The following is a 144179-nucleotide window of genomic DNA, read 5'->3' on the forward strand; positions in this document are numbered from 1 at the left end:
AAGCCTGGTACCTTGTTTGATCACATGGCTCATGGCAGTCTTTCCAGATAAGGAATGAAGGTTGCTTTCCTGAGACATGGCAAGGAAGGAACCTCAAGACATCACTGAGGAACTCAACTTGAGGAATTCACCCAAGTCTACAGGTATTGCAGGCAAACCTGATAGCAGCTAGGTGGCTCAGCTTCTTTTTCCTGTGGGGCTAATTAAAGCTCAATCATGAGATTCCAGCATATATATATATATATATGCTTTGCTGGAATCTCATGATACACACACACACACACACACACACTAGAGGCCTGGTGCATGAATTCGTGCATGGGTAGAGTCCCTCGATCGGGCCAGAGGTCGAGGGAGGTTAGCCAGCTGGGGGGAGGGGTCATGGGAGGTTGGCTGTGGGAGCACACCAACCACCAGGGGGCAGCACCTGCATTGAGCGTCTGCCCCCTGGTGGTCAGTGTGCGTCATAGTAACTGGTTCTTCGGTCATTCAGTTGGTCGGTCATGTAGGCTTTTATATATCTAGATATTTTTTAAGCCTATATGATCAATTGCTATTCTTACTGTGTTCATTCAAACAATCAGGCCAAATTGAAACTAGATTAATACAGTAAAAAAAAATTGGTCTTTTTAAAAATGTATATTTTTATTGATTTCGGAGAGGAAGGGAGAGGGAGAAAGAGATAGAAACATCAATGATGAGAGAGAATCATTGGTTGGCTGCCTCCTGCATGCCCCACACTGAGGATCAAGTCCACAACCTGGTCATATACCCTAACTGGGAACTGAACCTTGACCTCCAGGTTCATAGGTCAATGATCAAACACTGAGCTATGCCAGCCAGGCTGGTCTTAATTTGTCTCTTTAATAAAAATGAGGGTGCCCTGGCTGGTTTTGCTTAGTGGATAGAGGGTTGGCCTGAGGACTGAAGGGTCCCAGGTTCAATTCCAGTCAAGGACACATGCCTGGGTTATAGGCTTGATCCCCAGTAGGGGTGTGCAGGAGGCAGCCATTCAATGATTCTCTGTCATCATTGATGTTTCTATCTCTCTCTCCCTCTCCCTTTTTCTCTGAAATCAATAAAAATATATTAAAAAGAAAAACAGTGGAATGATTATGTCTGCACTCTTCCTTCCCCCTCCTCCCTCCTCTTTTAAAAAAAAATGAGAGTGCCCTAACCTATTTGGCTCAGTGGATAGAGTGTCAACCTGCAGACTGAAGGGTTCCAGTTCGATTCCGGTCAAGGGCTTGTATACCTTGGTTGCAGGCACATCCCCAATAGGGGGTGTGCAGGAGGCAGCTGATGGATGTTTCTCTCTCATCGATGTTTCTAACTCTCTATCCCTCTCCCTTCCTCTCTGTAAAAAATCAGTAAATATATTTTTTAAAAAATAAAAATAAATTTAAAAAATAAGACTGATTTTAGGGGGGAGGAGGGATTGTGTTTCAATAGACTATAATACACAGTTGTGAATATTAGGCTCAAAGCTTTATTTTTCACGTATGAATTGAACTAGATCCTGAATTTATCTAGTTTTCTTAAATATTTGGCTACCACCCTCCAAACTTATGTTTCATTTTTCCTCCCATCTTTTTACTTTGAAAATTCTTGTTCTGGCTTTTGCCCCAATAACACTAAATTTTATAGCACAGTTTGTCTCCACCAGGTTAAAAGCCCTACTGTACTCGGAATACCACCTCTAGATACCATCACCACCTGCTCCTGTGCCCAGGCCTCATCATCCCTCTGACAGTGAGCAAGGATTTCTTGGCTCTGAAGAAAAACTTTGTCCCACATCAGCAGGAAGCAGCTACAAAAGAGACCTTGCACCCCTTTCTCTGAAAGAATTAAGGCTAAGATCTTTGATGGAGGGATGCAGTAGGCAGTTAGACAGACATGAGCAGAGCAAGGACAATGAGCCAGGTATAGAAGGTCACCAGGTTGGAAAGCCCCAGGAGCCTAGCAATGGACAATTGTAAGGTGGTGGTGGTGAGGGGGGGGAGACCTTGCCCCCAGGGTGGCCTTTCCTCCCCTAGCATAACAGTGGTTTGGATTCCCCCCACCTTTTTTCCCTAGAGATAACATCTAGGCCTCAGGAATGGTTAAGAAAATGAACCACACCCTAAAGAAGAATACTAGTAAAACCAAACTTTGTCAGGAGACTCATCTGCATTGGGATCCCCGGTTGCTCAGGATTCAAGTAGCTCCCTGAAGCAGGACTGGTTTGAGTCTCTATAAAATAATATATGGACCACCTTTCAGATGGCTATAGGAACAGGAGATATATATGTAGACCATGATGTTAAACTTAAGAATTATATGCAGCATTTTAATCAAACACTGACTGGAATGAATGATTTGGCATGTGCCAGGGATTTTTCTGTCAGAGGTCTGCTGCATCCCTTTGAATCAAGAGACAGACCAGATCGCCAGATGATCAACTAGAGGAATAATTAGACATGACCCTGGGACATGCTCCTCACCACTCCAACTGCTCTAAAGCTGGCAGCAGGAAAGTCCTGGATCCATCACACCAGAGTGAAGAGGCCACCAGAACCTAAGGAACACCTCAATGTCATCTTTCTTTATTTCTTTTTTAAAATTTTATTATTATTATTTTGATAATCCTCACCCGAGGATATTTTTCCATTGATTCTTAGGGAGAGGTTAAGAGAGAGGGAAAGACAGAGAGAAACACTGAAGTGAGAGAAACACACGGGTTGGTTGCCTCCTGCATGAGCCCTGATTAGGGCTCGGGCTGAGGAAGACCTTGCAACCAAGGTACGTGCCCTTGACTGGAACCAAACCTGGGACCCTTTGGTCCACAAGCCGATGCTCTCTCCACTGAGTTAAACCAGCTAGGGCAGTGGTCGACAAACTAATTAGTCAACAGAGCCAAATATCAACAGTACAACGATTGAAATTTCTTTTGAGAGCCGAAAACCAACTTCTGCGCAATCGCACTGTACGTGTGCACCTGCACGTGGTATTTTGTGGAAGAGCCACACTCAAGGGGTCAAAGAGCCGCATGTGGCTCGTGAGCTGCAGTTTGCCGACCACTGGGCTAGGGCTCAAGGTCATCTTTTGAAGGCAGCATTTGTTATCATCTCACTCTTGACCACTGTTGCTCTGGCTAAAGGAGATCTAATTTCCTTCATAAGAGATGAAAATATTTGGGTATATTTAGCAAAAAATGTTCTTAATATCTCTGACTTTTGCCTTTCAGGAGGAACCTATGTAGAATAGACCTTTACATCTTGCCTAGTAGGAGTTGGGACACCTATTGCTAATATACAGAATTATAGTCATTCTATTCATTTTGGGAAGAAAGTCACATATGGGGACCTTTATGAGTTAGGACCCACTGTCTGGAAAAAGAATGTTGGAATGTTTTCTCTAAAGGTTACTGTAGTAGCTTCCTATGGTGAATATCTGTTTTTTACTGGGTGTTCTAGTTATTGTCTTTCAGTATCTAATAACTACAGTATGAAATGTTCTGATAATTTCACCCTTCCTTATAGTAATGGACATACTAAGCTGCAGGCTGTTGGTTTCTGAAATGTGGGGTAACTTGACAGGCCAGCAGAGGGCATTTGGCTCAGGTGGACTAGAAAGTCCCAAATGAGAAAGTGGCCCCAGCCTCATTTCGTGGAACAGCCAGCGGTCACTCTATCCAGCACAGCAGGAAGCAGCCGCTCCCAGGGCAAGACAGCAGGCCAACGATAATAACTGCTTGCAGCCCACAGCCTCAATGGCCAGCACTAATGGGTCTGAAGGACAACAAACTCCATCTAATCAGACTAGAACACCTACATCCCTCAGCCTCCGCCCTTTGGGGTTTTTGCACGTAAAATTCAACCCCAAGGACAGTGTACTGAGTCCTAACCTTCCTCAGTTGTGGCTCCATCCCCCATTCCCTCTAATAAACTTCCCTCCTGCTTGTTCGCTGCCTAATTCCTTGAGCAACTCCAATCTAAACTAATAAAAGGTTAATATGCTAATTAGACTGGAAGACCTTCCAGGAGACCTTCTGGATGTTTTTCTGGACAAAGCAATGGTGGTGGGGCCTAGGTAGAGGCGTTAGAGGCCAAGAGGGGAGGGCAGTTGTGGGTGATCAGGCCAGGATGGGACGGCAGTTGTGGGTGATCAGGCTGGTGGGGGGCAGGGCCATTGGGGGTAAGCAGACCAGCAGGGGGGCCAGTTGGGGGTGAGCAGGCCGTCAGTGGGGGGTCAGTTGGAGGTGATCAGGACAGCGGGCGGGGGGAGCAGTTTGGAGTGAGCAGGCCAGGAGGGGGGCAGTTGGGGGCAAGCAGGCCAGTGGGGAGAGAAGGTGGGAGTGAGCAGGCCAGCAGGAGGGGCAGTTGGGGGTGAGCAGATTTGCGGGGGGGGGCATTTGGGGGCGAGCAGGTCAGTGGCAGGGGCAGTTGGGGGGGAGCAGGCCAGCAGGCAGAGTGGTTAGGGGCAATCAGGCAGGCAGGCAGGTGAGCGGTTAGGAGCCAGCAGTCCCGGATTGCGAGAGGGATGTCCGACTGCCGGTTTAGGCCCGATCCCTGTAAACCGGCAGTAGGACATCCTTCGAGGGGTCCCAGATTGGAGAGGGTGCAAGCCAGGCTGAGGGACACCCCCCCCCCACCCGCCGTGCACGAATTTTATGCACCAGGCCTCTAGTCTTACATAATTGTTTCTTCATAGATCCCTGCCAACAGCACCAGGGCCCTGTTCCTTAGGATGACTGACTATCTTTATGCCCCAGAAACATCACAGGGTCTGAACCAAAAGAGACCTTGTCATGGCACCAGACTGCAACAACGACCCCACCTGTGGAGCCCTGCTGAATATGTTGCCTTAACCATATTTGTTATGCCAGTAATGGTAGGCTCCCTTAATGCAGAAGTGACCTCGCTGGCTTATAGCATGGGAATAGCCTCGACTGCCACTTCCAGGGCTACACAGGGAATACATCAAGAGCTGAGCCAGGATAGGGAGGCAGTTCTATAGAACTGGGCAGCAATAGATTATTTGCTGTTGGGGCATAACCACAGGAGTGAGGAATTCAAAGTGATGTGCTGTTCTAATCTTTCTGACAATTCTCAATTGATATAAAACAACATTCAACAAATTAGGGAAACTATCTCCCAGGTAAAATAATGAGAAGGATTTTTTGGATTTGACTTATCCAAGTTAACCTCCCAGCTACCCAGGAGGTTAGAATTCTTTTTGCAGGAATTCCTTTTAATTTTTCTCATGTTTATTTTTGTAGTCTGATTGCTTGCTGTTGTGTAGGAAACAGGCCTCTGTGATCCATCTCCAGCATAGTCAACTTTTAATGAAAATGGTTACTGAATTTTCCCAGGGCAAACAGAATGTAGGGAGGAGGGAAGAGGATATAAGAACAAAGAACTATGGACATGAGCCAGCATCATAGTGGAAATCCCCAAGGTGCCTGCCTCAACTAGACAGGGGGAAGTGGAGGTAACTAGAAAAGGCCTCAACCCAATTTTTTAAAATGGCCCAATGGGAAGCAATAAGACCTAGGTGACGTGTGAGGAAACAGGTGACCCCATAGTACTCAGCCAATGAGGAACCTGAGGAGGGACTGGATAAATAGGCTGTGCTCGGTACTTCAGGTGGGCCGGTACAACTGGACAGACACCTGATCTTGAGAACATATTAAAAGTCTCGTTTTCGCCATACTTTTGAATTCGGACAGGTGAGCATTTCTCACATGCTATATTCAATGATTTCCTCTTTTTTGATTTGCTGTATTCCATCCTCAAACTGCTTTCAAGGCAGAAGCAAATGCAATCCAGCAGGATGAGACTTTTCACCTAAAACTAATCTCATAGATATGAGATGATAGAAATAGCAGTGGGGAATATTAGAGGCAGAAATAGAATAGTGGGTATTAGCTATAGTTATAAGAAATATTGATCATGCTCTGTTAATCGTGATCTGTTCTGGTTAGAGAAAGCACATTCTGACCTGGCTGGGAGTTGTAAGCCCTGGAACCTGGGAGCTTATCTCCTAGCTGAGAACTGCCTATCACCATGGAAAGATTAACAACCTTGTTGCTGAAACAATGGAGTCCTGGAGGCATTCACCCTTTGCAACCCCTACTCTCTCCCAGCCCGCATTGCCTATAATCTATAGCCATTTTATCAATTCTTATTCCTTTTGCCTACTTCCCCAATGTAAGCAGCTGGATTATGGGGGAGGAGGGTCGGAGCAGAGTTTCTTGGATGACCTGCTGTTCTCTCATACTACCAGCATTATTGGAATAAACGCTCATTCATGATTCAATCCTGTCTCTGCTTAATTGGCTCAAGTACTGACAGGCAGCCTGGACCCATTTGTTGTCCTGTTTCAATAGGGGTGTATCTATTCTTTCAGATTAGAGTTTCAAATTTCTTCAGATAAATTCCCAGAAGTGGACTTGCTGGGTTATAAGACAGTTCCATTTTTATTTTTTGAGGTAACTTCATACTGCTTTCCACAGTGGCTGCACAATTTGCATTCCCACTGAAGCATAGTAATCCCTCCTTTGGAAAAACTGCTGTTTGAACTACTCTGTTATTCTTAGTCTCTTATTCTGTAGGTCAATTCTGTTATTTTTAGACTGTAAAATAACTTTGTTTTTAGCTTGAATAATAGAAAAAATAAAATAAACTGACCTTGCAAGCTAGCCATCTAAAGGGGCTGATGCACTGATACTGATAATAATTCCCATATTCTGCCAAGTGTTTGTTCATCCAAGGTTACAGGTGTCTATATAGATATGATATGTACTCAAAGTTACAAGCTGTCTTACACAAAGAACTAGAAGGATATAAAAAGAGAATGCTTCCTCCTTTGGGTGTTCAGAATTTGACAGAGGTAATCTGCTCTGAACCTGCATGCAATAAAGATGACTCCTAACTAATTGGCTGATTAAGGTGTCTTGTCCAGCTCACTGATTTGCGATACACCACCAGCAGTGTACTACGGTTCCCTTTTCTCCACTTCCCCGATTCCCTTTTCTCCACTTCCCCCAAATACTTGTTCATTGATTTATTTATGATAACCATTCTGACAGGTGTGAGGTGATTTCTCATTGTGGTTTAATTTGCATTTCTCCAATGATTAGTGATGTTGAACATCTTTTCATATGTCTATTGGGCATCTGTATGTCCTCTCTGGAGAAGTGTCTATTCAGGTCCTTTGCTCACTTTTAAATTGGATTGTTTATTTTTGTGGTGTTGAGTTTTATAAGTTCTTTATCAATTTTGGATATTAACCCCTTATCAGATATATCATTGGCAAGTATGTTCTCCCATTCAATGGACTGTCTTTTCATTTTGTTGATGGTTTCCATTATTGCTGGGCAAAAACTTTTTAGTTTGATGTACTCCCATGTGTTTATTTTTTCTTTTGTTTCTCTTGCCCAAGGAGATATATCAGAAAGAATATTGCTATGAGAAATTTTTGAGATTTCACTGTCTAACATTTAAGTCTAATCCATTTTGAGTTTATTCTTGTGTGCAGTGTAAGAAGGTAGAAATGTCCATACTACCCAAGCAATCTATACACAATTCCTATCAAGATACCAACAGCATATTTCACAGAACTAGGACAAATATTCCAAAAATTTATATGGAACCACAAAATACCCTCAATAGCAACAGCAATCCTGAGACAGAAGAATGATGTTGGAGGAATCATGCTACTTGATATCAAACTATATTACAAGGCCATAGTAATCAAAACAGCATGGTACTGGCATAAAAACAGACATATAAATCAATGGAACAAGATAGAGAGTCTTGAAATAAACCCATAGCTTAATAGAGGGAGGAGGCAAAACCATACAACAGGCTAAAAATAGTCTGTTCAATAAGTGGTGTTGGAAAAATTGGACAGATATGTGCAAAAAAGTCATCTTACTTATTTTAAAGTCCTTGTGTTATAAACCCAATATCTGGATCTCCTCTTTCTATTACCTTTTTTATCTTACGATTTTGTGTCAGTTTTTCCTGCTTCTATTTTACTTTATTTTATTCCATCTTAAGTAATTATTGTTGAAAGTATTACATATGTCCCTCTTGTTCCCCCATTAACCCCCTCCAGCCCATCCCTGCCCCCCCCCTCAGACCCTCACCACCTCATTGTCTGTGTCCATGGACCATACATATATGCATATAAAGTCCTTGGTTGATTACCTCCCACCCACCTACCCTCTGCCACCTTCCCTACAAGATTCTGCACTCTGTTCCATGCTTCCATGTCTCTGGATCCACTCCATTCATCAGTTTATTTTATTACTTAGATTTCACATATGAGTGAGATCATATGATACTTGTCTTCTCTGACTGACTTATTTCACTTAGCATGATACTCTCCAGGTCCCTTCATGCTGTCTCAAAGGGTAAGAGATTCTTCTTTTTTACTGCTGCATAGTATTCCATGGTATAAATGTACCACAGCTTTTTTTATCCACTCATCTACTGATGGACACTTGGGTTTTTTCAGATCTTAGCTATTGTAAATTGTGATGCTATGAACATAGGGGTGCATACATTCTTTCTGATTGGTGTTTCAAGTTTCTTAGGAGATATTCCTAGAAATGTGAACACTGGGTCAAATGGCAGTTCCCTAGTTAATTTTTGGAGGAAACTCCATACTGTTTTCCATAATGTCTGCACCAGTCTGAATTCCCACCAGCAGTGTACTAGGGTTCCCTTTTCTCCACTTCCTCACCAGCACTTGTAATTTGTGGATTTGTTGATGGTAGCCATTCTGACAGGTGTGAGGTGATACCTCATTGTCATTTTAATTTGCATCTCTGATGATCAGTGACTTTGAGGATTTTTTCATATGTCTCTTAGCCATCTGTATGTCCTCTTTGGAGAAGTGTCTATTTATGTCCTTCGCCCATTTTTTAATTGGATTGTCTTCCTTTTGTTAAGTTGTATGAGTTCCTTATATGTTTTGGATATTAACCCTTTATTGGATGTATCATTGCCAAATATGTTCTCCCATTCAGTGGGCTTCCTTTTTGTGTTGTTGCTGGTTCCTTTTGCTGTGCAGAAGTTTTTTATTTTGATGTAGTCCCATTTGTTTATTTTCTCCTTAGTTCTGTGCCCTAGGAGATGTATCTGTAAACATATTGCTAACGAGAGATTTTGCTGCCTGTGGCTTCTTCTAGGATTTTTATTGTTTCCTGGCTTACATTTAAGTCTTTTATCCATTTTGAGTTTATTCTTATGTATGGTGTAAGTTGGTGATCTAGTTTCACTTTTTTGCATGTATCTGTCCAATTTTCCCAACACCATTTATTGAAGAGACTCTCTTGACTCCATTGTATGCTCTTGCCTCCATGTCAAATATTAATTGAGTGTAATGGCTTGGGTTGATTTCTGGGGTCTCTGTTCTGTTCCATTGATCTATATGCCTGTTCTTGTGCCAGTATCATGCTGTTTTGATTAGGTTGTTTTGTAGTATAACTTGAAATCTGGTATTATGATTCCTCCAACTTTGTTCTTTTTTCTCAAGATTGCTGCAGCTATTCAGGATCTATTTTTGGAGTATTTGTTCTAGATCTGTGAAATATGCTGTTGGTATTTTAATAGGGATTGCATTGAATCTGTAGATTGCCTTGGGTAGTATGGACATTTTAATGATGTTGATTCTACCAATCCATGAACATGGTATATTCTTCCACTTTGTTTATATCTTCCTCTATCCCTTTTTTCAACATTCTGCAGTGTTTTTTTTTTTTCTTTATTGATTAAGGGATAACATATGTGTCCTTATCTGCCCATTCCCCCCCCCCCACACACACACCCTACTCATGCCCTCACCCCCCTGGTGTCTGTGTCCATTGGTTAGGCTTATATGCATGCATACAAGTCCTTTGGTTGATCTCTCCCCTTTACCCCCACCCTCCCTTACCTTCCCTCTGAGATTTGATGATTTGATTGATGCTTCTCTGTTTCTGGATCTGTTTTTGTTCATCAGTTTATGTTGTTCATTATATTCCACAAATGAGTGAGATCATGTGATATTTATCTTTATCTGACTGGCTTATTTTGCTTAGCATAATACTCTGCAGTTCCATCCATGTTGTTGCAAATGGTAAGAATTCCTTCTTTTTTACTGCAGCATAGTATTCCATTGTATAGATATACCATCCTACAGTTTTCCGAATATAGGTCTTTTACCTCCTTAGTTTATTCCTAAATATTTTATTTTATTTTTGTTGCAATTGTAAATGAATTACTTGTTTAGTTTCTCTTTCTGAGAATTCATTATTGGTGTATAAAAAAGCCATCGACTTTTGGGTGTTGATTTTGTAACCTGCTACATTGCCAAATTCATTTATTAAATCTAGTAGTTTTTTGGTGGAAATTTTGGGGTTTTCTATGTACAATATCATGTCATCTGCAAATAATGAGAGTTTTACTTTCTCCTTTACAATTTGGGTGCCTTTTATGTTTTCTTCTTACCTGATCACTGTAGCTATGACTTCCAGTACTATGTTGAATAAAAGTGGTGAAAGTGGACATCCTTGTCTTGTTTCTGTTCTTAAGGGAAATTGTTTTACTTTTGCCCATTGAGTGTGATGCTGGCTGTAGGTTTGTCATATATGGCCTTTATCAGCCCTGCATCCCTGGAATAAATCTCACTTGGTCATGTTGGATGATCTTTTTAATATATTGCTGGATCATATTTGCTAATATTTTGTTGATGATTTTAGCATCTATGTTCATCAGGGATACTGGCCTGTAATTCTCTTTCTTTATAGTGTCTTTATCTGGTGTTGGAATTAGCATAATGCTGGCCTCATAAGAAGAGCTTGGAAGTGTTCCTTCCTCTTGGATTTTTTGGAATAGTTTGAGGAGTATAGGTGTTAGTTCTTTTTTGAATGTTTGGTAAAACCCGGGCTTTTGTTTGCTGGGAGTTTTTTTTATTACTGCTTCTATTTCATCAGTTGTTATTGGCCTATTCAGGTTTTCTGCTTCTTCCTGATTCAGTTTTGGGAGATTGTATTTTTGTTGGAATATGTCCATTTCCTCCACATTGTCCAGCTTGTTGGCATATAGTTGTTCATAGTATTTTCTTATAATCCTTTGTATTTCTGTGGTGTCAGTGGTTATTTCTCTGCTTTTGTTTCTGATTTTGTTTAATTGGGTCCTCTCTCTTTGTTTCTTGATGAGTCTGACTAACAGTTCATCAATCTTGTTTATCTTTTTAAAGAACCAGCTCTTGTTTTCATTGATTTTTTTTGGTATTGATTTTTTAGTCTCTATGTCATTTATTTCTGCTCTAATTTTCATTATTTCCTTCCTTCTGCTTATTCTGGGCTTTTCCTTTCTAGTTCTTTAAGTTGGAGGGTTAAATAGTTTATTATTGATTTTTCTTGTTTTTGTTGTTTTTGTTTTTAGGTAGGCCTCTAGTGCTATGAACTTCCCTCTCAGGACTGCTTTTGTATGTCCCATAGATTTGTGATAGTTTTGTATTCATTTTCATTTGTTTCCAGGAAATTTTTTATTTCTTTCTTGACCTCATTGGTAACCCATTCATTGTTTAATAACATGCTATTTAGCCTCCATGTGTTTGAATGTTTTTGAGTGTTTTTACTGTAGTTGATTTCCAATTTCATTCCATTGTGATCTGAGAAGATTCTCGATATGATTTCAATTTTCTTGAACTTGTAGAGACTTGTTTTGTGTCCTAACATGTGGCCTGAGAATGACCCATGTGTACTTGAGAAGAATGTATATTCTGCAGCCTTGGGGTGAAATGTTCTATAAATGTCAATTAAATTCATCGGATTCAGTGTGTCATTTAGAGTCTCTATTTCCTTGTTAATTTTTTGTGTGGAAGATCTATCCAGTGAAGTCAGCGGGGTGTTAAAGTCCCCTACTATGATTATATTGCCCTCAATCTCTTCAGGTTAGGGATGTTTTCTGCCATTATTTCTTTAAACAGGTTCTCTATCCCTTGTTCACACTTTCTTCTACTTCTGGTGAAAGGGCGGGTGTTCCTTTTGTTCCATGTCCTCCACCTCGTGGAGTCAGGTTCCCGCCCTAGAACCTCTCCAAGAGCCCAACCCACACTTTTGAATTAGCCAATAGAAATGCAAGAGGAAAGTAAGCCGTGCCCTGCCCCCATGTGCAACCTGACACCGACCAATCAGCGGAGGCCACACTACCTCACCCCTCCTACCTCTCCCAGGCCCCCTATAAATCAGCGCGTTTGGGGACTGGGGCTCTCTCTCCACCTCGCCGCTGTGCCGGGGTGTGGGTGTGTGTGTGTGTGTGTGTGTGTGTGTGTGTGTGTGTGTGTGTGAGACTGAGCTCGAGCTAGCTCGATTAAAGGCTCTTTGCTTTTGCATCGGACTCGGCTCCCTGGTGGTCTTTGGGGATCACGAAATCTGGGCATAACATTTGGGGGCTCGTCCAGGATCCCCAAGAACCTCAAGGGACTCCCGATCCGGAGAGTCTGACTGGCCACGGTAGGTGTCTGTCTGTTCCTTGTCTCTTTTGTGTGAGCTCATTTCTGGATCTCTGGCAGTGCCTGAAGTGGTCTAGGTGGACGCACCGGAGGACCACGGGTGGGAGGAATCGGGAGACGTCCCGATCCTCCTTCAGGAGGGACATGTATTCCCCTCAAACCTCTGGGACGAGGTGGGTTGCTCCCACCGATTGGCGTGAGGCCATCGTCTGCACTTTCGGTTTTGTCAGTTTTGTTCCAATGGACTCGCGTTGGAAAGCTTGTCTCAAGGGCCCTTTGTTTGTCTGTGTCTGTGTTTTTCTGTTTTGTTTTGTGGACTCTCTTGACAGACATCATGGGACAGACTTCAACCACTCCTTTAAGCATTATGGTTGATCATTTCAAAGAGGTTAAGGGAAGAGCTAGCAACCTCAGTGTAGAGGTCCGGAAGGGCCAGTAGTAAACTTTTTGTTCTAGGGAGTGGCCGACTTTTAGTGTCGGGTGGCCGCCGGAGGGGACCTTCGACCTCCCCACCATCCACCGGGTGAGGGACATCGTCTCTCAGCCCAAGAAGGGACATCCTGATCAACTCCCTTACCTTATTACTTGGCAGGACCTCGTGGAAGAGCCACCCTCCTGGCGTAAGCCTTTTCTGTCCCAGCGCCCCCCGGAGCCGAAACCCATACTTGCTTTGCAGGAAATGGAGAAGGTGAAGGAGAAGAAGGACCTCACCCCGCCATCAGCTCCCCTCTACCCTGTCTTTCAGGGGGGAACTGAAGAGGAACTAATCTTTCCTCCCTCATATCAGCTTCCTAGGAGTCCACAGGGGGGCGATCCTCCCACGCGAGGGGAAGTGGACGCCACGGGGAGCAGAGTTCCGGGAGCGGCTGGGGGCGGAGTTCCGGGAGCGGCTACGGTTCCGGTGGGCTCCCAGATGCAGATGGCAATCAACCCCATCACTATTGGCCTTTTGCCACTAGTGACCTTTACAACTGGAAGTCTCAGAATCCTAAGTTCTCTGAGAAGCCAGCAGGGCTTATTGATCTGTTAGATTCTGTCCTTTTCACCCACCAGCCCACGTGGGACGACTGCCAACAGCTTTTACAGGTCCTGTTCACAACTGAGGAGAGGGAAAGAATCCTCAATGAGGCCCGGAAAGTGGTTCCAGGCGTGGACGGAAACCCAACCACCAACCCGGTCCAGATAGATGTCTCTTTTCCCTTAACTAGGCCTGAATGGGATTTCAACACGGCAGAAGGTAAGGAGAGGCTCCGGGTTTACCGCCAGACTCTAATGGGGGGTCTCCGAATGGATGCTAGAAAGCCAACTAATTTGGCCAAGGTAGGGAATGTTCAGCAGGAAAGGGATGAGTCTCCAGCTGTCTTTTTAGAACGGATCATGGAGGCATACCACACCTACACCCCCATGAATCCAGAAGCTCCTGAAAACAAGGCAGCTGTGATCATAAGCTTTGTAAACCAATCGGCTGGGGATATTAAAAAGAAACTGCAAAAAGTAGATAGGTTGGGGGAGAAGAGTTTAAAGGACCTACTGGAGGTAGCCGAGAAGGTGTATAATAACAGGGAGCCCCCCGGAAGAAAGGCAGGCTCACACTGCGGCAGCTACGAGCAGCAAACAAACCCGAGACCTAGCTAAGATCCTGCTCGCCACCACCACGGACTCTTCCGAGGAACGGAACCGCCGTCTCCGCCGACTTGCCGGCAACCAGGAGGACGGTAAGGGGACCGCCCGGGGCGGGAGGCAGAAGCTGCAGAAAGATCAGTGTGCTTACTGTAGGGAGATAGGGCACTGGAAACAAGAGTGTCCGAAAAGGGCCAGCAAAAAGGGAGGCGAAGCGGATCGAGTGAAGGTCCTGGAGCTAGATGAACTGAGTGATTAGGGGAGTCGGGGTTCGGACCCCCTCCCCGAGCCCAGGGTAACTCTTAGAGTGGCAGGAGCGCAACACTCGGTCCTCTGTACGCCTCAAGGAAAATTAACAAATAAGTCTTGGGTACAAGGAGCAACTGGTATGAGCCAGTATTCATGGACTACCCGAAGAATGGTGGATTTAGGGACGGGCCGGGTATCCCACTCTTTTATGGTAATTCCGGAATGCCCCTACCCACTGTTAGGACGAGACTTGCTCACTAAGATCGGAGCTCAGATAACTTTCAGACAAGGGGGGCCTCAGGTTACTGAAGGCAAGGGCCACCCCATTCAGGTCCTGACCATAAGGCTGGAGGATGAGTACCAGCTTCCCCAAAAAGCCTCTCCAATAGAGGGCTACAGCGGACAACTGATGTGGACTCGGTTGCCTCGGGTTCAAGAACTCGCCCACCATCTTCGACGAGGCCCTGCACGAGGACCTGGGAATCCTAGAGCAAGTGAATGGGCTCCAGAAGAACCTGACCCACCAGCCCCTTCCAGATGCAGACGTCACCTGGTTCACGGATGGAAGCAGCTTCGTACGGGACAGGAGCAGGTATGCGGGTGCAGCTGTAGTCACTGAAACAGACACTGTATGGGCAGAGGCTCTGCCCTCTGGGACGTCAGCCCAGAGAGCAGAGCTTGTGGCCATCAACAAGGCCCTGACACTGGGAGCTGGAAAGCGGCTCAACATCTACACAGACAGCCGGTATGCGTTCGCCACCGCTCATGTTCATGGGGCAATCTACCAAGAGAGAGGGCTACTAACAGCAGAGGGGCGGACTATAAAGAATAAACAGGAGATACTCGACTTACTCTCAGCCTTACGGCTCCCTGCCAAATTGGCCATCATACACTGCCAAGGACACCAGAAGGCTGACGACCCAGTGGCAAGAGGAAACCGCAGGGCTGACCAGGCGGCCAAGGCAGTAGCCCTTTCTCCGATCCTCACCATGGCCCTACAGCTCCCAGACCCAGGAGACCCAGTTCTGCCAGTTCAGCCAGGATATTCCCTGGAGGAGTTACAGCACATTAGGAAGCTTCCCCAAGCAAAGGAGGAGAAAGGGTGATGGTATATGCTGGAAGACATCTTGTCCAGGTACGGTTTTCCCACTGAGATAGGGTCAGACAATGGACCAGCTTTTGTCTCGCAGGTAATGCAGGCAGTGGCCAAGGCCATTGGGGCAAATTGGAAATTGCATTGCGCTTATAGGCCCCAAAGCTCAGGGCAAGTAGAAAGGATGAATAGAACTCTAAAAGAGACCCTTACCAAATTGACCATGGAGACTGGCGGGGACTGGGTGGCTCTCCTTCCATATGCCCTTTACCGGGTTAGGAACTCCTCCTACACCCTGGGTTTTACTCCTTATGAGATCATGTTTGGCCGGCCACCCCCTATTATCCCTAACCTTAAAGCCGAATTTCTTACAGAATTTGAAAGTCAAGAACTGTTTCTTTCCTTGAGAGGGCTCCAGAGGGCGCACGAGGACATTTGGCCGCACCTCCGCGCTATCTACGAGACTGGCCCAGCCCCGACTCCTCATCAGCATAAGCCCGGGGACTGGGTCTACGTCAAAAGACACCGCAGGGAGACCCTTGAGCCACGTTGGAAGGGTCCCTATGTGGTGGTGCTGACGACCCCCACCGCTCTCAAGGTAGATGGCGTCGCGACCCGGGTCCATCACACTCACGTCCGGTCAGCGGACCCATCTGTGATCCGGGAAGACTTGGGGACTCCGATTTTATCAGTGCAGGGAATTTGGGATGGGGTACCCTCGTGACCCAGGAATGTTGTTCAGTAGAAATACAAACCGACCCATGATTGAGCCTGTAAGTTTCAAGACAAGGGGGGAATGAAAGGGCGGGTGTTCCTTTTGTTCCATGTCCTCCACCTCGTGGAGTCAGGTTCCCGCCCTAGAACCTCTCCAAGAGCCCAACCCACACTTTTGAATTAGCCAATAGAAATGCAAGAGGAAAGTAAGCCGTGCCCTGCCCCCATGTGCAACCTGACCCCGACCAATCAGCAGAGGCCACACTACCTCACCCCTCCTACCTCTCCCAGGCCCCCTATAAATCAGCGCGTTTGGGGACTGGGGCTCTCTCTCCACCTCGCCGCTGTGCCGGGGTGTGTGTGTGTGTGTGTGTGTGTGTGTGTGTGTGTGTGTGTGTGTGTGAAATCTGGGCATAACACTGGCACACCTATTATGTGAATATTGTTATGTTTCATGTTGTCCCACAGCTCCCTTAAGCTTGTCCTCCTGGGTTTTTTTTCTTTTTGATTCTCTGATTAAGTTATTTTTCTACCCTGTCTTCTAATTCACTGATATGATCCTTGGCTTCCCCTAATCTGCTATGTATTCCTTCCGTTTTCTTTATTAGTGTTATCTCATTTTTAATTTCTGACTGGTCTTTTTTTCACAGTTTCTTATATTTTTTCTGATTCTGTTAAGCATCCTTTTAATCATTATTCTGAACTCTATATTTGAAAATGTTCTTATCTCTACTTTACTAGGTCTTCTTCTGGAGAATTCTCTTGTTCATTTCGGGCTTGAGTTTTTGTCTCCCCATTTTGGCTGCCTGTTTAGGTTTGTGTCTGTGTATTAGGTAGATATGCTACGACTCCCAGTCTCTAGTACAGGACAAAGTCAGATGCTGTTTCTAACTAGCCCTGAATACCCTTTTGGTGCTATCAGCAATCCACAGCTGTGGCTCCCTCTGCTGGCTCTGGGTGTTGTTGGAAATGACATAGATGTGCATCAAGACCTGCTTTTCCTAGCACAGGTCCCAGAAGGAGATCAGGCAAAGACCTTCTTGCAGTGCTTGTTTGGTGGTGATAAGCTCCATTAGCCTTTTTTTTTTTTTTTTTTTTTCCAGCTGGGAAGCTCTTTATTTAGTACCTATTCCATTTTGCCTCTGCCTGCAGTCTGCTATTTATTCAATTTTGATTAGTCTTAGGTTATCTACCACAGCTCGGCGTAGGCTCCATAGGGTGGGGTTAGAGGTTTTCCAACTGGGTGAGGCAATTCCTCCCCCTACCTCTCCCAAGGCAAACCAGGCAAACAAGGCAAAAGCTGCCTGGATGGTGAAGGTCTGCTGGAGAAAGAAGTCCTCTGCAGTATGAGGGAATGACTCAGCACTGGAGACTGGAGTGGCTGCTCTTCAGGCTCCAGCCACAGAGCTCCCAATCCTGGACTCTTCTTACACTGCTCTAGTCCACTATCTCTTCCCTCTGCTGGAGCCCAAGGTGAGTAGCTGCACACAAAATTTTGTGTGTAGGCCCTTTAAGAGCGTGCCTGCATTTCCAGCCATCTCTCCCTGGCAGACAGTAACCCTGCTGCTTTTCACAGCCAGATGTTATGTGGACACCTTCTCAGTTCTGGTTCTTGGCTAGGGAGCCCAGCTTGGAGTTTAGACCCCAGAGTTCTCCCTGGCAACCCCCCACAGATGAGATATCTCTACAGTACTTCAGCTGCTGTCTATGGGAGCCTGGCCAGCCTTCTTGTGCCTCTGTACTTCCTACCAGTCTCTATGCCATCTCCACTTTATATCCTTGGTTATCAGGGTTCTCTACAGCTAGTCTTCAATTGATTATTCAGGATGGTTTTTTGTATTTTAGTTGTAATTCCGGTTTGGTCCTGGGAGGAGTGTAGCTTCCACTTACACCACTGCCATTTTGGAACTCCTGGGTGGGGAGTTTCTTAAATGTCTGTTCTATCCATTATCTAAAGTGGGATGTTAAAGTTCCTGACTATTAATTGCCTAGTTATCATGAGAAGGCTAAAAAGGGCTAATTCCAATGTAACCCTGATATTTGGGGGCTGAATCCATGCCAGCAAGCTCAGTGTACATTCTTGATAACCTATAATTAAGTCACTACCTCCTTCCCAGATACTCGTCTTGCAGACCCTGTTAGAGAGGCCATAAAACTGTGAACAGTGCACTGCCCTGGAGGGAGGGTTATTAACGCTAGCACCAGACCAAACCATCAGATATGGCCTCGAGACCCCCAACACCTGGGGGCCTTCTTGTAAGGCCCATGAAAAGAACTGGAAGCATAATCCATATTTGTGGGACAAAGACCACAGGAAGATATAAAGAGAAGCCCCCTGCGTGTTCCTTCACTCAGATTTGGAAAGTTATTCCCTGAGCCCACTGGCGTATTAAACAGTGTCCCTCCTTTTCTTTAAAGCATCGCTTCGTTTTCTTTGGTCTTCTGCAACAATCCCTTCAATTCTGTTAACTTTTGGCTTAATGTATGCTGGTTCTCTAGGCATATATCTTACCTAATAATAGACAAACATGTAAATTGACTACCTCCTCTATGCCACTAGCCAATCAGGAGCGATATGCAAATTAACCCAACAAATATGGCGGTTAATTTGCATACACAGGCACTCAGTGATGGGGGCAGGCATTCTGCCCCACTCCCAGTCTCTCAGGGCCTCTGGGCAGCGTGGAAAGGCGGGGCTGGAGCGGAAAGAGGTGGCTCCCAGAGCGGAAAGAGGCAGCTCCTGGAGCAGAAAGAGGCGGCTCTGGGGCCTGAGCGGAAAGGGGCTGGGCCGAAGTGGAAAGGCGGTGTTGGCAGCCAGGGAAAGGAAAGCCCATTCTAGCATGAATCTTTGTGCATCGGGCTTCTAGTCCTATATAATAAAAGAGTAATATGCAAATTAACCTTCACTCCACTACACCCACAAGCCACGCCCACCAGCCAATCAGGAGCAAATATTCAAATAAACCCAACCAAGATGGCTACGGCCACAGAAAGCAGGAGGGAGGCTTGGGTTTCCCTGGCAATGGAGGAAGCCAAGCTTTCCGCCTGCCCTTGCCAGCCTAGGCCTCCACTCAAGGCTACAAAGTTTCAATGACAGAAGATACATAAATCCAAACAGAAATGGTGGCAGCCACGGAGCTGGAAAGAGCAGGAGGCTAGGGTTGCCCCCAGTGATGGAGGAAGCCAAGCTTTCCGCACACCCTGGCCGGCCCAGGCCTCCGCTTAAGGCTACAAAGTTTCAATTATAGAAGATAAATAAATCACCCAAAAAAATGGCTGCCGCCACGGAGCAAGCAAAAGGCTTGGCTCCGCTCCAGGCTACAAAGTTTCAATTGTAGAAGATAAATAAACCCCAGATACCAGGGCCTCCGCTTGGGTTGCCGGGGGGCATGGCCAGCCTGCAAACCACCACAGGCCCCTCACCCAGGCCGCCCCACAGCCCAAGGGAACCCCCACCCTGATCCGGGACACCCTTCAGGGCAAACCAGCTGGCCCCCACCTGTGCACCAGGCCTCTATCCTATCTAATAAAGGAGTAATATGCAGATTGACCATCACTCCAACACAGAAGATGCTGCCCCCATGTGGTCAAAGATCCTGCCCCCATGTGGACACAAGATGGCCACCACGGGAGGGCAGTTGGGGGCGATCAAGCCTGCAGGGGAGGGCAGTTAGGGGTAACCAAGCCGGCAGAGGAGGGAAGTTGGGGGCAACCAGGCCTGCAGGGAAAGGCAGTTGGGAGGGACCCAGGCCTGCAGGGGAGGGCAGTTAGGGGAAAACAGGCTGGCAGGGGAGCAGTTAGGCATCAATCAGGCTGTCAGGGGAGTGGTTAGGGGTGATCAGGCTGGCAGGCAGAAGCGGTTAGGGGCAATCAGGAAGGCAGGCAGGCAAGCAGTTGGGAGCCAGCAGTCCTGGATTGTGAGAGGGATGTCCCAGATTGGAGAGGGTGCAGGCTGGGCTGAGGTACACACACCCCCGTGCACGAATTTCATGCACCGGGCCTCTAGTAAGACTATAAGCTCTTTGAGATTAGGACCGCAAAGGTTTTATAAGAAGTATGCAGGGATCCTCAAAAGCCATCTTCCTCTATTAGCTCATGACAAGAAAACAGACCCATGTATATTCCAAAGGCCTTGATGGAAATCTTCAGATATCCCTATCAAATGTTTTTCATTACCTGCTAAGTCATTTTTAAGAACTTCTGAATAAAGACAGAAGGAACACTTTTATATATATAAAAAAGGTGGAAAAGCCCTGAGGGGTGATTGGGCCTGGCAGCCAACGCTCACACCTGCTGACAGGGCTGAGTGATTGGGGCTGGTGCCAGGTGCTGGTAGTGGGTGTGAGCGGGGCTGGCGCCGGTAGTTGGTGCAAACACTGGCGGGACAGCGGTGCGCAGGAGCAAAGAATTTTCAGTAACCACCAGAGGCCTGCCCGGATGACAGTGACTGGTGCCCCGCTTTGGTCTGACACCCCTGCTCACCTGCTCCACCATCCCACCATGGCCTATGCCCTTCATGTTCCATGCTCTGCCACCTGCTGCTGATGCCGGCCATGTTCCGCGTGCACCCCCTGGTGGTCAGTGCACATCATAGTGACTGCTTGTTTGGTTGTTCTGCCATTTGGTCTATTTGCATATTAGGGTTTTATATACATATATATATATATATATATATATATATATATATATATTGATTTCAGAGAGGAAGGGAGAGGCAGAGAGATTCAATCAATGATGAGAGAGAATAATTGATCAGCTGCCTCCTGCATGCCCCCTACTGGGGATCGAGCCTGTAACCCGGGTATGTGTCCTGTCCTGGAATCAAACCATGACCTCCTGGTTCATAGGTTGACACTCAACCACTGAGCCACACCAGCAGAGCAGGAACACTTTTTTTTTTTTTTGTTAATCCTTACCCAAGAATACTTTTCTATTGATTTTTCAGAGAGAGTGGAAGGGAGAAGGAGAGAGAGAGAGAGAGAGAAACATTGATGTGAGAGAGATACATTGATTGGTTGCCTCCCACAGGCTCCCACAGCTGGGGATCAAGCTTGTATCCAAAGTATGAGCTCTTGACCGGAATTGAAACCAGGACCCTTCAGTCCGTGGGCCGATGCTCTATACACTGAGCCAAACGGGCAGGAATACTTCATTAAATGCATGTATTTAACTGTTTTTGTAGTAGATAATTTATTTAGCTGGCTCAAAACTTGAAACCTCTGACCTTTGTTTTTCAACCACCCAATTCCCTTGCTGAATGGCAAACAATGGCTCATTTCTTTATTTTTCAATAGGTATTTGATGTATACATAAGCCAAGATGAACATATTCTCCCTTTTTTATACACAGCTAGCATGCAATACATTGTTCTGTATCTTGCATTTTCTTTTAAGCAATATATCTCAGACATTGTCCAATACTAGCACCTGGGTAGCTTCCCTACACTTTGCCTTGTAGAGTTCCACTGTAGGAATGACCCTAATTTATTTAAGCAATCTCCAGCTGTTTTATGGTGAGGGTGTTTCCAGTCTTTTACTACCATCAACAATGCTGCAGTGAATAGCCTGGTTGAGACATAATGTCATATGTGTGAGTGTCTCTATGGGACAAAGCCTTAGAATTGCTGGGTAAGGTATATATGTGATTTTGAAAGATATTTTTAGATTGCTCTCCAAAGAGCAACACTCTTGCTATCTAGTAGGTGATAACTTTTATTTCAGTAGAGTTTCATTTGCACCACTTTCCTCATCAATGTAGTTGAGTAGCTTTTTATGTTTAAAGGTGTGTGTGTGTCTGTGTATACTCTGTTTTTATCACCTGCTCACTTTTCTTTTGTGTTCCTGGTCCTTTTCTAATCAATGTACAGGACCTCTATGTATCAGGGGAATTAGGTCTCTGTTTTGTGAGCTACAGATAATTTCCCATTTGTTGTTTGTCTTTTGACCTTGCCTTTGGGCTACTGCTAGGCAGAATTATTTTTCTGTAGTCAAATTTGTCAGTCTTTGCTTTTACGGCTCCTACGTTATGTGTGTCTTGCTCAGAAAGGAGCAGGACCTTCCCCCCACCCCTCTCCTCCACACACACCTTTTTAAATTTTGTCAGTACAAGAGGCTTGGAATGACTTACCAAGTGTTGTGAGGAAGAGGACAACTCCTCTGCTCTAGTCTATCCCTATTTTAGGGAGACACAAAGTAAACCCACTATTGCAATTCTGTTATCATAAACTAGAGGCCTGGTGCATGACATTCGTGCACTGGGGGCAGGCCCTCTCGCAGTCCAGGACCCCTTGGGGGATGTCCGCCTGATGGGGATGGACATCCCCCAAGGGGTCCCTAGCACTGCCGCAGAGGCAAGAGAGGCTTCTGCATCCGCTGCTGCTTATCAGCCGTGAGCCCGGCTTCTGTGCACTGACCACCAGGGGCGCCTGCCCCCTGGTGGTCAGTGCACATCCTAGTGACCAGTCGTTCTGCCATCCAGTCGATTTGCATATTAGGGTTTTATATTATACTAGAGGCCCGGTGCATGAAATTCGTGCACGGGGGGGGGGGGTGTCCCTCAGCCCAGCCTGCACCCTCTCCAATTAGGAACCCCTCAATGGATGTCTGACTGCCCGTTTAGACCCGATCCCATTTAGATATCCCTCTCACAATCCAGGACTGCTAGCTCCCAACCGCTCGCCTGCCTGCCCGCCTGATTGCACCTAACCGCTTCTGCCTGCCAGCTTGATCACTCCCTAACCACTCCCCTGCCAGCCTGGATGCCCCCAACTGCCCTCCCCTGCTGGCCCGGTCACCCCTAACTGCCCTCCCTTGCCAGTTTGGTCACCCCTAACTGCCCTCCCCTGCTGGCTCGATTGTCCCTAACTGCCCTCCCCTGCTGTCCAGGTCACCCCAAACTGCCCTCCCTTGCCAGCCTGGTCGCCCCCAACTGCCCTCCCCTGCAGGCCTGGTCCCCCCCCAACTGCCCTCCCCTGACAGCCCGATTACCCCTAACTGCCCTCCCCTGCCGGCCCAATTGCATCTAACTGCCCTCCCCTGCCAGCCTGGTCACCCCCAACTGGCCTCCCCTGCAGGCCTGGTCCCCCCCGCAACTGCCCTCCCCTGCAGGCCTGGGTGCCCCCCCAACTGTCCTCCCCTGCAGGTCTGGTTGCCCCCAACTGCCCTCCCCTGCAGGCCTGGTCCCCCCCCAACTGCCCTCCCCTGACAGCCCGATTACCCCTAACTGCCCTCCCCTGCCAGCCTGGTCACCCCCACCTGCCCTCCCCTGCAGGCCTGGTCACCCCCAACTGCCCTCCCCTGCAGACCTGGTCGCTCCCAACTACCCTTCCCTGAAGGCCTGGTCGCTCCCAACTGCCCTCCCCTGCAGGCCCGATTGCACTTAACTGCCCTCCCCTGCAGGCCTGGTCACCCCAACTGCCCTCCCCTGCAGGCCTGGTCCCCCCCAACTGCCCTCCCCTGCAGGCCTGGCCCCCCCCAACTGCCCTCTCCTGCAGACCTGGTTTCCCCCAACTGCCCTCCCCTGCAGTCCTGGGTCCCCCCCCGCAACTGTCCTCCCCTGCAGGCCTGGTCACCCCCAACTGCCCTCTCCTGCTGGCCTGGTCCCTCCCAACTGCCCTCCCCTGCTGGCCTGGTCCCTCCCAACTACCCTCCCCTGCTGGCCTGATTGCCCACCACTGCCCTCCCCTGCCGGCCATCTTGTGGTGGCCATCTTGTGTCCACATGGGGGCAGCCATCTTTGACCACATGGGGTCGGCCATCTTGTATGTTGGACTGATGGTCAATTTGCATATTACCTCTTTATTATATAGGATATAGGATGAGAAAGTGGCACTATGGGTACCAGCCTGAGTTGGCCAAGGAAGGCTTTCCAAAGTAGGTGGCACCCAGACACACAGAGGCATGAGTAAGAGTCAGCCAGGTAAAGAATGGCCTTCCAGTAAAAGCATCAGCATGTGCAAAGGCAAGAAGCAACAAGACTCCATCAAGGTTGTCCTGTCTGGCAGGCTGTCCAGTCTGGCAAAAGGACAAGGGACCCTGCAGGGCTGGTGTGTTGTAAAGGGTGGAGCTAGAAAGGTAGGCAGGGGCCAAGTATGTCTTACCCAGGAGTCAGGGCCTTACTCTAAGGCAGTGAGGAAGCGGCAGAGGGACACATGAGCTGTATGGAGGAAGAACTGACAGCCCAGTGTGGAGGTTGGGACCTGGCTCAGAGGCTTCCGCTCCTTGACCAGCAGCAGCCCTGGCAGCCTACAGAGCCTCCATCCAGGCTGTCAAACAAAAGTGCAAACTTCAGACCCAAATGTTCTATTCTGTCAAACTTCCAAAATTCTATAAAAATCATTAGGGAAGCTAGCATCTTCTCTAAGAAACATTTTTGCCCAATGATGACAACTTCAAGAGCTTTAACTCTTAGTGGGGAAGCTGTGCTTATCACTTCCACCTCAGTACCCCTCTGGATGGGCCAGGTTAATACAGCTCAGGCACTACATAGCTCTGGGAACAACTAGGCTCTTCAACCCTAGCCTGTTCATTCAGACTCCCATGCTAAATGGGCAACAGGGGTGCAGGACTGCCACAATGAAGTGGCAGGCTCCAAGAGATGGTGTCTGCAGCTGGCCCACATCCAAAGGAACATTTCTTTCCTTCCAACTAACAAGGCTCAGTGCTCTAAGTAGCCACAGCTGTTTTGAGAGCTATCAGGCAAAGGCCTACAAATTTCTCTGCTTCTGTGACCTTTTATTAAAACAAGTATTTTGTAGCAGGACTCTTGGGCAACAGACTTCCCAAAAGGGTCCAGCACAGAGCCTGGCCCACAATAAGCACTCAGAAAATGGTAGCAGTTCCTATTAAAATTGGAAAGCCTCACCATTAGTTAGCAGGGTGCTGAAGGAAAGGAAGGGCCATGTGGACAGGAAGAGGGATGTTGGAAACCACTTAAGTGGAATTTTGGGACTGTCTCTGAATTTCAGTCACCCAGGCTCTCTCCACACCCCGACCTCCAAACCAGCCAAACAGGCTGGTTCTTGATGCTGCCATTTTAGTTATATTTTCTCCAGGGTCCTAAGGCAGTTTTATCCCAAAGGGTCACTTGATTAAGTCAAATGCTATAGAGATAAAGGCTCTTGGAGGCTTTGGGAGGCCTTGGTTTCAGCCAGGCTTCCTGGTGCCCCTTGAAGGCATGCATGGTCTGAGGGCATGCATGGGGGCCCATTCACCCCTGGCCTGGAAGACAAGAGAGCAGGAAGCCAGCCCTAATCTCAGCTCCAAATAGGAAAACAAGCACTTCCCCAGTGCAGCCACCAAACAGCAATTAGGTCAAAGGCAGGAGAGAGTTTCTAGGGCTGAGCATTGTGTCTGGAGCCTGCTTCCTCATCCATGTGTGTTGTTGGGCAGTGGGCGGGTGGGGCACTCAGGCCCCCATCTGAGGTGCAGCAAAACTGAGGACACAGGCCTTGGCTGGTGTGGCTCAGTTGGTTGGATTGTCATCCCATATATCAAAAGGTCATAGGTTCAATTCTCAGTCAAGACATATGCCTGTGTTGTGGGTTTGGTCCCCAGTTGGGTGAGTACGAGAGGCAACCAGTCGATCCAGTCGATGTTTCTCTCACATTGATGCTTCTCTCTCTCCCTCTCTCTCTCTCTCTCTCTCTATCCCTCTCCCTCTCTCCCTCTTCTTCCTCCCTCCCTCTCTCTAAAATCAATACACATGTCCTCAGTGAGAATTAAGGGAAAAAACACACAAGAACAATTGAAGGCACCAGGAAGCAAGGGGACTGAGTTCCAGGGCAGGCTCCAACCCTGCTCTCATGTGCCTGTCACTTGCATAAAGGGCTACCTCTGCTTAGGGTCAGGATTTTATTTTTCCAAAAATGAGACAGTCTATTTCAGTAAATGTTAGGAACATTCGCTGAGATACACACACACACACATAGCTTTAACTTCCATTTATTTTACATTTACTATGTAGGAGGCACTCAGTGGGGTAGTTATTCTACACAAATTATCTCACTTGATTCTCTTAATAACTCTGGGAGGGTAGAGTAATACAGATGAGGAAAGTGAGGGTCAGAAAGGCTGAGTCCTGAGCCCAGATCCCACTACTAGCAGGTGGTAGAACTGGGATTTAAACTAGGGGCTGTCTTGCTTCAGAGCCCTTTGGCCTTAACCACTGTATGACATGGGCCTAACAAGCACCAGATCCCTCCTCACCCACACCTAGCAACACCCCTGATTTCTGAGACCACAGATGGGCCGTGAAAGAAGGAAAGAGTCTCTCAAAAGGTCACTTTATTTCCCAGTACCCCCAATCTTACAGCATGGTCAGGGTCTTTCCAACTTAAAGACTTTCCTGAGTCTGCAGGGCAGCTGACGTTCCAAAGGCCTGGCCAGGGGCCCACCACACTGCGAATCTCCAGCTGAGACCATTTCTAACAGTGGTTCCTGGGCACAATGTAGAATCAGGTTGGCTAGTCACTCCTCAGTCCCCTCCCAGAGGCACAGGGACAATACAGCAGCTTGCCCCTCTGGCTTGCTGGAACCATCCCAGGAAAAGGAGGGGAGGAACTCCAGATAGTGGGGAGTCTCCTGGCTGAAACAAGTTGAGACCTGGGCCTTTGGTCCAATTTACCTTGGGGCAGGTCGGGCCCTTGGAGACTGTGGAGCAGGCCCAGGCTAGACCCTTACTCCGCGAAGGTGAATTCTCATCATACTTTGCCAGTGTTCACCTTCACTGACATGGCCTGAAAACACACTGGGTGCAGAAGGACACACATGAGAGATCCTGGGTTCAACTCTGCTGAAAGCCAGCGTGCTGGGAGAGAACTTCCTTCACTTTGTCCACAATGGTGTCCACCTCAGCCATGGCCCCCAAACCTAGGGAATAATGTTCTGCTGTGGCCCTGCAGACTCAGGCAGGGTACCACCCCCCACTCCCATCCCACCCTGTACTCCACTGAGGGCTCCACCCAGACCCCATTGCCTGAGAAGGCCAGGACCTTCTGCCTGAGCCAGACCCATCACATCCTTCTGAAACCCATCAGGACAGGACCCGGAAACAGTTACAGCAGCTGTCATGAACTATGCATGGACTGCGTGCTAGGGATATCAGGCACCTTACATGAACTATAACATTTAATCCTAACAACGCTGAGGGGGAAGGAATTATGATTTCCATCTTCCAGATGAGAAAGCTGGGCTCGGAGGAGAATGGTTTTGCCTGAGGTCACAACAGGCTGGGATCTTAATCCAGATCTGACCATGGGCCATGAGGACAGGCTGTAAGCCTGGCCAGATGCCCACCTTGGTCTCCACACACCAGCTTCTTGGTCACACAGGGGATCTCGATATAGCCAAAGGCCTGGAGCTGGCCCACCTGCTGCGAGGTAAGGGGATGCTCCCACATGGCAGTGTTCATTGCTGGGCAGAAGAGCAGGGGCTTTCTGCGGTCCCAGGCCCGGATGACACAGGTCTGTGAAAAAGGGTGGGGGTGGGGGTGCATGATGTTCCACCTACCATCCCTCCCCAACCCTTCCAAATCCTACACACCATCCTCTGGGTCACAAGCAGCCATGAGGTTAGGATGACTGAGGGCTGCTATCTGCAGTGAGCTGTCTCATGTCCCTCTAGGAAAAGAGGGGAGTCCAGAGAACAATGAAATGAAGAGGCCAGGACCAATGCCACCCTTCTCAGTGACCCTGCCCTCTCCTGGGGACAGAAAGGAAGTAGGACAACACACAGCCTCTAGATCTGGCTGTTTGCATCGTCCCAGACACCAGCATTTGTTTCCCACCAATGTCTCTCAGAGTTCAGCAACCGGGCTATGAGTGGACAGTTTTAGTCGCACTTCCTCTTGGCCCTATGACACCTGCTGCTTCTGCAGAAGTCATGAGTATACCTAGAAGAGCCCCCTGACTGCATGTGGGGTGGGGTGGGGGCTGAGCTTGGGTTTTTATGTGTCCTCAAAATAAAACACACTGACCAGAGCAGAAACCGAACCCTTCCATGTCCCACACTCTCTTGCTTTTCCCACCTCATCTCTAAGCTCAGGGCTTCCTGGACAAACCAGAGCTCCTCCAAACCTTCTGGCAGCAAGAGGCATGAAAGAAGGCATTAGTTCCCATCATCACTTCTGTTTGGCCAACACTGTATTCAGCAACTCAGGTTCTGCCCCTGGGAATCTGCTTGGGCAAAGAGAAGACCTGGATCCCGATCAGAAGACCAGCTCCCAGCTAGACTGGTGACCCAAGGAAATCACCTTTTCTTTCTGGATCTGCTTGGCTGTTTAGCACAAAGAAGGGGCCAAGAACTGAGTAGGCCATAGGGCAGGTCATATGACAAAAGGCCCAGAGGCCAGTACACAGATTCACACTCAGCACACTGCTCTAATAGCACCACAAGTTCTGGGCACTAAAAAGGAAGGAAGGAGAACTGAAGGAGAGAAGTAGCAGGGTGAGCTTCTTTTCCAGGATAAAGGATAAAGGATATAAGGATAAAACATCTTTTGAGAGAGGACAGAGCCACAGAGCAAGGATGGTAACAATTTATACATTGTAAGATTTGCAATTTCTTAAAATATTTGCCTTCGCCCAGCCAGTGTGACTCAGTGGTTGAGCACTGACCTATGAACCAGGAAGTCAAGGTTCAATTCCAGTCAGGACACATGCCTGGGTTTCGGGCTCATTCCCCATTGTGGGGCATGCAGGAGGCAGCCGATTGATGATTCTCTCTCAATGGTGTTTCTCTCTCTTCCTCTCCTTTCTTCTCTAAAATCAATAAAATATATATATATATATATATATATATATATATATATATATATATATATATTTTTTTTTAATTTGCCTTCAAGTGAAACTTTTTAGGAAAATCATCTGGGGGCTGGTCTTGGGAACTTATTCCACTGCTCAGCCAACTCAGGAGGAGGGAACTCCAAAGATTTCAAGGAGCAGTGGCAGCTTCAAGGAAAAAAGGAAAGCAGAACTTCCAGGAGGAAAGAGGAAGCCCTCGGAGAGCAGCTTAGGCCGGGGCTTAACTCCTAGAGCTTGGAGTGCTTTGCCACATCAGCCAGCTGCTGACTAGCAGTAGGAAGCCTGGAGGTTTGGTAACATAGCGCTGGGCACATACAACTCTGACCCACTTAAATGAAAGTGGCAGGAGGCTCACAGGCTCCAGCTGCCCTGTCAGCCCTGGCACCAGCCCCACTGGGAAGCCTTCTGCACTCCCTTACCTCAGGCTCACCCATCTCTGCACTCCCTTACCCTGCTCCTGGCCACACAATCTGTGTGCTGCCTTTCTTCTGGTCACCTTGTGTTCTTATTCAAGTGATGCTTAAATCACTAGTAGATTCTTCCAAAAGTGCCTTAAGTGCCATCAACAAGCATAGGAGGAGACTAACCTATCTGACCCCCAAAAATATTGACCCAGCTTCGTTATTCACTTCTTCACCATATTAAACTCTGAAAAACTCCTGGCTGTTTGTCACAGTAAAATTACTAATTATCTCATACATATAGTAAATATATGCCTAGCACTGTGTAAGGTGGTGACTCTATTGTCAAAGGACTGACTGGGAACATTTAAGACTAGACCACACACCAGAGCATGCTCCCTTCTCGCCTGAATGGGTGAACAAAAACCCTCTCCTTCCAGACTGTGAGTTCCCTGTGTTCTGTGTGTTTGTCAGCATGGGTCCAGTTCATGGTAGGTAAAAGCTCAATAAATGAGTAAAGGGAGGGTAATAAGGCAGAGGGAGGAGAGAGATCATGCCTAACTCCTCCCAGGATGATCAAGTACACAAAGGTTCTTTAAGGACAATAGCTCCCTGGAGGTCTATCAATACCCACTTCATACAGCTGAACTTGTGCTCCTTTCCTCCATCATCCATAAGCTCATACTCTTGCCCTATCTTTCTCCTATTTTCCTCTCTCAGCTTTCCATGATACATAGGAAAACTGCACCTCCACCTGTGACTAAAATACAGAAGAGATAAATGTGTGTGAAACATCCATGAAGAAGTAAACACTCTTATCAGTTGCTCATGTGGATATCCAGATCCCAGTGAGAAGGCAGGCAATGGGACTAGGCCAGGAAACCGACAGAATGGCAGCCCATGAATGAAGGACAAAGGGAGAAGAGCTGAACGTCAAAGGGCAGGTGAGAAATGGACAGCCTCAGAAAGCACCCACAAGTCGAGTCCATCCATTAGGACCACACCTTCTGCCCACTTGCCAGAGCATAGGTGAGATGGGTAGGGGGCAGAGGGACAGTGTTCTGAGCAAACTGGACCACGATAAAAGGATTCCAAGGTGAGAACCTTGTACAAAGGTAGTCTGTAACTCAGGAAACTGGGAGGGAGGTTCAAGGAGGGAGGAGGGCACAGGGATTCACTCACAAGCAAGTTGTCACAGATGCCACTGGCCACCTTCCCCAGAGTGTTGGCATCAAGAGGAGCCACCAGCATAAGGTCTGCCCACCTCCGAAGGTCAATGTGGAGAACTGGGTCAGACCGGCACTTCCACATCTGGCAGAGAGAAAGAAATGGGGTCACTGGGCAGATCACTCTGTTGGTGGAGGGAAGGAGGTGTGTGTGGGGGGGGTGGTCAACAGAGGCCAAGGACACTAAGTCAGGAACCGGAGGAAGACCACCTGATGAGCAACCCTGCCCAAATCCACTGCCACCCCCTCCACAGCTAAGCTGATGAGAGCATTGGCTGCAGTCAACAGCCTGAGAGAAACCAGGCCTGAGAAAACAAATGCCCCTTGTCTTTCAAGCTATTCACTTTATGGTTTGGTTTTCAAGAGAACTGACATCTGGCAGGGAATTCCTGCCCTGTCTGCTTGAGGCGGATGCTTGAGTTGTCTAAGCCAGTGGACAGTGAGAAATGTCTGGGGCAGTGAGAAACGGGGGAGAAGGAGAATTGGGGAAGACAGACCAATCAGAAATGTTCTAGGCTGAGAATATTTTAAAATGCCTTGCAGGGCACCCCTGTGAGGCCCACACTCAATGTCTGGTGAATCAGCCGGTGCCCACCCTTCTGAGGGAGAGCAGATGCAGGCTGTGGGAAGTGAGGCACTCTGGACAGTCCTGACGTTGGGAGCCATGGAGACAGGGTGAGGGGAACAGAGCTCTTCTGTGGTTGTATCAGCCCAGATAAGCTCAAGGTCATTCAACTTCAGGCTCAGGGCCAAAGCCGAGCTCTGCCTGGGGTGGGAGGAGACTACAGGCTTCCCACAGGCCAGAAGCTAGACAGTTGTTTTCTTCATCAACTCTGCCTTGAGGGCCCTACCTGCTGACTTGAGCCTGGTCTGTCTGCTCCAGCCACCAGGACTATGGGCTGCAGGAGTACAGTCCTGTCCTGTTGGTAGACACATGATGGAACACAACCCTGGGGATCTCCAGCACTGACCTCCCATTCATCCACGTCGCTGTAGAGGGTGACAGGAATGTCCTGGGGGCTGTAGAAATGTTTGGCTCTTTCAGTTGTGACCACTGCTACTTCCAGCTGTCACCAAGAAAAAACGGGGGTTGGGGGGTAGGGGTGGTGAGACATGTTATCAGAGCCACTCCTGGAGGCCACGTGGGACCAGGCCAGGCAAGAGCTTTCTTCATAGCCTGGCTACAGAGAGGACTTCTCCTTCCTTGGCAGTGTGCATAACTACTTTTACTGTCACCAAAAGTTCAGGCCCCACCAGGTTTGGCTGTTTCACTTCCATATCAAGGGGCTACTGTGGAATCAGTCATCAACTGTGCAATGTATATAAAGCTGCAGGCTGCCACAGGCTCCCGCCGCTCCGGCAGAATGAGGCAAGAGGCAGAGCCAGACAGGAAAGAAACTCAGGGCAAGAGCACCTCAGAGGCTATGGCCAGCAGGAGGGGCCATCCGAAGGAGGCTCACAGGTTCTGAGCTCTGGACCACATTGAAGCCCTGCCCTCTGCAGGCCAAGGCACTGGGATCTGGGGCCCGGCACAGGGTGCTTGTGTCCATGCCCCAGCGGGAGAGCAGGCAGTCTCTTTTCGTACTTCTAAGAACAAGGACTCATGGGCTCTGGCTGCAGACAGGCTCCAAGAAAACCAAACCCACGTCACATGCCTACACTCATGGGGCAAGAACAAAGTTTACCTTCATACTACTCATTTACTAGATAAGTTAACAATGCAAACAAGGGGGATGGTCACGGTGCTTAACAGAATGATGGCCTTGAGAAAGAGCACATGGTAATGTGAATGGCACTCAAGGTAAAGGGGCCCAGAAGAGGTGGCTGAGAGAAGGATGTAGGAAATCACACCTTTGGGGGACATTTATCCAGAAGGGAGAAATGTCAAGAGTGACAAGGACAGAATCATTGACTAATCATAGGAGGGGTCATGGGTGGCAGTGTCTGGGCCAGATCCAGTCTGCAGACATGATGTTTGGCCTGCATGGGGTTATAAACATTTTTGAGCCAGTATATACAAATCAAAAGATTTCACATAGAAAACTTGTTTTCCTGGCTTCTCTTGAAAATCAGAAGCTCTGGCAATCCTGGACCCACATTCCTATTGATAACGACTTAGTGGGATTGAGTGATAGCTGCCTCTTTGGATGAGGTGTGCCTATGCCCGTTCAACCTAGTCCCCAGCCCTCCCTATCATCTCCCGAAGGCCCTCTCTCATTTCTTTCCTGCCTGTCATGGGGCAGTATTCTACACAGCACTTAAGAGCAAAGTAGAGAACAGAAGTCTCAGAGAGCTCTTGGATTTGTCCATTCTCTCTCACTCCCCTATAAGAACCTACCATACTCAGAACTTGCTCAAAACCTCAGGGACCTGCCCTAACCGGTTTGGCTCAGTGGATAGAGCATCAGCCTGGGGACTGAAGGGTCCCAGGTTCGATTCCGGTCAAGGGCATATACCTTGGTTTGGAGCACATCCCCAGTGGGGAGTGTGCAGGAGACAGCTGATTGATGTTTCTCTCTCATCGATGTTTCTAACTCTCTATCCCTCTCCCTTCCTCTCTGTAAAAAATCAATAAAATACATTAAAAAAAAAAAAAAAACAAGAAAAAAAACCCCCAAAAACCTCAAGGACCTTTTACTACACTTGATCTTAGCCAAAAGGCCAAGAAGCGATTGTCAGGGACCTTTTAAAAAGTCATTTAAATCAAACCCCCACTTAGCACTGGAGTCCCCTCTAGGACAGCCTTGAACAAGCCTTGTCCAGTTCTGAACAAAATGGCAATTGGATGGGGCTGCCATTCCTCCACTGAGTTGCTGAGGGATCAGCACAGGTGGGGAGAGCAGGAGGAGACAGGTCGGTGTTGAGACTCTTAAAACACAGTGACGGGGGAACCTTTGGGGCATAGTAAGTTAGGGTACACAAAGGAAAAATAACATATAACTTTCAAATGAGAGAGAAAATTCAATCTACACAATAAAGGATAGGGAAGGCAAAAAAGAATCAGAGAGAAAACATGAGAAGTATAAAGCATGAAATGAGATGGCAGAAGTCCTAATGTAATAGTAATTATCCTATCTAATAAAAGAGTAATATGCAAATTGACCACCACACCAACATACAAGATGGCCTCCCCCATGTGGTCAAAGATGGCTGCCCCCATGTGGACACAAGATGGCCACCACAAGATGGCCTGCAGGGGAGGGCAGTTGTGGGAAGTTAGGGGAGACCAGGCCAGCAGAGGAGGGCAGTTGGGGGAGACCAGGCCAGCAAGGGAGGGCAGTTGGGGCAGACAAGGCCAGCAAGGGAGGGCAGTTGGGGGGGACCCAGGCCTGCAGGGGAGGGCAGTTGGGGGGGACGAGGCCTGCAGTGGAGGACAGTTGGGGGGGACCAGGCCTGAGTGGAGGGCAGTTGTGGGGGGACCAGGCCTGCAGTGGAGGACAGTTGGGGGGGACCCAGGCCTGCAGGGTAGGACAGTTGGGGGGGACCAGGCCTGCAGGGGAGGGCAGTTGTGGGAGATAAGGCCAGCAGGGAGGGCAGTTAGGGGTAACCGGGCCAGCAGAAGAGGGCAGTTGGGGGGGCCAGGCCTGCAGGGTAGGGCAGTTGGGAGCCAGCAGTCCTGGATTGTGATCAGGCCTAAAAGGGCGGTCGGACATCCCTCAAGGGGTCCCAGACTGGAGAGGGTGCAGGCTGGGCTGAGGGACACCCCCCCCATGCACGAATTTCATGCACCGGGCCTCTAGTAGTAAATATATAATGGGTTAAATTCCCTGATCAAAATTCAGACTCTCATATTAGATGTTTTAAAATCCATCAATCACATCAAAATGTGCCTAAAATGACATATTTAAAACAAAAGGATAGCCCTGGCTGATTGCTCAGTGGTTAGAGTGTTGGCCTATACACTGGAGGTTTGCAAGTTCGATTCCAGTCAAGGGCACATACCTGGGTTGCAGGTCTGATTCCTGTTCCGTGTCAGGGTGCATGTAGGAGTCAACCAATTGCTGTGACACATTGATGTTTCTCCCCCTGCCCTCCCTTCACTCTTTCTTAAAAAATAAGTGGCAAAAATATCCTCACACCTGGGTGAGGATTAAAAAAACAAACAAATAAAAGGATACGTAAAGGTTAAATGAAAGAATAAACTTTCAGTTAAATAAGGTGGATTAAACTCTGCTCCCTCCCAAAGCCCACGGAAATAAGAGTAAAGGGATTTTGTAAATAGTATGAACCACCAAGAACAAAGAGAAGAGGACAAAAAAAAACAAAAACAAAACAAAAAGCAGTTAATATATGTAAACACACTTCTGGAATATGGAACTAGAAAGCGGTATTAGCAGATTCAAAGCAGATCAGATTAGACCAGATCAGATGCCATTTTTTTAAATGAACATTCAGGGGGGAAAAATAACTCTTGGAAATGAAAATTATTAATAATGAAATTTAAAAACTCAATATAAGTTCAGGAGAAATTATCCAGAAAATAGAAAGATAAAGAGATGGATAATAGCAGGGGGAAAAAGATGAAAAAATCAGATCAACTCCAGAATTCCAAAATATGACATATAATGAGCTCCAGAACAAAAGAACAGAAAAATAGAGGGGAGAAAATTACAAAAGAAATGAAATTTTCCAGAACTGAAGAACTCAGAGGTGGGAGTCATCTCTTTTGCCTGTAGGAGTTAGGTTTCCCAGCGTTAGGCTAAGGGAACCTGGAGTATCACATCCCTAGAACCCACTGAGTGTCTGTCAATGCCTGTACCCACACTAACTCTTCTGGAAGCTACATCCTCCTGCTGATGTATATGGAGTTTGCAATCCGCAAAAAAAATTAAGAGTTCTTCTTACCCATGTTGCTACTGAGCCACAAGCCCTAGACTGCATCTGCGCAGTTAACTCTTCTAGTCCCAAATGCAGTTTCTCACTTTTCCCTGGTAAAATCCACCTTTTCAGAGTTGGCCCCTGTTTTAGTCTATGGAGCTCTTGGCCTATTCTTCTTGGCCTATTCTCAGCCAGCATCACCATCAGTAGAGCCCTCAAACATGAATTCATGAACAGAACAAAGACAAGAGTAGAGCCCTTCCATAAGTCTAGGGTTGGGGGTGGGGAAGAATCCTTCCCAAGTAGAATCTTTAAGTGGTTATCAACATGCTAACATCACCAGGTGGTCAGGGGATGTCCTAAGATTACATCAAAACCTTACCTAAAATCCAAAAATACTTGTCTAATATTAAAAAAATAAACTAAAATGGGTATGCCTTATCCCCAGTGAGCCCAATCAAGCCCAGTGACAAACCATTTCCTAAGAGCTTTTTTAAGTGCTTACAAGCCTTGTCTATAGTAGTTTGTGGAGCCCACCTCCTTTGTTTTTTTGCTAAATGGATATTAGTCATCTCTAGGCCCCAGGCCCTCTGCTGTCTCTAACACATCCTGTAGGTCACCAACTATAACCTCAGCAATCCAGGAGAACTTGCCAAGGTTAGAAGATGAATTACCCAACTTGGGGTTCATGTCCCTCCTATTACCATCTGTCCTACTTTTTCAAGTTCAAAAGAAAAAATGGAAACAAAACAGGACTCAAGTCCCTCCCATTTCTTTCTGCCCATCCTAATGTTATGCCATTGGCCTCCAGCACCAGATATTGTTTTGTTCTTTTTCCAAATACATGGAACAGCCCTCTTGGTTGTCCTGAGTTTCACTGCAAGCTTCAGCTCACTCTGCACCATATACGACCTTCATGTTTAGTTACATGTCCTCCTTTCCATCTGTTTTCTCCCCCTACTACCCCAACTGATTTATTTATTTATTTAATATTTATTGTTGAAAGCATTATAGATGTCACCTTTTTTCCCCTCCATTGACCCCCTCTACCCTGTTTCCACCCCTTCTCCAGGCCTTCACTGCACTATTGTCTATGTCCATGGGCTATGAATATACGCATGTAAGTTCTTTGGTTAATCTCTTCCCCTCCCTACTTCCCTCTAAAATATGTCAGTCTGTTGCATGCTTCATTGTCTCTGGTTCTATTTTGTCAGTTTATTTTGTTCATTAGATTCCACATATGAGTGAGATCATGTGATACTTGTCTTTCTCTGTCTGGCTTATTTCACTTAACATGATACTCTCCTGGTCCCTCCATGCTGTCTCAAAAGGTAAGAGATCCTTCTTTTTTACAGCTGCATAGTATTCCATTGTGTATATGAATCACAGTTGTTGTTTTTTTATCCATTCTTCTACTGATAGGTACTTGGGCTATTTCCAGATCTTAGCTATTATAAATAATGCTGCTATGAACATAAAAAATATGGAATGCTTCACGGATTTGCATGTCATCCTTGTGTAGGGGCTATGGTAATCTATTGTTCCAATTTTAGTATACCGTATTTTTCCATGTATAAGATGCCATCTATAAGATGCCCCCCACTTTTCCAACCCAAAATTAAGAAATCAATACTTTAAACATAAAATAGAACACATTTTTATTTAGTAATTACTGCAGGTAATGTTTACATACCAGTACTATATTATGCAGCATATCACTTTATTCAGCCTCTGTTGCATCACTGCTCTCTTCTTCACTATTAGTTCCAGACATATCAATTTCTTCAACTTCTATTGTATCACTGCTGTCTTCTGAGGCACTGTCTATATATGTGAGATCATCCTCATAAACTGGTGGCATTTTCTAAGCTAACTTTGTTCGTGTTCTCATGGCCAACCCTTCTCTCCTCATGAAATTAAAGCACCATTTGTCTTTCTTGTAAAATCAACTATGTTAATTTCACTTGCAAACACTCTTGCCTGACATTGAATAAGCTTGGTTGACAATATATACTCAGTAAGCCACTCTGGTGCTGCTCCATAATCCAAGTCTTAAGCCTCTGCTCCAAGTTTGCCCATTTTGCTGGTTTTCCTCTTAAGGCCTTCTTCTTTTTTGGCATCTTAAGGAGTTGTTCTTCCTGTTTTCTCCACTGTCTGATCATACACTCAGTGAAAGGAGGTCCAAATTGTCTCTCTGCAACTCTATTTCCATGCTCTTTTGCATAGCTGATTACATTCAGTTTGAATTTTGCAGAGTAAGACAATCGCTTACTGGTATTTATCTTTTTATTTTTTGACATCTTTATGGGCTCAGAATACTCAGGTCCCTGTTGCATCTGCACACTCCATTTCCACCTCCAATTATGGCACCAGCTGACGTCAGTAATAATAAGGCTCATGATTGGAGGAAGCCTGTTTGACAAGGTATGGGCAGCCATGAACCCCTGTGGCTCCCTCCTCGGCTGACTTCCATGTATAAGATGCCCTTCGATTTTCAGTCTAATGGCTTTAGAAAAAAATAGCATCTTATACACAGAAAAATATGGTATGTGCTGCTGAAGTGAGCACTCCATCTGTTTTCCAATCTCTGTCAATAGGGGGCTTTTCAGGTACTTATATTAGTTTCTAGTCACTGCCTTCTTTTCCTCATGGGTACCATTTTCTCATTTCTAAGAGCTTCCCAACCATCTTGAACAATTTGCCATTTAAGAATGTCCCAGTTCATCCTCTTCTATCCTAAAATTTTGAAAGCTTCATCCTGAACATCTGGTTTCCCTACTCTCCCCAACTCCCAAACTGCCTGCCAGGTTCAAGTGAAGACTGTGCCTGGGCCCAGCCTTCAGATGCATTCTGTTTGGTAATGGCTGTGTTTAGGGGCTCCCTCCTCTCTCGCAGCTCTACACTTCCTTTCCTTCTACATCACCTTCAGGGCCTCAGGGCCTTCATTCAGCCTGTCCTTGGCCCCAGGAGGGTTCCATCCAGGGATCCAGGTAGGGCTCCCACCCTGGGCATTAGCCCCTGCTTGAGATCTTCCCTCTAAGCTCCTCCCCCAGTCTCTCAGTTGATCCCTCTCTGGCTACCTTCCCAGGGCACACAGTTGTTAGGGAGTTTCCTGGGGTCACTGTCTTTAGCTAAAGAGTAATGTGGAAAGTATGTGATAGGTCCATCTTTCCCAGTGCCCCTACCCTGACCCTACTGAAGTAGCCACCTCTCCTTGGAAGTGACCCTGACCCCAGTGCTGTCCAGCAGGCCCAGGCCAGTTTTTCTGGTTGTAGAGAGATGTCACTTGATCTGATTCACCAGCCGTATGGACTTTGTTCTTTCATTTTCATTCACTCTGTCAAAAGGTCTGGGAGCCAAAGGCTGGGCCCCAAGTTTGCACACATTTGAAGAAAATAAAAAGAAAGTTGTGTTACCTTCTAGATATTAAATTATTCAGACTATTGACTCATTCAATCTGACCTTTCTCCCAGAAAATACCAAGGAGTCCTGGCAGGGCAAAAACAACTCCTGAGGGCAGGAACCCTCCTTGGCTTTCTCTTACACACTCCTAGGTCCTGGTAGAAGCAGGGCTAGGCATTAAAACAATCTCCCACATACTACAGAGCTCCTAAAAGGCAATTCTGTGCATAGTCTCCTAGCAAGACCACTGCAAACAGTTTTTATATCTAATGTTTTTAACCTGAACTTCTTTGTGTGATGTGACCAATGCCTGGCCACACCCTTATATGAGCTTCCTGTCTGTATTTTGCCCAGTATTCATAGTGATTTCCTTCTGAAACCAGTTGGCAAGTCTGGTTTCCTTTTCTCTGCTGAAGAGACATCAGCAATCCCATCTGGGGTTCCTGGAGTCAGAGAAGAGAAATGAAAACAGATTTGGGGTGATACCTTCTTTTCTACTTTAGGCCCATTGTCTGGCCCACATTATTTCTGGAGCAGATTAAGAGACCTGTGGAAAGGTACTTCCAAAGCCATAGGATGGGACAAACCCCATGGCTTGAATTTCTACCTCCAGTATTATCTCTGGCCTCTACCCACTATACCCATGAGCTAGTAGCATGCCATCTCCAAGTTATGACAACCAGAAATGTCTCCAGACATTGTCCACTGTCCCCTGGAAGGCAAAATCACCTACTCTATGCAGTGATGGAAATGTGTCACATCAGTGTTGCCCAGTATGGCAGCCACAGCCACATTTGGCTACTGAACACCTGAGGTATGGCTGGTGTTACTACAGAACTGAATTTGGGGTTCATTTAATTTTAATAATTTTAATTTAAATTTGAATATGGCCAGTAGCTGCACTGCTCTGGTATACACAAGCGAAGAAGAGCCATCCAGCTGAGTGGCTGGAAAAGACTAAGTGTTTCTTGTATGGTATGTGATAATAGCTCCACAGACTGATGAGGATTCTAGAGAGGAAGCACCAGCCATGGCTTCACCTGCCACAAGGCAAGGAGCCCTGAACTTTGGTAGATCAGACCTCTGGGTTGGCACACATAGCAAAGGCTGACCAGTGTTGACACTAGCAGTGCCCAGTGCCTTGGGGCCAGCCAAGAAACTGACATAAACCTAAGCATAGGGGTGGCAAGTATACTCTAGGAAAAAGGAGTCCTGGTGTCCAGGATAGACAACACATGGTGTGGGAAGCTGTAGAGGAGGTAGCATTGTTAACAAATCCCCAAAGGGTTTCTGGTTGACTCATTGGGTGTTCCAATCACTCTATGTCTCAACTGGTAAACATTTACCAAGCCTACTATGTACACAGGGGCCATAGCTAGTAAGATACAAGCTCTGCCCTCAGTAAGGGCTCAATTTAACAGGTAGATGGGTATATATAACCCCTGACCATAAAGCAAGGCAGACCAGGCAAGAGTCCACAGTTCCTGGAGATTCTCATCCTCACAAATGTGGTTAGCTTGAGCAAAGAATGTCCCAGCTCTAGATCTGAACTGCTCATGTTTACTCACCAGTTCTGCTAACCTACTAGCTGGAGGATCTCAAGCAAATCCCCCTTCTCCTCTAAACCCAGTTTTCCTTTCTGAGCCATGAGCCATTTGGACCACATGGCCTCCAGTGGCCAATCCAGCCCACTGTGCCATCCCAGCCCTCTTGTGACCCTTGCCATTTCCCACCAGGCTCTTCCTCCAAAGGGGCCTCCTGGGGGAGCTGGTGTTCTGGTTGCACCAGCTCTTTTAGTCACTCAAGCAGGACCGGGCTGCCAATCCCTCTCTGCCCTTCCCCAGCAAGAGAAAACTCTCAAATATGAAACCAGAGAGACAGACTGCACAGGCTCTCCATGGGGATATTGTTCTGGGGTATCAAGGAAGGCCGCTGCGGTCAGGACCTCGCAGCCAGGGCTGACTGCCTTTGACCAGCAGTCTGCAGAGTTCACTTTCTAGAGAAGCAAGCCAGCAAGGAAGGGGCCAGCCAAGCCAGCAGAGGCCCAAATAACTTGGGGCACTAAAGATGAAGGGACTAGTTTCCACAGCAGGACCACAGGACAGGCAGGTACCCCTGCCTGGAAAGATATACCTCAAACCAGGCCTTGTTTCTCCTGCTTGAGAACATTAAAAAAAAAAAAAAAAAAAAGGCATAAAGTTACAAAGAATGTTCCATAATATCCAAACTGAAATCCCCAACTGACTTTAAAAATAAAATAAATATACAGAGGGTAGATGCTCAACCACTGAGCAACACTGGCCAGGCAGGGCTAGATACTACTTTAAACTTTGTCACAACTACTCAACTCTGTAGCAGCAAGATTGCAGCCATTGGCAAAACATAAATGAGTACATGTGGCTGTTTCAATAAAACATTATGGACCCTTAAATATGAATTTCCTATACTTTTGTGTGACACAAAATAGTCTCCTTTTGATTTTTCTAACCATTTAAATATGTGAAAACCATTCTTAGCTCACAGGCCATACAAAAATGACCCATGAACTAGGAGGTCACGGTTCAATTCCCAGTCAGGGCACATGCCCAGGGTGCGGGCTCAATCCCCAGTAGAGGGCGTACAAGAGGCAGCGATCAATGATTCTCATCATTGATGTTTCTGTCTCTCCCTCTCCCTTCCTCTCTGAAATCAAATTTTTTTTTTTAAATGTAAAGGGAAAAAAACAAAAACAGGCCACAAAACCGGATTTGTCCTGGGACCACTGTTTGCTAAGTCCTGTACCTTGGTCATTCATGTATATCTTAAGGATTGTCCCACATCAGCACACAGAGATCCATTCATTCATTCTTCTAAACCATCACCACAAAGTCCATTGAGAGGCTGGACCATAATTGCACCACACCTCTCTATTGTTGGACAATTTGTTTCCTGTTTTATTGTTGTTTTGAAATTATAAAAAATACTATAATCAATTTCCTTATATATATGGATGTTTATAAATATACCCCACAGCGTTCAGTCCTATAGGTGAATCAAGGGCTGTCAACATTTGTGATTTCTCTAGATATTGCCAAATAGTCCTCCAGAAAAGCATAATTTATTTCATACTACATGAGCAGAGCCCTCTTTCCCACCCCCTTGATGACTCTGAATGTCCTGATAGGCATTCTAAAAATGTATCCTTCTCTAAGCTCAAAGCCTGACAGCTCCCTGAGCGGGAGATTTTCTCTACCTTTAGAAATCTCCTTCCAGCCTAGCCGGGCATGGCTCAGTGGTTGAGCGTGGACCTATGAACCAGGAGGTCACATGCCCTGGTTTCAGACTCTATCCCTAGTAGAGGGCATGCAAGAGGCAGCCGATCAATATTTTCTCTCATCATTGATATTTCTATCTCTCTTTTTCTTCTCCCTTCCTCTCTGAAATCAATAAAAATGTATTTTAATAATAATTAAAAAAAGAAATCCCCTTCTGGCTCTCAAGCCTGCTGATACCTGCCCTAGCAAAGCTAAAGGTATCTGTTTCTCCTCCTAAGTGAGAAAGATGCCAACCAAAGGGCAGAAACTGACTGATAGCTCACACTAACTGCCACCCCATTACATGACAATTATGAACTGCAAAAAATCCTGAAGCTCCTTCCCCCCAGGACCTTCTCTCAAGCTGCCTTTGGGCCCTAGTCCTTTGTGCTCTCACATCTAGAATCTTCTATCATTAGTGCCAAAGAGGTCTTGTAGATAGGTCATTTGAGTAGCTTCTCTTCAGTGCACCAATAAGAAATCTGAGGCTAGCCCTGGCTAGTGTTGCTAAGTGGTTAAAGCACTGGCCTGCACACCAAAAGGTCGGGAGTTCAATTCCTGGCCAAGGGCTTGTATCTGGGTTGCAGGTTCACTCCACAACCCAGTTGGGGTGCATGCGGGAGGTAACCAATCAATGTGTGTCTCTCAGCTCTCTCTCTCCCCCTCCCTCCCTGTCTCCCTTCCATTCTCTCTCTGAAAAGCCATGGAAAGAATATCCTCAGGTGAGAATTAACAAAACAAAAGAAAAAAAGGGAGGAAGGAAGGAAGTTAGTTAGTTAGTTGAGGCAACAAAGAACTAACTTGCCCATGGTCCCAGAGTGAGAAATCCTCTATGCTCAGCTGCCTCTCATTTTATTTTTTTTAACATATATTTTTATTGATTTCAGAGAGGAAGGGAGAGGGAGACAGAAACATCAATGATGAGAGAGAATCATTGATCAGCTGCTTCCTGCACACCCCCCACTGGGGATCGAGCCTGAAACCCAGGAATGTGCCCTGACCAGGAATCGATCCCTGATCCTCTGACTGATAGGTTGACACTCAACCCCTGAGCCACGCCGGCCCGGCCGGGTTCAGCTACCTCTCTTGAGGTAAGGCTGGCCCCTGCTGTCCAACTCCCCCCACCTCACATAAAGACTCCAAGGCTACTTTGTTGGTGGTCACCCTTCCCGGATAGTTGGTATGTGAGTCTTGAGGCCAAATCCACTCCTCTCCCTTATCCCCTCACAATTTCCCTGTCTGGCTCTAGGTCAGTGGCTCTGCTGGGATTACTGGACACAGGTGAATCAGGAGTAGTTATGAGCCACATGTGCAGAATCACTCAACTCTCTGCAGCCACACCCCAGCTTCTTGTTTGCTAGTCAGAATCTAGGTATACCTAATGACATCTTGGCAGGTGAACCCATGACTTAGACAAAGAGCAGAGAAGGACTGCTTCAAGGGACAAAGATTGCTCCTGGGGGGTGATGCAGAAATGGGGAGATCAGTGCCATCAGAAATGTGCTACCTCAGGGCCAACACAAGGCAAGCCAGGGATCCCCCTTAGTTACCAACACCTCACAAGGGCCCCACCAAGCAAACCCAGGCTCTTTGAGGAGCTGTCTACCTGCAGGATGAGAGAGCCAAAGGTGACATGAATGTGGACCTTCCACTTAAACAGATGGATTGTGGCTCCCATGACTCTTCCCACATGGCTGGCCCAAAGGACACAACAGTACAGGGAAAGAGAGTGAAGGACAGGAAACAAACACTGTTAAATGCTTTCATGTGCCAGGAGCTGTGCCTAGCTTTTGGCACAGATGACAAACTGTTTCATCTGTGTCCCCTTTCTCAGCCTTGACAAGATCCCAAAGGGATGGGTGAGAGTGGTCATCCTAATTTTAAACCAAAAAAAGCAGGCTCCAAGAGGCTGAGCCAGGTCATCCTTTTCCCCAGGTCAATGCCTTTCTGGCTACCGGTCTTTTGGCTTCAACTCCAGCCAGAGAGGGAAAACGGAGTCCTGTTCCAGATACAGTCTGTCCCTTAGCAGACTAGGCTAAAAAGCCTGGAGTGGGCTGGAGAACCTTCCTGCTCCAGACAACCCTTTCTTCATACCCCTATAAATGCTGACTGCGTGGAATGGCAGGATGCGTGGAGCTGTCATTTCCCCTAGCTCTGAAGCTGCCCATCTGTTTCCTGGGATAGGACTCCCTGCCACCAGCCAGTCTGGAAAAGTACGTGCTCTGGGGCTATGGGAAAGGGGAACCATGTGTCTTCCTCCCTAGGGGGGCAGTGGCAGAGGCTGCTGCTACTGCAACCCCTTCCAGGCCTCCCACCCTCAGGGCTCTGCTGGCCAGCTTTTACCAACAGTTTAGGGCACATGAGGGTGGCAGGCCCCAGGTAGCCCTGCCCCAGCAGCACCAGTGCCCAGTCTCAGAATAGCCCCGAGACTCTCCTCTCTTTCCCCATCTGGCCTAGCTGGCATCCATGGCTGCCTGCTTTACTGCTTCTCCTGGCCTGGAGGGGTGAGGTGTGGGGCTGATTTTCTGGGCAGAAGTTCATGGAAAGTTAAAGAAGTGAAATATTTCTCAGCCCCTGACTGGAATCTCAACATGGTCATCTGCTGATGAGCACTGCTCCCTGCTGGACACACCGGGTACACCCACCTGTTCCATCCTGCATCAGGAGCTATGCAGATAACAATCAAGGAAAAGCATTACCTGAGCCCCAGAGGCTTAACACCACTCCACAAAAGTAGTCTCCAACAACACAAGCAGTGTCAGAGGCAGTTGATGGTTCCACATCTTAATCTTAAGATTCTCTCCTTGAAGACCCACCTCAGAACAAGGGACTCACACAGACTGAAAGTGAAGGGATGGAAAATATCTATCAGGCAAATGGAAATGAAAAAAAAGTGGGGTAGCAATACTTATATCTGACAAAATAGACCTCAAAGTGAAAACCATAACAAGAGACAAGAAAGGCCACTTCATAATTCTAAAGGGATCAGTACAACTAGAGGATATAACTCTGGTAAACATATGTGCACCCAATGCAGGAGCACCCAAATACATAAAACTTCTGGAAGATATCTGGGGAGAGATTGACAGCAACACAATCATAGTAGGAGACTTTAATACCCCATTAACATCACTGGATAAATCATCTAGAAAAAAAATTAGCAAAGAAACATCAATCCTAAACGACTCATTGGATCAGATGGACTTAATTGACATCTTTAGAACATTCCACCCCAAAACTACAGAATATACATTCTTCGCAAGCGCACATGGGACATTTTCAAAGATAGACCACATATTGGGACACAGGCAAAGTCTCCAAATTCAAGAGGATTGAAATCATATCAAGCATCTTCTCGGATCACAATGGCATAAAATTAGAAATCAACTACAGTAAAAACAATCATAAAAATTCAAACACTTAGAGGATGAATAGCATACCATTAAACAATGAGTAGGTTACCAAAGAGATCAAAGAAGAAATAAAAAAAATCCTAGAAACAAACGACAATGAAAACACAACAATCCAAAATCTTTGGGACACAGTGAAAGCAATCCTGAGAGGGAAGTTCATAGCATTACAAGCCTACCTCAAAAAAAACAAGAAAAACTGGTAATAAACCATCTAACTCTGCAACTTGAAGAATTAGAAAGAGAGCAACAAGAAAAGCCCAGTGTGAGCAGAAGGGAGGAAATAATAAAGATCAGAGCAGAGATAAACGACATAGAGACCAAAAATAAATAAATAAATAAATAAATAAATAAATAAATAAATAAATAAATAAATAAATATCAATGAAACCAAGAGCTGGTTCTTTGAAAGGATAAACAAGATTGATGAACCTCTAGCCAGGCTCACCAAGAAGCAAAGAGAGAGGAACCAAATAAACAAAATCAGAAACGAAAGAGATGAAATAAGAACAGACCCCACAAAAATACGAAGAATTGTAAAAAAATACCATGAGCAACTCTACTCCAACAAACTCATCAACCTAGAAGAAATGAACATATTCCTAGAAAAATACGACCTTCCAAAACTCAACCAGGAGGAATCAAAAAATCTGAATAGGCCGATAACTATGGAGGAAATTGAAGCAGTCATCAAAAAACTTCCAACAAACAAAAGCCCTGGACCAGACGGCTTCACAGGGGAGTTTTATCAAACATTCAAAGAAGAAATAAAACCTACCTTCCTCAGACTATTCCAAAAAATTCAAGAGGAAGGAGCACTTCCAAGCTCTTTCTATGAAGCCAGCATTACCCTAATCTCAAAACCAGATAAAGATAATACAAAAAAGAGAATTACAGGCCAATATCCCTCATGAACATAGACACCAAAATCCTCAACAAAATTCCAGCAAATCGAATTCAGCATTACATTAGAAAGATCATACACCATGACCAAGTGGAATTTATTCTGGGGAAGCAAGGATGGTACAATATCCACAAATCAATAAATGTGATACACCACATAAACAAACTTACAGATACAAACCATATAATCATATCCATTGATGCAGAAAAAGCATTTGACAAAATTCAACACCATTTCTTGATAAAACCTCTCAGCAAGGTAGGAATAGAAGGATAATACCTCAACATATAAAAACCATATATGACAAACCTAAAGCCAACATCATACTCAATGGGCAAAAACTAAAACCATTTCACCTAAGAACAGGAACAAGACAGGGATGCCCATTCTCACCACCCCTGTTCGACATAGTACTGGAAGTACTAGCCATTGTGATCAGACAAGAAGAAGAAATAAAAGGCATCCACATTGGAAAAGAAGAAGTAAGGAAAACTGTCCTTATTCACAGATGACATGATATTGTACATAGAAAACCCCAAAGACTCCATCAAAAAACTACTAGATTTAATAAGTGAATTTGGCAATGTAGCAGGATACAAAATTAACACCCAGAAGTCTATGGCTTTTCTATACACCAATAGTGAACTCACAGAAAGAGAAATTTAAAAAGCAATCCCAGCCCTAACCAGTTTGGCTCAGTGGACAGAGTGTCGGCCTGCAGACTGAAGGGTCCCGAGTTCGATTCCAGTCAAGGGCATGTACCTTGGTTGTGGGCTCATCCTCAGTAGGGTGTGTGCAGGAGGCAGTTGATTGATGTTTCTCTCTCATCTATGTTTCTAGCTCTCTATCCCTCTCCCTTCCTCTCTGTAAAAAATCAATAATATATATATATATATATATATATATATTTTTTTTTTTAAAAAGCAATCACATTTACCATTACAACAAAAAAATTAAGATACCTAGGAATAAACTTAACCAAGGAGACAAAGGACCTGTACTCAGAAAATTTCAGGATGCTAAAAAAAAGAGATAAAGGAAGACATGAACAAATGGAAGAATATACCATGTTCATGGATTGGTAGAATCAACATCATTAAAATGTCCATAATATCCAAAGCAATCTATAAATTCAATGCAATCCCCATAAAAATACCAATGGCATACTTCAAAGACCTAGAACAAATTCTTCAAAAATTCATCTGGAATAAAAAAAGACCTCGATGGGGTGGGGGTGGGGGCAATGGTAAGATATGTACACATATAATACCTTAATAAAAAAATTAAAAAAAAAAGACCTTGAATAGCTGCAGCAATCTTGAGAAAGATGAACAATGTTGGAGGGATCACAATACCAGATTATCAAGCTATACTACAAAGCCATTTTTCTCAAAACTGCCTGATACTGGCATAAGGACATATAGACCAGTGGAACAGAACAGAGAACCCAGAAATCGACACAAGCCAGTATGCTCAATTAATATTTGACAAAGGAGGCAAGAGCATACAATGGAGACAAGACAGTCTCTTCAATAAATGGTGTTGGGAAAACTGGACAGATACTTGCAAAAAAAAAAAAAAAATGAAACTAGACCACCAACTTACACCATACACAAAAATAAACTCAAAATGGATAAATGACTTAAACGTAAGATGGGAAACCATAAAAATCTTAGAAGAAGCCATAGGCAGCAAAATAGCAGACATTTGTTGTAGCCATATCTTTACCGATACAGCTCCTAGGGCAATGGAAACTAAAGAGAAAATAAACAAATGGGACTACACCAAAATAAAAAGTTTTTTTCACAGCAAAAGAAAGCATCAACAATAAAAACAAGAAAGCCCACTGCATGGGAGAACATCTTTGCCAATGTTATCTCCGATAAGGGTTTAATCGCCAACATTTACAGGGAACTCATACAACTTAACCAAAGGAAGATAAACAATCCAATCAAAAAATGGGCAAAGGATCTAAATAGACACTTTTCGAAAGAGGACATTCAGAAAATCAAGAAACATATGAAAACATGCTCAAAGTCACTAATTATCCGAGGAATGCAAATCAAAACAACAATGAGGTACCACCTCACACCTGTCAGAATGGCTATCATCAACAAATCAACAAACAACAAGTGCCGGCGAGGATGCGGAGAAAAAGGAACCCTCCTTCACTGCTGGTGGGAATGCAGACTGGTGCAGCCACTGTGGAGAACAGTATGGAGTTTCCTCAAAAAACTAAAAACAGAACTCCCATTTGACCCAGTAATACCACTCCCAGGAATATATCCTAAGAAACTAGAAACACCAATCAGAATGGGTATATGCACCCCTATGTTCATAGCAGCACAATTTACAATAGCTAAGATTTGGAAACAGCCTAGGTGCCCATCAGCAGATGACTGGATCAGAAAACTATGGTACATCTACACAATAGAATACTATGCTGCCATAAAAAAGAAGGAATTATTACCATTTGCAACAACAGCATGGATGGAACTGGAGAGCAATATGCTAAGTGAAATAAGCCAGGCAGTGAAAGACAAATACCACAGGATCTCACTCATTTATGGAAAATAAAGAACATTATAAACTGTTGAACAAAAATAGAGAGAGGCAAAGAAGCATCAAACAGACTATCAAACTACAGGGGGAAGGTAGGGGAGGTTTGGGGGGGTAAGAGATCAACTGAAGGACTTGTATGCATGCATATAAGCACAACCAACACTGCGGAGGGGGGGGGGCGGGGTGTGAAGGCAAGTACCAGGGTGTAAGGAAGGCCAGGGGGAGGTCAATGGGGGAAAAAAAAGGAGACATATGTACAGTAGGTCCTTGGGTTACATGGGAGATCCGTTCCTACGGCGCGACATAACGCGATTTTCGCCGTAAGTCGGAACCCACCTATATAAGCACCTACGTCACTCACATGGAGCACATACACAGCAGTAATGAAGTGAAACAGTAAAAAAAATTAAAAGACACTGAATGAGAGGGAAAAAAGATGGCGGCTGGCAGGACAGAGGTGAGGGAGAGGAAGTGAGTGAGTGAGGGTATGAAAGGAGAGTGTGTGGATGTGTATGGTGTGTGTGTGTGGGTAAGGGACAGTTAAATCTTGTAGGAGCAGCAGGGGCTGGCAGACAGGCTCTCTTGGACAAGGAGAGACTACCACCGCTGCAGGCACTCCCCGGACTGCGGACTGTGGGACTCTAGCACAGAGCCCACGCCATCTTGAAGGGGAGAACGGCCTTTTTTAGGAACTCATCAACACCACCAACCAGACAGACCTTGGAACTGCCCTGCGACCCAGCAGCCACTCCAGCCAAAATCCTGCTGCCCCACCCACAGACCCGCGGACCCTGGGACCTCCACCTCCAAAGGTGCACCGCTCGGCAGCAGTAAGTGCAACCTCCCCCTCCCCAGCGGCAGAACTCCAGACAAAACATTAGCGTGTTTCCAGCGTGCAGGCATCCAGGGCACATCACTCCATAGGCAGTGCCTGGGAGCCACTGCGAGCCCCCGTGGGTGTGATTTTGTACAGACAAGGGCACGTGGCCCTGCAGTAGAAATTCTGAACTCCCTCTTCCTGAATAACTGCCCACGGACACCCCAGCTGTGCAACTTCAGTGCCAGGGCCCCTCAGAGTGCGTCAGAGCTCTGCGCAGGCAAACTCACCGCAACAGACAAGGGCAGGCAACCTGAGCCCATATACCCACAGGGTCCTCTGGGGAGCTGCTTTGAGCCCCTGCTGGGTGTAATTCTATACAGACAAGGATGCGCTGCCCTGCAGTAGAAACTCTGAACTCCTTCCTCCTGAATAACTGCCCACATACATCCCAGCTGTTTAACTTCAGTGCCAGGGCCGCTGCTCAAAGTGTGTCAGAGCTCTGCGCGGGCAAAGGCACCGCCAGTCCGCACGCACACTTCCAACGGGCAGGCACCCTGAACCCATCTACCCACAGGGCGCTTGTGGGAGCTGCTGAGAGTCCTGGCTGGGTGTGATCTTGGACAAACAGGGACGCGCTGCCCCCACCCTCCGCCCCTGGCAGTAGAAATTCTGAATTCACTCATCCTGGACACCTGCACAGACACCCCAGCAGGGTAACTTCAGTGCCAGGGCCCCTCAAAGTGCGTCAGAGCTCTGTGCCAGCAAACTCACCGCCACAGATGTGCACATTTCCAAAGGGCAGGCACCCTGAGCCCATCTATCCATAGGGTCTTCTGGGGAGCTGCTTTGAGCTACTGCTGGGTGTGATTCTGTACAAAGACTCGCTGCCCTGCAGTAGAAATTCTGAACTCCCTCTTCCTGAATAACTGCCCACATTCACCCCAGCTGCTCAACCTCAGTGCCAGGACCCCTCAGAGTGCATCAGAGCTCTGCGCTGGCAAACGCACCTCCACAGATGCGAATTTCCAACAGGCAGAGTTTCCTTGAGCCCATCTACCCACAGGGTGCTAGTGGGAGCCACTGTGAGCTCTCCCTGGGTGTGATCTTGGACAAAAAGGGGCACACTCCCCGCCCTGGCAGTAGAAATTCTGAATTCACTCATCCTGGAGACCTACCCACAGATGCCTCAATTATGTGGCTACACTGCCAGGGCCCTTCAGAGAGCTTCAGTGTGCCTTGCAGGCAAACGTACTGTGGGTGCCCCTGTGAGCCATCACTGGGAGTGAGTGCCTATCCACTACAGGTACAGCAGCAAAAGCTGAGTCTGCCCACCCCACAACTACAGAACTCTGGACACCACAGTCACGCCTTTCCAGAGTGCAGGCCCCCAGAACCCCATCACCCCAATAGATGGTTCCTGGGTGCCACTGTGAGTCCCTGCGGGGCACGCGTGATTTCAACTAAGGGTGCAAGACAGCAAAAATTGGGACACTCCCCTCCACAGCTGCTGACTTCTAGATACCACAGTTGTGTCTCTCAAGCTCACAGGCCTACATCAAGAGAACCCAAATAGCTCAAGTAGGGAGCTACACTAGATTACCAAGCCCAAGAGAACTGAGAGATTAAACCAGTAGCACCATCCCCAAAAGAACCTGGGTAGCAAAGCAATTGGATCTACAATTAAAACATTACAGGAAGACATGGGAAGACAAAAAAGCAACCCCCAAAGGAAAGAAAAAGAGGAATCACCAGAAAGGGAGTTAAATGAAATTGAGGCTAGCAGCTTAACAGAGAAAGAATTCAGAGTAATGGCTATAAGGATGTTTAAACAGATGGATGACAAATACACGCAACTCAATGAGAATTATAAGGAGCTGAATAAGAATGTCCCCAACATGAAAAAGAACCAAGAGGAGATGAAGAACGACATAGCTGCAATAAAGAACACAATGGAAGGCTTAAACAGTAGACTAGAAGAGGCTGAGGACCGCATCAGCAAATTAGAAGACAAGGTAGGAAAAAACACACAAACACAGCAGCAACTGGAAAAAAAAGACTTAAAAAGCAAGAGGAGAGCCTAAGGGAGCTTTGGGACAACACAAAACGAAACAATATTCGCATAATAGGGGTACCAGAAGGAGAGGAAGAGAAGCAAGGAATAGAAAACCTGTTTGAAGAAATAATAACAGAAAACTTCCCTGATACTGGCAAGAAAAAAACCATGCAAGTCCAAGAAGCACATAGAGTCCCAAACAAGATGAACCCTAAAAGACCGACACCAAGACACATCATAATTAAATTGGCAAACACCAATGACAAAGTAAGAATCTTAAAGGCTGCCAGAGAGAGACAGAAAGTTACCTACAATGGTTCTCCTATTAGAATATCAATGGATTTCTCAATAGAAACACACCAGGCCAGAAGGGAATGGAATGAAATTTACAAAGTGATGCAAAGCAAGGTACTGAACCCAAGAATACTATACCCAGTAAGGCTATCATTCAAAATTGAAGGTGGAATCAGGAGCTTCACAGACAAAAAAGGACTAACAGAGTTTATCACTACCAAGCCAGCAACGCAAGAAATGCTGAAGGGACTGCTGTAAAAAGAAGAAAGAGAAAGGCAAGAAGAAACATAAACATTAAGGAAAAATATGACAACAAACATGTACTTGTCCATAATAACATTAAACGTAAATGGATTAAATGCACCAATCAAAAGGTATAGGGTAGGAGAAACCAAGATGGCGGCATAGGTAAACACCTAAACGGCTGCCTCGCACAACAATTTCAAAACTACAACTAAAAGACAGAACGGACACCATCCAGAACCACAGGAAAGCTGGCTGAGTGAAAATTCTACAACTAGAAGGAAGGAGAAAAGCTCACAGAGAATTGGAGGTACGGCAAAGGGGCTTTGTGCGCGCAGAGAGGAAGGGCGGCTGAGAGCCTGGCTGACTTCCTCTGGCGGAAGGGGGAAGGAAGCCTCCGACCGCACTGAACCCTAGTTCTGACTGCACTGAACCCCAGTTCCGGGCGAACCCCTGGGGACCCACGCTCTTGTGGGGGGAGTCTGGACTCTCGGGCGGAGACTCGGGAGCCGGGGAAAACAGAGGACTGAAAGAGCGCCTGCGCCGGTGCGCACAAGGGCTGCGGGGGTTGCCACAGGCTTTCCCTAGTGGAGGGGAGTCAGAGGATTCTGACTGCACTGAGCCCCAGTTCTGACTGCAGTGAACCCCAGGTCCAGGCGAGCCCCTGGGGACCCACGCTCTTGTGGGGGGAGTCTGGACTCTCGGGCGGAGACTCGGGAGCCGGGGAAAACAGAGGACTGAAAGCGCGCCCGCGCCGGTGCGCACAAGGGCTGCGGAGGTTGCCGCCGGCTTTCCCTGGTGGAGGGGAGTCAGAGGCGCCTGACGGCAGTGTGCCCCAGTTCTGACTGCAGTGAACCCCGGTTCCAGGCGAGCCCCTGGGGACCCACGCTCTTGTGGGGGGAGTCTGGACTCTCAGGCGGAGACTCGAGCTGGGGAAGGCGGAGGACTGAAAGCGCACACGTGCGCGCAGCGGCGGGGCTGACAGGAAGCCAAGACTGAGGCTCCACCCCATCCAAGCTGAGCACAGAGGCTATTGCAATTTGGCAAGTCTAATCCTATAAGGCTGTCTCCAGCACCGGGCTTCTCCCAGCATAGACACAGCTGATCCTTACAGCCAGCTGACCCGGAGGTCAATTCTTCCCAGTGATACCAACAACAATAAAGACTTAATTACAACAAGGCTGTACACACAGTCCACAAAGGGGTGCACCAAGAGTGTCCACCTCAGGTTAACTGGGGAAGCAGACCCACTGGGCCATATTGGAAACCTAGCACAAATATCTACCTTACCAACTCAGGGAATCAGTGAAAATGCGGGGTCAAAGAATCAGATCACAAACGAAAGAAATGGAGGAAAACAAACGACTGGATATAGAATTCAAAACCACCGTTATAAGACTTTTTAAGAATATCCTAGAAAAGGCCGATAAATATAACGAGACCCTCGAAGATATGAAAAAGGACCAACTAGAAATTAAACATACACTGACTGAAATAAAAAATATTATACAGAGACCCAGAAACAGAATAGAGGAACACAAGAATCAAGTCAAAGAATTGAAATACAAAGAAGCAAAAAACACTCAACCGAAAAAGCAAAAAGCAAAAAAAAAAATCCAAAAAGTTGAAGATAATGTAAGAAGACTCTGGGACAACTTCAAGCGTAACAACATCAGAATTATGGGGGTGCCAGAAGAAGAGAGAGAGCAAGATACTGAAAACCTATTTGAAGAAATAATGACCGAAAACTTCCCCCACCTGGTGAAAGAAATAGACTTACAAGTCCAGGAAGCCCACAGAACCCCAAACAAAAGGAATCCAAAGAGGACCACACCAAGACACATCATAATTAAAATGCCAAGAGCAAAAGACAAAGAGAGAATATTAAAAGCAGCAAGAGAAAAACAGTTAATTACCTACAAGGGAGCACCCATACGACTGTCAGCTGACTTCTCAACAGAAACTATGCAGGCCAGACGGGAGTGGCAAGAAATTTTCAATGTGATGAATAGCAAGAACCTACAACCAAGATTACTCTACCCAGCAAAGCTATCATTCAGAATTGAAGGGCAGATAAAGAGCTTCACAGATAAGAAAAAGCTGAAGGAGTTCATCACCACCAAACCAGTATTATATGAAATGCTGAAAGGTATTCTTAAAGAAGAGGAAGAAGAAAAAAGTAAAGAGAAAAATTATGAACAACAAATACATATCTATCAACAAGCGAACCTAAAAATCAAGTGAATTAAAAACCTGAGGAGCAGAATAATCTGGTGAATATAATAGAATCAGGGGCATAGAAAGGGAGTGGACTGATAATTCTCAGGGGGAAAGGAGTATGGGGGGTTCATGAAGAGAATGGACAAAAATCATACACCTATGGATGAGGACAGTGGGGGGGAGGTAAGGGCAGAAGGTGGGGTGGGAAAGGGGTGGAGGGGAGCTATGGGGGGAAAAAGGAGAAATAATTGTAATAATCTGAATAAAGATTTATTAAAAAAAAATAAAATAAATAAATAAATAAAATATCAATAAAATATACTTTTTAAAAAAAGGAAAAAAAAAAAAAAAAGGTATAGGGTAGCTGAATGGATAAGAAAACATGACCCATATATTTGCTGTCTGCAAGAGACCCACCTCAGAACAAAGGATTCACACAGACTGAGAGTGAAGGGATGGAAAAACATTTTTCAGGCAAATGGCAATGAGAAAAAAGCTGGAGTTGCAATACTTATATCTGATAAAATAGACCTCAAAGTAAAGGCCATAACAAGAGATAAGGAAGGCCACTTCATAATACTAAAGGGAGCAATTCAACAAGAAGATATAACTCTGGTAAACATATATGCACCCAATACAGGAGCACCCAAATACATAAAACAACTTCTGGAAGATATCAAGGGAGAGATTGATAGCAATACAGTCATAGTAGGGGACTTTAATACCCCACTGACACCACTGGATAAATCCTCTAAACAAAAAATCAGCAAAGAAACAACAATCCTAAGTGACACACTAGATCAGATGGACTTAATTGACAACTTCAGAACATTCCACCCCAAAGATACAGAATATACATTCTTCTCCAGCACACATGGAACATTTTCAAGGATAGACCACATATTAGGACACAGGCAAAGTCTCTTCAAATTCCAGAAGATAGAAATCATATCAAGCAACTTCTCAGATCACAATGGCATAAAACTGGAAATCAACTACAATAAAAACAATCCAAAAAAATCAAACACTTGGAGACTAAATAGTATGCTATTAAACAATGACTGGGTTACCAGAGAGATCAAAGAAGAAATAAAAAGCATCATTGTAACAAATGACAATGAAAACACAACAATCCAAAATCTATGGGACACAGCGAAAGCAGTCTTGAGAGGGAAGTTCATAGCTCTACAAGCCTACTGCAAAAAACAAGAAACAATGGTAATAAATTATCTAACCCTACAACTCAAAGAGTTAGAGCAAGAGCAACAAGAAAAGCCCAGTGTAAGCAGAAGGAAGGAAATAATAAAGATCAGAGCAGAGATAAACGACATAGAGACCAAAGAAACAATACAAAAGATCAACAAAACCAAGAGTTGGTTGTTGGAAAGGATAAACAAGATTGATGAACCTTTAGCCAGGCTCACCAAGAAGCAAAGAGGGAGAACCCAAATAAACAAAACCAGAAATGAAAGAGGAGAAATAACAACAGACCCCAAAGAAATACAAAGGATTGTTAAAAAATATTATGAACAACTCTATTCCAACAAATTAGACAACCTGGAGGAAATGGACATATTCCTAGAAAAATACAACCTTCCAAAACTCAATCAGGAAGAATCTAAAAATCTCAATAGGCCAATAACTATGGAAGAAATTGAAGCAGTCATTAAAAAGCTTCCAGCAAATAAAAGCCCGGGACCAGATGGCTACACAGGGGAGTTTTACCAAACATTCAAGGAAGAACTAAAACCTATCCTCCCAGACTATTTCAAGAAATTCAAGAGGAAGGAACACTTCCAAGCTCATTCTATGAAGCCAGCATCACCCTAATACCAAAACCAGATAAAGACAACACGATGAAAGAGAATTACAGGCCAATATCCCTCATGAACATAGACGCCAAAATCCTCAACAAAATTCTAGCAAATCGGATCCAGCAGTACATCAGAAAGATCGTACACCATGACCAAGTAGGATTTATCCCGGGGATGCAAGGATGGTACAATATCCGCAAATCAATAAACGTGATACATCACATAAACAAATTGAGAGATAAAAACCACATAGTCATATCAATTGATGCAGAAAAAGCATTTGACAAAATCCAACACCCATTTTTGATAAAAAAAAAAAAAAACTCTCAGCAAGGTAGGAATAGAAGGATCATACCTCAACATAATAAAAGCCATATATGACAAACCCACAGCCAACATCATACTCAATGGACAAAAACTAAAACCATTTCTCCTAAGAACAGGAACAAGACAAGGATGCCCGCTTTCACCACTCCTGTTCAACATAGTACTGGAAGTACTAGCCATTGCGATTAGACAAGAAGAAGAAATAAAAGGCATCCAAATTGGAAAAGAAGAAGTAAAACTGTCCTTATTCGCAGATAACATGATACTGTACATAGAAAACCCTAAAGACTCCATCAAATAATTATTAGACTTAATAAATGAATTCAGCAATGTAGCAGGATACAAAATTAACGCCAAGAAATCTATGGCATTTCTATATGCCAATAGTGAACTTACAGAAAGAGAGACTAAGAAAACAATCCCATTTACCATTGCACCAAAAAAATTAAGATACCTAGGAATAAACTTAAATAAGGAGGTAAAAGACCTCTACTCAGAAAACTACAAGACATTGAAAAAAGAGATAGAGGAAGACATAATTAGATGGAAGAGCATACCGTGTTCATGGATTGGTAGAATCAACATCATTAAAATGTCCATACTACCCAAAGCAATCTATAGATTCAACGCACTCCCTATTAAAATACCAACGGCATATTTCACAGATCTGGAAAGAACTCTCCAAAAATTCATCTGGAATAAAAAAAGACCCCGAATAGCCACAGCAATCCTGAGAAAGAAGAACAAAGTAGGAGGGATCTCAATACTAGATTTCAAGCTGTATTACAAAGCCACTGTTCTCAAAACAGCCTGGTACTGGAATAAGAACAGGCATATAGACCAATGGAATAGAATAGAGAGCCCAGATATCGACCCAAACCACTATGCCCAATTAATATTTGACAAATGAGGCATGAACATACAATGGAGTCAAGACAGTCTCTTCAATAAATGGTGTTGGGAAAACTGGAGAGATACATGCAAAAAAATGGAACTAGACCACCAACTTATACCATACACAAAAATAAACTCAAAATGGATAAAGGACTTAAACATAAGACGGGAAACCATAAAAATACTAGAAGAATCCACAGGCAGAGAAATCTCAGACATATGCCAAAGCAATTTCTTCACTGATATCACTCCTAGGGCAATGGAAAATAAAGAGAAAATAAACAAATGGGACTATATCAAAATAAAAAGCTTTTGCACAGCAAAAAAAAGAACCATCAACAAAACAAGAAAGCCCACTGTATGGGAGAGCATATTTGCAAATGTTATCACTGATAAAGGTTTGATCTCCAACATCTACAGGGAACTTATACAACTTAATAAAAGGAAAATAAATGATCCAATAAAAAAAATGGGCAATGGACCTAAATAGAATTTTTTCGAAAGAAGACAGAAGGAAGGCCAAGAGACATATGAAAACATGCTCAAAGTCACTAATTATCCGAGAGATGCAAATCAAAACAACAATGTGGTACCATCTCACACCTGTCAGAATGGCTATCATCAACAAATCAACAAACAACAAGTGCTGGCGAGGATGCGGAGAAAAAGGAACCCTCCTTCACTGCTGGTGGGAATGCAGACTGGTGCAGCCACTGTGGAGAACAGTATGGAGTTTCCTCAAAAAACTAAAAATAGAACTCCCATTTGACCCAGTAATACCACTCCCAGGAATATATCCTAAGAAACTAGAAACACCAATCAGAATGGGTATATGCACCCCTATGTTCATAGCAGCACAATTTACAATAGCTAAGATTTGGAAACAACCTAAATGTCCATCAGCAGATGAATGGATCAGAAAACTATGGTACATCTACACAACGGAATACTACGCTGCTGTAAAAAAAGAAGGAATTCTTACCATTTGCAGCAACCTGGATGGAACTGGAGAGCATTATGCTAAGTGAAATAAGCCAGTCAATGAAAGAAAAATACCACATGATCTCACTCATTTTTGGATAATAAAGAACATTATAAACTGATGAACAAAAAGATAGATACAGAGGCAGTAAAGCATCAAACAGACTGTCAAATTACAGCGGGAAGGTTAGGGAGAGGTGGGGGAGATAAGACATCAACCGAAGGAGTTATATGCATGCATATAAGCATAACCAATGGACACAAGACACTGGGGGGTGAGGGCATGTATGGGAGTGGGAGGGGGGGGCAATAGGAAGATATCTACACATGTAATACCTTAATAAAAATTTTTTTTAAATAAAAAATAAAAAAAAAATTAAAAGAAAGATAACAATTCCTGACCTTTACTTGTGGTAAATAAATAATAAAAAACATAAAGTACATATGTACATACGTCGAAATGACAGAACTTTTTTTTTTAATAAATAAATGGGAAATGGCGACCTAACCACAAAACAACATACATTGAGTCCGACGTAACCTGAGGACTGCCTGTACTACTATTTGTAATACCTTAAACAATAAATTAAAAAAAAAAAAAGATTCTCTCCTTGACCAAACTGTAGTGAGCTACTTTTTTGACTTGGCCTGCCTTTGAGCCTTGTCCTCAAGAGCAACAATCCTGCTAATAAGTTGGTTTCTCCAGAAACTTGCACCCTCAATATCTGACCATCCTGGATCTCATCAGGCTTCTCATCCAGATGATGTCTGATCACCCTGCCTGCCTTCAGCAAGAATCCTGTTGGGACAGTTTAGCCAGAATGTTTCCTCTGAGCAATTTTTCCACTCACTGACCCCCACACTGATACTTGGCTATAAATCCCCACTTTTCCTTGTTGTAGTCAGAATTAAGCCCAGTTCTATACTGAGGCCTCTCTTCCCTTATTGCAATAACTTTTCTGAATAAAATGTTCTTACCATTTTAATACATTAAGTGAGTTTCACAAGGGAGCAAAATCACATGGGTTGAGGCTGGCCAGGAAGGTTTCTACATGCATTTTTTGTGCAGAATTTGGGAAGACAGAGAGGGCAGTGCAGCCTGGCAGGGAATGGCCAAAGCAAAGGCCTTCAGAATGGAGTGTGGGGCAGTGGGAGATCAATGAAGGCACTTGGATACCAGATGAGGAAATGGGTTGTTACCTGCTGGCTTTCACACTGTTTAAAGTCTAGAATTTTTCCCACAGAAGAATCTACCCCAGAACCCCAATATATTAAACTGACTAAAGTTGAGATGGTTTGGTCAATGGCTGGGGATTAAACCCCTCACACTGAACACAATGCAGTTGCCCCTGGGCATTGCTGAACACTTGAAGGAGCAACATTTAAACCAGAGCTGTGAACAATGCACTTGGACTGAGAGGACAGCCATGGTGTCTAAGGAGGGAGAACAGAACCACGGTGTACAAGACAGAGTGAAAGCAGGGGCAGGGAGACCAAAGCAGAAGGGGACACAGAGAATTTGCTGCATTTCTCCAGCTAGCCCTCCTCCCACACCAGGACCTTCGGGAATCTCAGAGTCAACATATGGAAACTCAATGCCTCCATTTATCAGTGTTCCTTTCCCAGTCTTCCCTTAAGCTCTGTCCAAACTATCTAATCCAGCTCCTGGTTATACTGGCAAATTCGGTCTCTGTGTCCTGCGTTCCCCTCACCAATGTACACAGACTGCCACAAACACCATAATTAAGAAAAAGAAAACCCTGTGCACTGCACAAAAGTGGGCTGGCCACAGGACCAGCAATTCTCTAATGTCAGAGGTCACCATGCTTGTCTAGTAAGGATACTCACGCCAGGAATGTCCAAAAGCTTTGACACCAGAAGAGGTAACTTCAGGGCTGCAACACTCCCAGTGACACCCACAAGAACATGGAACTGTCTCTCTACCAAGGGTGCAGCAGCTGGACATGAGGCCCTTGGTTCCATGTGGGATCTGGTGGCTTCAAGTCCTGGGAGCCTGCCAGAACTGGGCTCCATAAAGCTGTCAGGATTTGGGATCTAAAAGCAGAACAAGGGGTGCCCACTTCATTCATACATTCAACCAAAATGTATTGAGCACCCTGTTAGACCCCCCAGCTGCTGGGGTTCCTGAGGGATCAGCAGTCCCAGCTTCTGGGAGCACACAGTTTGATAAGAAGGCCAGACACCCTCACCACACATAGGTCAATTACAATGTAATGTGGCCAGCACTGTGAGGAAGGTCGATACCAGAAACTATAGCTGCCAGTAGTAACTGTCTGAGGAAAAATTAACATTCAAGTTGAGTCCTAAAAGACAAGTAAGTTTTCCAGAGAGAGAAGGAAATAACCTTGCAAGTTATTGATAGTGTAGCAATCTTACAAAGATGAAAAGGTCTAAAGAAAGGTGGCAGGCTTGGTGAACAGGGAGTAGCTTAGCAGTGAAGCTAAAGTGTAATGTGGGTGGGGAGGTAAGGCTGTAAAGTCAGGTCAAGGGCAGTGTCAAGGGTGGTGAGGTCAAGGGTGAGTTTCCATTTTAGAAAGATGGTGCTGGTGACAGTGTGAAGGGGGTCCTGGTGGTGGTGAGATTGGAGGGGCAGGGTAAGGAGCTACTCTAGTGGGCCAGGCTGACTGACTGAAGGGAGTGGCAGAATGCCTGTGAGGTGGAACCTTCAACAACAAGGGGGCTAGAGGGCTTCAGGGAGCTAAGAGATTTGCCTCTGTCCCTGTCCCTGTAGAGCAGACTGGGCACCACTCTACAAATCCAAGCCCAGGAAGAGACAAGCATAAAGGGATGTATGTAGGTCACCCTGTGAGACCAGCTGATTGGTTTATTCCTTATCCCTCAGATGTTGCTGGATGTGAATGCCATGATAACATGGACATACTAAAACCTATACTCTGAAGACTGGGACAGCAAGACCTATTCCATCAGCAACAATCTGTAAGGACCAATGACATCTAGCACTGGGCAAAGGAACTGTGGAAAACAGATGCTGACTTCAGGGAATCTGTAGATGAGTTTAGAAGACAGGAATTACATCTGACATCATTTAAGATGGGTCCTTCTCTGGGATGCAATTTTTTGATAATCATTGATTCAATTTGTTCATCAGTTTCCTTGCCTCTCCCTCTTCACTTCCCCACCACTACCACTGCCACCAGCAAGTCCCCTGAATGTGTGCCCAGGTATAATCACCAACCACCAGCCTTCTGGTAGGTCCTAAACATCTGCTGAATGAATAATAAACTGCACCCTCTGAAACAGGGTGAGGCAGAGAACAGAAACTTGGCCAGTGAATCAGGAGCCCTGGGCCCTGTCTATGATTGTGCTCATGACCTGGTGTGTAATCTTGGCCAGGGTACTTCTGAAGATGCAGAGATAGGACCGGGTGATCTTTGAAGCTTCTTCCAGCAGAAACATTTGAGTCAATGCAAGAAAGACAGTGGTAATGGCTCTCTGTACTAGAGGGTCCTCAAATTGGGCAGAATCAGCAGGGGAAGAGACACTAAAGCAGACTCTGAAGAGGAAGTGCCTGTAAGTTGCCCAATGGCTACCTCTGTGACTGTGCACCCAGAGGGGCCTCCTCTTCACACCACAGGCCCCTTGGCTCACTAGGGCCTCTTGCCCAGTATTTGCTTTCAAGAGTCTGGCACACAGCCTCATGAGCTAAGGATCACATTTAGGTTCATTATCCCACTCCTACCTGTAAGGGTCTCCCAGCGGCCCAGACTCTCCTCAGCAGGGGTTAAACACAGGCCAGTTCCCTTCAGTAAGACTCCCCTGAAGTGCCATTTGCCAATGATCTCAATCTTTGCTCTACACCAGGACCTCAGTCAAAGCCCTTCTTGCTCAGAGCAAAACTGAGTCTACTCCAGGGCCTGGAGAGCCCTGTTAGCAACTGGCAAGGTCTAGAGGGCCTACTATCCAGCTTTTTCCCAGAACTAATCAACAGGCTGATCAGCACCCATAGTAGGTGATGGAAGCACACGTCTGACTCTCCAGGGAAACCTACCTACCAGATCTCAAATCTTGACCCTGTCCCACTCTAGCCAACTGGTGCTAGGACAGAAAGATTCCTGCAAAACCAGGTGAATTTTATCTCTGCAGCCCCTGAACCTCCACCACATCAAGTTGATATCATCCCTAAGGAACAGGTTACTGAAAGCAATCAGTGAAACTTAGGGCAATCACCATGTTGGTGATTTCTACTATGCCCTGCAGTAGGTGGGACAGCCCAAGGTTTACTACTAGGCCTCCTGAGCAATCTTTGCTAAGGACCCAAACTTATCTACCTTTCTAGAAAAGGTGGGGGTCAGGGAAAATTATATTTGAGGAATAGAAAGTAGATAATTTAACCAACATTTATTTGAAAGCAAGGTCAAATCAATTCAATCTGATAATCCCATGGAGGATGACAACTGGCAGTTTTTTTGTTTATACTCACAAAAGATCAAATCACAAACTAGTAAGCCTGTTACTCTCTGTCCAGTTCCTGTTAGAACCACCTATTTGCATAGCCAAGGTAGCTGTAGACAGCACCTCATTTCCCTGGGCTCTGAGTACTCATAAGGAACTCTTGACCAGCAGAAAGAGCTGGCAGGCAGAGGTTACAAGGCTGAAGGCTGTGATTACTGAACCTCAAGCTCCCAGGGCACAAGCCATGCAGGTAAGCCACAGAAAGAAAAATGGCAACTCCTCTGTCCTTTAGAGTAAAGAGACTCAGTTTGTTGCAGGGGCATGGTGTATAAATCTCCTCTGATGAGTTTCATTATGGCAGAGTTAAGTAAAAGTTTCAGGGTGCTGCTAGTCACAATAAGGGCAGGTCTGGAGCCAGAGAAAAACCAGGGCTAAGAAAGGGCCAGACAGGGTATGAGCCCAGCCCAAGATAGGAATGATGAGGTGCTGGGGCCTAGGACCAAAGCAGAATGTAACTCAGGGGTGGATGGGCAGAGATCCAGCATACATTAAGCGCTTGAATCCTTTAGCCTAATGTCCAAGCCCCTCACTATGGGCTCCAGGCTTTTGCTCTAGCCCCATCTCCCATCAGTCAACATACTCTACTCTGCCTCAGTAATAATAAACCACTTGTCGCTCCCTAAAGTGTCACCTTGTCCCCAAACTCAAAGTCATTAAAAGGAGTCTCATGGCCCGGCCGGCATGGCTCAGTGGTGGAGCATCGACCTATGAACCAGGAGGTCCAGTTTGATTCCAAGTCAGGGCATAGGTCTGGGTTTCAGGCTAGATCCCCAGTGTGGGGTGTGCAGGAGGCAGCCAACCAATGATTCTCTTTATCATTGATGTTTCTCTCTCTTTCCCTTTCCCTTCCTCTCTGAAATTAATAAAAATATATTTTTTAAAAAGGAATCTCATGGCCACAGGGGTACTTTAAACCCCCTCCCCCAGGGAAAGGCAAGGAACTCTCCAGGGAGCACTCAAGACCTTGGCATTCTAAGACTATTCTCACAAACCAGAGGCCAGCATACTTGACTTTGCTGCACCTGTAATCTCCTTAGGAGAAGTTCCTCAACACTGTATGTTGAGGAGATAGATAATATTTTTCACATGCACTGGCTACTAGCAAGAGACTGAGTACTGCCAACTCTCAGCCACAAGGAGAAATGTGGAAAACCCTTGTTTCAAAGACACCACCACTTTCCCAACATGGGAATCTCTCCTGCCCATTATCTGGCACGGGCCTCCAATACTTCAAAAAACAGCATGAAGTTTTTGTCTGACAAAATTTGGCCTCACTCTAATTTTTAAATGCCAGTCAGTACTTTTAGGTGGAACTATGGGATAACTGAAATATCTTAGGGCTCTCTCCTTTTTCTATTTCACCAAAAGATGGCCTGGTGGCTCAGTGGGTGAGCATGGATTATGAACCAAGAGATCATGGTTGGATTCCCCGTTAGGCCATATACCCTGGTTGGGGGCTGGATTCCCCAGTGTGGGGCTTGCAGGAGGCAGCGGATCAATGAGTCTCTTTCATTATTGATGTCTCTATCTCTCTCTCTCTCCCTTCCTCTCTGAAATCAATAAAAATATATTTAAAAAAAAGATAGTAGTGTGTCCTTTCGGCAGTCCCTATTCCTTTTTGGAAGCAGGATCATGATTCCTTTTTTTTTTTTTTTTAAGGCAAATGGTAAGTGTAGGGAACTGACAGGGTCCCCATTTAAATCAGATTAAACAGCACTGGACTATCACCTAGCAGCGCAAAGAGGGGATGAGAACGCGATACAAATTCCCCACTTCAGGCTAAAAAGGTCCTTAATGCTCCGGCCCACGAGCACATATAGGAAAATGAAGTCCCCACAGGCTCCACAGTCCCTACTTGCTGATCCACAGAGCAAGCTGAGCTTCACAGATAGATAGGAAAACGAGGTGGAGCGCGCGCGCGCGCACACACACACACACACCACACACACACACACACACACACACACACACGAAAGTGAGGACACACACACACACACCACACACACACACACACACACACACACACGAAAGTGAGGACATAGGCACTGCCGCAGAACCACTGTCGCAAGCGAAGCTTTTCCGGCCTGACCTCCCACCTGCTCCGCTAGAAAACCCAGTCTCCGACCCCTTACCTCCTCCCGTTTCCCAGCTCCTTTGACTCCTCACCCTCGCCAGGGGCGTCTCGGGTAAACCCCAAATATCGCACTCTGTCGGTTTCCAGCTGATTCTAATTGGCACACCTCACGTAAGCATCTGGCAGCCTACGTGATCGCACAGCCTTCTGGGAGTTGTAGTCCATTTTCTCTGCTTTGTGGTAGTTGTAGTCCACTCAAGGGAATGAAGCGGCCAAACCCTGGCTCACGGTTCTTGATTTTTCTGGTGTTCTCACCTGGGCTTCGTCTAATTGCCAGGCCTCCTCACTCCACACCTCCATCCCACACATAGACACTGCTCATCGTGGGGCATTTAATACTCAATACTTAGCGAGCCTCTTCTTTTTTAAGTGCAAGGGTTACAGAGATAAATCAGACTCATCCCTGCTCTTGAGACAAGCAGGAACACAGGAAATTACAGAATAAGGTCCCCCATGAAGAAGCAGAGGGGCGTAAACACAGAGGCAGGTAAGCCCTCTCAGAGGAGTCACTCGGGGTGAATCCTGAAGGATGAGCAGGTGCATAGACTGCTAAAACAGTTCATATGGTGTGCACGGCATGGCAACAGGAAGGCATCTGGAGCAAACAGGTGAAGGCAACTTTGCCCAGGAGGCTGCTCAGTCAGCTGCCAGTCTCCATCATGAGAGCTGAGTGGGGCCCTCTGTGCTCTTCCCCTGCCCTTACCTGCAGGGACTATCTGGACCAGCCGTGGGCAAACTACGGCCCGCGGGTCAGATCCGGCTGTTATATCTGGTTCTCTTGCTCTCCCCTCCGCTCCTTTACTTTGAATTTATATTAGTTCACACAAACACTCCATCCATGCTTTTGTTCCAGCCCTCCGGTCCAGTTTAAGAACCCATTGTGGCCCTCGAGTCAAAAAGTTTGCCCACCCCTGTCTGAACCAAACTATCCCTCCCCCACTAATCCAGCCTTCTACTTCCTCCTGCGGACCACCCTACCTCCACACCCCAGCCCACAGGTGAGGCTCCACACAAGCCCAGATGAAGACACATGACACAGCAGGATACACAGGGCCAAATGTTCCCATTTATTATGGTTCACTCAGTTACCACAGACACACTGGCTCAAGCAGGTCAACTGCCAGATGGAGAATGGTCTATGTTTCCCAGAAATAAGAATACAAAAACAGGTCACTGGCTGCAAACGTGAGGATTCAAAAAACTGACCTGGGCTTTCCTCCACCCCACCCCACAGACCATCCTGCAGAGATGAATCTGTGCCCAGCCCCCCAGACCATCCTGCAGAGAAGAATCTGTGCCCAGCCCCCACTTCTCATACTAGATCCTTCACCAGAAAAGTGCATAGCTGCCTGGAGATGCAGCATCCGAGGGCCTGGACAAGCTCAGCCACACACAAGTAGCAGGCCTTCCCAAGGGCAGAGTCAGGCATGGTCACATAGGTCTTGGGCCAGGACAAAGGAAAGGCAGGAAGAGAAGGACACTGACTGGAGGTGGTAACCAGCAGTTCCTGGATCCTGGGCTTGCAGCTGGACCACAGGCCTTCTGAAGCTACCACAGAGACTAAGAGAAAGGGAGCCAGAGGTCTGGGCTTGGGGAGAAGACAGGGAAGGATGAACCTAGACGTAGTGTACTACGGGCTGTAACAAATGCTTTTTGGAGAGAAAGTGGTAGAGGAGAGAGCCAATCACACTCTGGCCCAAGCCTAAGAGACCATGAGAAAGAGAACTTCCCAGAGGCCCTGGCTCCGTTATAGGAAAACGAAGTACTTGGAGCTCAAAGCTCAGGATCGTAATTGGAAGCCCAGGTGCTGGGTTCCAAGCTGGAGCCAGTCCACAGTGGCCAAGCAGGGTTTGGTTCTTCAGGCCAAATACCCAGGTAGGAGAAGGGAGAGTGGGAAATGAGCAGCTACTCCTTGAGTGAGAATCCACTCCCCTCCAGGCCTCAGAGAGCTAGGGTCTTTACCAGCAACATTCTCATAATGCTTGGAGTAGAATAGGCCTATGACCCTGAAATCATTGTCCTGGAAGAGAAAGGGTTCTGGCAGGGTGAGGAAGGGCCAAGAACCAAGGCCAGTAGGCAGAAGATAGTAAGTTATCTTGATGTGAAAAAACAAACAAAAGCCAGAGAGGCTCCCTTCCCACCAATACTAACCTGAAATCCCATTCCAGCCATTGAGCCTGCTGAAAAGATTGGCCCTTTGCTTCTTCCTGGGCCCTAAGTTCAAGTGCCCAGAACTGCCGTGACCAAGAGCAAGCTGGCAAGGGGGAGTCATGCAGCCCTCTCAATGGGCCATGCCTGCCCTCTCTTCTGATTTTCCCTCCAGGCCCAGCCCTCTGAGCCTATCCCTTCTACCAGAACCACACAGAACAGCTACTGCTGCCAGGAATCCAATGGTCAGTCACTCAGAGACAATTAGTACCTCCCGGCAGGCTTGAACCAGCCAGACCTCACCCAGGAAACAATAATTATTTACATGTCCTCTACTTCAGCTGTATCTTTGTCTGGACACCACCCAGTTCTTCAGGGAAGGCAGCGTAGGGTGGCAGCATCAGGCCACAGCAGCTTGGGGTTTGGGGAGAGACTTAGGCAGAGGGGCTTGAGGGGTCTCTTGGAAGAGAAGCAGGGGAAGCAGGGTAGGAAAAAGAGGAGCCTGCCTCTACAGGCTTAGCTCTGAGAGTCAGGGAGATGACCCTGCAATGCCATTCCCTGGGAGTCAGGTGTCCAAAGGGCTCTGCATCAGTGTGCCCTCCCACATCAAGGCTAAGGCTCAGCATTCCTATCTGCTTCTTTGATCTGGGAAGGGGCTCAGTCTCAGGAGCAGATACTACTGCGACATTCAGCATTGGGGAAGACAAAGAAAAGCCACATGGGGAAGAGAAAAATCCTGGGCAAGAGAATAGACCACAGGGAATGTGATAGCAGAAAGAGAGGAGGGGAAGGGAACTCAAATTAGGAGCAAGGAAAGATCCCCAGCCTGTCCCATCCTCCTACCCACTACCACCACTACCATGAGTGCTACATAGTATCACTTCCCAATAAGACCAAAAGTGGAAACAGTTTCAACTCATAACCCTAGAGGGGCGGGGCGGGCTCTCGCTGCTATGCCTCCTGTCCCATGAGGGGTTCTTGGGCCAAGGTCAGAGGGAGTAGCCAGATGGAGGGTGGGGGGCTGATTTAGTTCTAAACATACATCTACCACAACAGAAACCTCCACTGCACACTACTTTACATGGGACATGGACACAACTACTACCGCAACATGGGCAGCTCCATGTGCAGCCTATAGCTCTCAGAATGCTCAAGCAAAATCCAAAGGGGCAGGGGATATATATATATATATATATATATATATATATATATATATATATATAAATTTTCTTTTTCTTTGTACAAAGGAAAGGAGAAAAGGGGGAGGAGAAAAGGAAATGGAGAACCCTGCTTGGTCACCACAACAGATTATGTGACTTGAGCCCCATCCCATCATCCCCCAGCCCTGCCTCCCAGTAGGCTTGGCTGGCTCACATCTCATTAGAGTATGTGTAGTTGGGGGTGGCAGAATATTGAGTCTGCGGCTGATTCATGGCACCCTGGGCCGCCCCCATGGCTGCATTCTGGGCTGCTTGCTGCACGTGTGGGTTCTTCCATGCCCCCGTGGTCCACTCCTCCTGAGCTTTGCTGAAACTTCCCCCACTGCCCCGGTAGAATTTATGAACCTGGAGGAGGAGGAGCACAAGGAAGAGTTAATCAAAGATAGTCCCCCCTCCCACCTGTGCTCTGTGCATCAGGAGCAAAGTCCACCAAGCCATTCCAGTTAGTCCCTGAGGAGACTTCTGGGTCATAGCCCCTTTCCAAAGCCACCCCCTCTCACCCTTGAGGTAACCACGTACCATGCTGAGGGCAATGAAGGAAAAGACAGCCACAACTGTGAACATGATGGTGGGAATGAGCATCACCACCGCTGAGCCAACGTTTGTTCCAAAGAAGGAGATGGTGGCAATCCAGCCGCTGTAGGAAGAGGCCAGCTGTGAGGCTACCCAGCATGGTGAGGGGTACCCAGGATCCACCCCACTATACACTAGAGCAAGGGACCGTCTCGTTGTCACATGGAGGGACCATATTATTGGGTGAAAAGGAACCATCTTATTTATACCTCAAGGGCCTATGTCAGTGGTTCAGAAAGAGTCCTCCCCATGGCTCAGGAGATGAACTCCTCAGACATAATGCTTCCTTTCCTTGGGTTCTCCCATGATTTTAGACACTCCTCAGCCCCCAGAAACCACTGAAGGTCTTCTTCTCCTCAAATGCTATGGCTGTGTCTACTCCACTAGCTTGAATCCTGTCATACTTTCCATAATCCATAGTGTCCTCCCAGGCCAGGCAGCTTAGCATATGGAGGTAAGCAAAAGACATAACAAGGTGCCACCTATGCTAACCATGGGTCAGTCCCAGATACCTCAGTCTCTTACCAGATGCCCCAGCCTGGGATGCCCACAGCCTGGATGATGCTGAGGACCAGCTGGGCCATGAAAGTGAAGAAGAATGCCATGAAGCTAAAGGAGCTGTCAGTCCTGCAACAAAGGAGATGGCTCCCATCAGCTGGGCAGAGGGCCAAGGATTCCCTGCCTTCAAGGCCCCCTAGCCCTTCCAAGTTTAAGTGAGTACACAATGGACAGAGGATAGTCAAAAGCCTTAAATGAGAGGCCAAAATGGGACAGTGTTTAACTATGGATTTTTGCAGGATTCCATGTTAGGTCTGTGTGTGCAGCATTACATAGGGAGACATCTCTTCATGAATGGACCACCCACTGGTACATTGGTTTTTGGCCCAACTGGCACAAAAATAGATGGGCCCATTGTGGCAGGAATAAATAACCCATTGTCAAGAGGATGGGCAATTCCATTGGCACCAATACTGCTAGCTCCACTGGTACATGGATGGATGATCCCATATGCTTAGAGACAGAAAGTCCCACTGGTACTAAAATGGACACCCTATTGGCACCAAGACAGTAATTTAATTGGCACACAGTTAGATAGTCTGGTTGGTAAAGACATTTGAGGCACCGGGGATACTACAATGGCACCAAGACAGATGGCCTTGTTGGTACATGGATGAATAGTCCAATTGGCACAAAGATTGAAAATTCTATTTGACACAAAGTAGACACCCATTGGCACCAAGACAGCTAGCCCAACTGATACATGGATGGGTGGTCTCTTTGGTACAGAGTTGGATGACCTCATTAGCACATAAATAGTATCTCTAGAATATGGATGGCTAGTTCTACTGGTACATGGATAGATGGTTCACTTGGCACTAAATCAGCTAGCTCTATGGGTACAGGATGAGCATCTCCACCAAGACAGGTGGCTCCATTGGCAACATTTAACATGCAGCTGCCTGGGGAAGGAAAAACTAAAATAGGCCTGGTCTCTACTCTATGTTGCCCACACCTAAGGGCAGAGTGATGAAGAAAGGAACTAAAAGGAAGGCTCTGACTCCCAGCCCTCTCATCCCAGCCTAGAGCTCCCAGGAAGCCCAAATCTTACCTGGCAGTCTGAGCTGAGGGTGAATGGGGAAAGTAAGTTTGGGAGATGGCAAAACAAACAAACAAACAAACAAAAAAGTGAGAAAATATGTAGAGAAGAGATGGGGAAGGTAAGCAAAGAGGCAGGGTTAGGAGCCGGGGTCAGCACCAACCACTTACTTGAAGGCCTTGTAAATGGGCCGAAACCAGCAGACGTAGGAGCAGGGTGTGAAGAGGATGAGCCAGAGAAAGGCGAGGCCAAAGTTGGTGGCTCCCCCACCTCCAATCAGCCACGCGAGACAGCCCACCAGGTTCACCGCCAGCGTGACGCTGTTCACTGCAGACCCAGGAGCACATGCACACACAGAGACATACACCAGACATGAACACAAACACCAGGCCCATGCAGAGATACATGAGCACCCAGACACAGATACACACATCCATAACTCAAGACATAACAATCAAACCCATGCAAACAGAGAGATACAGACACACAAATACACATGCATACCACATTTATACATATTCACACCCATGACCCACATCAGTGAACACACACACACACACACACATACACACACACACACACACACACACGAGTACAGACTGTAAGAAAGAAGTCTGGGAGCTCAGACCAACCCTCCCCATATCCACTCCTAGGGAATCTGAGAAACCCAGAGAACAAAGAGTCTCCAGAGCAGGAATCCAGAGCTTCAGCCCAGCAAGCCCCATTGAAGGGCTCCAAAGCCTAAGGGTAGTAGAAATGCTCTTTTCCTTTTACGAATGACCTCAGCCCCTGACCCTGCCAGATCCACAGCAATCAACCAAGGCCAAGGCATAGGAAACCCACCTTACATCTTCTCTTGCTAGGTAGGGGCACAAAAAGGGGAAAGTAAAAGGCCTTGTGGAAACATCTATTCAAGCCACTGCATTATCTGCCCTGTGCTTAATGGGGCAGGCAATAGTAGCTGGAATCTCAGTCTTTAATCCATTTTTTAGACAACTATCATGCTACCCACTCAAAGAAGCCTTCCTTCACTACTGCAGCCTTGCTCATCTCCCATCCCTCTGATCTCTCACAGACCTAGGTTGCTCTCATGGTTCCTCAAGTACAAATCCCAGCCCATCAACCAGACTAGAAGCTCCACAAGAGCAATACCCAGGCTCCCCCTCCTCCATGCCCACATAATTTAGCTGAACCACAGAATCACAGTATCAATGAGTCACAGCCAGTCAGGACCTCAAAGACTCCTTCCTCATCTGATGCTGGCACTAACACACACCCAAGTCTTCTGACACAAGGTAATCCCTTCCTGGAACATTAGGCTGGATCCCTTTAAGGCTCCACAAAGACCTGCTGAATGAACAATGGAAGAGGGGCTCAAATGGAGCTTCAAACACCCAGGCATCTACCTACTGGCTTCTGAATAGAGCCCTTAAGCATCTCAAGGGTTATATACATTGCTTTGGGAGCAAAGCATCTGGCAGACACCTAGAGGGGACTTAGGAAGATATTTATAGCCCTTAAATCCAGCTCCTGAATGAGATCTTCTCAGGGACAGAATTCTCAGAGCCCAGGGTCGGGTGAAATGCTCCCCAAGTCTGCTCTGACAACACCGACACTCTGCAGGTACACCCATCTCGGGTCCCTCATAATAAGAATGAACATTTCTTCCTATGCATTCAGCTGCATTTCCTCCTTTCCTGTTTACTGCCCCCAAATTTCCTGGAACCTTGGTGTTCTTACTGATTTTATTTGCTCTTTACATAAACTAGACATTAACCTGTCTTAATATTGGTTTACACCTCTCCTCCCAGTTCCATCTCTCTCTAGCTCAGTTGATCTAGTTGCCTCTTTTGCAATTATTCTAGCAGTTCTTCGGAATTCATATCCATTGACTTGGCTACTTTCTCTCTAGCCATCAACTTTTTTCTATCTCCACTCCTCTCTTTATCTGGCTTAGATGCCATACTTCTCATTTTCTTATTCCCTCCCCTGCCCTGTCATCTGATCACACTCACCCTAGATGAACACAACTCCCATCTGGACCTGAACTGACTGTTACTAGGAAAAAAAGGAGACCCCACCCCAAAGGCCTGATAGGACTATAAATTCATGGCAGTCAATCTCAAATGGACCCATGCCTGGTCAATAAATTTTGAATAGTGTCCCTACCCTGTGTCCACAAACATGCTGTCATTCTAATCCCAGTCTCCTCAAATCTCCTAACCCCACTTCCACATCCTATTTTAATGGACAAATTCTCTTCAAAACATCTACAGGCCTACCCACACCTGCCCCATGCATTCTTTCTCTCATGTTACATGGGGGGGAAATGACCCCATGGCCACCCAAAGGCCAAGCCAGGACTTGAAACTGAGTTTGTCTGTCCCCATATTCTTTCTACCATTCCATGAAGGATCTGTTGCAAAGACAGTATTCTTTCTCACCTTCTTGGCACAATTAATCATCTCCCCACAGGTAAGTAGCTAAGTGCAGGCCTGACTCAAGGCAACATCACTTGTGGCAGACCCTAGTTAAGGTCACCCTGCGATGTCTGGCGTTCCCTGGGACTGGTACCCAGCTTAGGACAGCCAGATTCCTCTCCTTGCACATGCCGAAAAGGTACCTGTGACCCAGCCTGGACACATCTAAGTCTCATCTCCCTAAGATGATACTTTTCCCACCAACCTGCCATAGATAATCAGAAACTAAGGCCTTTAAATACTTGACCTCAAAATCTTAGAACATTAGAAGTTCTAAGAGTCCATACAAAGCTCTATCTACATGGAACCATAGCAAACACTGAGACAACACCCTCTTCTACAAATGAGAAACCTGTTGCTTGGAAAGTGGAGCAACCAGCCCAGCTTGATCTCCAAGGAAGCAAGAAAAATGAGGCTTAAGGGAAGAACCCTCTCCAATCCAGAATCCTGAGGTTCCCTAGAAAACTACTCCAGTGGGAAAGGAAAGGGAGAGCAAGTGACAAAGACCCTTATCCAAATGGTCTGTGAATGGGAGATGGGGGTTGGTGGGAGGAGAGGCCTAGATCTTGGGGTTGAGGAAAACTGAGGCCCAACTGGGGAGTGGGCCCATGAAAGGAGCCTTTTGGGAGTAAGGGGAGGGCAGGGAGTGGAGAATTATTGGCCCATGCAGATGCTGCAAGTGGAGCTAAAAAGATAGCCAGCCTGTGGGTACCCCACCCTAGTGCCCCACCTGGATCCCCCATCCATAGCACTCACACATCCAGAGGTAGTAGAGGCGCTTGGTCATGCTGAGGTGCTGGGGAGGGATGTCTGCCTCAAAGTCTTGGTAGAAACATGGCTTCAGTGGGATGAATTTGGGCAGTGGTGGGAAGTTGTTCACTCTTTCTGTGGGTAAAGCACATCACATGACATCACCTTGAATGTTCTCCTCCCCAACAATCCAATATCATCATGTTTTCCCTGGCCTAGGCTGCCCCGAAGGCCTCTGTGACCACAGGCCACTTTGCTATCCTTACCCAACAATCCATGCTTCCTCCAGGATGTGTGAGGTTCCCAAAGTAACCAAAGGCCTCAACGTAGTATCACTGCCTCTCAGAAGAAAAACAGTAAATGCTGTCCATCAGGGGTTCAGCATTCTCCTCAGCAGGGAGCCAGTTTCAGGCAGAAGTAGGAAGGGTTAGTCTGGAAATGGGGGTTCTAGCCTCAACTCCAATATTCTGCTCTTGAGCCAGTCACCACCCCTCTCCAGATCTCAGTTTATCCAGTGGGATGAGTGAGGGTTGAGCTAAATAGTCCCTAAAATTCCCTGCAGCTCTCGCATTCTGTACCTGAATCTTGGGAAACCAGACAACTCAGAAACCAGAAGGACAAGGTCTCAGAGTAATAGAGAGCAATGGTGACAGAGGGGATAGGACCAGGGCATCAGGATGCTTGATCCCTGTTCCCCAGGGTCAGAGATCTGATAGAGGGCTAGACAGTGTCATGTTCAGGGTCACCGACAGACAGGCCCAAGTGGGGAATCAGGGGACACCTGTGGACAAAAGGACAGAAAGAACCTGACCTCCAAATACTAGGGAAGATAAGGGGACTAGGAAGAGGTCCAACCACCCTATGCTTACTTGAATGTCTTACCCACATGGCCTGCCCTCTCCTTACCTGCCATGATGGCACCAGCTGGCCCAGCCTCTTTGTTCTGAACTAGAAGGAAAGAAAAGCCAGAGAAGGATGAGGATCATGGCCCATCCTAATGAGGTCCTTCTCTCAGCCCCAGCCAGGCTGGATGCTCCCTGGGGCAGGGCCCTGTTCCCACTCTCACAGTGGGATGAACCCAATGGAGGCATCTCCCACCTCACAGAGCAATCATTCCACCTGCTACCTCCTTCCAGGCATTCCTGCCCTTTGCCACATGGCACAAAGTCTAACCACAGAAAAACCCATCCAAGGGTAGGAAAGAAATCTAGAACGGGACCATGCAGGGAAAGGCAAGTGACAGAAAGGGCCTGAGGGTACTAGAGACTTCTGAAAGAGGAAATTCTATTCCTTGACGCTGAACACAGCAGAGCCTTGGCCTCAGTCATAGGCTGAGCTCCTCTTCCTCCTGCCTTTGCCTTTGGTCATTTGTTCACTTATTGGGGATTTATAATCTGCCAGGCACTGGGGAAAAAGCATGAATAAGAAAGATGTAGTCCCTTCCCTTGAATGAAACACTCAATAACCTCTGCAGTAAATAATATAAAAGGGAAGGATGGCTGCTATGAAAACATACACAGCATATATCAAGGTGATCTAACCTGGTCTGGAGAGTCAGAAATTAAATATAATCAGTAAGAGGTGACCTGAAGACCACAGAGGAGTTACTCAGGGCAGGGCAGCCTTCTGGGCAGAGAGGAAAGCTCACAGAGATCCTGATACAGGATCTCTCACTTTTAAACAAGGGAAAGAAGGCCACTGTGGCCAAGGTAGAGTGTAAATGAGGAAACAGCAGGAGTGTGAGGCTGGAGAGATGAGGTGGGCAGGGAGTGATACTTGAGGCCCTTATAAGGGAGCAAGTTTGAAGGGGCCCTGAGATGAATTTGGGAATTGGGGGGAGAGAGGCCATCAAGAAGATTTCCTGCCGGTCCTAGCCAGTTAGGCTCAGTGGATAGAGTGTTGGCCTGAGGACTGAAGGGTCCTGGGTCTGATTTTGGTCAAGGATACATACCTTGGTTGCAGGCTCGAACCCTGGCCCTGGTCTGGGCGTGTGTGGGAGGCAACCAATCGATATGTCTCTCTCACATCGATGTTTCTCTCTGTCTCTCCCCCTTCCTTCCACTCTCTCTAAATACCAATTGAAAAATATCCTCGAGTGAGAATTAACAAAAAACAAAAAGAAGAAGATTTTCTGCCAGCTTCAACACTGGGGGAAGGGGGCCTGTTAACAGAGAGCCCCATGATAGGAGGCAATCCATGAGAAAAGATGCAGGATCCTAGGGAAGACAAATAGCTGCCACTGACTTGCCAAATCCAAGGTGTTGTGAGACCCCCAGATAGGCTTCTTTGTAGGCAATGGGGATATTCCAGTTGGAAGTTTCAGTAGGGGGGCCTGTACTGAGACATACATTAAGTGAGTTAAGGCTAAGGAAGTGAATGAGCAATCAACTCGCTAAAACAGTAATTGGTGGAGCTACATGCACAGTCAAAATCAGAAAATGGTCTATGACCAAGTGCTAAGGCAATGCAACATTTAAAAGTTGGATAGAATCTGACCAGTGTGGCTCAGTGGTTGAGCGTCGACCTATGAAACAGGAGGTCACGGTTCAATTCCCAGTCAGGGCACATGTCCAAGTTGCAAGCTCGATCCCTGGTGTGGGGAGTGCTGAAGGCAGTCTATCAATGATTCTCTCTCATCACTGATGTTTCTCTGTCTCTTCCTCTTCCTCCCTCTCTGAAATCAATAAAAATATATATTTTTTTAAAGTTGGATAGAGATTTCTATAAAGTTTAAAAAAAGACAAAACAAATCTATGGTGTTAGTGCTGGTTACAAAGAGGTGTTGGTTTTGTGAAAATTCATCAAGTATACAATTATGATTTGTGAACTTTCCTATTTGTTATATTTCAATTAAAAGTTTGCTTTTATTTTTTCTGTGAGTGTGTGTGTGTGTGTGTGTGTTTGTTAATTCTCACCAGAGGATATTTTTCCATTGATTTTTTTTTTTTAAATATATTTTATTGATTTTTTACAGAGAGGAAGGTAGAGGGACAGAGAGCTAGAAACATCGATGAGAGAGAAACATCGATCAGCTGCCTCCTGCACACCTCCCACTGGGGATGTGCCCGCAACCAAGGTACGTGCCCTTGACCGGAATCGAACCCGGGACCCTTCAGTCCGCAGGCCGACGCTCTATCCACTGAGCCAAACCGGTCTCGGCTTTTCCATTGATTTTTAGGAAGAGTGGAAGGAGAGTAAAAGACAGAGAAACATCGATGTGAAAGAAGCACATCGATTGGTTGCCTCCTGCAGGAGCCCGAACCCTGACCAGGGCCCAGGCTGGGCAGGAGCCTGAAACCAAGGTATGTGCCCTTGACCAGAATCGAACCTGGGACTCTTTGGTCCACAGGCCGATGCTCTATCCACTGAGCCAAACCAGCTAGGGCTAAAAGTTTGTTTTAAAAAAAGAAAAACCCTCCTAGAGCTCAAGTCATATTTCTCTGGATCCAATGAAAAGTTTGGGCAATTATAATCTTTTGTGGCCCCTTTGTGATGAAATAAAATCCTATATAATAAAAGCCTGCCCTAGCTGGCTTGGCTCAGTGGATAAAGTGTCAGCCTACAGACTGAAGGGTCCCAGGTTCGATTCTGGCCAAGGGCACATGCCTGAGTTGCGGACTCGATCCCCAGTAGGGAGTGTGCAGGAGGCAGCTGACCAATGAATCTCTCTCATCAATGATTCTCTCTCATCATTGATGTTTCTCTCTCTCTACTCCTTTCCTCTCTGAAATCAATAAAGAAATATATTTTAAAAAAATAAAAGTCTAAGGTGGGGGCTTGCCCGGGGTGGGAATGGCTGGGGGGGGGGGGGGGGGGCTCAATTGGGGGAAAAGGAGACATATGTAAAACTTTAGACAATAAATAAAAATAAAATAAAATAAAATAAAGTAAAATAAAATAAAATAAAATAAAATAAAAGCCTAATATGCTAAGTGTCCGGTCATCCAGTTGGCTGTTCAACCAATCAAAGCGTAATATGTTCACTCAACTGCTCGCTATGACATGCACTGATCACCAGGGGGCAGTCGACAGGTTGACCAGTCACTATGACCTGCTCCAGGGGGCAGACGCTCTGACCCGTAGGTTAGCTTGCTGCTGGGGTCTAGCCGATCGGGACTGAGAGAGATGGGCCAGACATGCCCTGGGGCCCTCACGCGGTCCCTCCCAGCTGGCCAACCTCCCACATCTCTCCCCAGCCCTGATCGTGCACCGGTGGGGTCCCTCAGCCTGGCCTGCGCCCTCTCGCAATCTGGGACCCCTTGGGGGATGTTGGAGAGCTGGTTTCAGCCCGATGGAGGAATGACCGGGCACTATGACATGCACTGACCATCAGGGGGCAGACACTCAACACAGGAGCTGCCCCCTGATCAGTGTGCTCCCACAGGTGGAGCGCCACTTAGCCAGAAGCCAGGCTCACGGCTGGCAAGCGCAGTGGCAGTGGCAGGAGCCTCTCCTGCCTCCACAGCAGCACTAAGGATGTCCAACTGATGGCTCCCGGACTGCAGGAGGGTGCAGGTCAGGCTGAGGGACACCCCCCAAGTGCACAAATTTTGTGCACTGGGCCTCTAGTACAGATATAAAAACCCAAAACATCTACCACAAAAGGAAAAAAAAGACAAGCATGATAGGGACCCACATGAAATGATACCCTTACACAGCTGCATTAATTGTAGCATTGTTTGTAAAACCAAAAGGTTAGAAACAATCTACATTATTAAAGGGGACTGATTAAATAAATGGTAGTCATACAATAGACTGCTCTGCAGCTAAGTTTTTAAAAAAATACTGATATGGCCCTAGTCAGTTTGGCTCAGTGGATAAAGCATCAGCCTGCAGACTGAAGGATCCCAGGTTCGATTCCGGTCAAGGGCATATGCCCGGGTTATGGGCTCGATCCCCATTAAGGAGCGTGCAGGAGGCAGCCAATCAATGATTCCCTCTCATCATTGATGTTTCTATATCTCTCTCCCTCTCCCTTCCTCTCTGAAATCAATAAAAATATATTTTAAAAAATTATTTTAAAAAATACTAATATGGAAAGATCTCCACAATTACTAGTCATTTAAAAAATGTGAGATGTTGAACAGTCTATATAATATGCTACCATTCACATTAAATAAAGGAGGGGGGGAGGCCTTGGTCAGGTGGCTCAGTTGGTTAGAGTATCATCCTGTACATCGAAAGGATGAGGGTTCAATTCCCAGTCATGGCACATACCCAGTTGCGGGTTCGATCCCTGGGGCGCGTATAGGAGACAATCAATCAATGTTTCGCTTTCACATCAATGTTTCTCTCTCTCTCTCTCTAACCAATAAACATGTCCTCGTGGGAGGGTAAATAATTTTTTAAGAAAGAAAAAAACAAAATACAGACAAGTATAAATAGTATGCCACCTTTTATGTAAGAAATAAAGAGAAAGAAGAAAATGCATATTAATTAGCTTATTTTTGCAAAAGAAACATGGGAACAATAAACCAGAAACAAATGACACGGTAACCTACATGATGGAAGGGCTGGGAGGAGTCATGAAACTTCTCTAGGTAAAGATTTTTACATACTTTTGTACATATAATATCTTACATATTCAAAAACTTACACCAGAAATAAACCCTAAAGTTGAAATAAACAAAAACAAATGAAGTTGACATAACCATGGAAAAAAGAATTAGCCAAGTAACTTGTCACAGTACTCTGTGTTCTCTCAGAGAGATATATCTCAAGGGCAAAAATCACTGGAAAAATATCTTCTATATTAACAGGTTTTCTGTTACTGTTGGTACCGATGTGGTGATTCTGAAACTTTGTCATGTGTACTATAGGAGAAAGCTATGAGTAAGTGTGTGTTAATGGGAACCTGGGTTTTCACTGTTAGAGTATGAAGACAGAATATAGAATGTGGGAAGGTAAAAAAGATCCCTGTGATGTTGGATTTGAATTGGAGGTATCAGCATGACTTAAAAAATATCTATGGCTGGTCCCAAACCAAGACAAATACAAGGTTAGCCTAGAACATCTTGTAGTGCCAGAAATGAGTTATTCAACGAATGGAGGCATGTAAAAATGACACCAGTCTGAAGAGGCTACCACCAGCTAAATTTGGGACCATTAAGAGTATCAAAAGTAATAATAACAATAATATAACATACTGAATTTTAAAAAATAATTTATGAATCCAAAGTGACACTCTTATTTTTAAGAGAGGGGAAAAGGAAAAAAGAAAGCTCTTCTTTGCAGAAGAATGCTAGCTATGAATGTAAAAGAATTAAAAGACTCTCCCAATCACTAAGGAAATAGCTGATCAGGCAAGGATCATCAATAGATGCTAAACCTTTCACTGGGTGAAAGATTGTTCGCAGAAAGAGAGTCACAGAGTCTCAAAGTACTAGGCCAGAGATGACTGAATTACAAAAGGAAACAGGCACTTATCCTGTGAAGAAAGCTAGAGAAGCCACCTTAACCAGATGATCAAACTAAACCTCACCAATAATGAGACAAATGGACACTATGGCCTCCCAATGTGATGCAGGGAGACTGCACAGCATCACCTGTGTAGTATTCAGGCCCCAAAATGTTTAACCTGAATCTAATCATGAGGAACAATCAGACAAACCCAAGTTGTGAAGCATTCTAAAACCTACACTGACCCGGACTATTAAAAAATGCCAACATCTGAAAATAAAAAAATAATTTTTAAGAGATAAGGGATTGTCTAAACCAGTGGTCGGCAAACTCATTAGTCAACAGAGCCAAATATCAACAGTACAATGACTGAAATTTCTTTTGAGAGCCAAATTTTTTAAACTTAAACTTCTTCTAACACCACTTCTTCAAAATAGACTCGCCCAGGCCGTGGTATTTGTGGAAGAGCCACACTCAAGGGGCCAAAGAGCCTCATGTGGCTCATGAGCCACAGTTTGCTGACCACCGGTCTAAACTAATGGAGACTAAAAGTATATAGCAATGGAAACCAATGTGTAAACCTTAAGGGAAATACTATAAAGAACATCACTGAGGAAAAAAAAAATCAATGGAGTAACAAAGGAAACTTGAATATAGACTCTAAACTAGATAATATTGTGCCTATGTTACATTTCTAGGGTGGATAATAGTATCAAGGTTGTAGGACATGCCCTGTTCTTAGGAAAGATGTGCTCAAGTGTTTAGGGGAAAAGTATCATGATGTTACTTCAAATAGTTCATAAAAGAAGAAATGATAAAGAGATAGATATAGACAGAATCACAGCAAATGTAGCACATGTTCACAACTGCTGAATCTGGGTGAAACTATATACAGTAAAAAGTGCCCCTTTGTGGCCTTTCACCTGGGTATACGGTAACTGCACAATACAACGATTCACATTTAATATTATTATTTCAGTAGGAGTCCTCTTTCATCTAATGTAATTGAGACCAAAAGTTGGTCAATTAAACAAAAAGTAAGAAGTCTCATTTAAAATATGTATTTGGCCCTAGCTGGTTTGGTTCAGTGGATAGAGCATCGGCCTGCGGACCAAAGGGTCCCAGGTTTGATTCTGGGCACGCACCTGTCCAGTCGTCCCATTATGACGTCCTGACCTAATTTGCATATTACCTCTTTATATATTAAGATCATTGTGTTATTTTCCATATGAATAACTGTAAACCTACTTTTGCCCCACCATGTATGTATTTGGTAATATATACCCAAAGAATCTCTAGTAGGATATCAAGGCGGGAAAATGTGGCTCCCTGGGGGGACAGAGAAACTAAATAGATGTAGAGCAAGTGGGGAAAAAGAATTGTTACTATGTATCTTTAGACTATCTACCCCAAGACACCATGGATTTTAAGAGACAGTGTTAATTTTATTTACACACACAAAAAGAAATACTGCCAAATTACAATTTTAAAATGCCAAAATTTTTAAGACACAGACATTAAAATGTTTTCTGAAATATCAAAATGTTCATTTTAGTACTGATGAAATTTGGGACATCTTTTCAAATTATGAATCATGTGAGTGTATTTATTATCTGTTTGAAAAAATAATGGAAAAAAGTCAGACAAAAGAGGATGACCTGGCAAAGAATGAGAGGAAGCAACTGATGAGGTAGAAGAGAGTGGAGTCTCCAAAGTCAGTAGACAGTGAACAAATACGACAGTAGGAAAAGGGCTGGGCTGAAAAATGTTCATTATCAGTAACATCAAATCATCTGTGATCCCGGAAAGAATTGTTTTGGAAGGATGGGGATGGGAGTGGCAGCCAAATTAGATCTACAGCTGAACAGGTAAGCAGGTGTAGACAGCTCTTTGAAAAAGGCTGCCTATGCCTAGGAAGAGAATAGAGAGAGATAAGGCACTAGCTAGGTGGGATATAGGGTCCAGGAAGAGATATGGCTGATGGTTGTTTAAGATGGAAATAAATAAGCTAGAGATGTGAAGGGTCCAGGAAAAAAGTTGCAATTACAATAGACAGAAGTTAACCCTTTAAAGAGGAGAAGCATAGGACGCAGTGCAAGGAGGTAAGACAAGCCTCAATCCTAAAAGGTAGGAAGGAGAGCACGATGCAAGCAGACGCAGGCCGGCTTAAGGCCTTGGAAAGAAGAGTGAGAGTCCCATGTATCTGCTTCAACTTTTTCTGTAATATTGGAGACATATTGGAGTTGAGAGGAGAAGTCAGAGTAGAGGATCCAGCTTAGTTCATGAGCAATTACAACACAGCCTGAGAAGTGCTCTGGGAGAGCAAGTACAAAAAGCTATAGGAACACAGCAGAGCACCTCCCTGATTTATCCTGGAGGAACCAGGGAAGGCTTCATACAGGTGAATCCTGAAGGATGAGTAAGAGATGGCTAGGGAAAAAGAGAATCAGGAAAACAGGTGTGAAGACCAGGAGAACAACAGCCTGGTATATTCAAGGAACAGAAAGAAGTAGAGCCAAGAAGTGGAAGGGACAGAAAGGCAAAAATAGGGTTGATAAGTGGGAGGGGCCGGGGTCGTCAAGGCCTTGAAGGCCATGGGCAGGATTTGAGCTTTATTCTCAGAGTCCTGTCAGCCACTGAAAAATTCTATTCTTCTTTTAAAAAATATAGCCTTAGCCCGGCCTGTGTTGCTCAGTGGTTGAGCACTGAATCATGCACCAAGAGGTCGCTGGTTTGATTCCAGGTCAAGGCACATGCCGCAGGCTTGAGCTCCAATAGGGGGCATGCAGGAGGCAGCCAATTGATGATTCTCTCTCATAATTGATGTTTCTATCTCTCTTCCTCTCCCTTCCTCTATGAAATCACTTAAAGTATATTTTTAAAAAGATTTTTTTTAACATATTTTATTGATATTTTACAGAGAGGAAGGGAGAGGGATAGAGAGCTAGAAACATCGATGAGAGAGAAACATCGATCAGCTGCCTCCTGCACACCTCCCACTGGGGATGTGCCCGCAACCAAGGTACATGCCCTTAACCGGAATCGAACCCGGGACCCTCCAGTCCGCAGGCCGACGCTCTATCCACTGAGCCAAACCGGTTTCGGCTATTTTTAAAAAGGTTTTAAGTTATTTGTTTTCTTAATATATTTTATTGATATTTTACAGAGAGGAAGGGAGAGGGATAGAGAGTTAGAAACATCGATGAGAGAGAAACATCGATCAGCTGCCTCCTGCACACCTCCTACTGGAGATGTGCCCGCAACCAAGGTACATGCCCTTGACCGGAATCGAACCTGGGACCTTTCAGTCCGCAGGCTGACGCTCTATCCACTGAGCCAAACCGGTTTCGGCAAGTTATTTGTTTTCTTTACTTTTTATCTTTCTTTTCTAATATTGCTACAATGGTCATATATCATTTTTGTAATAAGACAAAGCCACTGGTTTAAAACAGCAGCAACTAGTGGAGAACATAGGGTTAGAAAGGTTTTTCCAGATAGGAGATGAGCTTATTTATAAGCTGGTACAGTTAGAAGGGAAAATAGCTGATGAACATTAGTTTCTCAGGAGACAGAGGGCCAGCTTCCATAGCACAGAATAGGCATATTAGACTAGGATCCTTCCTTCTGCTGAGATTCAAGAAGTGGAGAAACATGGGTATGGTTCCATTTCTCCCACAAACCCCCAATCAGCCTTTCCATAAATAAAGGGTTTGGGGAGAGTAGCCCAGTTTGGAATACTCCTCCCATGAAATGGAACTAGGAGTTGTTGGGAAGAGGGAAAGGATTTCTTTCTTTTTTTTTTTAATAATCACAAAATTTTTATTTACTTTTTTGCAATAATCATAAAATCATGCTGACCTAACATTTCATCATTTATTTATTATTTCTCATCTGATGTATTCTTATTTATCTGTTACATTTTGATGTTCATTTGTTATTAATTAGCTCCACTATGTCCTCCTCAGCCAAAGGTGCTATGTCTTTCATTTAGTTAATATGATATAGTTTCATAGGCCAAACAGTATGTGTAATGCGTGTGGTAAGAATAGAATAACTGTTCACTATTGTTAGGGAGCATGATCTTTGAGGATGTCTGGAAATCAGATCTTCCTTCAAAATTTGACAAATCATGAGTTAACTAATTGACAAATAATTTGAACTAAAGTGAAGTACTAACTAAATTTAAGTAACATGGAAACCCTGTGTATTTGGCAAAGTTTGTCTATGCTATGACTAAGTTATATGTAGCTATTTAATTTGTTAATGTTTGGCCATACCATTGGTCAACATTTGGGCTTAAATTTCAGGCCCCTGACACTCTAAACACTCAGTGAGTGTTCTCCATCTTGCCTCCCAACCCCTACTTACATCACTAAAGAAATACCTTTATCTTTCATCTAGCATTCTTCTCTCTACCTTCCTCCTTTCTCTCAAGAGTCTCCAGTGATGAGGGAGAGGATTTCTAAAAAATGGTGGAGGGACAGCTGAGGCTGGAGGTCCTCCATGGAAGTGGAACCAAACTGCTCTGGTATGTGAATTGGGACTTCTGCTGCTGGGTTGGGACACGCAGGCAAAGTGGCACGTTAGTTGAGGGCATGGGCCAAAGAATGGTTAAACCCCTGGACTCTGGAATCCAGATAAGACACAGAAGGTGTGATGCTCATCGTATAGAAAAAATGGAGGTATCAGAGAATGAGAGGTCTCTTTAGGGTCCCAAAGTAGGTAAAGTAAAAGTTGGAATGTGGTCAGAGCATACTGGAATTTAGGATTTCAGAGGTAGTCACATGCCAATAATGACCACACTCAGGAGTACCTGGTAGAAAGGGCAGCAGGAAGAGGCATCACCTGCCATGAGACAATGGGATGTGGAGTGGGAGACTTGTCCAGCACTGAAGTCCTCCAAAAAAAAACACAAAAAACAAGGCAGAGAGATAAGGAGATAACTGGGTAATAACTGGATTCTAGGAGGCTTAGAGGAGGAGAATCTAATCCTGGCTCCAGCCGTACCTCTGTCCCTCGTCCCAGGCTGTCTTCCAAAGGTGTGCCCATGGTTACAGAGAAGTCAGTGTAGCAAAGTATGGATCACACAGAGTGGGATAAGCCAGAGCTCATGGCCAGAGCACAGGGCAAGTCTGCTTCTTTTGTATATGAAGGTTAGCCCAGAAAGAACTTGGGCTTGGGAGGGAGGGCTACAGGAGGCTATGGTCACAAGAATGGAAGGCTCCAGGCTTCTCTGCTGTTATTTCAGAGTGTGAGTGTGAGTGTGTGTGAGTGTGTGTGTGTGTGTGTGTGTGTGTGTGTGAGTGAGAGAGATAGAGAGATAGATAGAGAGAGAGAGAGAGAGAGAGAGAGAGAGAGAATGACAGAGAGACAGACAGAGAGACAGGAACAGAGAGAGAAATGAGTGGCCTCAGCAAACCAAATTTCTTGACTACAAAATGGGAAAAGTAGCAATTCTGTTCCTCAAATTGTTTTTGGTGATGGTTGAGGGTGATATATACACACACACACACACTCACTCACACTCACACTTCAGTGTATTCTCCAAAGATACAGACCTAAGGAAGAACCACCTTAGTTATCAACAAGATAGCAAAAGAACCTGAGAAAAAAATAAGATAGCAAATACTACCTGAATTTTGTTTTAAAAGCCCAGATTATAATTTATTCCATTTCTTACTGTGAAGCTGGGAGGATAGAAGATCTCACAGTGGAGAGATTGAGGCCCATGGCAAAGAGAAGAGACTCAAGCCTGGACTCAGATTAGGGCCAGAGACCTGGGGCTGGTTCCAGGGCTGCCTCCTGCCCAGCCCTCCCTCCTCCCCAGCAAGAGCCCCTCATCCTTGGCAAAGAAATGGTAATTTTCTTCCTGCCTGCCTAGAGCCCAAGATGGAAGTTTTCCCTTCTTGTTCAACCTCTGGTCCCCTTATCCCACCCCCAACTCTGAAGTCCAGAACTATGAATCATGCTGAGAAAGTAACACTCTCCTGGCATTGCTATCACTATCCTATGATGACTCTTTAGTAGCCCCTACTGATCCTGTGCCTAGCATTCAAGGCCTGTGTCAATCAGCTACAAACCTGTCCCACTACCCTTTGCTTCTCTACCACAGGCTGACCTGCTTCCCACACAACCCAGCTTCATTCACGAGATCATGTCTATCTACCCCTCTGCTTCCGGTGCCCCTAAATAAGAGTTCTGTCAGCTCCTCTAAGTCCTACTATTTTCTCATCCTACCTCTCCTGGGAAACCTTTCAGATATCCCTGCTATACATCCTACTGCTTAAATTCTGAACCAGTTATTGGCCACCAAGCGGTCACTCATTCTCATCCAATCTCTTCCTCAGTCTCTCATGGATGGGGTTTCCAGGAGGGACCCAACACAGAGCACTGTCAATCTGTGTTCCTGCTTAAGACTTGGATACCCTCCCAAAGGGTGGGAGAGGAGCAACTGATGCCCTGCCCCAACCATGCTAAGCCCACAGCTTCTGTCAACCCTGCTGTCCCACACCTCCAGGAAACCTTCAGAGACTCCAGGCTATCAGCAGGGAAGGAAGTTCAGCCCCTAAATGAAATGTTGTGAGGAGGAGCAGGGAGAGGGAGGTAGAAAGAGGAGAAAAAGGAAAGAGAGAAGAACTGGGAAGGAGGCTCTAAATTAGAGCAAGCAGCTTCCTTAAGAGAGGTCAGTACTTAATCCTATTATTTCATCCCCAAAGAAAGGTGCTGGCAAAAAGAGCCCAGAGAGAGGAATGAACTTGTTCAGACATGGCTAGCCAGCCAGGGACTCCATAGGCTTGTATACCTAAGAAGACCCTCTTTCTGTGGCCCATTCACCAGAGAGACTCCTCTCTCAGCTTTGAAGACTGACTTCAGGTTCACCAAACCCAGATCAAATCTCAACTAACAAGTCCTGTATAGCACCCAGAAAATCATTTCTACCAGTAAAGCCCCTGAAAGAACCATCTCCCTCTTTCAAAGCCCTGACCCTCAGAGGTAGAACCAGCAGCTGCAAAATTCTTTAGACTCCCCCACCCCAAGGGCTCACAGGCAGGCTCCTCAACAGCTGTGCTTAATTCCCATCTCTATGCCTTTGCCCATACCATTCCCCAGGAATGCCTTCCCTTCCCATCCAAATTTTACCTCCTCCAGGAGGTCTCTTATTCGCTGGCTCTTGCTTCTCTTTCTCCTTGTGTCCACCGTAAGGTCTGTCTGGCCCTCCCTAAACTCCCCATCTGGGAGCTGGGGCAATTCTCAGTCTCTACTTGGTTCCTCTAACTCCCAGACCAAGAGCTCCCCAAGGCAGGGGAATACCTCATCCTTATCCTCGTGACCGACTCCAGCCAGCGTTGGAATTAGCTACATGCGGCACACCCAACACACCACCTCAGCCCTGGGGGACCCTAGGCTCAAGCCACTGCACCCCTTTCCCCTTCCCCCGCAAAACCCTGAGGCGGCTGAGACCAGCAGTCCAAAGGTCTGTTGCCCTGGGAGGCGGGGGTGGGGTGGAGGTGGGGGAGTAGCAACCTGGGTCCACCAGCAGGCGCGCCTCTAGTGAGGAAGGACGCAAAGGATTCCAGTTACCCCGCCTCCAGTCGCCCCCATCCCCTATGGAGTGCACCATCCCCAGGAAAGAGGACACCAGTTTCCAGAAAACTGAGGGGGTCCGAGGGGGAGAATGGAGGGCCCAAGGCCCAGTCAGGCTCCAGAATCCAGAGGTCTGACGTCACCCAAGAATGCGGGTTTCCTCTAAGCCTAGAGTCTAAGGGAGCTAGGGATAGGGATGGTGGGAGCTGGAAGGCCTGGGAGAATCCGGGGCTCCAAGCAGGAAAGGTGACCTCGACTCTCCACCTCTCCAGCATCTCGGCCAGCCTCCTGCATCCAAAGGTGAAGCGTAGTGGGTACAAAGTGGAGAAGGGGTGACCCCCCACCCCCACCCCTCGCCCTGCGCCCAGCTTCCCTGCAAAGCCCTTCTCCGAGCCTTCAGGCCCGGACTCACCCGCAGCTGGCTCTCGGAGGCCGAAAGGCCGCGGCGCTGCCCAGAGCTTTCGCTGCACCCGGCGATGCGGCGCCAAGCCCGCCTCAAGGCGCTCGGGGTCTGGGAGCGGGGAGCGCGCGCCGCCCCTGACCGCAGCAGCTCTCGCGAGACTCCCGCTCTATTTCTAAGGCCTTTCTCCCTGCTCTCGCGAGAAAGAAGTCCAGGACGCCTCCGCACTTTCCCGGAGCTATCCGAGGTCCTACGTGGAGGAAGAAACCCAGGGATGGGAGCCTGGTACCAACAGCCAGAGCTTCAGCCTCTAAGTATGTAAACTGGGGAATAACCCCCACGCCGGTCCCAGAGGCCTCTGGGATTTACCAGAAAGGAGGAGTGAGAAAGTTTTGTGAACAGGAGAACATGGTGACTGATGAAGGTCCTTCAGATCCACATCCCAGAGCGACAGCAAGGGGATGGAGGACAGAAGATCAGAGATGAGACATGAAGAGAGAGAGACATAAGCACACGAGACACAGAAAGGCAAGAGAGGAGAGCCGTGAAGATAGAGATACAGAAACTTGGAGAGAAAAAAGACATGGAAAGAGAGAAAGGAAAGAGAACATGATGAAATGAGAAAAAGATAATAGAAACAAAGCTGGCCTGTGTCGCTCAGTGGTTAGACTGTCGGCCCACTCACCGAAGAGTCGTGGGTTCGATTCCTGATGGAGGCAACCAGTGGATGTGTCTCTCTGACATCGATGTTTTCTCTCTCTCCTTCTCTTCCTCTCTCCCTCCCTCCCTCCCTATCCTCCTCCTTTCCTCTCTTCCACTCTCTCTGAAAAGCATGGAAAAAAATATCCTCAGGTGAGGATTAAATTAACCAAAAAAAAAATTATTTTTTAAGAAATAGGGACAGGCAAAGCTACACAAAGGGATAGAAAGAGAGAAGCTTAGAAAGAGAAAGAAAAAAAGAAAGAAAGAGACTGTGATATGCAAAGATGAACACCTAAAAAGAATAAAGACCAGCCTTGGGAGTATGGCCAGTGCACCAGAAGGTCATGGGTTTGATTCCCAGTCTGGGCACATACCCAGGTTGTGGGTTCAATACCTGGTTAGGGCATCTGCAAGAGGCAACTGATTGATGTTTCTCTCTCTTTCCCTTCCTCCCCCCACCTCTCTAAAATAAATTTTTATAAAAGAATAAAGACCAGGAGGGTAAATCTTTAAAAACCCAGAACTTACCCTGGCAGTGTGGTTCAGCGGTTGAGCATCAACCCAGGAACCAAGAAGTCACCGATTTGATTCCTAATCAGGGCACATGCCTGAGTTGCAGGCACCAACCCCAATAGGGATTGTGCAGGAGGCAGCCAATTGATAATTCTTTCTCATCATTGATCTTTCTCTCTTTCCCTCCCTCTCTCTCTCTAAAAATTAATAAAGACATATTTTTAAAAGATAATTAAAGAAAAATAAAAACCCAGAACTAATGATGGTTGAGAGATACCCACTTGGAGCAATGGAACTGGGAGTAAAAGGCAGGCTTTTATTGTGAGTGGTGCTTACAATGTAAACCTCCTGTGGGATTTCTTCAGTCAGGGCCATCCTCTGTCCTGCCAGCCAATGGCTTCTGCCCTCCACAGTGCCATCTGCCCACACCACCCCCAGGCCTGGAAGGGAGCCTCAGTGGGTGGGAGACACTGCAGGGATTCTTTGCCCAGAATAAGGGCCCATTGTCTGGCTCCAGGCTGTTGGGAGTGGGGCAGGACCTCACTCACACAGCTGGGGTAGAAAGGGGGCAGGAGTAAAAAAATAAAAATAAAAAAGCAGACAAGAACTAGAGAGGGAGATGGAAGAGAAGGGAGGGAACTGCCTCAGGGGTTGTAGAAGGTTGAGAGGCAAGTATAATTTAGCCTCCAAGCCAATCATGGGGGAAGAGTCACGGGCTATGGGCAGGACAATGGGGTTCTGCTATTGATCCTGTCCCTGGTTCACCTGCATGGTCACTGCTCTCTATCCTTGTTATAATACAAGCTTTAGCCTGTTTACAGAGCTATAGGGAGGGCCCAATGAAATTATGATTGGGAACCTGAAGAGGTTATCAAGCATGGTTTTTACAGGAGAGATGTTTGGAGTCCAAGTGGGCCTCAAGAAAGAAAAGTTCACATGAGCCTTCAGAAGACGAGCCTGAGGACTATAGTGAAGCCTTCTCAACTGTGGTAAGTGTCACATAGGCTCACATGCCTCCACCAAAGCATGTCTTATGACTAATGCATGGGTAATAGAAATGTCTGGGATCCACATAGAATTTACAGGACATATCTTGTGGCTCATGCAGGTTCTACAGTAAATGTTTGTGTTCCCATCTGATGACCACAGATGACTTTTCTTCAATCAGGAGAATCAGAAGGGACACCTACTTGGTTAACAACAGAGGCAGGAAAAGTGCCTAAGTCTAAAGTCAGAAGTCCATCTTTGCCCCAGGGTATTGCACCTTCAGAATTTGGGTAAATGGAAGGGAACAATAATTTAATAATGACAATTATTTAAACAAACTTTTATTCAACAGGCATTTTCTGTCACCTACTATGAGAAACAACATAGTGCAGTTGTTAAGAACATGGACCTAGAAGGCAGACTGCCTGACCCTTCCCAGCTAGGTGAGGTACTCATCCTTATTGAATCTTAGATTTTCCGCATATGTAAAATAAGGATGATGATAGTAGTACCTTTGTCTTAGAGATCCTGTGAGGATGAAATGAATTAACACATGTAGAGATGTGCAACCCATAGGACAATGCCTGGGCCACAATAAGTACAAGTTCAGAGATTCCAAGATGGCAGCAGATTAAGTGAAAGCTACATTGACTTTCTCCCAGGACCAAACTGGAATTACAACTAAAATATAGAAAAAAAAAACAAAAAACATCCTGAATAACCAACTGAAGACTAGCTGAAGAGAACCCTTATAACCAAAGACATAAAGTGGAAACTTCATAGAGACCGATGGGAAGTGCAGAGGCATGAGAAGGCTGGCTGGGCTCCCATAGGCAGCAGCAGAAGTTCCGGAGGGATAGCTCAGCTGTGGGGGGAGGGGTCCCCCCGAGAAGTCTTGGGTCTAACCCCAAGCTGTATTCCCTGTCCCAGAGCACCAGAACTGAGAAGGTGCCCACATAACATCTGGCTGTGAAAAGCAACAGGGTTGCTGTCTGCCAGGGAGAGACAGCTGGAAATTCAGGCATCCTCTTAAAGGGCCAATGCACAAAATCTCATGTGTAGCCACTCAACTTGGCTCCAACAGAGGGAGGGCAGAGTGGACTAGAGCTGTATGAGGAGAATCTGGGGTTAGTGGCTCTAGGAATAGAGTTCAAAGGGCAGCTGCCTGGATCCCTGTGCTGAATCATTCCCCCATACTGCAGAGGACATCTTTCTCAGGCAGATCTTTACCACCTAGGCAGCTTTGCCTGGCAGTAGGGGAAGCAATTGCCCCACCCACTGGTAAACCTCTGGCCTCATCCAGTGGAGTTTATACCTTGCTGTGGTCTACAGCCTAAGGCTCATTGAATGACTGAAAATAACAATCAGCCTGCAGGCAGACATGAGTCCCCAGCAAGAAGAGCCCAAATAGGTCTATGCTCAGACACATTTTAATTAAAATGCCAAAAAATTAAAGACAAAGAGAGAATCTTAAAGGCAGCAAGAGAAAAGCAATTTGTTACCAACAAAGGAGCTTCCACAAGGCTGTCAGCTGATTTCTCATCAGAAACTCTATAGGCCAGAAAGAAATGGCATGAAGTATTCAACATAATGAAAGGCAAGGATCTAAAACCAAGATTACTACCGTGTTTCCCCAAAAATAAGACAGTGTCTTATATTAATTTTTGCCCCCAAAGACACGCTAGGTCTTATTTTCAGGGGATGTCTTATTTTTCCATGAAGAAGAATACGGTACATATTTATTGTTAAATGAAAATAAAGGAAATTTATTACCTGTATACGGTACAGTAGTACGGTAGTTGTCAACACAAACCAGACAAACTGTGAATCCTACAGTATCAAGAATTTACTCATTTATTCAATGACAATCATGTCATCATCTTCTGGAACATCATCATAACAATCTAATTCCTGAATTTCCTGGTGAATTCCTTGTGACTCCATATCTTTCAGAATCAGTGGACCAAATCTCTCATGTTTAGCAATAGCACGGTCTTTAAATGAGTACTTCTTGTCAAGGTAGCCTGCTCGCAGTGCATTTGCAATGCAACTGTCAGTGATTTTCTCCCATGAATTCTTCACCCAAGTCACAACTTCTTGCAGTTTAGGTTTCACAAAGTTTCCATGCTGATTTCTCTCCATTTTATTTTCAATGTAGTCATTAATTTCCATGCGCAAATTGTCTTTGAATGGCCTGTTTATTGCAATATCAAGAGTCTGGAGATAGGCCGTCATTCCTGCAGGAATCATTATCTGATCTATTTTTCTTTCGTGAAGAAATGTCTTCATGTCTTTAGCGCGGTGAGTGCTGGCTGCATCCCAGACTAGCAGACCTCTTTGGCTCCCTCGCATAACAAGCGGCAGCATTAAATCGACCCACTTCCTTATAACTGCTTGTGTGGCCCAGGCTTTTTCAGTTTCAAGAATAAAAACACCCAAAACACGTTCAATCTTTTCCTTCTTGCCCTTAGAAACGATTAAAGGTGGGATTTTAGTGCCATCCAGACGAATTGCCAAAATACAGGAAACACGTGCACTTTCGTAAGCAGTGGAGGGAATGTACGCCAAGGAGGCACCCCACTGTTCAATTGTTGTTTGAGATGATTGGCCCATAAACACTGCAGTTTCATCCATAGCAATCATGTTGGAAAGATTGTATTTAGAGAAGTCAGCATCATCAATAAAGGACTTGAATGCAAGTGCTCGCTTAATAACTTGAGTATCTTCCAACCTAAACAATGTTGTAGATCTTCTTAAAGACAGTTCACTTCGCTGAAGGAAATTATCCAGCCAGTGTTGTGATGCTTTGAAGTCTTCGGGGGCTATGTCAAACTGTGGTGCCATTGCAAGGGCAAATTCTTGAATCTGAGCCCTATTCACAACCAAAGCCTTTGCTCTCCTGTCAACAACCCATTCACAGATCAGGTCTTCCAGCTCGGAAAATAACGGTTGCCGACCTGATCCACACTTGCGCTTTTTAGCATTTTCCCTTGTCCACTTGTTCAATGAGGTTACCATACTCTGCTCACCATTTTCGGACCAATCGGATACTCAACATCTTCTCTTTGCAGAAAGCAGTAAGATTTTGGCCCCAAGAGTCTTCCACGATTCCTTTCTTGTACTCCACAGAGTAGCTTTTTCTTTTTGCGCTCATTTCTAGGGGTAAAAAATAAGGAATTGGGGTATCAAGGTGGGGGGAGGGGGATCACTCAAAATGACACAGGGGGGATCAGAGGGGGGAATCAAAATGGCACAGGAGAATCAGAGGGGGGATTACCATTTTAGTAACCCCTTTTGATCCTCCTGTGTCATTTTGATTGCCCCCTCTGATCCTCCTGTGTCATTTTAAGTGATCCCCCTCCCCCCACCCCTGTGCCACTGAACACCTTCACCAGACATCCCCCCTACCCCTTTATCAGACATATACCCCCTGGGGCCTGCCTGGGGACTGTCACTGGGCTTGCTGGGGCCTGGATCTGGGCTGGAGCAGGGTCTGCCACTGACTGAGAACCTTCAGTCATCATGAAGGCAGCCACGAGCATCAGGTAGTGTCACCAGAGACAGACCAGCACTCACCACCTTCGCCGCATCCCGTCCGCTCTAATCCTCCTGTTCTTCTACACGCATCTGTGAAAGTCTCCTCCTCTCTCCCGCCCCGCACTCACACCGCTCACTCTGACCTCCGCTCCGCCTCCACACAGCAGTGACGTCAGGACTCTGCGTAACGTCACTGGTTGCTAGACGCCAGTCGGGGCGGCCCTAGCGACCAGTTTACGGTAAATTAATTTTCATTCTGAGACAGAGCCTGGGGGCCTTATTTTCGGGGGATGCCTTATATTTCACTCAGAAGGAAACCTGTAAGTAGGTCTTATTTTCGGAGGATGTCTTATTTTCAGGGAAACACGGTATATCCAGCAAGGCTATCATTTCAAACAGATGGTGAAATAAAGACTTTGCCAGACAAAATAAAAGGCTCAAGGAGTTGATCACCACCAAAAGGAATGCTAAAGGCACTGCGATAATGAGAAGAAGAAGAAGGAGGAGAAGGAGGAGGAGGACGAGGGGGAGGAGGAGGAGGAGAGAGAAAGAAACATAGGCATAAAGAATAAAAAAATCAATAAATAAGAACCTATCAATAATATCCTTAAATGTAAATGGATTAAAATGCTCCAATCAAAAGACATAGGGTACATGATCTCACTCATATGTGGATTCTAATGAACAAAATAAACTGAGAAAAAAATAGATCCAGACACATATAAGCATGGAATAGACTGTCAAATCTCAGAGGGAAGGTGGGGGGGAGGGGAATCAACCAAAAAACTTGTATACATATATGCATAATCTATGGACACAGACAATAGGGTGTTGAAGGCCTGAGTTGGGGGGTGGAGATGGGCTGGAATTGGTCAATGGGGTGGAAGGGGGACATATATAATACTTTCAACAATAAGGATTTTTAAAAAAGACATAGGGGAGCTGAATGGATAAGAAAACATGACGCATAAATATGTTGTCTACAAGACATCCAACCTCAGAACAAAAGACTCACACAGGATGAAAGTGAAGGGGTGAAAAATATTCTTCTATGCAAATGGAAATGAAAAAAAAAATCTGGGGTATCAATACTCATATCTGAAAAAATAGATCTCAAAATGAAAGCCATACAAGAGATAATGGTGGTCACTACATAATACTAAAGAGATTGAAACAACAAGAGGATATAACCCTGGAGAACATATATTCACCTAATATAGGAGCACCCAAATATATAAACAAAACTTCTGAAGGACTTTAAGGAAGAGATTGACAGTAATACAGTCATAATAGGGGACTTAACACCCTACTGACATCACTGGATAGATCTTCAAGACAAAAAAATCAACAGGAAATAGCAATCCTAAATGACACACTAGATCAGATGGAATTAATTGACATTTGCAGAACATTTTGCCTCAAAGCTATAGAACATATTCTTCTCAAGGGCACACAGTTCATTCTCAAGATAGATCACATGTCAGGACACAAACTAAGTCTTTACAAGTTCAGGAAGATTGAAATCATATCAGGCATCTTGTCAGATCACAATGGTATGAAACTAGATATCAACTACAATAAAAACACTCAAAAACGTTCAAACATATGGAGGCTAAATAGCATGTTATTAAACAATAAATAGGTTACCAATGGGATCAAGGAAGAAATGAAAAAATTTCTGGAAACAAATGAAAATGAACACACAACTACCCAAAATCTATGGGACACGGCAAAAGAAGTCCTGAGAGGTAAGTTCAGAGTACTACATACTTACCTCAGAAAACAAGAACATTTTCTGATACCCTATCTAACCCTACAACTTAAAGAATTAGAAAGAGAACAACAAGAAAAGCCCATAGCAAGTAGAAGGAAGGAAATAATAAAGATCAGGGCAGAAATAAATGACATAGAGACAAAAAAAAATACAAAAGACCAATGATACCAAGAGCTATTTCTTTAAAAAGATAAACAAGATTGATGAACCTTTAGACAGACTTATCAAAAAACGAAGTGAGAGGACCAAATAAATAAAATCAGAAATGAAAGAGGTAAATTACCGTGTTTCCCCGAAAATAAGTCATCCTCTGAAAATAAGACCTACTTACAGGTTTCCTTCTGAGTGAAATATAAGGCATCCCCCGAAAATAAGGCCCCCAAGCTCTGTCTCAGAATGAAAATTAATTTACCGTAAACTGGTCGCTAGGGCCGCCCCGACTGGCGTCTAGCAACCAGTGACGTTACGCAGAGTCCTGACGTCACTGCTGTGTGGAGGCGGAGCGGAGGTCAGAGTGAGCGGTGTGAGTGCGGGGCGGGAGAGAGGAGGAGACTTTCACAGATGCGTGTAGAAGAACAGGAGGATTAGAGCGGACGGGACGCGGCGAAGGTGGTGAGTGCTGGTCTGTCTCTGGTGACACTACCTGATGCTCGCGGCTGCCTTCATGATGACTGAAGGTTCTCAGTCAGTGGCAGACCCTGCTCCAGCCCAGATCCAGGCCCCAGCAAGCCCAGTGACAGTCCCCAGGCAGGCCCCAGGGGGTATATGTCTGATAAAGGGGTAGGGGGGATGTCTGGTGAAGGTGTTCAGTGGCACAGGGGTGGGGGGAGGGGGATCACTTAAAATGACACAGGAGGATCAGAGGGGGCAATCAAAATGACACAGGAGGATCAAAAGGGGTTACTAAAATGGTAATCCCCCCTCTGATTCTCCTGTGCCATTTTGATTCCCCCCTCTGATCCCCCCTGTGTCATTTTGAGTGATCCCCCTCCCCCCACCTTGATACCCCAATTCCTTATTTTTTACCCCTAGAAATGAGCGCAAAAAGAAAAAGCTACTCCGTGGAGTACAAGAAAGGAATCGTGGAAGACTCTTGGGGCCAAAATCTTACTGCTTTCTGCAAAGAGAAGATGTTGAGTATCCGATTGGTCCGAAAATGGCGAGCAGAGTATGGTAACCTCATTGAACAAGTGGACAAGGGAAAATGCTAAAAAGCGCAAGTGTGGATCAGGTCGGCAACCGTTATTTTCCGAGCTGGAAGACCTGATCTGTGAATGGGTTGTTGACAGGAGAGCAAAGGCTTTGGTTGTGAATAGGGCTCAGATTCAAGAATTTGCCCTTGCAATGGCACCACAGTTTGACATAGCCCCCGAAGACTTCAAAGCATCACAACACTGGCTGGATAATTTCCTTCAGCGAAGTGAACTGTCTTTAAGAAGATCTACAACATTGTTTAGGTTGGAAGATACTCAAGTTATTAAGCGAGCACTTGCATTCAAGTCCTTTATTGATGATGCTGACTTCTCTAAATACAATCTTTCCAACATGATTGCTATGGATGAAACTGCAGTGTTTATGGGCCAATCATCTCAAACAACAATTGAACAGTGGGGTGCCTCCTTGGCGTACATTCCCTCCACTGCTTGGCAATTCGTCTGGATGGCACTAAAATCCCACCTTTAATCGTTTCTAAGGGCAAGAAGGAAAAGATTGAACGTGTTTTGGGTGTTTTTATTCTTGAAACTGAAAAAGCCTGGGCCACACAAGCAGTTATAAGGAAGTGGGTCGATTTAATGCTGCCGCTTGTTATGCGAGGGAGCCAAAGAGGTCTGCTAGTCTGGGATGCAGCCAGCACTCACCGCGCTAAAGACATGAAGACATTTCTTCACGAAAGAAAAATAGATCAGATAATGATTCCTGCAGGAATGACGGCCTATCTCCAGACTCTTGATATTGCAATAAACAGGCCATTCAAAGACAATTTGCGCATGGAAATTAATGACTACATTGAAAATAAAATGGAGAGAAATCAGCATGGAAACTTTGTGAAACCTAAACTGCAAGAAGTTGTGACTTGGGTGAAGAATTCATGGGAGAAAATCACTGACAGTTGCATTGCAAATGCACTGCGAGCAGGCTACCTTGACAAGAAGTACTCATTTAAAGACCGTGCTATTGCTAAACATGAGAGATTTGGTCCACTGATTCTGAAAGATATGGAGTCACAAGGAATTCACCAGGAAATTCAGGAATTAGATTGTTATGATGATGTTCCAGAAGATGATGACATGATTGTCATTGAATAAATGAGTAAATTCTTGATACTGTAGGATTCACAGTTTGTCTGGTTTGTGTTGACAACTACCGTACTACTGTACCGTATACAGGTAATAAATTTCCTTTATTTTCATTTAACAATAAATATGTACCGTATTCTTCTTCATGGAAAAATAAGACATCCCCTGAAAATAAGACCTAGCGTGTCTTTGGGGGCAAAAATTAATATAAGACACTGTCTTATTTTCGGGGAAACACGGTAACAACTGACAACACATTGTAAGAAAATACTATGAACAACTATATTACAACAAGCTGGACAACCTGGACTAAATGGACAAATTCCTAGAAAAATAGAATCTTCTAAAACTGAATTATGAAGAAGCTGAAAACCTCAATAGGCTGATAGCAACTGGTAAAATTGAAACAGAAGGGAAAAAATAAAATAAAATAAAATCTCCCAGCAAACAAAAGCCCTGGTCAGGATGGCTTCACAGGGAGTTGTACCAACCCTTCAAAGAACAACTAAAACCTACATTCCTCAAACTATTCTAAAACACCCAAGAAGAAGAAACACTTCCAAGCTCTTTTTATGAGGCCAACATTATCCTAATTCCAAAACCAGATCAAGACACTACAAAGAAAGAGAATTACAGGCCAATATTGCTAATCAACATAGGCGCTAAAATTCTCAAAAAATACTAGCAAATTAGATCAAGCAATATATTAAAATGATTATACACCATGACCAAGTGGGATTTATTCCAGGGATGCAGGCTGGTACAATATTCACAAATCAATAAATGTGATATATCACATAAAAATATTGAAAGACAAAAATCACATGATCATATCAATAGACCCAGAAAAAGCATTTGACAAAATCCAACACCCATTTTTTATTAAAACTCTCAGCAAAGTAGGAATAGAAGGAGCATATCTCAACATAATAAAGGCCATATATGACAAACCTACAGGCAATATCATACTCAATGGACAAAAACTAAAAGTATTTCCTCTAAGAATAGGAACAAGACAAGGATGTCAGCTTTCACCACTCTTATTCAACATAGTACTAGAAGTCCTAGCCACAATGATCAGACAAGAAGAAAAAAATAAAAGGCATCCAAATAGGAAAGGAGGGAGTAAAACTCTCATTATTTGCAGATGACATGATATTGTACATGGAAAACTGTAAAGACTCCACCAAAAAACTATTAGATTTAATAAATGAATTCGGCAATGTAGCAAGATATAAAATCAACACCCAGAAATTGATGGCATTTTTATACACTAGTAATGAACTCTCAAAAAGAAAAACTAAACAAATAATTCCATTTACCATTGCAACAACAACAAAAAAATAAGATATTTAGGGATAAACTTAACCAAAGAGGTAAAAGACCTGTACTGGAAAAACACAGGACATTGGGAAAAAAAGAGAGATAGGAAGATATAAACTAGTAGAAAAAGATACCATGTTCATGAATTTACATTATTAAAATGTCCATACTACCCAAAGCAATCTACAGATTCAATGCAATCCCTATCGAAATACCAACAGCATATTTTACAGATCTAGAACAAATACTCCAAAAATTTATAAGGAACCAATAAAGACCCCAAATAGCTACAGCAATTTTGAGAAAGAACAAAGTTGGAGGGATCACAATTCCTGACATCAAGTTATACCACAATGCCATTGTAACCAAAACAGCCTGCTACTGGCACAAGAACAGGTATATAGATCAATGGAACAGAACAGAGAACCCAAAAACTAACTCAAGCCATTATGCTCAATTATATTTTACAAAGGATGCAAGAGCATACAATGGAGTAAATGGTGTTGGGAAAACTGGACAGTTTCATGCAAACAAAAAGAAACCAGACTACCAACTTACACCATACATAAGAACACACTCAAAATGGATAAAAGACTTAAATGTAAGTCATGAAACCATAAAAATCCTAAAAGAAAACATAGGTAACAAAATATCAGACATCTCACATAGCAGAATTTTCAACAGCACATCACCTAGGGCAGAAGAAACAAAGGAAAAAATAAACAAATGGAACTACATCAAAATAAAAAGCATCTGCAAAGCAAAAGCAACCACCATCAAAATGAAAAGGGAACCCACTATATGGGAGAACATATTTTCCAATGACCTGCTCAGGGGTTAATTTCCAAAATATATAAAGTACTCATACAACTCAACAAGAAACAAGCAATCCAATTAAAAAATGGGCAGAGGACCTAAATAGACACTTCTCCAAAGAGGACATACAAATGGCCAAGAGGCATATGAAAAAAATGCTCATTGTCTCTAATCATCAGAGAGATGCAAATTAAAATGACAATGAGGTACCTACCACCTTACACCTACCAGAATGCAGGGGAGAATGTGGAGGAAATAAATCAACAAACAGCACGTCCAGGGGAGGATATGGAGAAAAAGGAACCCTAGTACACTGCTGGTAGGAATGGAGACTCATGCAGCCACTATGGAAATCACTATGGAGTTTCCTCCAAAAATTAAAATGAAACTGCCATTTGACTCAGTGGTCTACTTTTAGGAATATATCCTAAAAATCCAGATACACCAATCAGAAAGAATATATGCACCCCTTTGTTCATAGCAGCATTATTTATAACTAGAGGCCCAGTGCACTGGTGGGGGGGGGGGTGTCCCTCAACCCAGCACCCTCTCCAATTTGGGACCCCTCGGGGGATGTCCAACTGCTGGTTTAGGCCTGATCCCTGCGGCCATCTCACAACCCGGGACTGCTGGCTCCTAACCACTCACCTGCCTGCCTGCCTGATTGCCCCTAACTGCTTCTGCCTGACACCCCTTAACTGCTCCCCTGCCGGCATGATTGACACATAACTGCTCCCCTGTCTGCCCGATCGCCCCCAACTGCTCTCCCCTGCAGGCCATCTTGTGACAATTGGGGGTGGCCATCATGTGACAATGTGGGGGCGGCCATCTTGTGGTGACGTGGGGGCAGCCATCTTGTGATGTGAGGGCATGAGGGTCAACTTGCATATTACTTCTTTATTATATAGGATAGCTAAGATCTGGAAACAGCCAAAGTACCCATCAGTAGATAATGGATAATAAAAAACAATGGTATCCCATCCACTGTGGCTCATTGATTGAGCGTTGACCTAAGAACCAGGAGGTCACAGTTTTATTCCCAGACAGGGCACATGTCTGGGTTTTGGGCTCAATCCCCAGGAGCAGCCAATCAATGATTCTCTCTTATTGATGTTTCTTTCTCTATCTCCCTCTCCCTTCCCCTCTGAAATCAATTTTATTTATTTATTTATTTATTTATTATATATTTTTAAAAATCTTTTATTGTTAAAAATATTACATATGTTGATTTTTTTCAAGAAAAATGATTTTAAGTATAATAATGTTACATGTAATAAACATTAACATTTCAAGAAAAAAAGATTTTTAAATATAATAATATTACCAAAACAGTACTAACATACTATAATATCTCAAAAGTTGTAGGAAATATTAAAAATCTGCAAATAACAGGATTACTTCTATTATATTCTAAAATATTTTTTCCCTCTGGCTCTATTTTGGTTCATCAGTTTATGTTGCTTATTATATTCCATAAATGAGTGAGATCATGTGATATTTATCTTTCTCCGACTGGCTTATTTCGCTTAGCATAATGCTCTACAGGTCCATCCATGCTGTTGCAAATGGTAAGAGTTCCTTCTTTTTACCAGCAGCGTAGTATTTCATTGTATAGATGTACCACAGTTTTTTAATACACTCATCTGCTGATGGGCACGTAGGCTGTTTCCAAATCTTAGCTATGGTAAATTGTGCTGCTATGAACATAGGGGTGCATATATCCTTTCTGATTGGTGTTTCTGGGTTCTTGGGATATATTCCTAGAAGTGGGATTACTGGGTTATATGGGAGATCCATTTTTAATTTTTTGAGGAAACTCTATACTGTTTTCCACAGTGGTTGCATTCCCTCCAGCAGTGCATGAGGGTTCCTTTTTCTCCGCATCCTCACCAGCACTTGTTGTTTGTTGATTTGTTGATGATAGCCATTCTGACAGATGTGAGATAGTACCTCATTGTTGTTTTGATTTCCATCTCTCGGATGATTAGTGACTTTGAGCATGTTTTCATATGTCTCTCGGCCTTCTGTATGTCCTTTTACAAAAAGTGTCTATTTAGGTCCGTTGCTCATTTTTTGATTGGATTGTTTATCTTCCTTTTGTTAAGTTGTATGAGTTCCCTGTAAATGTTGCAGATTAAACCCTTATCAGAGATAACATTGGCAAATATGTTCTCCCATGCAGTGGGCTTTCTTTTTTTGTTGTTGATGGTTTCTTTTGCTGTGCAGAAGTTTTTTATATTGATGTGGTCCCCTTTATTTTCTCCTTAGTTTCTATTGCCTTAGGAGCTGTATCAGTAAAGATATTGCTATGACAAATATCTGATATTTTGCTGCCTATGGATTCTTCTAATATTTTTATGGTTTCCCTTCTTAGGTTTAAGTCCTTTATCCACTTTGAGTTTATTTTTGTGTATGGTGTAAGTTGGTGGTCTAGTTTCTTCTTCTTCTTCTTCTTCTTCTTCTTCTTCTTCTTCTTCTTCTTCTTCTTCTTTCTTCTTCTTCTTCTTCTTCTTCTTCTTCTTCTTCTTCTTCTTCTTCTTCTTCTTCTACTTCTTCTTCTTCTTCTTCTTTTGCATGTATCTGTCCAATTTTCCCAGCACCATTTATTGAAGAGACTGTCTTGACTCCATTGTATGCTCTTGCCTCCTTTGTCAAATATTAACTGAGCATAATGACTTGGGCTGATTTCTGGGTCCTCTATTATGTTCCATTGGTCTATGTGTCTGATCTTGTGCCAGTACCAGGCAGTTTTGAGAATAGTGGCTTTGTTATATAGCTTGATATGTGGTATTTTGATCCCTCCAACTTTGTTCTTCTTTCTCAGGATTGCTGTGGCTATTCAGGGTCTTTTTTTTTTTTATTACATATTAAGTTTTGGAGAGTTTGTTCTAGGTCTGTAAAATATTCCATTGGTATCTTAATGGGGATTGCATTGAATCTATAGATTGCTTTGGGTAGTATGGACATTTTAATGATGTTGATTCTGCCAGTCTATGAACACAGTATATTCTTCCATTTGTTTATGTCTTCCTCTATCTCTTTTTTTAATGGCCTGTAGTTTTCTGAATATAGGACTTTTATTTCCTTAGTTAAGTTTATTCCTAGGTATCTTCATTATTTTTTTTGTTGCAATGGTAAATGGATTGTTTTTTTAGTTTCTCTTTCTCTGAGTTCATTATTGGTGTATAAAAAAGCCATAGATTTCTGGGTGTTAATTTTGTGTCCTGCTACATTGCTGAATTCATTTATTAAGTCTCGTAGATTTTTTTATGGAGACTGAAATCAATTTTAAAAAATATTTTTTAAAGTAAAAATAAACAAAACTGTGGTCATTTGCACGATTGAATATTATGCACCTATAAAAAAGGATCTCTTATCCTTTGAGACAGCATGGAGAAACCTGCAGGGTATTATCTAAGCGAAATAAGCCAGTCAAAAATAGACAAGTATCACATGATCTCACTTATATGTGGAATATAATGAACAAAATAAACTGACGAACATAATAGATCCAGAGACATGGAAGCATGCAACAGACTGACAAATCTCAGAAGGAAGAGGGGGGCGGTAACAGGAAGAGATTAACCAAAGAACTTACGTGCATGTATGCATAACCCATGGACACAGACAATAGTGCTGTAGGCCTGGGGGTTGCAGGTGTGAGGTGAAAGCGGTTGAAGTGGGGAAAAAAGGGGACATATGTAATACTTTGAACAATAAAGATAATCTATAATAAAATAAGCGTAATGTGCTAATTAGATCAGACAGCCAAATGACCATCCGGACGTCCTTCCTGACGAAGCTGTAGCAGTGAGGGCCAAGGCAGAGGCAGTTAGGGGCGATCAGGCAGGCAGGCAGAGGCAGTTAGGGGCGATTAGGCAAGCAGAGTGGTTAGGGGCAATCAGGGAGGCAGATGAGTGGTTAGGGGCGATGAGACAGGCAGGCAAGAGGTTAGGGGCAATGAGGCAGGCAGGTAAGTGGTTAGGGGTGATCAAGCAGGATCAGGCCTAAACCAGCAGTCGGACATCCCCCGAGGGGTCCAGGATTGCGAGAGGGTGCAGGCTGGGCTGAGGGACCCTGCCACTCCTATGCATGAATTTCGTGCACCAGGCCTCTAGTTTTTGGTTTTTTTTTTACGTACTAGTTCATACTGTGTTCCAAGCTCTGGGGACATGTACCTCGGTTGCAGGTTCCCCAGCCCTGGTCGGGGTGCATGCAGGAACCAATTGATGTGCATGCAGCCCACAACAAATATTTTTGTGGCCCAGCCAATGTAACAGTATGTAAGAAGTGTTTTAATAAAAATTTTGTAACTTAATTTTTACAATATTCTATTATACATAATTATTAATAACAAACTACAATGTTTGCTAATGACTGATTACTGTAATCGTGTTGCCTTCATTTCCCTTACTCACTTTACACGCAAGCGCACCATTTCTCTCCACTAATACTAGCAGTGAATATTGAATACTAGAGGCCCAGTGCACAAATTTGTGCACTTGGGGGGATCCCTCAGCCCAGCCTGCACCCTGTTGCAGTCTGGGAGATCTTGGGCGATGTCCGACTGATGCCTTAGGCCTGCTACCCCAGGGAGCGGGCCTAAGCCATCAGTTGGACATCCTTAGAGCTGCTGTGGAAGCAGGAGAGGCTCCCGCCACCGCTGCTGTGCTCCCAGCCATGAGCCTGGCTTCTGGCTGAATGGCACTCCCCCTGTGGGAGCGCACTGACCACCAGGAGGCAGCTCCTGTGTTGAGCATCTGCCCCCTGGTGGTCGTTCTGCCGTTTGGTTGATTTGCATATTAGCCTTTTATTATGTAGGACTAGAGGCCTGATGCACAAAATTCATGCAAGGGACTTGGCCCCCGCCACTGCAGTGGCTGCTTCTGCCTCAGCCCCCACCTGCCACCGTGGCTTAGTCCGGAAGGTCATCTGAAAGGTCCAGAAGGATGTCCGGAAGGACATCTGGTCTAATTAGCATATTACTCTTTATTATTATAGATTTTAGCAGCCAATTGCCACGTCATTAGTCTTGTACTGATTTGTTTGGTGTGTTCAACAGGAAATATTTCGCTTTCAGAGAACAAGAAAAATAGATTTAGTTTCATTACGTTTATTAATTTGTGCAGTTATTCAATATCTGGTAAGTTAATGTTCAAGAAAAATATTCATTTTTATTAAAATGTTCTATTATTTTATGTTAATGATTCCTCATTTATTTCAGCCCTTTGTATTCAGCATGTCTCTATTGAAATAAACCTGTGTTTCCATGAAAATTGAAGCTTTTGTTTTTTTGCGGCCCACATAAACTTAAACCTTATTTATTTGGCCCATTTTAGCCTTTGAGTTTGACATGCTTGCTGTAGCCTATTAAGTGTGCATTACATTTTTTAAAAGTATATTCTTTAATTTTAAAATGTTTTATTGTTAAAAAATGCTAACCATTATCCGAACCTTGACAAAGGTCATCGCTGATCACAGATCACCATAATAAATACAATAATAATAATGAAAAATTTTAAATATTGTGAGAATTACTAAGATGTGACACAGAGACACGAAGTGAGCAAATGTTATTGGAAGAAAAGTGCCAACAGACTTGCTCAACACAGGGTTACCACAAGCCTTCAATTTCTTAAACACCCAATATCTGCAAAGTGCAATAAAGTGAAGCACAATAAAACTAGGTATACCTATATCTTTACTTCCTGAAAATGTAATCAACTTTTAAAATAACTTAGGCAAACATTAATTTTACATAAACCTTTTTAAGAGTGGAGGAAATTGTAACTCTTCATCTAATTGTGGAGTCTGAACCATAAATTCAAATTATACTGTTATTTCTATTGTCATATGAAGCCCCAGAAAGCCTATGACACACTAAAAAAAAATTAATGTGAACCTGCACATTCAACACATTTGTACTTAATATCTGTACAGAAATTATTTTCAAACTAGAGGCTTGGTGCACAAAATTCATACGGGGTGGGGGGGTGCCCTTCAGCTCAGCCTGCACCCTCTCCAATCCGGGACCCTTCAGGGGATATCTGATCCCAGGGATCAGGCCTAAACTGCCAGTCGGACATCCCTCTCACAATCTGGGACTGCTGGCTCCTAACTGCTCACCTTCCTGCCTGCCTGATCACCCCTAACTGCCACTGCTGCCAGCCTGATCACCCCTAACCACCACTGCCTGCCAACCTGATAGCCCCTAACTGCCCCCCCTGCTGGCCTGGTTGCCCCCAACTGCCCCCCCCCACCAGCCTGGTTGCCCCTAACTGCCCCCCCCCCGCCGACCTGGTTGCCCCTTACTGCCCCCACTGTTGGCCTGGATGCCCCCAACTGCCCCCTCCCCGCCGGCCTGGTTACCCCCAAATGCCCCCCCTCGCTGGCCTGGTTGCCCCTTAATGCCCCCCCTGTTGGCCTAGTTGCCCCCAACTGCCTCCGCCTGACAGCCTGGTCGGCCCATGCAGCCTGCTGTTCAGTCATTTGGTCATCCCTCACTAACCCCCCTGCTGGCCTGGTCGCCCCACGCAACCTGCTGTTTGGTCGTCCATCGGGTTGTTTTGGTTGTGACAGCCCATGGCTTTTTATATATTAGGATGTACTCCAAAGGTCACCTCTTAACTGAAGAATTAACCTTCAGAAGTCAAGTGACAAGTATTTACATCTATATTTTATATGGTAGGAAATAAAGGCAAATATGATTGAGTCTTTCAATTAAAAACAGACTGAGATTTATTTGAAATAAGATTCATGTGTCCTAAATCCCTTCTACTGGGTTACAATTAGTGTACATTTCTACCTATAAACCAATCCACTTCAAAAAGTTACCTCTATCTTGTGTTCAATACCTTAATGTATTAGAGTACTATAGATAGATTCTTTTAGTGTTGCTCATTTCTAGTAGGCCATTAAAAAAGAAAAAAAAAAACTTTGTGCTTTCTGTTCATTCTTTAGAAATAAAAATTGATGTAAAACTGATTACATTAAAGTCAAAATGGGGAAAAAATTTTCCAAAGTAGAAACAATAATCTGATTGACTTAAAATCTCTTATTCATTTTGGCATAATTATCTAACACACAGGCTATTTTATTTTTATTTTTTATATTTTTATATTTTTATTAATTTCAGAGAGGAAGGGGGAGGGGGAGAGAGAGAAACATTAATGATAGGAGAGAATCATGAATAGGCTGCATCCTGCATGCCCCACACTGGGAATCAAGCCCACAACCTGAGTATGTGCCCTGACTGGGAATCAAGCCATGATCTCCTGGTTCATAGGTCGACACTCATTGAGCCATCGCAGCCGAGCTGTTTTCCTTTTTTATTTTATTTATTTGTTTGTTTGTTTGTTTGTTTGTTTATTGAGAGATAGGGAGACAGAGAGAAACACTGATGTGAGAGAAACACATAGACTGGTTGACTCCTGCACGAGCCCTGACCAGGGTCTGGCCCAGGGAGGAGACACATACAGGCTATTTTAAACTTAAACATTATTTTCTTCATATTGTCTCTAGGAATGTCTTATAATTATTGTAAGTCTACTTGCCTGTAAAATGTGCTACCAAAACATAACTAATTTGACTTTGATTATAGCTAAAAGTGACAAAAAGATTTTCTTTTTTAAATTTATTGATTGATTGATTTTAGAGAGTGATAGAAAGGGAGAGAGAGAACGTGCAAGGGAGAAACATCAATTTGTTATATGTGCCCTGACTGGGGATTGAACCCAAAACCTTGATGTATCAGGGTGACACTAACCAAATGAGCTATCCGGCCAGGGTGACAAAAGATTTTAAATGAAAACTAAGAGTATGTTTACAAAAGTTAGGTCTCAAGGTTTTTGTTTCACAGGAAGGAAGTTATCTATTATGTGTATCTATAAAATGATCCAGAGAAACATTCTACAAAATAACAGACCATGCCCTAGCTGGTTTGGCTCAGTGGATAGAGCATCGGACTGTGGACTGAAAGGTTTGATTCTGGTCAAGGGTACATGCCCAGGTTTTGGGCTCGATCCCCAGTAGGGGACATGCAATAGGCAGCCAATCAGTGATTCTCTCTCATCATTGATGTTTCTGTCTCTTTCTCCCTCTCCCTTCCTCTCCTCTCTGAAATCAATAATATAAATTTTAAAAATAACTGACAAGTACTCTTCAAAAATTATTGTCCCAACCCTCAGTCATCCAAGCCAGACCCCTAAAAATTAAGTCCTATCAGTTGTGTTTCCCCATATCTTTAGAATCAATTCTTGTTTTTGTATCCTCACACTCATACCCTATTCCATCATCTCTGCAATAGTCTTTCCAAGGTATCACATTCTCCAGTCTTTCCCCACCATCTCAAGCCATTCTCCTCCAAGCAGCCACAGGGATCATAATCATGCCACTCTCCTATTTTAGGACCTTCTTGAGGTTCCCCACTGTTCCTGTGGCTATATACCTCTCCCTTTCTTGGCTTACAGCCCTCCTGACCCCACCCCTAGCCACTTCTTCAGCCTCATCTTTTGCAAACCTCCCCTATGGGCACTTCAGCCACCCAGAACTGCTTGTACATCTAAGAATCAGTTTCTCTTTCACCTTGCTTTTGCTCCTGCTGTTCTATCTGCTCTTTTTTTTTATTATTAAATCTTTATTGTTCAGATTATTACAGTTGTTCCTCTTCCCCCCCCCCCATAGCTCCCCTCCACTTGGTTCCCACCCCACCCCATGCCCTTACCCCGCCCCCGCCCCCGCCACTGTCTTCATCCAAAGGTGTACGATTTTTGTCCAGTCTCTTCCCACACCCCCCACACCTCCTTCCCCCCGAGAATTGTCAGTCCACTCCTTTGGTATGCCCCTGATTCTATTATATTCACCAGTTTATTCTGTTCATCAGATTTTTTATTCACTTGATTTTCAGATTCACTTGTTGATAGATATGTATTTGTTGTTCATAATTTTTATCTTTACCTTTTTCTTCTTCTTCCTCTTCTTAAAGAATACCTTTCAGCATTTCATATAATACTTGTTTGGCAGTGATGAACTCCTTTAGCTCTTTATCTGCCCTTCAATTCTAAATGATAGCTTTGCTGGGTAGAGTAATCTTGGTTGTAGGTTCTTGCTATTCATCACTTTGAATATTTCTTGCCTCTCCCTTGTGGCCTGCATAGTTTCTGTTGAGAAATCAGCTGACAGTCATATGGGTACTCCCTTGTAGGTAACTAACTGTTTTTCTCTTGCTGCTTTTAAGATTCTCTCTTTGTCTTTTGCTCTTGGCATTTTAATTATGATGTGTCTTGGTGTGGTCCTCTTTGGATTCCTCTTGTTTGGGGTTCTCTGCGCTTCCTGGACTTGTAAGTCTATTTCTTTTACCAGGTAGGGGAAGTTTTCTGTCATTATTTCTTCAAATAGGTTTTCAATATCTTGTTCTCTCTTCTTCTGGCACCCCCATAATTCGGATGTTGATACACTTGAAGTTTTCCCAGAGGCTCCTTACACTATCTTCATATTTTTGGATTCTTTTTTCTTTTTTCTTTTCCGGTTGGGTGTTTTTTGCTTCTTCGTATTTCAAATCTTTGACTTGATTCTTGCGATCCTCTAGTCTGCTGTTGGATCTCTGTATATTATTCATTATTTCAGTCAGTGTATGCTTAATTTCTAATTGGTCCTTTTTCATATCCTTGAGGGTCTCACTAAATTTCTCAGAGGTTTCTAGAAGATTCTTGAGTAACCTTATAACCATAGTTTTGAACTCTATATCCAGTAGGTTGGGTCTGGAGAAGAAATTGGGGTTTGGAGGTTAGTGATGTACTGGAAGCAGCTTGTACTGACTTATAAGAGCCAATTGTTAAATTTTCAATTTTTGCGATCTGGTTGTTAAACACAGGAATTATTAAAAAGTTAATTATATTAGCCCTAGCCATTTTGGCTCAATCAGCCTGAAGACTGAGGGGTCCTGGGTTCAATTCTAGTCAAGGGCACATACCTTGGTTGCAGGCTCGATTCCCCTGATGGCTTAAACAACCAATCAATGTGTCTCTCACATTGATGTTTGGAAGGCAACCAATCAATGTGTCTCTCACATTGATGTTTCTCTCTCCCTTTCCCTTCCACTTTCTCCAAAAATCAATGGAAAAGTATCCTTGGGTGAGGATTAACCAAAAAATTAATCAATCAATTAATTAAAAACTTAATTATATTAACTTATCACTTTCTAATAACTTTATGTCATACATGCCATATTACTGTTCGTGGTCTTGAAGTTTTTTATGCCAAGAGCAAAAGACAAAGAGAGAATCTTAAAAGCAGCAAGAGAAAAACAGTTAGTTACCCACAAGGGAGTACTCATATGACTGTCAGCTGATTTCTCAACAGAAACTATGCAGGCCACAAGGGAGTGGCAAGAAATATTCAAAGTGATGAATAGCAAGAACCTACAACCAAGATTACTCTACCCAGCAAAGCTATCATTCAGAATTGAAGGGCAGATAAAGAGCTTCACAGATAAGAAAAAGCTAAAGGAGTTCAGCACCAGTATTATATGAAATGCTGAAAGGTATTCTTTAAGAAGAGGAAGAAGAAGAAAAAGGTAAAGATAAAAATTATGAACAACAAATGAATCTAAAAATCAAGTGAATAAAAAATCTGATGAAAAGAATAAACTAGTGAATATAATAGAATCAGGGGCATAGAAAGGGAGTGGATTGACAATTCTCAGGGGGAAAGGAGTTTGGGGGGTGTGGGAAGAGACTGGACAAAAATCGTACACCTATGGATGAAGACAGTGTGTGGCGGGGGTAAGGGCAGAGGGTGGGGTGGGAACCGGGTGGAGGGGAGCTATGGGGGAAAAAAGAGGAACAATTGTAATAATCTGAACAATAAAGATTTGTTAAATAAATAAGAATAAGAAAAAAAATTAGCAGCAGTGACTCCAAGGGCAACTGCACCTCCTGAAGCTGGACCAGGCGGGTCCAGGCTGCAGGGTGTGGCCACGTGGCAGGCCCACTACTTCGAGGCCTGAATTGCTGCTTTCAATTACTGGCAGATGGAAGTGGTGTAGTCAGGTGGGGACGATGGCCTTTTGAAAGGCCTACAGTGTAGGGCTGTGCATCTCAGTGATAGACAGTCAAGAAAGCTGTTGGGTTCTCTTAAGTAAACCTTATCTGCTGGACCCTTCAAATGGTGACTCTGGCAGGAAGGGACTGGTGGGCAGGGGAGAGACCTGTCCCAGCCCTCATACTTGTCAGTTTTATGTGGATTTAAGTTCTTCATACTTATTTAAGCAAAATTTGTAGTAATTGAATGAATTTTTTTAAGCTACTTTATATCATCAGAGAACTTTTATATAAACCTTTAAAAGACCATCTTGCCTGGTCGGCATGGCTCAGTGGTTGAGTGTCGACCTATGAATCAGGAGGTTCGATTCCTGGTTGGGACACATGCCCAGGTTGGGGACTCGATCCCCATTGTGGTGCATGCAGGAGGCAGCTGATCGATGATTCTCTCTCATCATTGATGTTTCTCTCTCTCTCTTCCTCTCTGAAATAAATAAAAATATATTTTAAAAAATAAAAGATTTTTAAAAAAAGATCTGCAACCTGGAAGAGGGCCCTCATCCACCATGTTGGCATTTTGATCTCGGATCAAGTATGAGGGCTGAGACAGGCCTCTCCACTGCCCGCCAGTCCCTCCCTGCCAGAGTCACCATTTGAAGGGTCCAGCAGATAAGATTTACTTAAGAGAAGCCAACAACTTTCTTGGCTGTCTATCACTCTAGATTCACTGAGATGCACAGCCCTACACTGTAAGCTTCAGAGCCTAGCAAAAATCCCAGTGAGATGTTCTGGTATTTTTTTAACAGCCTGAATGCACTAAATATATTATCTCCTCACCCCCTTCCAGGCTGCAGCAGTCCCCCAACTGTGCTCTGATTTCCACCCCTTCTAACCTCCTCAAGGATTTTGATCTTTCAATTGTCCTCTTTCCTCAGTGCCTTTAACGTCTCCTTTTTCCCTATTCATCCTTCAAACATTTCCCAAAGGAAAAGCAAAATTGTTATCCCTCTGCCCATAGTCAAGCTGTTAACTGGAATGGTGAGCCGAGGTTTTTCTCATGGTCGTTTGGACTAGAAGATTTAAGCAAAAGTATGGAAAACTTATTATAAGCAGATACAGACTCCCCGCATGGGGAGGAGGGCCCAATAATGGGCTTCCAGTGAAGCTGTGTAGTCTAGGGATATATATTTGCTACAAGCCTGCTCTTTGTCTATCCTGATTGACTCTCTCAATTGTTCTCGCCCAGCAACAGACCTGAACTTTCCCTTATTGTTGCAGGAACCTCCCTAGTTTCACATGCCTCCCGCTTTGAGTCCAAAAACATTTTGTTATTCCTGCTTGGTTGGTTCCCGTGATTAGGCTGCTCAAACTGCCGTTTCTGCCCCTGCCTATGCCCCACCTGCCTTTGTTTCCCACTGGACCCCTGCCTGTGTGCTTGTGCATCAAGCTAACTCTCTCAAAGCTATTGTTTTAACTGCTATCCCTGGATGATCTCAGCGGCTCCCAAGGCAGTAAGTATCTTGGGTGTGCTGAAGATTCCTTGATTAGCCAAGGTTCTTGGTGTAAGCGTGAAGAAGCCAACTCTGGCTAATGTTAGCAGAAAAGGTATTTCCTGGAAGGGTATCAGTTAGGTCCTATAACTTCCTTACCGACTCAAAACCCATCAGTCATAACTCTGGTCAATACCTGGCCTCCCAAGGACCTGTTCTAGGGATGTGATCACTCAGATATGACTGCCAGGCCCTTTAACAGTTTGTATATGGTTTATCAGTCTTTTATGAGCTAGTTTGCTGTAAATCAGCCTTGTTTTCATGAATTGACAATTTTGTGACTACTCATTATTTAATTAGAAAAAAAATTATTTTCCCTACTTGACTTCTAATTTTAGAAACTGAAGCTAATTTGTACCAGTGTTATGCTTTTCACTTTGTTGTTGTTGTTAATCCTCACCAGAGAATATTTTTTCCATTTTTTTTTTTTTTTTTTTAGAGAGTGGAAGGGACAGAGGGGAAGAGAGAGAGAGAAACATCAATGTGAGAGAGACACATTGATTGGTTGCTTCCCACACTCACCCCAGTTGGGCCAGGATGGAACCTGCAACCTAGGTACATTGCCCTTGACCAGAAATTGAACCTGCGACCCTTTGGTGTGTGGGCCAACACTCTAACCATTTAGTCATACTGGCCAGGGCATGCTTTTCACTTTTTATTTAAAAGATCTGGCTGTGCCCTGACAGGTTTGGCTCAGTGGATAGAGCGTCGGCCTGCGGACTGAAAGGTCCCAGGTTTGATTCCAGTCAAGGGCATGTACCTTGGTTGCGGGCACATCCCCAGTAGGGGGTGTGCAGGAGGCAGCTGGTTGATGTTTCTCTCTCATCGATGTTTCTAACTCTCTATCCCTCTCTCTTCCTCTCTGTAAAAAATCAATAAAATATATTAAAAAAATAAAAAATAAAAAAAATAAAAATTAAAAGATCTGGCTGCTTTATTCTTTTGTTATTGTGTGCAACTTACTATGAAAATAAAAACATTATTATGCATATTTATCCAAACAAACAAAATCTTTTTGGATCCATTAAAATAATAAACTATCAGTATTATACATGACTGTCCCTATAACATTTTTGCTATCCCTGAACTCAGAGACTGTTGCCCTAGCCTTGTTCCTCCAAGGTTGTATGGGCCACTGTGATGCTGGGCTCCCCCTGGCTCCAGGCCCCTCAACCTCCTCCCAACCCTCATTTCTCTGGAACTACCAGTAATCAGTTCCAAAAATCCCCAATTCCAAGAGGAACCAAGGTGGCAGCATAGGTAAACACCTGAACTTGCTGTCTCAAACAACCACATCAAAACTACAACTAAAAGAAAAAACGGATATCATCCAGAACCATGGGAAGGCTGGTTGAGTGGAAATTCTACAACTAGAAGGAAAGAGAAAAGCACATATAGACTGGGGAAGGTGCAGAGGTGCGGAAGTGCAGAGGTACAGAGGCACACGTGGAAATGGGCTGGCAACTGGGTACGCTGTTGTCTTTTTCAATCGGGAGGGAGATACAAACTCCCGACTGCTCTGAATTCCAGTACCAGGCAACACTCTGGGGACCCAGACTCATATGGGGAGAAATTGGACTGTCTGGCATCAGGCCAGAACACGAGGGCGGCTTTCTCTCAGAGGTGGTTGCAGCGTTCATTGTTCCTGCATGGGGCCTCGGGACACAGAGACCCAGGGACCTATTGGGGCACAGCCAACGGGCAACCATTGCTGTTTGCACCTCCCTGTGATCCCCAGAGACCACGCCCCACCCAATTTACAACCCCACCCAAGCTGTGCACAGAAGCATTTGCATGTGAATGGCCTGGCCTTTTGCAACCTAACCTAACAAATTGCAGCTGGGTCAAAGAACCACAGAGCTTCCAAAAGAAGGCCTAAGGCTCGACAGCAGCCTACATTGCTTCACAGCTGCCCCTCATTTGGGCACTTCCAAACCCCAAACAAAGAAGAGGAATCTGCAGATCTCTCTGTAGCTCCTGCTGGGTGGCCTCAGGCAGTGGCTGACTTTGCGCCTCCTTGGAGATCCAAGAGCCAGTGTTCCCATGGTCAGAGTGAGACCATACTGGATTACAACTCTTCACATCCATAAGTGACACACGCAAGGGGCAGACTCAGTGAGCACCAAAGCCCCACTGAAGCAAGTCCTGTCCCATAAGGGTGTCTCCAGCACAGCAGTTTTCTCATTGTAGACACAGCTGGTCCTCACAGCCAACTGGCCTGGTGGTCAATTCCTCCCAGTGATACCAACAGCAATCAAGGCTTAACTACAACAAGACTGTGCACACAGCCCACAAAGGGGTGCACCAAGAGTGTCCACCTCAGGTAATTAGGGAGGCTGAGCCACTGAGCCCTACAGGTCACCTAGCACACAAAGCCACTCTATTAACACAGGGAAGCAGCCAAAATGAGGAGACAAAGAAACATGTCACAAACAAAAGAAATGAAGGAAAGCAAACTACTGGATATAGAGTTCAAAACTATGGTTATAAGGTTACTCAAGAATCTTCTAGAAACCTCTGAGAAATTTAGTGAGACCCTCAAGGATATGAAAAAGGACCAATTAGAAATTAAGCATACACTGACTGAAATAATGAATAATATACAGAGATCCAACAGCAGACTAGAGGATCGCAAGAATCAAGTCAAAGATTTGAAATACGAAGAAGCAAAAAACACCCAACCGGAAAAGAAAAAAGAAAAAAGAATCCAAAAATATGAAGATAGTGTAAGGAGCCTCTGGGAAAACTTCAAGTGTACCAACATCCGAATTATGGGGGTGCCAGAAGAAGAGAGAACAAGATATTGAAAACCTATTTGAAGAAATAATGACAGAAAACTTCCCCTACCTGGTAAAAGAAATAGACTTACAAGTCCAGGAAGCGCAGAGAACCCCAAACAAGAGGAATCCAAAGAGGACCACACCAAGACACATCATAATTAAAGTGCCAAGAGCAAAAGACAAAGAGAGAATATTAAAAGCAGCAAGAGAAAAACAGTTAGTTACCTACAAGGGAGTACCCATATGACTGTCAGCTGATTTCTCAACAGAAACTATGCAGGCCACAAGGGAGTGGCAAGAAATATTCAAAGTGATGAATAGCAAGAACCTACAACCAAGATTACTCTACCCAGCAAAGCTATCATTTAGAATTGAAGGTCAGATAAAGAGCTTCACAGATAAGAAAAAGCTAAAGGGGAGTGGATGGTGGGAGCCAAGATGGCAGCAGCTAGTATTCGAGAGAGACAAACAGTGGCTTTCAAAGGTATGTTGAATTTCAATGTGCCTCATGTTAAAAACAGCGCTGGAGAACCAGTATGGAAGGTGCTCATTTATGACAGATTTGACCAGGATATCATCTCTCCTCTTCTATCTGTGAAGGAGCTGAGAGACATGGGAATCACTCTGTATCTGCTTTTGCACTCAGATTGAGATCCTATTCCAGATGTTCCTGCAGTGTATTTTGTAATGCCAACTGAAGAAAACATTGACAGAATGTGCCAGGATCTTCGAAATCAACTCTATGAATCATATTATTTAAATTTTATTTCTGCTATTTCAAGAAGTAAACTGGAAGATATTGCAAATGCAGCATTAGCAGCTAATGCAGTACCACAAGTAGCCAAGGTTTTTGATCAGTATCTCAATTTTATTACTTTGGAAGGTGATATATTTGTTTTATGTAATCAAAATAAGGAGCTTGTTTCATATCATGCTATTAACAGGCCAGATATCACAGACACTGAAATGGAAACTGTTATGGATACTATTGTTGACAGCCTCTTCTGCTTTTTTGTTACACTGGGTGCTGTCCCTATAATCAGATGTTCAAGAGGAACAGCAGCAGAAATGGTAGCAGTGAAACTAGACAAAAAACTTCGGGAAAATCTAAGAGATGCAAGGAACAGTCTTTTTACAGTTGACACACTTGGAGCTGGCCAATTCAGCTTCCAAAGGCCTTTATTAGTCCTTGTTGACAGAAAGATAGATTTGGCAACTCTTTTACACCATACTTAGACATATCAAGCATTGGTGCATGATGTACTGGATTTTCACTTAACAGAGTTAATTTGGAAGAATCTTCAGGATTGGAAAATACTCCAGCTGGTGCTAGACCAAAGAGAAAAAACAAAAAGTCTTATGATTTAACTCCAGTTGACAAATTTTGGCAGAAACATAAAGGAAGTCCATTCCCAGAAGTTGCAGAATCAGTTCAACAAGAACTAGAATCTTATAGAGCACAGGAAGATAAAGATAAATGACTTAAAAGCATTATGGGACTAGAAGGGGAAGTGAAGGAGCCATAAGTATGCTTTCTAACAATACTGCTAAGCTAACATCAGCTGTTAGTTCTTTGCCAGAACTCCTTGGAAAAAAAAAAAAAAGGCTTATTGATCTCCACACAAATGTTGCTACTGCTGTTTTAGAACATATAAAGGCAAGAAAACTAGATGTATATTTTGAATATGAAGAAAAAATAATGAGCAAAACTACTCTGGGTAAATCTATTCTAGATATAATATCAGACCCTGATGCAGGAACTCCAGAAGATAAAATGAGGCTGTTTCTTATCCTATCTAATAAAGAGGGAATATGCTAATTGACCATCACTCCATCACAAAGTTGGCTGCACCCACAGCTGAGGCCAAGTTCCCATAAGGAGCCTTAACGGGCAATCAACAGGAACCTGAGGCTACGCCCTCCCCCTCCACCATGGGGCTTGACAGGGGACCTCAGGCCGTGTCACCCACCCAGCAGGGCTTGACAGGGGACCTCAAGGTGCACTTCCCATCCTGGAGCTGGGCTAGGGGACCTCAGGCTGCTTCCCTTGCCCCAGTGCCAGGCCGGGGGACCTCAAGCCATGCCCCCCAGCAGGTGTGGCTTGACAGGGGACTTCAGGTCATGCCCCCCACCCAGCAGGGCTTGACAGGGGACCTCAAGGTGTGCTTCCCATCCTGGTGCTGGGCTAGGGGACCTCAGGCTTCTCCCCCCACCCCAGCACCAGGCTGGGGGACCTCAGGCTGCGCCCCCCACCCAGCAGGGCTTGACGGGGGACCTCAAGGTGCACCCCCAGTGCTGAGTTGGGGGAACTCAGGCCACACCCCTGCCCAGCGGGGCTTGATGGGGGATCTCAGGCAGTGTCCCCCACCTGGTGGGGCTTGATGGAGGACCTCAAGGCACGCCCCCCCACCCTGGTCTGGACTGGGGGACCTCAGGCCATGCCCCCCATCCTGGTGCTGGGCCAGGGGACCTAAGGCCATGCCCCCTGCCTGGCAGGGCTTGACAAAGGTGGGACTGGCCGGGTCTGGATCTAGCCCAATGGCGGGGGGGGGGGCAGGCCGGGTCTGGGTCTCATGATTTTGAGGTGCATGTGGGTGGGCGGGGACTTGACTCTGGGTCCCATGGTGAGCCCCAGACTCTGACAGGAGGAAGGTTTTCATATACATTTTACTAATTTTCTTTCATCTCTGATACTTCTATTATAGAGAAAGGGCAAATAGCAATATTAAATTATTTCCTCTAATTAATCTCCTTTTAATGTGCACGAATTTCGTGCACCGGGTCACTAGCCTATTATATAAGCGCACAGCAGGCACCTTCTGAGGCTGACTTGGAGCAATACAAAAAAGCCTTAACTGATGCATGATGCAACCTTAACCCCTTACAGTATATCGAACAATGAAAGGCTTTGCCAAGATGGCCTCAGCTCCTGCCAGCTATGGCAACACTACTACTAAACCAATGTGTCTCTTTTCACGAGTCATGAATACTGGATCGCAGTTTGTGATGGAAGGAGTGAAGAAGCTGGTATTGAAACAGCAAAATCTACCTGTTACTCGTATTTTAGACAATCTCATGGAGATGAAGTCAAACGCTGAAACTGATGACTTTAGATATTTTGATCCCAAAATGCTACGGGGCAATGACAGCTCAGTTCTGAGGAACAAAAATCCATTCCAAAGGCAATTGTTTTTGTGGTCGGAGGAGGCAACTACATTGAATATCAAAATCTTATTGATTACATAAAGGGGAAACCGGGCAAACACATTTTATATGGCTGCAGTGAACTTTTTAATGCTACATAGTTCGTAAAACAGCTGTCACAACTTGGACAGAAATAGCACAGAAGAACCCTAATATGAGACTCTACTTGGACTTGGACAAATGTAAAAAGAAAAGTCAAAAGAGCCAGATGTTTTCTTCTCTATATCAGTGTCCTAACAGTGAAACTTAGAATTATTTGTTAATTTTTAAGGAAATTCTATACTTAATATAATGTGTACTGATTAAAAGAATAAAGCATTTCAGAAATAAAAATAAGAAAAAGCTAAAGGAGTTCATCACTGCCAAACCAGTATTATATGAAATGCTGAAGGGTAGGTAAAGATAAAAATTATGAACAACAAATACATATCTATCAACAAGTGAATCTAAAAATCAATTGAATAAAAAATCTGATGAACAGAATAAACTGGTGAATATAATAGAATCAGGGGCATAGAAAGGGAGTGGACTGACAGTTCTCATGGGGGAGAGGGTGTGGGGGGTGCGGGAAGAGACTGGACAAAAATTGAACACCTATGGACAAGGACAATGGGGGAGGGGGGTAACAGCATGGGGTGGGGTGGGAACCGGGTGGAGAGGAACTATGGGGATAAAAAAGAGGAACATCTGTAATAATCTGAACAATAAAGACTTATTTAAAAAAGAAAAAAGAAAAAAAGAATAGAATTGCCAAAGGTGGCCAAAGATAATTATCTATTTACTAAATGCCTTCATGACCTGGCGGATGTGGATATTGGTTGGAGCCTCGTCCTGCACACCAAAAGATCTCAGATTCGATTCCCCATCAGGGCACATGCCTAGGTTGTAGGTTCAGTCCCCGCTTGGAAAACATAGGAGAGGCAACCAATCCATGTTTCTATCTCTCTCTCTCTAAAAGTCAATAAACATGTCCTTGGTTGAGGGTTTAAAAAAAAAAGTATTCATGAAATACAATGAGAATGTCATTTTAAAAAAGATGCTAGTCTTCCTCAGAATGTGGAGACTACTTGGACTTGCAGGACAATGAAAGACTCTAGCAGTGTGAGGGGAAACATGCCAGAAAAGAAGGTACAACAGAACCCAGAGAGAGAGAGGACTTGGGGGAAGTGCCCTCAGGAGAGAAGGTGTACAAGGGTTCCAAAACTGCTCCAAGTCAGCTATGCCAACTCAACACTGCCCAGAAGTTCTAAATGCTTTGTCTGGAGTTGGCGGGAAAGTAGATAGGAACCCAGAACATCTAAAAACACTGAATTACATATGTATACGTTTAGATTTATATTTGCTTGCATATAACGAAATCTCAATAGAACTGTGACTTAAACAAAGATAGTCATTGACTTATCATTCATGCAATAGAAATTTGGAGGTTGGTAGTCAAGTATTTGTGGGGTAGTACCACAGTTATCAAAAATTCAGATTGCTTCTGTCTTTTTGTGCCAGTATTTTAACTCATGGCTTCCATTCTCAATTCAATACTTCATGGCTCAATAGGATGGCAGGAGCTCCAACCATCACATCTGTTCCAGGCTATGGGGAGGAGAGGCAGAAGGGCAAAAGGTCACAAGCCCTTTAAGTAGCCTTCTTGGGAGTAAAATATAATATATTTTTGGCCAGAATTTAGTGACGTTGGTCATTCCTAGTTGTAAAGGAATCCTTGAAAATGTAATTTTTTAGGCAGGCACCATGCTGCTCAATATAAAACCAGGTTTTCTTACTAATGGAGCAAAGAGAGAATAAACAGCAGGTGGCAGCGAGCAGGCTCTACCACAGATTGCTTATTTATTCTTGTTTTTTAAATCCTCAACATCCCACTCTGAAGTCTCATATTGTCAAATTAGTCTTTGTTTTGCTTTTCTCTTCTCTGGGTCTCACTTTCCTCATGTGAAAAAAAAAAGTTAATCGAATTTAAAGTGTATAGTAAAAATTAATAGTAAGGTGATTGAAAATATTGTATGTATGTATGTATGTATGTATGTGAAAAAAGTGAACAAAGAACTGATAAACAGGACAAAATAAATGTTTACCCAGCTCCAAATTCCTCGAACAAGGATGCTCTTAAGGGAGGATTTCAGCATCCAATAAATGATGAATTTTTCCCTCTCACCAAAAAAAAAAAATCCCCAATTCCATAACATGGAAAACAATTTAGCCTCTACTTTCTACCCTCTCAAACATTTAACTCTCAGAATCACTTTACATTCTTTAAAATTATCAGTAACCCCATTTAACTTTTAAAAATGTGAGCTATTTCCCAGCAATGTGGCTCAGTTGTTGAGCATTGACCTATGAACTAGGACAGGGGTGGGCAAACTTTTTGACTCGAGGGCCACAATGGGTTCTTAAACTGGACCGGAGGGCCGGAACAAAAGCATGGATGGAGTGTTTGTGTGAACTAATATAAATTCAAAGTAAACATCATTACATAAAAGGGTACGGTCTTTTTTTTTTTTATTTCAATAGTTTTATTCATTTCAAACATTTTAACAAGAAGAATGTAAACACTAATTATTATAATTTGAAACTTCAAAAAATGGAGGAATCATAGCACAATAACATACCTTATATTGAAGATGGCAAAGGCAAAATAAAATTGCCTAACAAAGGAAAGGTACAAAAGCCTTTCAAATTAAACTTAAATATAATAAAATAATTTAAAACTAAAATAGAAAAGAACAAAATGTGTAAACAGTAAATTAAACATTTTCTTTAGTGCAACTTCCAAATTACGCCCGGGACGTAGATGTAGATGGCAATGTAGACTGGGTTGAAAGGTTTTTGGTCTTTAAAACATCAACTTCAGTGGGAACAGTGTTGTTGGTCTCCTTTTTAGCTAATGCTCTGATACTGTGCTCTCCAGGGTCGTGTCTCCCTACATCACCACGATAAGGTGTCTACCATTCCCAGGGTGATGTCGGGGGACGTGTCCGCGGGCATTACAAGGAGCCTCTGGAAGATTGAGAGGTTGTTCCTTCTACTGAATGGGCGAATATAAATCCGCCCACTCAGAAGAAGGAGCTGCGGCCGTGTTTCCCGACGTTGCCATGTTAACACTGCTGCTGGTGAAGGAGCGGAGGGGAGAGCAAGAGAACCCTCCACTCTTTCGGCTCCTCGGGCAGATAGAACAGCCGAACGGGCCGGATCCAGCCCGCAGGCCGAAATTTGCCCACGGCTGAACAAGGAGGTCGTGGTTTGATACCCAGTCAGGGCACATGCCTAGGTTGCGGGTTCAAATCCCATAGGGGGTGTGCAGGAGGCAGCCAATCAATGATTCTCTCTCATCACTGATGTTTCTATCTCTCTCGTCCTCTCCCTTCCTCTCTGAAATCAATAAAAATATATTTAAAAAGTAAAATGTGCCAAAACAGGTTTGGCTCAGTGGGTAGAGCGTCGGCCTGCGGACTGAAGGGTCCCGGGTTCGATTCCGGTCAAGGGCATGTACATTGGTTGTGGGCACATCCCCCATGGGAGGTGTGCACGAGGCAACTGGTCGATGTTTCTCTCTCATTGATGTTTCTAGCTCTCTATCCCTCTCCCTTCCTCTCTGTACAAAATCAATAAAATATATTTAAAAAAATAAAAATAAAAATAAAAAAATTAAAAATAAAATGTGAGCTACTTACCAATCTATACTAACATCTATACTAATAAAAGAGTAATATGCTAATTAGACTAGGAGACTTTCTGGAGACCGACCTTCTGGATGTCCTTCTGGACAAAGCTGGGGGCTTGACCGGCCTACAAACTGCCGCCAAACGGCCCTCAGTCCCTAGCCCAGGCCCACCCCGCCCCCAGCAGGGACCCTCACCCCAATGGGGGTGTGGCCAGCCTGCAAACAGCCATCAGCCCCTCACCCAGGCCGGTCATGCCCTCCAGCGGGGACCCCCACCCCAATCAGGGCGTGGCTGGCCTGCAAACCGCCCCAGCCCCTTGCCCAGGCTGGCCCTGCCCCGCCCCCCAAGGAGACCCCCACCCATCCGGGACCCCCTTCAGGGCAGACCAGCCGGCCCCCACTCGTGCACCAGGCCTCTATCTATGCTAATAATCTATACTAATAAAAGGGTAATATGTTAATTAGACCGGGAGACCTTCTGGGAGACCTTCTAGACAAAGCCATTGGGATGGGGCCAAGGCAGAGGCAGTTAGGGGCGATCAGGCCAGGAGGGGAGGACAGTTGGGGGCAAGCAGGCCAGCAGGGGGGGGGGCAGTTGGGGGCGAGCAGGCAAGCAGGCAGAGTGGTTAGGGGTGATCAGGCAGGTAGGCAGGTGAGCAGTTAGGAGCCAGCGGTCCCAGATTGCGAGAGGGATGTCTGACTGCCTGTTTAGGCCCGATGTGATCAGGCCTAAACTGTCAGTTGGACATGCCCAGAGGGGTCCCAGATTGGAGAGGGTGCAGGCAGGGCTGAGGGACACCCCCCCCACCCCTGCCGTGCACAAATTTCGTGCACTGGGCCACTAGTATTTATTATTAATTGAAACTGAGAAAATTTTTAAAAGTTTAATTTTTAAAATTTTTTTACTAAATTTATTGGGGTGACATTGGTTAATAGGAGCATATAAGCTTCCATTGTACATTCTATGATACTAGGTCTGTATATTGCACTGTGTGCCCACCACCCAAATCTATTTATTTATTTAAAATAGCAATAGCCCTGGCTGGTTTGGCTCAGTGGATAGAGCATCAGCCTTTGTACTGAAGGGTCCTGGGTTCGATTCCCGTCAAGGGCACATGCCCAAGTTGTGGGCTCGGATCCCCAGTAGGGGGCATACAGGAGGCAGCCGATGGGTGATTCTCTCTCATCATTGTTGTTTCTATCGCTCCCTCTGCCTTCCTCTCTGAAATCGAATAAAAATATATTTTAAAAGAAAAAATAATAAATAAAATAGCAATAAACTCCTTACAATATTAACAATGTTAACACAAAAATATTTTTTAAAATTTAAAATAATGATATTTTCCAAAACACACACACCAAATAGTGAGAGAGCCAACTCAGAGCAGAGGTTTTCTGTCCATCATGTCCCCAAGTGGAAAACAAGGAAGCAAGGCCTGCGCCAAGGCCAAGGCCCCGCCCTCTGCGGGGGCGGGGGGGGGGGGGGAAGGGGCGTGTGCACTGTCTGCTCTGCTAGAGCAACCCCTCATGTACCTGGCAGCGGTGCTGGAGTATCTGACCACCGAGATCCTGGAGCTGGTGGACAGTGCAGGAGGCCACAACAAGAACACGCATCATCCCGCACCACCTGCAACTGGCCATCCGCAACAGTGAGCTCAACAAGCTGCTGGGCAAAGTCACGTTGCTCAGGGCTGCATCCTGTCCAACATCCAGGCAGTGCTGCTCCCCAAGAAGATGGAGAGCCACCACAAGGCCAAGGGCAACGTGAACTGGAATATTAGAATCTTCCTCCACCTCAAACAAAGGTTCTTTTTAGAGCCACCACGTTTTCACCAAAATGGCTTGCATTTTTCATATTGTAGCAGCTACTTGAAAACCTTTACTGTAGTTCACAGTAGATGTCAGTACATAAATACCCCAGAAATGAGGCACTAACCATACATTTGAAAGTTAAAGTGTTACCATCAGCAGCCTAAGAGGAACCCAGATGCTTTGTATCAATTAAGGCCATCAGCACAGCAGGCCCTCAGGGTTAAATGCCTCAGGATTAAACATGTTTAGGAGTCTGGGGTTCTTTTCAGGGCCATCCAATTTTCTGGTAAAGAGCTTAGCATCATTTGTTTTTGTATTGGAAGAAAAGGAAAATGAGTCATCAGAGAAACCAAATCACAGTTCCCCACCTCCCCTGTTGAAAGCAAAACAAGTAGAAGAAATATGCTATGTCTGTGTATTCATATCCATATTGTATAAGTTTATTTATAAATTAAAAAAACACACCTTGCTTTTCATCCTAATATAAACTTTCGCAATAAAAAATGCTGACAAAAAGATGTAACAATAATAGACACTCAAATGACTCCCAAAAGTTAAAAAAAAATTTTAATTTTAGGTTATAATCAGTACTATGAGGAAAACAAAAAGTAGTGAGAAGCATGGCATTGTTTCACAATATTAAGAATCTTTTTATAATGTCAGGCTTAATATAAGACAGCTGGAGTCCCATATCTGCTTCTGCATTTAATCTGCTACAATATTACATGTCATAAACCTTTGGAAAATTCCACTGTTCATGACAAATAATGAAATGAGAATGAAAATGGCAAATAATGTCTTAGTATTGCTGATAAAATAGTTTTGACCTTGCAAACACCCCCTCCCCAAGAAAGGGTCTTACAGACCTCCAAAGATCCTAGATCACACTTTAAGAACCACTCTTCTAGACCATGTCCTGTGGATGGGTTACTGACTTTTCACACCTAAAGAAGACTATCATTCATTTACTCAACAAATACTGTGACCTACTGAGTATCCGACACTATTCTGCATGGTGGAGGTGCAGCTAGGAACAAAACAAAGTCATTGTCCTCATGGAGCCTTCATCCTAGTGGGAGAAGACAGATAATAAACAATTTTAAAATATATATAATTTTTCCCTGACCTGTGTGGCTCAGTTGGTGAGTTTACCAGTTCCATTCCCCATCAGGGCACATGCCCAGGATGCAGGTTTGATCCCAGTAGGGGGCATGTAGAAGGTAGCAGATGGATGTCTCTCTCTCTCTCTCTCTCTCTCTCTCTCTCTCTCTCTCTCTCGTTGATGCTTCTCTCTCTCCCTCTCCCTCCCTCTCTAATCCTATATAATAAAGATGTAATATACAAATGGTCGTTATGCCATGACAGGTAACTACCGATCACCAGGAGGGCAGGGCAGAGAGTTACAAGCGGTGGGGGGGGGGCGGAGGAGAGCTACAGGAGGGTGGGGCAGTGAGCTACAGTGCAGCAGAGAGCTACAGTGGCGGTGGGCAGGGCAGCCAGCTGAGGCAAGTGGCAGCGAGCTACTAGCACAAGGATTCATGCGCAGGGCCACTAGTATAGATATAATATAGATATAGATGATAAATGGATGATATAGATATAAACATAGAAATAGAGCTAGAGCTAGAGCTAGAGCTAGAGCTAGAGATATAGAGATAGAGATATGGAGAGACTTAGAGTTTTGCCAAATGATAACAATTGCCATGGGAAAAAAAGAAAGCCAGAGAAGACAACAGGGATTGAAGGAGGGGGCTGTTATTTTAGGGTGGTAGGGAGGCCTCTTGGAGAAGGTAACACTGAGCAGAGCCTAAAGGATATGAGGCAGAGAGGCAGAGGAATATCAGAGGGAACACATTCCAGGCAGCAGGAGCAGCAAGTGAAACAGCCCTGAGACAGAAGTATGTTCATTGTGTTTGAGGAAAAGCAAGGAGGCTGGTGAGGCCTGACTGGATGAGTTGGGGGAGATGGGAGATGAGGTCAGAGGAGGGGGCACGCTTGGATGCTGGGTGCACTTTGAAGGATAATGATGGTTTCACTGAACTCATGCTCCTCTCTGAGGCTGCAGATCATATTCTTCAAAAATGGTCACAGCAGTATGGCTAGTCCTTCACATCCTCTCAGCACTTTGCCATTCCCCATCAAGAAATGGAGTCTACTTCCTTTTCCCTTAAATCTGAGCAGGGCTTAATGACTTCCTTAATAAACAGAATGTGGAAGAAATGACACTGTGTGACACCCAAGGTTAGGTCATAAAATACAATATAGTTTGTGCCTGGCTCTCTCTCTGTCATTGGATGGTCATCCTGGAAACTAGCCACCATGCTGTTAGAAAGCACAAAATAATCCAAGCAGAAAGACCACAGGGAGAGAGGCCCATGTGCAGACCTGAGGCTTTCAGCTGATAGCCAGCAAGAACCAACAAGACATGCAAGTGAACAAACTTTCAGATTCCTCCAGCCTCCAGTCTTTGAGTCTTCCAGCGAAACCTCAGACATTGCAGAGAAGAGAGAAGCAATCCTCACTGTGCCCTGCCTAAATTCCTGACCCATAAGAATTTAGGCAGGAATTATTGCTTTGCATAAGTAAATTTTGGATAATTTGCAATGCATCAGTTGATAACTGAAACAGAGGCCTCGTAGCACCCTATGTGAGCTATCCAATCTAATCAAGTTAGGCCTGATTAAAACCCTGCAATGCTTTCTTAGGCTAAAATCAAAACTGGTGAGCTAGTGTATTAAAAAGGATTTCAGCAATCACTTGGCCTTCCTCCCTGAAGGTTATGACTGGGCAGCTTTGGGATTCAGGCTAATGGGTAGAAGCAATCCCAAAGTAGTTTAATAAGAAGAAAATATTGAAAGCAGCAAGAGAAAAAGTTACCTACAAGGGAGCACCCATACGACTGTCAGCTGATTTCTCAACAGAAACTATGCAGGCCACAAGGGAGTGGCAAGAAATATTCAAAGTGATGAATAGCAAGAACCTACAACCAAGATTACTCTACCCAGCAAAGCTATCATTCAGAGTTGAAGGTCAGATAAAGAGCTTCACAGACAAGAAAAAGCTAAAGGAGTTCAGCACCACCAAACCAGGATTATGTGAAATGCTGAAGGGTATTCTTTAAGAAGAGGAAGAAGAAGAAAAAGGTAAAGATAAAAATTATGAACAACAAAATGACAACAAATACATACCTATCAACAAGTGAATAAAAAATCTGATGAACAGAATAAACTGATGAATATAATAGAATCAGAGGCATAGAAAGGGAGTGGACTGACAATTCTCGGAGGAAAGGGGATGTGAGGGGTGCGGGAAGAGATTGGACAAAAATCTTACACCTATGGATGAAGACAGTGGCGGGGGGTAAGGTCATGGGGTGGGGTGGGGAATCAGGTGGAGGGGAGCTATGGGGGAGAAAAAGAGGAACATATGTAATAATCTGAACAATAAAGATTTATTAAAAATAATAATAATAGGCATGGGCAATGCCTAGTTATGAAGGATTTCCAGGTGAACTCCTTAAAAGTTTCAAGTAGAAGTTGTAAGCATGGGCCACACCAACCTGAAGACATGTGTGTTTTAAAGCATGAGTTAGGTAATGTGGTATCTTGTACATAGAGCTGGGTGCCATCTCTATCCTGGCTCCCATGCCTGTATATGCGGTCAGGCCTTCCACCAAGCGGTGCTGTTCTGGGCTGCAAACATTGCACAGCTCCTCCGTTGTCTGGGGGCAGGATACAGAGGGAGAGGGAGCAGGTCACCAAACAATGGGTCAGTTAGAGTTTGAAGGGAGGCAGTGGTTCATGCTCTGGCCAAGCGTGCCCAGGCATTGCACCTGTGCCCTGAGTTTCTTGGAAACAGCTGAAATGGCTTTTGTAACCTTTGGGTTGTCATTGTCCTAACTCCCTCTTGTGGTTCCCGATTATAAATTTGCTGTAACATCTGTGGACTGCACTGCAGTTCGGCCTTTACCGCGGTGAAGTGCTGCAACTGTAGTCGCTGGCCAGCTTAATAAAGGCTCATAAATTTTGATCTCAGTCTCTGGTGGTCATCTCTTGCGGGTTGCCCCACAACATTTGGAGGCCCCAGCGAGATACACTCCGGCCACGTTGCCGGTGGACGCCCCAGGTGAGGACACTCTAGTCTCCGTCCCGGGTTCCAGGGAGGCAGAGTGTCTCCTCCAAAATTCGCAATCCGAAAGTGAGAGCCACCTGGACCTCCAGTGGGGAGGTAAGCACCTGGTTTCTGTTTGTGGAATGTTCCCCTGGTGGACTGCAGGAGGGCTGGACGCAGCGGAGCCTCTGAGTCCGGACACCCGGGCGCGACGGCGTCTGGGGTCCCTGTTACGTGTGACCTTAGGGTGCACGTGTCTGGTTTGTCTTGTCTTTGTTGTCCTTGTCTTTGTCAAAATGGGTCAGGGCCAGTCGTCTATGTCTACCCCCTTACAATGTTTTCTTAAGAATTTTCAGGACTTCAAACGGCGTGGAGAGGATTACGGGACGTCGGTTAATGGTTTTGATTTGCAGAAATTGTGTGAATTAGAATGGCCCACATTTGGGGTTGGGTGGCCGTCCACCGGGACCTGTGACTTAGGAACGGCTTATAAGGTTCATCATATTGTTTATGGCCGTCCAGGTCACCCTGACCAAATCCCTTATATTCAAATTTGGATTGACATTCTCACTGAAAAACCCCGGTGGTTGAAAAATTGCCAGGGCCAAGAAGGGAAATTGGGACAGAGACAGACCGTTTTACTGGCTCGTCCCCCAAAAGGAGACAAGAAGGTAGACCCTAAGGTCTTACCAAATGATCCGGAGGACAGGGTCCTCGACCGCCGGCCTCCCCCTTATGATCCCCCTCCGGAGCCCCACCCAGAGGTGGGCCCCTCAGCCTTGCGAGAGGCCCCAGTACCCTCACAAATGCCTCCTATACAGACAGGAGGAGCCCCTGGGAACCCGACCCCGGCAGCACCCCTCTACCCTGCGCTCCCACAGGCGCTTCTACCCAGAGAGAGAAAAAATCCGGACCCAAGTCCATGGCCCCTGGGGGGGCCGGACAATTGGCCTCCCACTCAGACTCTGTCCGCAAACAACCCTTTCAGTCTGCCCCACACCCGGACCGGGACCCCTTATGGCCCACCAGACATGACCAGCAGAAGAGAAAGACGGGTCTCGGTGGCCCTGCTCCTATGTTCCCTCTACGCCAGGCGAGTCCCCCTGATTTAGGACCTGATGGTCAGCCTTTTATGGTCTATGTCCCATTTTCAACCAGTGACCTATACAACTGGAAGAACCAAAACCCATCGTTCTCCCAGAATCCCCAAGGTTTGATTTCATTCCTAGAGTCGGTCTTTTTCACCCACCAGCCGACCTGGGACGACTGCCAGCAGCTACTTCAGACCCTTTTCACCTCAGAAGAGAGAGAGAGAGTGAAAGGGGAAGGGAGGAAGTTAGTCCTTGAGCCAGATGGCCAACCCACCACAGACCCAGGGAGGATCGAGGCTGTTTTTCCATCCGGAAGGCCACAATGGGATCACAACACTGATCGGGGAAGGGAGGCTCTCGACAGGTATCGCCAGACTCTCCTGAGGGGCATCCGAGCGGCAGCTCGGAAGCCCACCAACCTTTCCAAGGTAACAGAAACAGTCCAGGGACCAAACAAAAGCCCTACCGCCTTCCTCGAGAGGCTCTGTGAGGCATATCGGGTGTACACCCCAATAGACCCTGATGCCCCAGAGAATCGGTGGGCTATCAATATAGTGTTTGTGTCCCAGTCGGCCCCAGATATTAGAAAAAAATTACAGAAGTTAGAAGGCTTTGAGGGGAAGTCACTTTCAGAACTGGTCGAGGTTGCCCAGAAGGTCTTTAACAACCGAGAAGATCAGACTGCTAACCTAAACACCAGAATGGCAAAGGTCCTTCTAGCCATGAATGAAGTGAAGGGACAGCAAAGAGGGTCAGGAAGAAAAGAATGGGAGAAGACAGGACAGAACCAAAACGCCCGGCTGGGGAAAAACCAGTGTGCCTACTGTAAGAAAGAAGGACACTGGAAACGGGAATGTCCTAAGCGGCCAGGGAATAAGGCAGTCCCTGTGTTAGTGGAAAAAGTGGACTGAAGGTGTCAGGGCTCTGTGGGCCCCCAGGAGCCCCGGGTAACGCTAAATGTGGGGGGCAAGCCAGTAATTTTCTGATAGACACCGGAGCCACCTTCTCTGTCCTGCAACATCCGGCCGGGCCAGTTTCTAAGGACAGAACTCCCATTCAGGGGGCCACAGGACGAGTAAAGTCTTACCCCTGGACACAAGCCCGGATTGCTAACCTCGGGAAAAAGACTGTTACCCATTCCTTCCTCGTTATGCCTGCATGTCCCTATCCCCTCTTAGGGAGGGATCTGCTCAGCAAACTCCAGGCCACAATTTCCTTTGAAGGAGGGGAGCCTCGGGTGCTTCTTCGGGCACCCACAGACCAGGAAAAAATGACCCTCCTCCTCACTTGTCCCCTAGAAGAGGAATACAGACTGCATGAAGGACCTTCAGAGGCCCCTCCGCAGGATCCTTACCTCAGGAGGCTCCGAGAGGAAATACCGGGGGTCTGGGCGGAAGGGAACCCACCTGGACTAGCAGCTCACAGACCCCCGATAGTGATCCAACTAACCAGTACAGCCACCCCAGTTAGAGTGCGGCAGTACCCTATGAGCCAGAAGGCAAAAATAGGGATAGCAAAGCACATCCTAAGATTAAGGGAGGCTGGGATCCTGATTCCCTGCCAGTCGGCATGGAACACCCCTTTACTCCCCGTCCAGAAGCCTGGGACAGAGGACTTTAGACCAGTCCAGGACTTACGAGAAGTTAATAAAAGAGTAGAGACTATCCACCCAACGGTGCCCAACCTGTACACCCTCCTGAGCCTGCTCCGGCCTGAGCACCGATATTATACAGTCTTAGACTTAAAGGATGCCTTTTTCTCCCTCCCATTGGTGCCGCAGAGCCAGCCAATCTTTGCTTTTGAATGGACAGATCCAGAAGAGGGGGAATCAGGACAGTTAACCTGGACAAGGCTTCCCCAGGGATTCAAGAACTCCCCTACCTTGTTTGATGAGGCTCTGAACCAGGACTTAAAGGAGTACCGTCATAGTCACCCAGGTGTCACCCTACTCCAGTATGTTGATGACCTCCTACTTGCTACTGGGAACCGGGAGAAATGTCAACAGGCAACTCGGGACCTGCTGGTGACGCTGGATCAACTTGGGTACTGTGTATCGGCCAAGAAGGCGCAGCTCTGCTCAACCAAGGTAACGTACCTAGGATACAACATCGAAGAAGGTAAGCGGACCCTCTCAAATAGTAGAGTTCAGGCCATCCTCTCAATATCCACCCCAAAGACGAAGCGGCAGGTACGGGAATTCCTGGGAGCCGTAGGGTACTGCAGACTTTGGATCCTGGGTTTTGCTGAAATAGCCAAGCCCCTATATTCAGCTACAGGGGGTAACAACCCAAGCCTCTCCTGACGGATGTAGAGGAAAAGGCGTTCCAAAAGTTAAAGCAGGCCCTCGCGAGTGCTCCAACCCTGGCACTGCCTGACCTCACCAAGCCCTTCCAGCTTTATGTGGCAGAATCTCAGGGGGTTGCCAAAGGGGTACTAACACAAACTCTGGGGCCCTGGAAGAGGCCAGTTGCCTACTTGTCTAAGAGGTTGGACCCAGTGGCCGCAGGATGGCCGAGCTGTCTGAAGGCTATAGCAGCCACGGCCATACTGGTTAAAGAAGCCTCTAAACTGACTTTTGGCCAAGACTTACAAGTGGTTGCGCCCCACGCAGTAGAAACCCTACTGCACAGCCCACCTGAGCACTGGTTATCAAATGCTCGTATTACCCAGTACCAGGTGCTCCTGCTTGACCCCCCGAGGGTAAGCTTCTTGAAGACTACAGCCCTAAACCCAGCCACTCTCCTCCCCGATGAGGGAGCTGAAACTCCCCTCCACGACTGTGAAGAGACCCTGACTACCCTAACCTCCTTGAGGGCCGACCTGACAGACCAGCCCATCTCCAACCCTGAGGAGACCCTGTTCACTGATGGGAGCAGCTTTGTGGAGGACGGTGTCAGGTATGCCGGGGCAGCTGTAGTTACACAAGAAAGAGTCATATGGGCACAATCCCTAGGACATGGGACTTCAGCACAGAAGGCAGAACTCATAGCCCTCACCCAGGCCTTACGCTGGGGAAAGGACAAGAGAATCAATATCTACACGGACAGTAGATATGCCTTTGCCACAGTGCATGTACATGGAGCCTTATATCAAGAGAGGGGCCTCCTTACCTCAGGGGGGAAGGATATTAAAAATGCTCCAGAGATACTAAACCTTCTTTCAGCCATTTGGGGCCCTAAAGAAGTTGCAGTCATCCACTGCAAAGGGCATCAAAAGGACAATTCCCCTGTGACGAAGGGGAACCAATTTGCCGACAAAACAGCTAAAGAGACTGCAAAAAGACCAGCAGGGCCCCTAGAAGTACTGGCAGCCATACCTACTCAGAATCTGGAGCCCAACCCCAGGTACACCCCTGAGGAAGAGGATACAGCCAGGAGGTTACAGGCGAAGGAAGCCACCAATGGGTGGCTACAGTTACCAGATGGGAGACCATTAGTCCCAGAAGCCCTTGGACGGACTATCGCCTCCCAAACGCACAGGAGCACACATCTGGGAGGAACTAAGTTAGCTGAGCTTCTAGGAAGAGAATACTATATCCCTGGGTTGCATAAAATGGCCCGGGACATAGCCAGGAGATGCCAGATCTGCACACAAGCGAACCCAGGACCTCTGATAACCGCTCTGCCAGGAACCCTGTTTCGAGGTTCAAGCCCTGGTGAACACTGGGAAGTCGACTTTACTGAATTGCCCAGTGGATTGGGAGGATACCGATATCTCCTAGTATTTGTGGACACTTTCTCCAGTTGGCCAGAGGCATACCCGACCAGGGCTGAAACAACACAGGTAGTAGTTAAGAAACTCCTCTCAGAAATTCTCCCCCGGTTTGGCCTGCCTTTATTCATGGGGTCCAACAATGGCCCAGCGTTCATCGCTAAGGTAACCCAATCTTTAGTTAAGGCCCTTAAGGTCACATGGAAATTACATTGTGTTTATAGACCTCAGAGTTCTGGACAGGTAGAGAGAATGAATCGGACACTTAAGGAAACCCTAACTAAACTAAAATTAGAGACTGGCGAGAACTGGGTAAGTCTCCTCCCCTTTGCCCTACTCAGGGCTCACTGCACCCCATATGTAAAAGGGCTGACTCCTTTTGAAATCATGTTTGGCCGTCCGCCACCTCTTCTCCCGCGGCTGAGGGAGGAAGAGCTAGCTGTGTTATCTAATAGAAATCTCCTCAGGTCTTTGCAGGCGCTCCAGAGCAGCACAGCGGCTGCAAGGCGAATCGTCAGGGCAGCACACCAGGAAGCCCACCCACCGGACCCGGATAGCCCACCTGTGTGTGCTCCTGGCGACCTAGTCTGGGTGAAGAGGCACGACCCAGGTACTCTTGAGCCACGGTGGGAAGGGCCATTCCAGGTCATCCTGAGCACCCCAACTGCCGTTAAGGTTGGGGGAAAGAAGCGTTGGATCCATCGGACTCAGGTCAAGAAAGCTGACGAGACTGCTGAAAGATGGACAGCAAGGTGCACCGAGAACCCCCTCAAGGTCAGACTAACGCGGGATCCCACATAAGTACCCTTCTTTTATGCCTCCTTGCCTGTGCAGGGAATACCCAAGCAAATGGAAACCCCCACCAAGCTCCAGTTTATACGTGGGAAGTCACCCGCACCCTAGATGGAAAAACCATAGGTAGGGTAACCACCTCTGGAGTCCCCACAATTGGGGCTGACCTATGTAAGATATTCGGAGAAGGATGGAATCGCCCCCCTACAGTAAGGGGTACGGGGATGTCTAGAGGAAATACCGGGTATGTTGCTACAAAAACCTATGGGTGCGGGACGCTAGACCTTGAGAGGGGACTTTGGAGAACCCAACATTATATATGTCCTCGAGAAGGACCCCCCGGGTGTGGAAGTGAAGAGGACTATTTTTGTGCCTCGTGGGGATGTGAGACATTAGCCCTGTGGAAGACCCGGGTAGTAAGGCCAGGGGCCCCCACCGCTAATTGCACGATTGGGAACTGTAACCCAATTATAATCCAACCCTTAAACTGGAGGGCAGACTATTGGGAGGGAGGTAAGACCTGGGGTATCCGGCTATATGTCTCTGGCCGAGACCCTGGAGCACTTTTTTCTGTCCAGAGACGGACCCTACCCCGGACCCGAAACCCTGTAGGTCCCTTACGTCCCATTCTCCAACCCGAACCTCCAAGACCCCCTAAGGTGACACCGGCCCACGTGGTGACGAGAACCCCCAGATGGAACGACACGGAGACGCCAAAACCAGCTCCAGGACCAACCAAGGCACCAGGAGAACTTAGGCTCGTACCAGAGACGTCCCATTGAGGCCTGTTAAGAACACTGGAGGCCATGTTCCACTTCCTCAATAAGACCTCCCCCAACATAACCAAAGACTGCTGGCTGTGCCTAAATCCTGAACCCCCGTATTATGTGGGTATCGGGGCAAATATTTCCTTTGGGCAGAATGTATCTGAGATCCATAATTATTCTGTCCAAAGTCTGCTGGAAGGCCTCTGTGTATGGGGACATCAATCCCGCCTCACTCTGGAGGACCTATAGGGGGCTGGAACATGCATAGCCCCAGTGAACTACCCCTTAGGGTCCTTCCCATACTTTTCCTCATTCACTCAGGTAACAGAACTGCCTCAAGAGTATGATGAGTCCTTCAATAGGTATTTTGTAGCACCAGAGGGAACTTGGTGGGCGTGCAGCAATGGGATAGTACCTTGTGCCTTCCCCACTTCTTTGCTTTCACCAACAGATCCTGGCATATGTATCCTTACTCATATCCTACCACAAGTATACTATTACTCTGGGGAAGGAGGCAGGGAACACTTAAGATTAGAACCTAGAAGGTATAAGAGGGCACCTGTCCTGGTCCCCCTCCTAGTGGGGCTAGGCCTGGCTGGATCTACCACCGTTGGAACTGCCGCTCTAATAACAGGACATCAGAACTACAAAGAGCTAGGACAACAGGTCGATCAGGACCTTAGCACCCTTGAAAAATCAGTAGGACAGCTAGAAGACTCCTTAAGCTCCCTAGCCGAGGTAGTCCTGCAGAACTGGAGGGGATTAGATTTATTGTTCCTAAAACAAGGAGGCTTATGCTTAGCACTAGGAGAGACCTGTTGTTTTTACACAAACCACTCCAGCGTCATCAGGGAGAGTCTAAGCCAGCTTAGGAAACGCCTCTTAGATCGGGAAGAAAGGAGAAGGGCCGAAGGAAATTGGTATGAAAACCTGTTCACTTGGTCACCATGGCTAACTACCCTCTTGTCAGCCATAGCCGGACCTCTGGTCCTCCTGCTCCTCATTTTGCTGTTTGGCCCGTGCTTTGCCAAATGCTTAATAAACTTCATCCACAGTAGAATACAGGCTGTAAAGCTCATGGTCCTCCACACCCATTACCAGCAAATCCCCGGGGAAGGAGGGGAGGAATCTGAATCAACGATTTGATTCACCATAAAGACCAGTAGGGAATGTTCTGGGCTGCAAACATTGCACAGCTCCTCCGTTGCCTGGGGGCAGGATACAGAGGGAGAGGGAGCAGGTCACCAAACAATGGGTCAGTTAGAGTTTGAAGGGAGGCAGTGGTTCATGCTCCGGCCAAGCGTGCCCAGGCGTTGCACCTGTGCCCTGAGTTTCTTGGAAACAGCTGAAATGGCTTTTGTAACCTTTGGGTTGTCATTGTCCTAACTCCCTCTTGTGGTTCCCGATTATAAATTTGCTGTAACACCTGTGGTCTGCACTGCAGTTCGGCCTTTACCGCGGTGAAGTGCTGCAACTGTAGTCGCTGGCCAGCTTAATAAAGGCTCATAAATTTTGATCTCAGTCTCTGGTGGTCATCTCTTGCGGGTTGCCCCACAACAGTGCAGTTTATTTCCCTACACCTTGAATCTGGGCTGGACATGTTTCTTGGTTTGACCAACAGAATGCAGAAGAAGCAATGTGTGAATTCCAGGCCTAGACCTTATGAGGCCTTCCAGCCCCCATTTTCATCTTTTTGGGATCAAGCTATTCAAGAAATAAGTTTGGGCTAGAGACCAAATGGAGAAGGACCACAGGGAGAGTACCCCAGCCATTCCAACCAGCCCAGCTGAAGCACCAGACATGAGAGTGAAGCGATCTTGAATGTTTCAGCCCTAGTCAAACTCCCAGCTGAATGCAGATACATGAGTGACCCCAGCTGACACCATGTGCAGCAGAACTGTCCAGCAGAGTCCAGCCAAACTACAGAGGCCTTAGAAATACTAAATCCTATTATTTTTAGCCACTAAAAGTTTGTTGTTGTTGTCTTAATATATTTTTATTGTTTTCAGAGAGTAAAGGAAAGGAGAGAGATAGAAACATCAATGATACAAGAGAATCATTGATCAGCTGCCTCCTGCACGCTCCACCCTGGGGATTGAGGCCACAACCCAGGCATGTGCCCTGACTGAGAATCGATCCGTCACCTCCTGGTTCATAGGTTGATGCTCAACCACTACTGAGCCAAGCCGGCTGGGCAAGCCACTAAAAGTGTTAAGGTGATTTGTTACCCAGAAATAGGCAACTGAAACAATTGACAATATTTAAAAACATAAAACTGTCACACAAAACCATGAAATCTGGGGCTTCTTTTTCTTGAAAACACTTGGACTTCAGACCAGAATATGAGAGGTCTGCCTCCAACCTACAGTGGAGTTCTATGGGTACAACAAGATGACTGCTTCAGAAACAGGAAGAGTTCTGCATTTTCACATGATTTTTTCCCAGGGAGGGGGTAGAAATGATGGGAGCTAGTGACAACCAATCATAACTCTATTGTCTTTCCCAAGGCAGATTCACTGGGCAGGGCATTAATAAGCAGGTATGCATAATTTCTGGGCAGAGAGAGAGTTTTCCCAGGAATTTTGAAAACAAAATATGTTCTTATTCCTTGTTGATATATATCAAATTTATCTTCTGGGATAGTACAAACAGGAAACAATAGATGGCAGGCACACTTGGTTAACTTCATCTTTTGCTCAAGAGAAGGGAAGACATAATAATGAATTACCTTGTGGTGACAGGGAACCCTCATGGACATAAAGGGGATTTGACCACATAGCTCCCAGAACTTGGAGGAACCCAAATTCACCTAGCTTCATTTGGGGACTCTGTTCTGAACTGGTAGGCTGAGGGGATGGGAGTGACAGGAATATTATGTGATAAGAGCTGTTTTCCACTCTCAATACCCTGGTGACCCACGGAAGAGGGAACTGTTTCCTGACCTCTTCCCAGTGCTCCAGACTTTAGGGACATCTACAGCAACAAGATTACATCATTTATCATAAAGGTGCCTCTGACAGAAAGTGATGGGAGAAGGGCTCTATATATGCAATGTTCAGGAAAGCTGATACATTGAAATGAAGCAGAAAATGCTAAATCACACACAAGCAAAATAAAACCACTTGGTCTGCATTCCTGCCTGTCAACAAACAGCTGGAGCCCAGCAGCTCTGGCTGTCCCCTGGAGGCTGATTCCTGCCTCAGTGAGTCAGCATAGGAGGTGGAACCTGAAAGCAGAGGCTTGGCTGGTGTTGGGACTCCTAGGTCCTGTCCTGACTGGAAAAGTAAAAACTGGGTGATACACGATGAGGAGGCTGGACTGAGGTGGAGAGAGAAATGGGCAGCTGGAATCAGAGCACAGCCCCAAGGCCTGGGACTCACTGTAAGAAAAGAGGTGCCTGGTCTAAGCAGGACTCCTAAATGGAGGATCTCTCTCTCCCAGGCCATGTGTACCTCCAGGTATCATGCCCAGCAGTGTTAAATTTACAAAGCACTCCGATAGCCATAATCACACTCAGTCTTCGGGAGAGCCTTATAAGGACTTCTCTTATGCCCATGACCAAAGACTTGAAAACCATCTTAGAAAAGTTTGCCACTCATACATCCATTTAACAAATTTATTAAGTGCTTTCTTTATTCCAGGAAATAATTTAGCTCTCCTGATTTAAGGTCCTTCTACAACTACATACTTGCTTCAATATGTTGATTCCTGATTCTCTCTCCTTTGAAATTTGCCTCCCAAACTGTCGTGGTTTTAGAATGTCTGCAAATCGGATAATACTTCAAGAAGTGGAACCAAATTCCCCTTCAGAGAAGGCTGGCCCATAATAGCATTATAGGCACTGTGGCTTCCTGCTTGTTCGTATTCCTGTTTTTCTCCCCACCTCCAGCCTGGGACTAACTGACATAATATCTGGCTTTCCCACAACTTGCTCTGGGGGAAGCCAGGTGTTATGTCAGGAGCAGGTCTATGGAGAGATCCATGTGGTCAACATGTGAGTAGCTTGGGAGTGGATCTCCCAGTGGATCCCAACACCTTTACAGCAACCTCATGAAAGGCCTTGACCTAGAACTACCTCCATCAGCTGCTCTTGGATTCCTAGCCCCCAGAAACTAAGATCATGAATGTTTTTCATATGAACTACCGAGTTTTGGGGTGATTTTTATGCAGCAGTGAATAACCAATACGCCTTCCCCAAGTTAGGAACCCCCATCTCTCCCCTTTACTAAGCAGCTAAAATTAGGTGAGGTAATAAAATGAGTCAGAGCACCTGCCTTCAAATATCTGTGGTTGCTGCTTTCTAGCTGTGGTATATTAGGCAAGTTACTTAACCTCTCTGTGCCTCCGTTTCCATATTAGTTAAACAATGATGGAAAGGGAGATTGTGGAGATAAATCAATAGATCTGTGAGAGTACCTGGCCAAATTCAGGGCACTTAGTGGCTGCAATCTGAGCAACCTCTGGCCCTCTCCAACTTTTCAGTTCCTGACTCTCTGCATGCTCCCAAGCCTCTGCTGGGAAAGGCTGGGAGCTCCTCATCCTCATAGAGAAGAGACTGTTCCGTGATGCAACTGCTTTCTGTCCTACAAGCTGTACCAGGGCCAGAATGGAGGTTGCTTTCTACAAAGTCCCTCAGAGACTGTCTGATGGTAACTGATGTTTGTTCTGACATAAATTAGCACCCCTCCCCTGCCTCCTACTATTTGTTGCTTCCTGAGACAGGTTGCTGTCCTGACCTAGTCAAGCATGTAATTTGTGTACCTAGTAGCATTCACATAGTAGTACCTGTTACTATCCCTCCTTCTCCCCTTTACCCTATATAATTATTTGGAGCCTGCCAAGATGCTTGGAGATTCATTTCTCTTGCAGCTGCCCAAAACATGACTTATTTGTAAGCTTCCCTTACTAAGGAGTGGCAAGATTTTTTCTTTGGTGTTTTCCCTGCACTCCATTTAGGGAGATAGATTTTCAGTCTTGGGGTTTCTTCCCTGGGTCTGCATATAGGAACAATCTTCTTCCCACCGAGGAGAAACCAAGATGGTGGCATAGGTAAACACCTAAACTGCTGCCTCGCACAACAATTTCAAAACTACAACTCAAAGACAAAACGAATACCATCAAGAACCACAGGAAGGCTGGCTGAGTGGAAATTCTATAACTAAAAGGAAAGAGAAAAGCACACTGAGACTCACAGGAGCTGTGGAAGGCAGAGGTACAGAGGCGCGCACAGAGAGGGCTGGCAACTGAGTACACGGCTGGCTTTCTCAATTGGGAAGGAGACAAAAGCTCCCAACTGCTCTGAACTCCAGTTCTGGGTGAGACTCTGGGGAACCAGACTCATTCAGGGAGAAACTGGACTGTCTGGCAGTGGGTAAAACTCGAGGGCAGCTTTCTCTCAGAGGTGCTTGCAGCGATTACCGCGGGACACTGAGACCCAGGGGCCTCTTAGGGCAGGGCTGACAGGGAGCCATTTCTGTCTGCTCCACCCTGAGACTCCGCCCCATCCAAGCTGAGCACAGAGGCTTTTGCAAGTCTTGTCTCATAAGGGTGTCTCCAGCACAGAAGTTCTCCCAGCGTAGACACAGCTGATCCTCAGAGCCAATTGGCCTGGAGGTCAATTCCTCCCAGTGATACCAACAACAATCAAGGCTTAACTACAACAAGACTGTGCACACAGCCCACAAAGGGGTGCACCAAGAGTGTCCACCTCAGATAGCTGGGGAGGCTTAGCCACTGGGCCCTATAGGACACCTAGGACACAAAGACACTTTATCACCTCAGGGAAGCAGCCAAAATGCGGAGACAAAGAAACAGGTCACAAATGAAAGAAATGGAGGAAAGTAAACGACTGAATATAGAGTTCAAAACCACGGTTTTAAGGTTACTCAAGAATTTTCTAGAAAAGGCCGATACATTTAGTGAGACCCTCAAGGATATGAAAAAGGACCAACTAGAAATTAAGCATGCACTGACTGAAATAAAAATAATATACAGAGATCCAACAGCAGACTAGAGGATCGCAAGAATCAAGTCCAAGATTTGAAATACGAAGAAGCAAAAAACACCCAACTGGAAAAGCAAAAAGAAAAAAGAATCCAAAAATATGAAGATAGTGTAAGGAGCCTCTGGGAAAACTTCAAGTGTACCAACATCAGAATTATGGGGGTGTCAGAAGAAGAGAGAGAGCAAGATACTGAAAACCTATTTGAAGAAATAATGACAGAAAACTTCCCCTACCTGGTGAAAGAAATAGACTTACAAGTCCAAGAAGTGCAGAGAACCCCAAACAAAAGGAATCCAAAGAGGACCACACCAAGACACATCATAATTAAAATGCCAAGAGTAAAAGACAGAGAGAATATTAAAAGCAGCAAGAGAAAAACAGTTAGTTACCTACAAGGGAGCACCCATATGATTGTCAGCTGATTTCTCAACAGAAACTATGCAGGCCACAAGGGAGTGGCAAGAAATATTCAAAGTGATGAATAGCAAGAACCTACAACCAAGATTACTCTACCCAGCAAAGCTATCATTCAGAATTGAAGGGCAGATAAAGAGCTTCACAGATAAGAAAAAGCTAAAGGAGTTCAGCACCACCAAACCAGTATTATATGAAATGCTGAAAGGTATTCTTTAAGAAGAGGAAGAAGAAGAAAAAGGTAAAGATAAAAATTATGAACAACAAAATGACAACAAATACATACCTATCAACAAGTGAACCTAAAAATCAAGTGAATTAAAAACCTGAAGAACAGAATAATCTGGTGAATATAATAGAATCAGGGGCATAGAAAGGGAGTGGACTGATAATTCTCAGAGGGAAAGGGGTTTGGGGGGTTCATGAAGAGACTGGACAAAAATCATACACCTATGGATGAGGACAGTGGGGGGGAGGTAAGGGCAGAAGGTGGGGTGGGAACCGGGTGGAGGGGAGCTATGGGGGGGAAAAGGAAAAACAATTGTAATACTCTGAATAAAGATTTATTAAAATTAAAAAATAAAAATAAAAATAAAATAAAATAAAATAAAAAGATAAAAATTATGAACAACAAATACATATCTATCAACAAGTGAATCTAAAAATCAAGTGAATAAAAAATCTGATGAACAGAATAAACTGGTGAATGTAATAGAATCAGGGCCATAGAAAGGGAGTGGACTGACAATTCTCGGGGGGAAAGGAGTTTGGGGGGTGTGGGAAGAGACTGGACAAAAATCGTACCTATGGATGAGGACAGTGGCAGGGGGGTAAGGGCAGAGGGTGGGGTGGGAACCGGATGAAAGGGAGCTATGGGGGAAAAAAGAGGAAAAATTGTAATAATCTGAACAATAAAGATTTATTTAAAAAAATAAAAATAAAATCTTCCCACCATTGGAGATGATGCTGGAAACAACAGGTCCAAGGCCACCTGTCACTACTTGAGCCAAATTAAGCAGAGACAGAGTTGAATCATGTATGAATGTTTATTTCTTTTTTTTAAAATATATTTTATTGATATTTTACAGAGAGGAAGGGAGAGGGATAGAGAGTTAGAAACATCGATGAGAGAGAAACATCGATCAGCTGCCTCCTGCACACCTCCCACTGGGGATGTGCCCGCAATCAAGGTACATGCCCTTGACCGGAATCGAACCCGGGACCCTTCAGTCCACAGACCGACGCTCTATCCACTGAGCCAAACTGGTTTCGGCTGAATGTTTATTTCAATACTGCCGGCATTATGGGGAGAGCAATCAGTCACCTGGAAATTCTGCTCTTCCTCTTTTTCTGTCAGCTTGCTGATTATCTAGGGATAAAGGAAAAGATAACTGTGTGCAGCTGCAAACTGCAAGTGTAACAGGGAAAGGGGAGGGGGAGGGTCTGTATTCCGGCCTTCAGGAGCTCAAAGTCTGATGACAAAGTGTCTAATCTCCTATGATATTTTAAACAGCTTAGCCAGTTCCTGAGACCTGAGAATGGTCAGCGTTCCTGAGAAAAACTCTCAGAGGGGGGGGGTGAGGATCTGGGGACAGCAACCAAATGGTCTTTTCTCAAAATGTATTTATTTTCTGAGTAATGAACCCATCAAGGCATCTTATTTTTTTACAGCCTTGTTTCATCCTTCAGTTTCCCAGGGTCTGTAAGAAAACCTCTTATCTATAGTTAGTAAGGTGAATAATTATTAAATAACTATGGCTCTATTCTTATTACATCATATTCCCCCTATCAGAGATGGAGGAGGAGGAGATTTGCCCTGTGCCAGGGATTTTCTCCCAGTCTTGGGGTGAGAGGAGAGTTGTCCATGAGAGGCAGAATGTACTCTCTAGAAAGGTGCACAAGCCTGGCAGTGCAGAGCCAGAGCTGGTGCCGTATTAGCCAGGCTTGTGCACCAGCCTAGCTACCCTGTCATGTCCCCTTAGATTGAAAGAAGTCTTATTTGCCACTCATTAGTTCCTAACATTTTAGGGAAACTGCCATTTCCAAGGCTTTGCCCATTTCCTTTTCTTTTCAACAGCTTTCTTTCCTCTTCATCTCCTTTTTAAAATTTAACTTAATCACAAATAATATGTGAAAAATATTAGCCAACATTTCCTGAGAACCAGCCACGGTTCTAATACTGTTATGTGTCTCACAAACACTTTATGAGGCAGGTTCCTAGGCTAGCACCATTTTACAGGTGAGAAAACCAAGGCATAGGGGTTAGGTAATGCTCAAGGTCCCACAGAACCAAAGAAGCAAGTGAAGCTTAGGCTTCAAGGTCAGTACCTCGTTTACACAGGCAGTTCCAAGGCTCTGTGCTAACTTCTTTTTTTTTTTTGAGGGGGTGGGGGTGGAGGTGGGGAATACCAAATTACTTTGAAATAATGGTATAAATGAAAGAATATCAGATGATTTGTTAGCTGTGCTGAATTCTGTATTCATATTTAGTAGTTTTTTTCTTACATAGGCCCACAAAAACAGAATGCAGCCTCTGATGTAACATGTAGTGTGCTGTTTTCTTGCAGATATTTAAAAAATAAGCTTACATCTATAAATGAAAATAAATCGTCCTTTTAAAATCCTTGTGGTCCCACCGTGTGTAGAGCTGGTATGCCACTCTTTTAGTAGAAAGGCTTGACTGTCTTTCCACGTTTCTAACCGTCGCGGGATATGCGCCATAGATGCTCAAATTTATTGACCCACCTTTCCAGAGTTGAGCCCTCCACTTCCCTCTGAAGCTCGACTTTCCCTTCCCCGGGGTTCCTCCCCAAGTATTCTCCCTTCGCTTGCTCCTCATCCCGGGTTCCTCACTCACACCAACCCCCTTCTGGCC

The 144179-nt window shown here is 45.3% G+C and overlaps 2 protein-coding genes, 1 long non-coding RNA gene and 1 pseudogene across 13 annotated transcripts in view; 1 reads left to right on the forward strand and 3 right to left on the reverse strand.

Moving 5' to 3' along the window:
• Positions 1–26094: 26094 nt before the first annotated feature.
• PPCDC (phosphopantothenoylcysteine decarboxylase) lies at positions 26095–65389 on the reverse strand. Of its 8 annotated transcripts, none has more exons than XM_080667134.1 (6): positions 65293–65389; positions 60481–60687; positions 31569–31664; positions 30554–30682; positions 27463–27631; positions 26095–27036 (listed from the first exon to the last, which is right to left on the reverse strand). In XM_080667134.1, the coding sequence occupies exons 2-6, from the start codon at positions 60664–60666 to the stop codon at positions 26951–26953; spliced, it is 666 nt and encodes a 221-aa protein (XP_080523260.1). In that variant the 5' UTR covers positions 60667–60687; positions 65293–65389; the 3' UTR covers positions 26095–26950. The 8 variants fall into 8 exon arrangements, with proteins under 8 accessions (XP_080523260.1, XP_080523261.1, XP_080523263.1 ...); XM_080667135.1 differs by having other exon boundaries at positions 65259–65381; XM_080667136.1 differs by having other exon boundaries at positions 26101–27036; positions 27536–27631; positions 65259–65377.
• Positions 65390–66306: 917 nt separating this feature from the next.
• On the reverse strand, positions 66307–88566 carry SCAMP5 (secretory carrier membrane protein 5). Of its 3 annotated transcripts, XM_080666844.1 has the most exons (9): positions 88424–88551; positions 76525–76702; positions 75980–76360; positions 74935–74976; positions 74035–74163; positions 70969–71125; positions 69727–69828; positions 69148–69265; positions 66307–68973 (listed from the first exon to the last, which is right to left on the reverse strand). In XM_080666844.1, the coding sequence occupies exons 4-9, from the start codon at positions 74939–74941 to the stop codon at positions 68779–68781; spliced, it is 708 nt and encodes a 235-aa protein (XP_080522970.1). In that variant the 5' UTR covers positions 74942–74976; positions 75980–76360; positions 76525–76702; positions 88424–88551; the 3' UTR covers positions 66307–68778. The 3 variants fall into 3 exon arrangements, with proteins under 3 accessions (XP_080522970.1, XP_080522969.1, XP_080522968.1); XM_080666843.1 differs by lacking the exon at positions 75980–76360 and having other exon boundaries at positions 88424–88566; XM_080666842.1 differs by lacking the exons at positions 75980–76360; positions 76525–76702 and having other exon boundaries at positions 88424–88560.
• A 27586-nt stretch (positions 88567–116152) lies between these two features.
• LOC308243732 (sec1 family domain-containing protein 1-like) lies at positions 116153–119208 on the forward strand (annotated as a pseudogene). Its single transcript has 2 exons — positions 116153–117519; positions 118519–119208. The product of its transcript is annotated as a sec1 family domain-containing protein 1-like (transcript).
• A 23124-nt stretch (positions 119209–142332) lies between these two features.
• Positions 142333–144179, reverse strand: part of LOC308250755 — a 4086-nt gene continuing 2239 nt past the window's right edge. Inside the window, exon 3 of the long non-coding RNA XR_013960864.1 lies at positions 142333–142673. This is a non-coding gene — a long non-coding RNA (uncharacterized lncRNA). The remainder of the gene's footprint in view (positions 142674–144179) is intronic.

This window comes from Plecotus auritus (genome assembly GCF_963455305.1).
Source record: "Plecotus auritus genome assembly, chromosome: 1".
Lineage (NCBI taxonomy): Eukaryota > Metazoa > Chordata > Mammalia > Chiroptera > Vespertilionidae > Plecotus > Plecotus auritus.

Bases quoted from the DNA above. Each gene is read 5' to 3' on its own strand.
- PPCDC (XM_080667133.1), bottom strand. From the start codon at position 60,666: ATGGAGCCCAGTTCTGGCAGGCTCCCAGGACTTGAAGCCACCAGATCC. The intron at 31,665-60,480 runs GTGAGTATCCTT...TCTTGGTGACAG, and splicing joins AGCTTTTGGACATTCCTGGC to CTGGAAGTAGCAGTGGTCAC. The intron at 26,605-27,462 runs GTGGGCATCTGG...CATTGTGCCCAG, and splicing joins GCTGGTGTGTGGAGACCAAG to GAACCACTGTTAGAAATGGT.
- SCAMP5 (XM_080666843.1), bottom strand. The intron at 71,126-74,034 runs GTGAGTGCTATG...CTGGGTCTGCAG, and splicing joins CCTCTACTACCTCTGGATGT to TGAACAGCGTCACGCTGGCG. The intron at 69,266-69,726 runs GTAAGAGACTGA...CTCTTCCTACAG, and splicing joins ATCCCAGGCTGGGGCATCTG to CGGCTGGATTGCCACCATCT.